Source organism: Pseudorasbora parva, chromosome 25, assembly GCF_024679245.1.
Source record: "Pseudorasbora parva isolate DD20220531a chromosome 25, ASM2467924v1, whole genome shotgun sequence".
NCBI lineage: Eukaryota > Metazoa > Chordata > Actinopteri > Cypriniformes > Gobionidae > Pseudorasbora > Pseudorasbora parva.
Genome location: NC_090196.1, coordinates 26,124,215 through 26,246,110, shown reverse-complemented (window position 1 = coordinate 26,246,110; position 121,896 = coordinate 26,124,215). Strand labels below are relative to the sequence as shown.

The window sequence follows — 121,896 nt, the reverse complement described above, 5'->3', positions numbered from 1 at the left end:
GACTCTTCCTTTTAAATAGTAACAGACCTGCCAGGATCGTAGTTTTTTTTATGATTCATGACAAGACTTCTTTCAACCACTGCAAATCTAGCATTGCCAATTACCTTACACCTTTACAAACCCAAGGCAACTTCAGGATAACTGCCAGTGAAAATATAACACACGAAATGTTTCTGTTTATATTAGGAAAGCCGACTATAACAACAACTTTCAAGACTTGACCAGTATTCTCCTGAAGCAATACAACATGACTTTGAATGATAGACAGACTGGTCTTTGGACTTTAAGCCTTTTAAAAAAATCATATTGCTTCAGAAGACTTACAAGTTGTGCTAAAAGACATTTATGGTCATAATTACGTTTGCAAAAATAGCAATTCATTCAAAAATTAAAATTGAAGAACAAACTTATATTGTATGAACATTATGTAACTGTTCATAACGTTATCATTTGCATTTTGCACAGTAACGTTACAAAATTCCATTGATTTGTTCAATGTTAATTCTAACTTACTTACTCATAGAATTGTAGCCACGTTGCTGCCATTGCACCTTCGTCTTTGCTCTGAAAAGATTTAAAAGCATGGCAACAATGTGTTAGTGTGAGTTTCAAATGAGAAAACGTCATGAGAAACAAATAACAGTTTAAAATTTTATCTAACGTTAGCAAAACAGGATCTAAAATGCTCCTCAAGTCACTTTGTTCACCCCGGAGCTTCAGCTGCTTTAGTCAAATTAACTAGCATCACATATGATAGAGGAAACTCGAATTCGATTAACAATACATTTAAAACGGTTGTAATATAAGGAATGCGTGAGTTTGCATTAACGTTACCTTTTGCTTTAACGTAAGTTAGTTAACGTCACTGTTGCACGAGACGAGAGACATGGAAAGATGGCCAACTGTCTCAAAAGCCAGCGTTTATCTGTCCGACTGTGAGAAAGCACAAACATATATTTTTTAATTCCCCGCTGACAAACTGCAGTGTAAAACAGCATAATTAACTCCAAACGTGTACATTACCGTTGATAACACTGGTGCAATAGCGCATTTGCTCCTAATGTTAGATTGTTTGCTGGCTAACTTTACACACAACATTACTGAGCTGGTTAATCTTCGGATAAACATAAAAGAGGTACGAAAATAACACTGAAAACGTTCAAACATGAGCGAAATATGAATAAATAAGTTTGAAACGCTTACCTTTTGTTTTTCTTGACTGTAGCGCGAGCCGTCCTGCTGTGACTGGACTGAAGGAGGGAAAATGGTGCGGTTTTTGTTACCTCGGAAACTCACTGGGATGATACTTTGACATGACTAAATGTAATGACTTTAAAAGAGCTTAATGTAAGACTGTAGGCTTAATATGAGGTAGATTAATGTATATACTATTGTTTATTTATTTATTTTATCAGCTTTTAGTTATTTAATTGGCCATAGATGTAAAATACTAGATTAAATAAATATCTGTAACTTAAACCATTAGAGTTAAAAAGTTTTAGTAACTTATTTAGATTGAGGTTTGCTTACAATAATACATTTTTGAGTTAACATCACACATATTTGTTAAGTTGAATTAACTTTTTTGGTAACATTAAGTAAAATGAACTTATTTCATTTAGTGAATTTCACTGTTAGGTTTTACAGTGTAGTATGGTTAAAAAAACACTAGAGGTGCTCCAGTTGCTATTGGCCGATAATCGCTTTGGGATGATTGATTGGCGGTTTCTAAAGGCTAATCTCATAAAGCGGTATGGCATGACATTTAGCGGCACCGTCTTAAAGTGACAGTCACCGTAGCTAATTATCTCTGTTTTTTCTTTGTCTTTTGTTGTTTGATTAACAACATTAAAGCTGCACTATGTACCTTTTCTGTCCGCTGGAGGGCGCCTATTCAAAACAAAGGTGTAGTTTGATAATGGCAAGTTTGAGCTCAGAATCTTGGGACATGTGGTCTTCACCTCACAGGCCGCTGGATTGATTGTTAGTAAGATAAACGGAACACGCGTCTTGTGCGTGACTTTTATTATCCCACTGTATAAGGTAACGCATCTCTGTTCATCATATTAGATACATTTGAGTGTGTTGAAAATATGACGTTACTCTGTGCGTTCGCTTGGCAGCTGCTGTGACACTTGTTCACACTGCTAAGAGTAAAGTGTTTCGGAAAAACCGAGCGTAACGCAGATATGACGCAATTGACAGGCAATGCCCTCACACTTCTCGGCTCCTTGGTTAAAATAGCAATTTTCTCACGATAAACCAATAGTTGGAAAGATTTGGGATATTGTAATTCAACTGAAACAAAATATATAACACTAGCCTGGTGGTTTTTGAATATTTTACTGCAAAAATGTTACATAGTGCACCTTTAATGTCACTCAGTGCTCTTGAATCGCTTTTGTAACTTTAATAAGGATTCATCTGTATTTAATTTATTCAGGGAAGACCATCCAATATTATTTTACATTTGATTCCTTATTAAATTTCTTTCCTATTTCTTACCTCAATACTACTGTTAGACCTAGGCTACTTGAAAAAATCTTTGTTTAGCCTATTGTATTTGTATCTTTATTCTATTTTTTTAATGCTTGCTAATAGTTTTCGTTCTTATTTTATTACTGTATTTTTGTCAATTCATTTCAGAATTTGAAATCAGGCTTGTGCTAAGCTATTGTGCAACAATTACCTCATTTTACACGGGGAGATAATTATATATTTTTTAAAAAATGTCTAAAAAATGGCCCCCTTAACCTCAGATAAAAAAACAAGTTTTAAAAATTAAAAAATAAATAATATCTGCCCCTGTCTGTAAAAAACAAAAACATCCTGATTGGAGCATCCCTACGCAGCAACGTCTGCTCTCGCGCCAACACACACATCACGCATGCGTCGTGGAACTCTCGTGAACGCGTGCGTTTGTAAATAAAGTGGTAAATTATGTTTTTTATGCGTAAACAAAGCAACTAACCCTTTAATTGACTGTTATGTTTTTAACGTTTTATGGAAGAAAACTTATTTTTTGTTGCACAGGAAAAATAACTGCATTGAACAACATGAGGGTGAGTAAATTACGCCTAAATCATTCTCCTTTTAAAAAACTAAACGCCCATGGATCTGCCTCGGTCTTGAACAATATGTAATCAAATGGATGTTTTATACACTAGCACTGGAAAATAAGTGTTTATTGCACACTTTGTCTTACTCTATGTTCCTTGATTTGCAAAATCAGCTTAAAGCAGTTTCTATGACTTGGCCTGGTTGCTAAGCAATAGTAGAGCAATGGAAACGAGCTTTTGGAAGACGCAGACCACTGCGGCGACGGCAGTGCTTAATCTCGGCTCAAACCATGCCTGCAGCTCCGCATCTCTGCATCTGTTCTTGATTCGTTTCAGTTGCGCTCAGACCTTGTCCAAAAAGATTTCTGGTGTGTGTGTGTGTGTGTGTGTGTGTCTGCGAGTGCGAGACCTTTTCCAAGCAGGGTTCGAGTGGCCTACAGTACCAGGTGGATGCTCCTGTTTGCCAGGTGGGGTTCCCGCTGTCACAATCTCAACTCTTTCAGTTAGAGAAACCAGAGAGATTGCAGGAGAGATAAAGAGGGCAACCCCGTTCAACCCCCGCAATATGAGACAGGTGCGTGAGAACGAGAGAAAAGGGTTTTTGTGGGGCACCAACAGTCTCTCCCAGGTGATTAAAAGTTAAGAAAGCAGTTAAAAAGATGTTTCTTGAAACTGTTGCTGCTGCTCCAGGCTGGCTGCCAGATTCACTGTTCTACATCCTCAGAAACACAAAACTCAATCATATCCCTAATAGCTCATTAATAGGCCGTTTAAGGTTTGATTATCCATTAATTAAATTAAGGATTTATCAAGGACACGCTCATCCACGCATAATAAGGGATTGAGGCAAATGAAACAAGAAACTTTCTTCGGGATGAGGCACCTTAACATTAGCCAGTACTAACTGTGCCTTATCAAACAATTGTTGACTTATATGTCAGTTTAATTAAAATAGTCCAACGGCCATGGAAAACCAGAGAATATTAGGGAATTGTACATTTGTGATTTCTATTAAATTATAAATATATTCTTAAGAAAGCATGGACATATAGTATATATATAATTCAATTGTACATTTTAATTGTTCATTTATAATTTATTTTAAATGTAATTAAATAAATATCTTATAGTTAGTTACATATATATATATATATATATATATATATATATATATATATACACATTATATATATATATATATATATATATATATATATATATATATATATATATATATATATATATATATATATATATACACATTATATATATATATATATATATAATTTGGTCTGCCAATCGATTAATCGCATGACTGTTAACTCTTAATCGCAACTTTATCGCACATATTTCTCAGTTCTAAATGTTCCTTAAATTAATGCTTTAAAAGATTTTAATACTCTAATCAACATGGGTATGGATAAATATGCATGCTTTATGCAAATGTGTGTTTATTATTAGTGAAACCATACTCAACAGAGCATGAAGACTAGATGTATCAAAGGTCATAGATGTTTTTCAAAGAACTTGTTCATGTCTATTAATTGGACAAATGAAAAAAATAACAGAAATACCAGGTTCCCATTACTTCTCTATCTTTGCACTGAGCAATTTACTTACACAAGCCTATTTACATTTTCCATCATTATTACCGTTTACATTATGTAAGCAGTGCCTCTCGTTTGTCTTCATAACGGTCAAAGTGTGCGACGGAAGTTTCCAGTGCGTGTCAAAATAATGTGCTGTGACACCCAGGTAGCTATGGTTACTGAGGGAAGTCCTGCAGTGTCAATACCTCCTAAACTTTAGCTTTCTCCTCTTCATATAAGTTCATCAAATTTCATAAAATCTTGCTTGTAACGGTGGCTCTTGAAGGTAGTTCATATGTAGATGTGATGCAAATAATTTGAACCCTTTTCTTTCTCAATTTCTGTTTGCTGCTTCATCTCCATTTCTCCAACTAAGGGCATGAAGTTCTGTTCTGCATTAATCGCATGTTAATAAAATGAGTGCCGTTAAAATTATATTAATAAGTATATATATATATATATATATATATATATATATATATATATATATATATATATTATATAAATATACACACACACACACACACACATATATATATATATATATATATATATATATATATATATATATATATATATATATATAAATCTTAAGAATTCATGGACATGATTAAAGCATTGATATGAGATGTATAATATGAATAGAAATTGTGTATATGTTAAAATGTGAATTTTTTTTTTTTTTTTTAAGAATAAAATGCATTGAATTGTGCAGGGACAGGACTCGGAGACATTTCTTATGATAGTAAATAGGCCCATTTTATGTTTACATTGTCTTTAAAGCTATTTATTTTTAACATGGGGGAGAAGAACCAAGTGTGACTTTACCTTCCACGACCCGCACAGATTGATTTTCCTGAATCATTGAGCACATGCTAATTTGCTAGCTTGTTCAGTCAGTATCACAACCAGCGTCCAGTAACTGTTGCTTTAATCGAACGTGTCAATCATTTCTAAATTGCTCGAGCAAATCAGACCAAGCGAGCCTTTAACTTTTATTTCCAAGTGCCTGCATTCTGTCCCTGATTAAAGCTGTCGTCCAGCATCCCCTTGAGTTCTTAGCAGCCATATGTGTTTTTTGAGTGAGATGTGAGCTATAATCTTACAGCGTTTCTCTCCTGAGGGTGTCACTGTTGCGTTGCTAGTTGGTCTCAAGACTGTTCTTGTCTGTCTTCTCTCATATGCAGAGTTGAGCCCAACCACTCAACCCACATCCACAAACACACATTGCTTATTTATATAAATCTACATAAAGAAAACACACAAGGCTTACCTATACTCTTAAAATGACCTCTGAGTTATAAATAAACCTGTGTATATATTTTTTTTTACAGTATACACCTTACTATTCAATGCAGAGTAAACTATTTTGTGAATGTTAAAGACTTCCTTTACATTAGCTGCTAAACAGTCTCAACCTCAGACGTCATGCCTATGAATGTCTAATATAAATGGCACATACATTTGGAAACACTTCAGAACATTCAAAGTCGTCATCTGATTGGTTGAATTCTAAAGGATGTCCGGATGACGTGTGGTGCATTCTTTACATATTGAGTAAAAGAAATGGACACAGCGACCCCGTAGACTTTAACAGCGAAAAGTGAAGTCAATTAGAAACACTCGCTTCCTGATGGCTGAGCGTACTGCACAGACTGAGCTTGACGATGTAGATGTGATGTGAGCAATCTGTCTGACAGATGTAAGTCTAGTAGTAGTTGTGGAAAGTGAAATCTGAATCACGTTGTTTAAATGTTTTGTCCCGTTGCTTTTGGCTCACTATGGGCTTCTCCCCATTCTTCTCCCTTGATTTTATTGGACTTTATGTCTCCACGTCCCCCTGACTGTCTCATAGACGGTAAAAGATTGCCTGCGAGCATCTCCTCCTGTCTATACGGTAATTTCTCTACTGTACGACAGATTCGCGTTGGTTATGACGCAATCGTTAGCCTATTTTTACAAAAACAGCTTCTGCTGGGCGATAGTGTAAGATACAAGGTAATGGAGACATTTATGCATTGTCGTGTTTCTTTATAAATAAACAATGGACAAATGGAGTCTTTAAATGCCTCAGATGTAAAGTTATTCACTGTCAAAGTGACGCAAAAATGAATGGGAGTCAATGGGATGCTAACAGCAGGTGATGGCTTGGTTAGCAATAGCCGCCCCTATGGGTGGTACACTTTCCGAGTGCTAGATTACCCCCATGGTTCTTTAGTGGTCCATCAGGAAACAAAGCCAAACCTCCTCATGGAAAACAAAAGCCATTGTGTTAACTGTGACAATGAACATCATTTCAGAAGCTAACTAGCTAACAATGTCCTCTACTGATTCAGATAGAAGCTAACTAGCTAACGATGTCCTCTGCTGATTCAGATATAATCTAACTAGCTGACAATGTCCTCTACTGATTCAGATAGATGCTAACTAGCTAACAATATCCTCTACTGATTCAGATAGATGTTAACTAGCTAACAATGTCCTCTGCTGATTCAGATAGATGCTAACTAGCTAACAACGTCCTCTGCTGATTCAGATAAATGCCAACTAGCTAACAATGTCCTCTACTGATTCAGATAAATGTTAACTAGCTAACAATGTCCTCTACTGATTCAGATAAATGTTAACTAGCTAACAATGCCGTCTACTGATTCAGATAGAAGCTAACTAGCTAACAGTGCCTGTTATTTCTTCACTTAGATGCTAACTAGTGAAAACATGATGAATTTCTGAGTGAGCATAAATTAATGTAGGTTACAAATTGTATTACATGTTAAAAATGATAGATAATGAAACTAGCCAAATAAACTCAATAAAATAGTATTTCTAATTTGTGGGGTTTAATTAAAAAAGTGACTAAAACAAGCTAGCCACAAATAAATAACATTCTGGCAAAGGTCTCTCGAAGTTATGAACAAACACTGTTCCAGTATCACTAGCAGTTAGCTAAACAGTAACCTTGCCTGAATTCAAGGAATGTCTTTGTTTTTTAAGGAACATTTTAGTTGGATGTTCATCTAACATTTATAAATGTTACTACGTGTGTAAAAAAGCTCAGAAAACATTTAAATGTAATGTTCCCATAAAGGGATAATGCAGGGATAAAAATATATATTTTTTATTTTTCACAGTGTTTGGCGCCAGCAGTTGTGCATGATATTCCATTCCAAGATGTACACGATGTTCCATTGACAATGAACTTGAAACTTGTGGTTATTGCATAGCATGTAAAACAGTCTTAAAGCTACACTGTGTGATATTTTCCCCCATCTAGCGGTTTAAAGGTATATGACCATCCAGTGAATATTAGTTTCTGTTCCTCTCAATTCTGATTTTGTTTTAACTCCTACGGTGGCCGATTTAGTCCAAGATTAACATGGCAATCCCCCTCTTCACATTCGACACGGTGCCATCGAGTGTTAAAACGCGAAAGGCGAAGCTTGAATTTACGGGTATGTCCCTCTTTGGCTAATGTACTTTCAAGATGGAGGGGCAACATGGCGACCGGCATTCGAACCCCTCACCCGTATGTATTTTCAATGGCATATTATAAACTTAAGAGAATTCTTTATTACGTGAAAGAAGTAAATATACATTAATGAGCACATATATATTTTAAAGAACTAAGTGTTTTTAACTAAGAATAAACTAAAAAAGTTACACAGTGTAGCTTTAACTGTAAACACAGGAAACTGTGCTGCACTGTTAAATGCAGATTTTCTGGTCTTAGTTTTGCTAAGCTGTAAATCAACCATCCAGGGCTAATCAGGTCAGTACAGAGGGCTTTAAACTTTGTGCCGCCCAACAAATCCATATAACGTATAAATGCTTCCTCTGGGGCCTTGACTAGCATTCAGTGCCCTTGATGAATCGCACTATTGCAGAACGTACGGCGTACACCTCAGGAAAATCTGCTGGCTGGAGCTTATTCGTCTGAATATTCCCTCCAATAATGTGGCCGGCTAGTGGGCAGCCCAGTAGCACTGCTAGAACATTAATTCAGACAGATGCAGACACCAAAGGTTCAATTCCCTTCCATTTTCTGCCTTTTTCTTCCACAGAGCTGAGGGATGTGAAGCCTTCTGGGTATGGAATGGACGCCATTTGCATCCATGCGCTGAATGAAATCACATTTAGATGCTAATTACTTACATACCGAAGGGTGCTGGTTGTTCGTACATGTGTATGCCTGTGTTGGATGGTTACAAACTTAAAGAATAAAAGCAACTTAAAGGAATAGTTGACTCCAACCTGAATATTCCAAATCACCCTAATTGTTCTGATTCACTGTATACAAATAGCTAGTAATATAGTTAGCTACGTTTTTAGTAACTTTTAAGTTTTTAAATTTTTAGCTACCAGTGGTATCCCAATATTTAATTGTGGAACCAATGTAAGCGTGATTTGGTTTTGAGCAGGCCTGCAGTCTCCCTCTCAGAAACTGAAGCTTTCGCGCCTCGATCGCCCCCCGGTGACCGATCCCAGTATCGTCGCCCCTCTGTGTTTTCTAATGGACGCGAGGCAAACTAAACAATAAAATTTCACTACAAATATTTCCCCCCCAAAGTTAGTTTATGCCATTGAAGGCAGTTATTTAATTTCAAGTGTTCTTTTTTAAAATAAGTTTAGTTTTACTTAGTTATCTGATGCTATAAGGGGGGGGGGTTGGGGTTCATGATTGACGTCTTCTCTGAGTGAAGTTGTTACTGAGGCACTAACGGACATTTTTCTGGATTTTTGGGAGCAGATTGGAGCTTTAGCTGTAATTTCTACATTTCCATAACTGTTTATTTCACACCAGCATAATTAATTGTTCTGCATCTGTGAGAGTGTGGGCGGGCTTTTGATATCGCAGTAGTACTTCCTGCTCTACTTCCTGCTCTCTACTGCGCAACTCCGGTCCCAAAATCGCTACTGTGCAGACTCGCACCCCAAGATGTCAGCGCTGTGCAGGCCACCTGAAAGCTTCAACTATGGCGAGCGGAAACGGATGACGTCGAGTCGTATATATTTTTTTATGGCCTATGGTTTTGAGGTATGGGCCCTACATGGGTTTGTCCATGGGTTCCATGTCGACCCAATCTGAATTTTCCCCGATATGGGCCCTACAAGGGTTTGTCCATGGGTTCCATGTTGGCCCAATCTGAATTTGCCCCGGTATGGGCCCTACATGGGTTTGTCCATGGGTTCCATGTCGGCCCAATCTGAATTTGCCCCAATATGGGCCCTACAAGGGTTTGTCCATGGCTTCCATGTCGGCCCAATCTGAATTTGCCCCAGTATGGGCCCTACAAGGGTTTGTCCATGGGTTCCATGTCGACCCAATCTGAATTTTCCCCGATATGGGCCCTACAAGGGTTTGTCCATGGGTTCCATGTCGGCCCAATCTGAATTTGCCCCGGCATGGGCCCTACATGGGTTTGTCCATGGGTTCCATGTCGACCCAATCTGAATTTGCCCCGATATGGGCCTTACAAGGGTTTGTCCATGGGTTCCATGTCGACTCAATCTGAATTTGCCCCAGTATGGGCCCTACAAGGGTTTGTCCATGGGTTCCATGTCGACCCAATCTGAATTTTCCCCGATATGGGCCCTACATGGGTTTGTCCATGGGTTCCATGTCGACTCAATCTGAATTTGCCCCAGTATGGGCCCTACAAGGGTTTGTCCATGGGTTCCATGTCGGCTGCAATCTGAATTTGCCCCGGTATGGGCCCTACATGGGTTTGTCCATGGGTTCCATGTCGGCCCAATCTGAATTTGCCCTGATATGGGCCTTACAAGGGTTTGTCCATGGGTTTTCCCCGGTATGGGCCCTACAAGGGTTTGTCCATGGGTTCCATGTCGGCCCAATCTGAATTTGCCCCGGCATGGGCCCTACAAGGGTTTGTCCATGGGTTCCATGTTGGCCCAATCTAAATTTTCCCCGGTATGGGCCCTACAAGGGTTTGTCCATGGGTTCCATGTCGGCCCAATCTGAATTTGCCCCGGCATGGGCCCTACATGGGTTTGTCCATGGGTTCCATGTCGGCCCAATCTGAATTTGCCCCGGTATGGGCCCTACATGGGTTTGTCCATGGGTTCCATGTCGACCCAGTCTGAATCTAGTGAAAAAAACAATTTAGTGCCCATACAGGGGCAAATTCAGATTGGGCCGACATGAAACCCATGGACAATCCAAGTTGGGGCCAATAATTCAAGCCCATATCATGCATACATTGGCTCCACCATGAATTGTTGGCTGGGATTTAGGCTTCAAATTTCGTAAAAGTTGTGTTAATTTATGGAGATTGTCATCGTTAACCAAATGTGTAAGAATCATACACTTTTTTTAGGCACAGAGCTCATTTTCTGCCCACACAAAAATCAATCCTATTGGATTTTGTCGAGGGAACCAGGGTGATTTTAACTTCCATATTGGCATGCAAAATTATGTCATCCCTGTGGCACTCAACTAGTGAAAACAAGAGCAATGTGCCTTGTGCTAAAATAAGACCAAAGGATCTTGAAAAGTAAGAAAAGTATCAGTGCACAGGGATTGTGTACTGTCATGACTTTCACGCCTTTGCCAATCTGCCACCATGAATAAATAATCTGCCAGGAACGTCAGGGAAGACAAAACTCGCCTGGCTCAAGGTTGAGTGCTCTCCTGAACGGCGATATTGAGGGTCTTGAAAGAACAATGACTAAATTAACAGTGCAGCCTTTGAGTATTCTATTTTTTCATCTTCTCCTCACTGCATTATTGCAGTAATGGCTCTCGGTGCCAAAGCCCTTGATGGATTCCTGTGGGAGAGCTTGGATTAATGGAACGGCGGTGCTGAGATTTATGCCGGTTTCCTTTCATCAGGTTTTACAGTGGAGGAAAACAGGAGTTAACACTGTCTGTGTGTTATTCGATTGTATTTCGCCATATGCGTCTCCACGCCTGTGTCCGGCACTCAGGCTGCATTGATTTACAACAGGTGAAATCACGGCGCAATAAAAGCCTTTGATAATAAAGCATCATGCCGCAGGGGAGAGAGAAAGAGCGAAAGAGGGACGGGAGATAGAGGAGGGGGAAGGTCTGATGATCTCCAAAGCTGTTTATGTAAATTCTCTCTCATTCCCCTCAGGGTTGGCAGTCACCTTGCCAAGGCCCAGTTAGGCAGCGTTGGCCTGGACGCCTTCACGCGGCTGCCCTCCACAGTTGGAGAGGGAGCAACATGAGGGCTCAGCACCTCCGTGAGCTGGGATTTGGTGCTGGATCAGTCCGTGCGAGCCGGGGGAATGCGTCACGCTGCATGTGGCGAACTTCCGAAAATCTCTCCTTTGCTCTCTCCCTCCTTCGCCACTTTCTCCCAGTGGCATAGTGAAGAGATGACATTGGGAAAACCTTTGAGTTTGGGGTAAAAACAGACATTGCAATCTTGAAGAACCATGCAAAAGCACATTAAAATAAATCCTGTGAAAAGATAATCTCGGTGGCATTTACTCAGCGACTACTGGACAGTCTCACATCTCTACCCTGAAGAAAACACAAAGTTCTTTTTGAATTTTCATTGGTTTATTGACCTGTTTTGATCAAACGTAACTTCTATAACCATAGAAGGTTAGGGCTGAAAAGTTTGTAGCATTTGTGTTTAATGTTTTAATGTTTTTTACATATTTATTTTTGACAAAAGTGCTCAAAATAACTTATTATTTTTCATGAAATGACTTTAAAATGAGTAGTGGATTCTCTTTAAAACAATAGTGACTGAGGTGCAGTTTACTGTCTTTGCATTTTAAGTACTGTTGTTTTCTTGAAAGCAAGAAAAATAGCTACAGCAGAATGATAAAACACTGATTAAAGCAACAATTACATTAAAACTCATAATTAGCTTGACAATGGAAGGTGAGGAGACTCGCACACCGTAAGCTGAAGAGTTTTAATGTGCTAGGGTAGAGTCTGCTATCTCTGACCCAGTTTATTTGCTGGCTTCCATGGCTGTTTTCTGTTAACTGGAAACCTGTGGTGTTGAAATAATATTGGGTAAAGTGTACTTTTTCGCACAGACAAAAACAAAAATCAAAAGGCACTTTAGTTTATATAGAGCTTTTTACAATGCAGATCGTTTCAAAGCAGCTTCTCAGTGTTAAACAGGAAAATAATGCTACAGAATTTGATTCGGCTGTACAGCCACTCTGGAGAAAACGGTGTTATCCAGCTCATTTCAATTATCATAGTGTCAATGCCGGCAGATCAGTAATTTAGTTGAAAATGTATTTGAATATTTAGTTGAAAACTTATTGTCCCCAACTGAACAAGCCAAGCAAAAGCCGACATTGGCAAGGAACCAAATCTCCTAAATATCTGCAAACATATTGTGGTATTTTTATGCTTTAGTACAGTCAAAAACTTACATACAGCACCTTTAATGTATGTGCAATGTAAGTAATGATGTGCATTTCAGTGAACGAGAAAGTTGGTGAGGGAAGAGTATAACAAAAGCGGAGCATAACAAAAATTTCACACATACGCAGCATCAGATTTTTTCTGTCATCTGTTTGCTTGCGCAGTAGTATATGAGTAGTATATTCTGTCATTCATTCAAATGCTATTAAACCATTCAAGCGCGATTAGACGCATTAAAATAACTCTTTATTTGCATCTTTATTGGCACACTGTCTGAGATGCAGCTCTTTGAGAACAAACATGCAAAATGTGTGCACAGAAAGCCTCAGATAGCGCCTCACGGAATTCTCTTGCGCACCTGAATGGACAAAATTATGGCAAAATTTAGGTAGCTATCATAGTAAAAAGTCTTAAATGAACTGGAAGAGTTGTGAGAAATTAGGATGTGTGTCTAATCCTGATAATGTGCGTCAGGTCTTAAAGTGACAGCAGCCTAATAAATCTGCTGCTGTCTGTCATTAATAACAAAAGACAGAGTCTTTGAGCCCTCAGTGTTGAGCCCTGATATATTAAAGGCACAGCTAAATGTGACATTTATTACAATGAGTTTATGTGAAGATTGTTTTAAAGCTCACTTAAATTAAATGTTAAAATCGATTGCTTTCAATTACACTGTAAGGCTGAATGGCTATAATTAATGGCTAAAATTGATTTGGAAAAATAGAGTCAGTATTGGTATCAGTAATATTAGCCTTCATTCATAATGCTTTGTAAAAATATGAATTTGAACAAATATTTAAAAAATACTGTCTTTATATAACTATGTTGTTTCTACATTATAGTGGAGATTAAATGTGAAGGTATTACATAATTAAGTTAAATAATTTAATGTTAGGTGTGATACAGAGAAAATGTTATACCTGTATTATTTCATTATCTTCTCAACAATGCAACTCGCATATCAGATGCTAACTTCTCGCCTTTTCAGGGTTGCATAATAACCATGGTGTCACATTATTAAACGGCGCATATAGTTTGTTATAGACTTCTTGAAAGAAAAAGCCAGAGATAGTTGTATTTAAAATTGCATCCATTTTAGCGATATGTATCGCCTGCATGTATATGCTCTCGGGTCCCTTACGGTGTGTCGGAGGGTGCCGTAGCGCACAGGAAATGAGACCAGGTTCTTTTTCATTTCCCTGCCTCAGTTGTCCCCTCCTCCTAACTCAATACAGGCCATGTTCAGCCCGGCCCTTCGATTAGATCTCGCTGTTCTGATCCTGGCGAGGTGGGACCGACTCTGTAATCACATATCTAATCTGTGTCATATATTTTATATGTGTTTGTAATATCTGTTGGTAAATGCCAGGCTCACAGACTGCATGATTGAGATCCTGGCCGTAAGGACGCCTGGGTGATTGATTCCTGGCCTCGCTATGGCGACTGGATGATTGGACGAGGTGATTGACAGTTGAGGGGTTTTAAATGGGCTGGACCTGGATGAAAGAGCACAAGCTGAGAGAAAGGGAAAGAGAATCGCAACATACCGTCCTCTATGGGGCTTATGCCATTTATTTTTCCTTTTTTCTTTTCTCTTTCTTTCCTTAATGAACTGGCTGTGTTTCTCGTTCTCCCACACGGTATCTGATAGTGCGGAGGCTGAGATGGTCCTCATCTAGTTAAGTAAATATGCAGTCCTCAAGTCCCTCGTCCATTGATTCCTCCTCATATCACATGACAAATCCCCTCCTGTCTCGAACAGCTGCTTGCATTCCTCCAGTTCTCAGGGACAGAGGTGGAAAATGAAATATTATCAATTTTCATATCTTAATTTATCATGCAAACACAGATCTGCGTGGGGAGCGGGAGATGCTTCGTTCTCTCTCTCTCTCTCTCTCTCTCTCTCTCTCTCTCAGTTCAATTCAGCTTTATTGGCATGACTGTCGAATAGTACAATGTTGCCAAAGTAGTAGACGTGTAACAAGTTATACAGCTATAGATAGATAAATACACCGCATAATTAAATTTAAACTTATACATTGTCATATTGTACATATATTATGATGTAGCTCACCGTTATTTGGGGACTGAGGTGGAAAATGAAATATTATCAATTTTCATATCTTAATTTATCATGCAAACACAGATCTGCGTGGGGAGCTAGAGATGCTTCTCTCAATTTAGCTTCATTACCAAAACATATATACAGTTGGGCCAAACCACAAAGTTGGAGACCACATATTTACTTTTTAAATTCCCATATAGACGTGTCTGGGACTTTTGTTTTTTAGGGTGAAATATAACTGTTTCTGAGATTCACTCTGATGTATATAAAAAGAAACTAATTATTTAAATAAAAAATTGTCAATGTTGACTGTAGCATTCTGAGGGAGACTTTGATGCCCAATACGAAAAAATATATTAGAACTTAAAGCTTAGAGGTTGCCTATTCAAAACAAAGGTGACACCAAGTTTGAGCTCAGAATCTTGGGACATGTGGTCTTCACCTCCCAGCTGGTGGAAAAGAAATCATGCTCATAAATGTGATTATTAACATTACTGTGGTATGAAGCAGAGAAGGACTAAATGTTAAAGGACAACTCCGGTGAGAAATGAACCTAGGTGTAATTAACAGATGGTTACAGAGAAGATCGTTCTCTGGGATGCGTTTTCATGAAAATCAAATGTAAAGAGTTTTATCTCTAAAAAGAGATTATCTTATAACACTAGTCTATGGGGCATCGGGTAGTAAAATTAAATCGCTAGTTAATACCACTGACAAGGCTCAAAATAGCCTCACACTAACACGGCAGCATAATGAGGGTCCCTACATGCAAACCGAAGCATTGAGAACTTTGTAAGAGTACAAACAGTTTAATAAGAAGATACTTTATAAACACAGCGCATCACGCGTTCACGGACAGGCGCCATCTTGGAAAACAGTCTCGACTCATCGAGCCACGAGCGCTCTGCTAAGTGATGAACTGTGACTTGGAATCTCATTTGGTCCGTTGTTTCCGGAAGAAAACACTGAACGCGACAGAGAAAATAAATAAATAAAAATAAAAATGTCCATGTTATGACATTTCATTCACAAACTTAATTCCTATCGACCAGCTCACTTAGAACAGCGCTCGTTTTCCAAGATGGCGCCTGTCCGTGAACGCGCGATGCGCTGTGTTTATAAAGTATCTTCTTATTAAACTGTTTGTACATTTAGAACGTTCTCAATGCTTCGGTTTGCATGTAGGGACCCTCATTATGCTGGCGTGTTAGTGTGAGGCTATTTTGAGCCTTGTTAGTGATATTAACTAGAGATTTAATTTTACTACCTTGTGTCTGCCCCATAGAGAAGCGCTATAAGCTAATCTGTTTTTAGAGATAAAACTCTTTACATTCGATTCATGAAAACGCATCCCAGAGAACGATCTACTCGGTAACCATCTGTTAACACTGGCCTTGTGGTTTCTGGATATTTTACTGCAAGAATACTACATAGTTCACCTTTAAATTAAACCTAAATGAAAAACAGACAAAACACAGTTTTTATAAGAAAAGAGGGAAATTGAGTAACAACTTTGTAACTCAAATCCTTGTGGGGATGTGTTTTGGTCCCCATGATTATAAATCATACCAAGTGATGTTTTTTAAAAATGTAAAAATGCAGGACATTTTCTGTAATTGGTAGGGGATAAAATATACAGTAACATGAAAACCCATCGCGGGTGTGTGTGTGTGTGTGTGTGTGAGATAGAGAGAGATACATTTACACATACCTGCAGGTGTCCTGTCATATCTGTAAATGAGGCAAAAGGGAATTTTTGGTTTTGTGTGCTGCTTATTAACCTTTAAGCCAAAGATGAAAAGGTTACCATGATTCTCATTCTCCATCCTGTGTTCTTTTGTATATACTGTTACTGTATTTACTTTATTTTACAAAACATTTTATGCATATGATATACATGTTTAATTACACATACACACGCACATAAAAAAATCATATAATTTCCTATGATGTTTGATTATGTTGCTTGGCAACTATACAAGGTATTGAACTATATTAATTGGCAGAAGCATTGCTTATTGTGATCATAATCTTTATTAATTGTTATTATAGCAGAAATTTCATTAAAGCAATAAGCCATCTGAGGTACATTACAACATCCAATAGACTAGAGCATCATTGTCAAAAATGTTGATTTAATGAATGCCATAATAATGTAACTCTTCACAGTTAATTTCCATCTATCAATATTTGCTTGGAAAAGCACCTAAAATACAATGAAAAATGTTGAATTTATATAGTTAATCAAGCCCCCCCCCCCCACCTCCAAGTATCCAATTTATGGCTCTGATTGATACGTGCCAAAGGATAAGGTGATATTTTGGATCGGCTGAGAGCCTGAGCGGTAAAGAGATGGGAAGAAAAGCTGCCAGGCAGACAAAGAAAGAAAAGAAGCTGGACCCTCTTAAGAACCTGATTGAGAACAGGAGAAAATCAATCAACTGAGCCCCTGTGATTGACAGGCTGGCAAGGTGTTTTCTGCAGAGGTGTCAAATGCTGCACAATTGCGATTTCTCTCCCCCATCCCTCGCTCTCTCCGTCTCTTTAGTGTCCGTCACCCTTTTATTCACATATCATCATTCCGTCCATCTCGCCCAAATTACTCTTCTATCTCCTCCACAATGTCTCCACTCGCCGCACTTCTCTCCATCCGTCCTTTGCAATCTCTCTCCTCTCTTGTTTCTGGAGGAAGACTCTCGCATTTAGGAGTGCTGACTGACACTCCTTTAATCTTGTTGCTCTGCAACCTTCATGGGAGAGGAAGGGATGTGTTCTTCACACATACGCACGAACAAAGCAGCACCCCTCCTCTCCTTTCTGCTCTCCAAGCCTATTTGTTTTCTGTAATATCACAGCGCACTGAGGAACAGAGACAGGAAATGGCATCGTACATCTCCTTGAGATTCTGCCCTTAATCTTGAAATAACACCTAAAGAAGTGTGATGGAATATATGGACATTTTAATTTAACATATTTCAACTTTTCCTTCTGTGAGGCCACTTTGTAGTACACTTTGTAATTTAAGAAACTTTCCTCTCTGCCATTTTGGTAAAAACCGGGCATGCTTTCATCCTCGCCTAGAGCAATAACTGAGGGACTTTGTTCAGGTTATATGTAACATGCTTTTGTCAAAAGTCTTGGCTTTCATGCCATGAAATAATATAAAGGCTGCTTAGACTACATGCATACTTATATCTTATATCAGTACAATTAAAGATAAAAAGACGTTCTATAATATTACAATGGCTGAAAGAAACCACCTCTTGTATCATCTTTGGTTACTTCCCAAATAAGCGACTTCCTAAAGCGCCATCTCCTGCCGAGTGCAGATTAAATGCACCAATTTTAAAAGAAACATTTTCACCTCACGATATTTCAACAGTAAAGTCGCATGCTCGTTCCCTTTCAGGGGAACTCCCGTTGCATCGAAAGACGCTTATGGGAACGCTTGCGTGATGAAGTCATGAAGCACATGTGAAATCAGTCCAATAGTGTGAGGGCACGTCAGAGGCGGTGACGTCACCAGGAAGTATAAAGCCTGCCCAAAACACAACCGCGCTAGCTTCTGTTGTCTTCAGTAGCGCTTTGTGATCAGTGAAAAAACAGTGTTTTGATAGTTAGTAAAGTAACTCTTATTCAACACTATGGCGGAAAAGCAGCAGTTTAGAGTGTGTGTGCACCCTTGCCCTCGCTTCCTTTCGGGTGGGGACACACATAGTCTTTGCGTTGCTTGTTTGGGAGAGGAGCATGCACGGTCAGCGCTCGAGGGCGCTGGCTGTGGGCACTGCGAAGCGCTTCCTTTACGGACGCTCCGATCCCGCCTGGCGTTCTTTCGCGAGGACGTTCGGGCTCGCGTTCCCCGGGGCTCTGGTCCCGCTGCTGCCGAGGCACAGCGGTGATTACAGTCCTGGGGTTCGCAAGTGGATCTATCAGCGGGGATAGAGACGGGCCCAGCCTTATCTCTTCCCTCACCTGATAGATCCAGTGCCTTTTCTCTGGGGTTGGAAGCACGCACTGCGGTTACTTCCACCCCGAGGGAGGCACCTCTGATGCAGCTCTCCAGTTCTGAGGAGCTGGAGAGTGTTAGTGTCAGAGAAGTAGAGGATCCGCCTCCTCAATCACAAGCATTTGAAGAGCTAGTTGAGGTTGTGACTCGGGCTGTGGAGAGATTAAACATTGACTGGCCCGCAGACAGGCAGGACGTTCGTTCAAAAAGCAAGTTGGACGAACGGTTTTTGCCAACCCGGTCACAGCCTCAACGCCGGGGTCTACCATTTTTCCCTGATCTTCACACCGAGGTGTCAAGATCATGGGAAAAACCGGTTTCATATAGGGTGTATAGTGCACAAACATCACACTATTCCACTATAATGAATTATAAAGAGCACGGTTATGGGGAGATGCCTAAAATAGAAGATAATTTAGCAAGCTATTTGTCCCCTGAGTCGGCATCTTCCCTAAAGGCCCCGGCATTACCCACTAAGCCAGTACGCACCACCTCTGCCTTAGTGGGTAAAGCTTATTCAGCGTCTGGTCAGGCAGCGGCATGTTTACACACGATGTCGCTGCTACAAGCCTACCAGGCTGAATTACTGAGCGATGTGGATGAGGGCGGGGGTATTGGGCCGGAAGTAGTGTGTGAGCTACGTCGGGCCACAGATTTGTCTCTCAGGGCCGCCAAGGAGACGGCCAAATCTATTGGTCGCTCTATGGCAGCCTTGGTGGCTACTTAGAGACACCTCTGGCTGAATTTGAGCTCTATTAAGGAGAAAGATAAGAATTTTCTGATGGACGCGCCCATGTCTCCTTCGGGCCTGTTTGGCAACACTGTAAACACGGTTGTCGACAGGTTCCAGGAGGCATCCAAACAAGCGGTAGCGTTCCAGAAACTCCTCCCCCGCCGCTCACATTTCACTGGGGCTGCTGAGCACAGAGAGCAGCCCCAAACATCAAAAGCTGGCTCTTCATACCGTGCCACACAAAAGCAGAGTGTGGCTTCTCGTGCTCCCCCTCAAAAAGATTGGGGACAGGGGAAGCGCAGTCTGCCGCAGCCTTCGAGGGGTAAGACGGATCTACGGACCGTCATTGCGTCCAAGAAGGCTGCTAAAAAGAAGTCCTGACGCCCGAGGGGTCAGGATTATGGGGGCGTTCTCCCCCGAAGGGAGGCAGAGTACACCTCATTATACGGTGCCTGTCTCCCTTCGGCGCCCTCCGGGGGCCGTTCTGCCAACCCTGCCACCTCTGGTGTTACAGGGCGCAGCAGTCTCCGACGAGCGTGCGTCCCAGGGTCCACCCCGAAAGGTAGTGGTCCTGGGGAACACGCCCCCTCCAAGGAGGGTCCTAGAGCAGCCAGTTCAGGTGTTCCCTGCCGGTTCGCCGTTACAGGGCGCCGTCCTGGCAGCTCAACAGAAACCAGAAGCCATTCTCGAGAGGATGGTACCTCTAAAAAAATTTTTGGCGGCGTGGAAGCTACTGCCGAATATTTCTCGTTGGGTCCTGCATACGATAGAGAAAGGGTATCAGATACAGTTCGGGTCTCGCCCGCCCAGGTTTTCGGGGGTCTTACCTACTGTGGTGGGCCCCGAGCAGGTTCTGGTAATGGAGCTAGAAGTGGAAGCCCTGTTAGAGAAAGGGGCCATAGAATATGTACCTCACTCAGACAGGGAAGCCGGCGTTTACAGCCGGTACTTCATAGTTCCGAAGAAGGGTGGGGGTCTGCGTCCCATTTTGGATCTTCGGGTGCTGAACGAGGCGGTCATGCAACTGAAATTCAAGATGTTAACCCTGAGACAAATCGTGCCACAGATCAGATCCGAGGATTGGTTTGTCACGATAGATCTCAAGGACGCATATTTCCATATATCCATCCTTCAATATCACAGGAAGTACCTGAGGTTTGCTTTCGGGGGGAAAGCGTACCAATACAGGGTGCTTCCATTCGGTCTAGCACTTTCACCCCGCACTTTCACGAAATGCGTAGATGCAGCCCTGGCGCCTCTGCGTCTCCAGGGGATTCGCATTATGAATTACATCGACGATTGGTTGATTTTAGCGCATTCGCATCAGGTAGCGGTTCGGCATCGAGATGTCGTTCTCGCTCATATGAAGGAGCTGGGTTTGCGGCTGAACCCCAAGAAGAGTGTGCTTTCTCCACTTCAGAGGACCACCTTTCTGGGAGTGGTGTGGGACTCGGTGCTGATGCAGGCACGCCTGTCACCAGCACGCATAGAATCCATACTGTCAGCAGTAAAGAAAGTAAAACTAGGCCAGTCACTTACTGTAAAACAATTTCAAAGAGTGTTGGGTCTCATGGCAGCAGCATCCAACGTGATACCTCTAGGACTGCTGTACATGAGACCCCTACAGTTGTGGCTCAGAACCAAGGGGTTTTCCCCGAGGGGCAACCCCTTTCGCATGATCAGGGTCACGCGGCGCTGCTTACGGGCCCTGTCTATGTGGAAAAAACCTTGGTTTCTGGCCCTAGGTCCGGTGTTAGGGGCTTCTGGTCGTCGCAGGATGCTAACGACAGATGCCTCTCTCACGGGGTGGGGAGCGGTCCTGGAGGGTCGCTCGACTCAAGGTCTGTGGGGGGACCGTCATCTCTCATGGCACATCAATCGCCTGGAGATGTTGGCGGTCTTTCTTGCCCTCAGGAATTTCCTCACAGACCTCAGGGGCCAGCACGTGCTAGTCCGCACGGACTACACGGCAGTGGTAGCCTATATAAATCACCAGGGGGGTCTGCGTTCACGTCCGCTATGCAAGCTGGCACGCCAGATCCTCCTATGGTCTCAGGGGAAGTTTCTCTCTATCAGAGCGGCTTATATTCCTGGGGTCCAGAATATAGGAGCGGACACACTGTCGAGACAGGGGTTGAGGCCCGGGGAATGGAGGCTCCACCCCGACGTGGTGGAGCAGATTTGGAGAGAGTTTGGCCAGGCCCAAGTGGATCTGTTTGCGTCTCGAGAGACGTCTCACTGTCCACTCTGGTTTTCCCTCACGCATCCAGCTCCGCTGGGGGTGGATGCCATGGTACAGGCGTGGCCGAGGCTGCGTCTGTATGCTTTTCCCCCGGTCGCTCTACTCCCGGAAGTTCTAGAGATAATTCGCAGGGACCAGGTGCGCCTTATTCTAGTAGCCCCGCGTTGGCCGGGCAGGGTTTGGTTCCCCAATATAGTGTCTCTCCTCGATGGGCATCCACTTCAGTTGCCAGTCAGGAGGGACCTCCTGTCCCAAGCAGGGGGATCAATATTTCATCCCCGTCCAGAATTATGGAACCTGTGGGCGTGGCCTCTGAAGGGGCCCAGCTCATGAGTTCGGGTCTCTCTACCAATGTGGTAGAGACCATTCTGCACTCTAGGGCTCCCTCCACGAGGAAGCTCTATGCCCTGAAGTGGACGGTGTTCACTTCCTGGTGTAGGAACCGTCACCAAGATCCAGTTCACTGCCCTCTGGGTACAGTGCTGGAGTTCCTGCAGGAACGGTTTGATGCAGGTCTTTCCCCCTCCACCTTAAAGGTGTACGTGGCGGCTATTGGTGCTTACCACACTCCTCTGGGTGGTATGTCGGTGGGTAAAGATCCACTGGTGTCTCGTTTCCTTCGTGGTACTCTTAGGCTGAGGCCTGTAGTTCGCACTAGGGTGCCGGCTTGGGACCTGGGAACGGTCCTCCAGGGCCTCTCCCAGGCTCCCTTTGAGCCTTTGGAGGAGGTTCAAGACAAGTTTGTTACGTTAAAGGCGTTATTCCTTCTCGCTATTTCTTCTCTTAAAAGGATAGGAGATCTTCAAGCTCTGTCAGTGGCACCCTCGTGCTTGGAATTTGCACCTGGCATGGTCAAGGCCTTCCTTCATCCTAGGCCAGGTTATGTTCCTAAGGTCCCTACTCATGTAGCTAGATCTATTGTACTGCAGGCCTTCTGCCCTCCACCTTTTCTCAATCCGGACCAGGAGAACAGTAATTTGCTTTGCCCAGTTAGGGCTTTAGATGCTTACGTCCACAGAGCTGCCTTGTGGCGTAAGACTGACCAACTGTTTGTGTGCTTTGGGCCCCCAAACAGGGGAGCACCGGCATCTAAGCAAAGAATGAGCAAGTGGGTGGTTGAGACTATCTCACTGGCTTATGAGTCGGTCGGACGGCCTTCCCCCTTGGCCGTCCGGTCTCACTCTACGAGGAGTATGGCGGCCTCTAAGGCTCTTATTTCAGGAGTGGCCCTTCAAGACGTTTGTGATGCGGCGGGCTGGTCCTCACCGCACACATTCGTTAGGTTTTACTCTCTGGACCTAGACTCTACTCCAGGGTCTGGGGTCTTGTCTCTCTAAGTGCTGTTTTCTGCACACTGGACAGGCACGTCTCGCTATGGTGGCGTTGGTATGACGTTCCCATAAGCGTCTTTCGATGCAACGGGAGTTCCCCTGAAAGGGAACGCCTCGGTTATGACTGTAACCTCGGTTCCCTGAAGGGGGAACGAGCGTTGCATCGTACTGCCATATCTCCTACATGCCTGTCAAAGCACTACTTCAGACTTCGAAGCTAGCGCGGTTGTGTTTTGGGCAGGCTTTATACTTCCTGGTGACGTCACCGCCTCTGACGTGCCCTCACACTATTGGACTGATTTCACATGTGCTTCATGACTTCATCACGCAAGCGTTCCCATAAGCGTCTTTCGATGCAACGCTCGTTCCCCCTTCAGGGAACCGAGGTTACAGTCGTAACCGAGGCGTTTTCTCCCTATCAACTTTTTGGGATCTGAACTAGCGGTGGATGATTCGTGAGTGAATAAATCTTTGAAATTGATTCTGAATCAGCATGCGAATCTGAGTCATTTTATCAACTCGTCACTCACTGAATCTTTTGGTGCAGTGTTTCTCATTAAAACAATAATTCGGAACTGAAGGGAGAAAAGGAGCGCTGTGTTTAGTGAATGTGAATCCACAATTAGTTGCAACAAAACAAGTTGGAAACATGTTCAAATTGTTTAGAAAATCTTTATTAAGTTCAGTAGTTGCCATCGACTCAACACTGCAGGTAAATGTTTTTTTTTTTGTTGTTGCCAAAAACTATATCAAATCGCACATAAAACTCGTAAGCACTGCAACTTTTACATAGCAGCAAGTAATCATTCAATACCACAATTTTGATACTAAGTGGTACCTATTGATATTATTATTATCAATGACTTCATGCTGCTGTATCATTTTACTGTCATGGCAGGCTACTTTGTTTGAAAGGCAATTTTGAGACTTAAAAGTGGGTGGTAAAACACAATTTCACTTTTCTAACTTTAGCTAGTGTGTAATGTTGCGTTTTGAGCATAAACAACATCTGCAAAGTTACAGCGTTCAAAGTTTAAAGCAAAGGGAGATATTTGCTTTTAAAGAAATCAATTTCTAAGGACTACGGCAAACGGCTGGTTGGGAACTATAGACATTCCTCCAGGGTTGCTGTCATTACCAGGCCCAATATTTATATAAAAGAGAAGAGTTAGCAGGCTAGAGTGCTGTTGCCGCAATGCCGACGAAACGCTGTTATTTTCATCTGGATTGCAGGTCCACTTCAGCCTTCCTAGGGATGGGGAAGTTAGAGATCAATGGCAGTGTTTCCCACACATAGACTAATTTGTGGCGGACTGCCACAGAATCAACACCAGCCGCCACATATTGATTCATGATTCATTCATTTTTGCGCTATTTAAAAGACGCACACATATTCGTTCAGCCGCCTTTCCTTAGTTCTCTCTCCGCCCTTTTGCGCCTCTCTTACTCACTTACTCACTCACTCACACACACTCGGTGCGTTGCATTCGACCGTAAATCTTAAACAAGTTTTATTGCATTTTGGCGCATTTAGTGTGACATATCTTTTAAAACCAGAGCAGTTGAAGTAGTTCAACCAAAACAGAGTTGCGAGACTCCTTCATCACGCGGCAGCGTGTGGTCACGGCGCTCTCAAAAGTTCTAAACAAACCAGCGTGGTGTCAATCAATACAGAACAGTGTTTCCCATCCGGGATCCCATGTAAAAGGTGCCGGGACGCACTTACACCGTGGTTCATCTCACATCTGATGACGCATCTTTAATATGGGTTATAACTTGAAAATAATGCTTTATGTGGGTTTCTGTCGATGGATACAGGTGCTGACTCCTCAGTTATACACTACAACAACAGCGATAATAAAAGAAAAACGGGGGCAAAACGGTATCTCTTTGTTAACTTTGTTCAATGCATGGGAGTGCTGCCGTACGTCCGAATATGACCAGTCATTTTCTCCATCATCACCCGCGTGTAGCCAGAAGACGCGAATGAGAAGATCTGTCTTCTGTGCACTCGTCCCAAAGCGCGCAAATATTGAGTTATCTTTCACATCCTGTGCTTGAACGGACAAACTCACACAAAAAGTATGTCAAAATGTCATAGCCTACTCATTATATGCCTTATGTGAACTCTATACAGAAAATACGACGACTATCCTTGGGTCTTAAAGGGGCAGTAGCCTTTATTGCTGTCTGTTTAATGTCAAACAAAAGATAAAGACATCCCTCGCTGCTTTTGATTGAATAGCTTTTGTAAGTAAATTTAAACAGTTAAATATTTCGTTATTTTACATTTGATTACTTTATTCCATTTCTCTACCTAAAAAGTAATGTTAGACCCACCTAAAAATCCTGAAAAGCATTGTTTATTTTATTCTTATCTTTGCTCAATAGTATTTATTTGTGCTGCTGCTTGTATTTAAGTTATTTGTTCTTATTTTCTTTATTTTCATTTGACAGAAGTCCTTTTTCCTGTACTGAACCTGTACTGAAACGTGAACCTAAAACCGTAATACAAAGTGAACCGTGAGCAATCTGTACCATTACACCTCTAGTGTAACTAAGGCGAGGGGGTGCCACAATTTTTTTTAATTTTGGAAAATTTCGAAGGGTGCCATGACTGAAAAAAGGTTGGGAAACAATGGAATAGACAACAGCTCAACTATACAGGTATTTGATGCCATTTTTGGTTAACTGTACAGCATTGATTATTATATCAACCGCATTTACAGTATCATTTTAAAATGGAGAGTGACGGAGATGCAACATTGTAATGTTATGCTCTTGTATTTAGCCCTGAGATATAGGTTAAAATAGAGAAATCCAATGCAAAGAGGCCAATTAGTCATGTTGTGGCCGGAAAAACAATATAAATAATAAATGATAATGCCATTACCCACAAAGTGCCTGTATGGCTCTTTAATAAATAATAGTCAAGTTGCTTAAAGTATTGCAGATCATAACTGCATATGTATTTGTAGGTTTTACATTTGAATACATGTTAGACATGGTCAAATACTAGATTTCTTTGAATAAGAAATTTTACAACTTTATTTGCATATGTGACCTTAATAAAATCCACAAGTAATCCGATTACTTTCATATTGTGGTGCTTGGATTACATTACTGAATACATTTTAATGAAGTAATTTGTAACTGTAAAGGCATTTTAGAAGTAATCCTCCCAATACTGCTGTTTATGAAACAATTGCACGTCCATCTTTGTTTCATTTTGTCCATGCAAATGTTTCTTCAACAACAGTAAAGGGCTTTAAACAGAGTAAAACTTAGCCTATAATTATTATTTCCCAAATCTTTAACTATAGGTCACAGTAGGCCTACCTAAAGTGATGTGTCTTTGGTGAATTGTCAAATGAAAACATATAAACAGAAATGAAAACATCAGTTGTTCTCACTGAGCATGGTTGCATTATAGATGTCATATAGTCATACAGGTCAGTGTCATTTGATAAGAAAAGCACTTCATCTGGATCTAAATGGACCTGAAACATGTCCACATGCCTGTAATATGGCCTAATAATAGGTGTAAAACACTTCACTCCTTTTGTTTTCTTTTTCTTTTAGCTACTACGAGACACAAAGCGAATGCACAGCGGCTTTTACGGTGCATTTATCCTGTCAGCCGCTAATGGCAGAGTCCTCTGAGCGGCTGCTTTTGAAACCGAAGGACGTTGCGACGGCTCGGTTGTTATTGTCAGACTTCCTTTTCAACAGCCTTTGCTCTGTTTAGAACGGGATGGAAAGGGCTTCTGGCAGCTGTTCCGATTGTACGGCTTGCATGAGAGACCTCTGTGCTCGGCATCCGAGGATAACATCTGTCACTCATCCAGCACTTTAAGACAATGAGTACAAAGAAGATGTATTGATTCTGAACGCAGTGTGCCCTGCTGGCCGGACCTGTGACAAGGGAAAGTTTGCCTGTATTAGGAATAATACTGAATAACGTGTTTCAGTAGGGGAAACATCATTTTTACGAAGCCAGGATTTATCATACAAGTTTAAAAGGCATTCACCCTATTGAGAGTGAAGCGAGAGAGTTTTTCCTCCGTGGGATTTATGGCATACATCTGTTTTTTCATTTAAAGCTAACGTAGAGACGTTATCCCGCAGAGACCCGAAACCATTGAATTTTGAGCTGAGGGCTGAATGCAAAGCGATATAACTAGGCCACCGATGCTGTTTTGTTTCAGAACGTGGCTTAACTACAGCATCGGGAACAAGAAACTGCTTTCTGAAAGGGCTATATTTGTTTTTCTTAAATCTCTGAAGCCCATTTGACATTTCGATAAAGTTTTGATAAATGCTTTGGGGTGAAGATGGTACTAAGGTGACATCTTGCTTCCTAAAATGGATCAAAGCAGGCAAGTTTTCCTTAAGCTTCCTGCAGATTTGTGTTTGACTTTTTTTGTTATGAGCGGTGCAAAATCGAGCGGTTCAAAAAGAAAAATATGAGAGGTGACTTGTTCTTTTGTTTTTTAAGATGTAAACACCAACAATAGCATACAACCCACGAGTGTGACTGTACTTGGCCCTATTGCTTTCGTTGATAAATGAAACCTTTTTTTCTTTTCTTTTTTTTTTGTTGCACCGTCCCTGAGAGAATGCGAATGATAAGAGAATGTCCTTTCGCCCGTGTGCGGTGGCACTTCGCTGTGAAATTGGAATGAGTCACTGTTTTGCATTGACTAGATGTAGCAGCTCTGTGTAAGGTTGACTAGTACAACTCAACTTGTTTAAAGAAGTAGTTCAACCAAAAATGTAAATTGTTACTGTGGAACATGCCCGGAAGAAGAGTTTTGGCAGTTCACACTGCACTTAAATCTAAAACTTCATATTCATATTTCTGTAAAGCAACAAACAATAGAGGTTGGTGTCATATTTGCCAAGTATCTGCAAGTTTGGGGTCGGTAAGATTTTTTTAGAGGCTGTAAAAATGTTGTAAAATCAAATACCTCATGAAATTGGAATCTTTGGGGCAAGTTGAAAACACAACGTAAATATCCGAATTCATTTGCACCAAAAAAAATATTTTTTTTGTTGTTGCATTTTTACCAAAGCCTACTTTTGCAAACTAGTTCTAGGTTTTTCGCCTGACCGGAACCAAACCACTGCAGAGATATTCTCTGAGTCTGATTACCAGTATTTATCTGAAAAAAGTAGAATTTTCAATTCACTGCCGCTAAGGGGGCGGCAAAATGTTAAAAGTGGGCGGGGCCTCTTTTAACTCTTGAATGGAATGAGATTCAGACTTTTATGGAGATCAGACCATAGATGGCGCTATAACTGTTAAAAAGCTTTTTAAAGTTTTAGTCAATTGTCTATTCAATTGTTCCTTAGTCTTTTCTATCTATAATCTAAGTAGTTACATTCTTGATAAAAACACATGCTTGATATTTACGCATTGGTGTGTATGACTTTCTTTTTTCAGACGAATACAAATTAAAGGTCCCGTTTTTCGCGTGTTTTCGAAGCTCTGATTATGTTTACAGTGCAATATAACATGAGTTCATGTTTCACGTGTAAAAAAACAGTATTTTTTACACAATTTACTAATCTGTACAGCGCTGTTTCCTCTGTCCTAAAAACGGCCTGATGATTTCCTTGTTCTAAGAAGTGTGTTTCATTTCGTTATCGTTACGTTTCTCCCTCCTTCAGAAACATGTAACGAGTTCTGATTGGGCCAGCGCTTCCCGTGTTGTGATTGGACAGCAGCTTAGCGCACTTTGCCCGGAAAGGTCCCACATCTTACCATAACGGGGAGATGCAAGCGCTGAATGCGAGCTCTTCTCCACATGGGAGAGCAACAAGACCACGCCCCCTATTTAGCGTGTACTTGTGGGCGGAGGGTTAGTCAACAAACGGTTCTAGTGACGTAATTAAAGCAGGAAGTGCAGGGGTGTAGTCCAAACCGGCCGTTCGCTGTAGGCTTTGAAAGGGAACTTCTGTTAAATAAATTATCTCGCTTGGCATTGAACTTTGAGCTTTATAATTTTACAGGTATTATTTATGCTCTAACAGCAACATTACACACTAACTAAAGTTTGAAAGATGGAATCGCGAAGAACGGGACCTTTAATATAAAAAATGTCCTGGCTCTTTCAAGTTTTATAATGACAGTGAATGGGTCTAAATATTTCGAACCCAAAAAAGTGCATCCATCCATCATAAAATTACTCCATGTGGATCTGGAGGTTAATAAGGCCTTCTGAATTATGGGGACATTTTCATTTTTGGGTGAACTATCTCTTAAAAGTGCTTGAACCCCGATAATTGCTGCTTGCAGCTATATTTAAAACTAGTCTCTTCTTATCACAAAAAAGTAAAACAGTAATATTGTGAAAAATTACAATTTATAATTTTTTTTCTATTTTAATATATTTTAAAATGTAATTTATTTGTGATGGCAAGGCTTCAAAGTTGCTCAAATGTTTATTATTATCAATACTGCTTGATTAATTATTATATTATTTTTGTTGTTGTTGCAATAATCAATGTCTCGTTTAATGTCTATTTTATATATCTTTGAATACAATAATTAATACAATACAATAATTAATATAGACCCCAAACTTTTAAATGGTAGAGTATTGAAATATTTACAGATTTGTAAATTTATTGGGGTTTTATTGGATATTTAATTGTGTTTGGTCATTTACTCTAATTTTACATTTAGATTACATTTGCCTTTATGTAATGCTCAAGGTAATCATCATTTTTTTATTTGATTTAATAAGACTGCTATATGTAATCTTTTGCAAATCTAAAAAAGAATATGCATTTTTCATACTTAATTAGAATGTATGAATGCATAAATTTACTTGTAGCATTTTAAATGATTGATTGGTTTTAAGTTGTTGATTAGTCATTAATTTAGATAAAATATTAAATCAGTCAGTTATAGATTATATGGTATAAATATGATGGTAACACTTTACAATAAGGTTTCATTAGTTCAAATTTATGTATTAACTAACCATGAGCAGTTTATTTGTTACGCTATTTGTTAATCTTTGTTAATGTTAGTTAATAAAAATACAACTGTTCATGGTTTGTTCATGTTAGTTCAGTGCATTAAATAATGTTAACAAGATTTTAATAAAGTATTAATAACTGTTGAAATTAACATTATTATTTTTTATTAATGTTAATTTTTAGTGAATAATGACTGGAATTTTGGTCTGTTTCTCACTCAAAGTTGTATAGATTTAGAAAACTTCATATTGTCATATTATCAGGTTTTTTTTATGTGTTTCTTTTTTTCTTGTCAAGAAAAAGTCATTCTACGTTTTGGAATGGCATGAGGGGGTGTAGATAATGGCAGATTCGTAGTTTTATGTAAACTATTCCAAAGGAAAAAGGGACACACAAGATGACAAAATGACGAACGCCACTAATTTAAGTGATCCGCTATCCTATTTTGAATAGACTTGTAAACAAAATGTCTCCCTTGTTTTCATGACAAATGCTCCCGAATGATTGCAGATTTCAGCACACAATTTCAAATGTATTGTCCTAGGTCTTGTCTTTGGACAGGACTCCTATTAAATACCTATTTTGTGGAGTCTGAAAAGTGTCGCACGCTGATAACATGCTCTGAAAAGACAAAGGCCGTGAACAAAAGATGGTCGCATTTCCCGCTGTTAGAAAAAGCGGAGAGAGAGAGGGACAGAGCTGTAATTTTAGAGCGTCGCAGCTCTTTTCACATAACCGCAGAGTAACAACAATGACGAAAGGCTATCTGACACTGAGGGTGCCGTGCTGAGAAAGGCACATTCGGTTCAGCACATTCTCAAAGGGTTTGGAAAATAAAATAAATTCAGTTTTAAAGGGATAGTTCACCCAAAATATTCAAATTCTGTATCGGTTGATGGACCCCATTGACTTTGTTGGGACTCTCCATAGAAGTAATGGTTTTTATACCGTATAAACTGTACATTCTATCCCCATACACTGTCCCTGCGCCTAAACCTACCCAACACAGGAAACATTCGGCATTTTTACATTTTCAGAAAAACACCATTTAGTATGTTTATGAATCCATTTACATTGTGGGGACCGCTGGCTGTAGGTGATCTTAGGTTTTACTATCCTTATGGGGACATTTGGTCCCCACCATGCTGGGGCATTTGGAACATTGCCGGGTCGCCTTCTGTGTGAAAGCAACCACGCTACGGGATTGATTACCGAATTGAACCCGGGTCTGGGACCTAGTAACATTGCGGTATTCGACCCGGGACGAGCGCTGTGTGAACAAAAGCCGAAACTAATGCCGCAATGTGTATGTAGTTATCGTGCGACTCCTAGAGCTTGTTTTTTGAATAATACAACCCTGCAGTGCCAGAAGAGCTAGTCAGTGTTTTAAACACAGAGAGTGTTCGTATACAAAAGAAACGAAAATTAAACAAGCAAGAAATGTGCGCAAACTGGACACAAGTCGAGACCACGGAGCTCCTTACTATCCGCGCTGAAGCTGAGATCGCTCGCCATTATACGTCACATCAGGATGTCACATGTCAACTCGTTCCGGGACTGTTACGGGTTGTGTGTGAAAGCGCTCATATTATGGTATTTCGCTGGCAGTGTGAATGGACCAAATCTAGCGGCCCGGGAACAAATGCCGGACACATTTTGGACGAGTTGTCTATACATATTTTCCATTTCTTTCCAGCGATTGGCACGCCATTATTATTATTTTTTGCGTCTATTATTGTATCATTTATTTCAGAATCCAAATGCCACGGAATAACATGTCGAATAAGCTGCAAATTGGACCAAACGCTGTTATTTTAGTAAAAATTCTGGGTTTGCGAGACGTGTAACTTGCACAACTATGTAGAAAATTAGTTGTCTGGGTCAGTTTAGTGGTCATTGGTCTTACAAAACTATTTGACCATAGAATGTCACAGTCGGGTAAGACTGCATTTGTTGACTGCCTTTCAAACCTGTGGTTGGTCTTACTATGAGAAATAAAATGGGAAATAGTGAAAAAGGAATAACCGTTATTTTACGTCCAGAAATCACACATGCATTTCATTCTCACCTTCTGTGTGTAAATAACTGGAGGTGGTTTGTTTTGACTCTATAGCTGATTAAATTACTCATTGCAATAATCTGATACTGTGTACGCTATTCATCATGTGAGTGAGTTTACGGCGTTTGCCTGTCAGCAGTGTGTGTTTTTGGTAATCTGTCATTCCCTGAGACGGCTTGTGCTTGTTTGCTGGAGTTGTGATGTGTTTGTGTGCGAGCGGGTTTGCGGGCGTTTCACCGTGTGCAGTTGTGGCGTCTTCGCCTAAACCTTAATTTTCGCAGACCATCAGCCAATTACGTGATGCATGTCAGCGTCTTCATCTTCATCTGTGCTCTGGTGAGCTTTTGCTGGTGGGTGAGAACAACATACAATTTAGCTGTCATTGTTTTGGGAAGGTTTTCCAGTATTATTTTTGTAATCTAAAATATGAATTACAATTAAGTGTGCATGGGATGGATATCTGTGTATCTGTATTACATTACAGATGGGCTAAAAATGCAAACTTGAGTTCATCACTTAAAAGGCCAGACATCTATACACTGAGAAAACTCATATTGACTTGACTCATGCAAACAAGCCAAAGAAGCCAAAGGGGTGGAGAGAGAGCAAGATGAATGTTTTTCATCATTTATACTCCTGGTTTTCACCTTGACACTGTCACCAATGACATGTTGGCCCTGTGATTTGCAGACATCTGTGTGGGTTGAATGTTCGCTGTCTCTGAGTGGGTTTTGATTCCATAATGTGAAGCCAGAGTAGTCTTGATGGTTTGAAAGATCTTTAATAGTCGTTTTTCATGCCTTTCTAGTCAAAACACTCCATATTTGCAGTCATTGGAAGCTGACAATCCCCCATTAATGGCGGATTATATGATTTTACTATAATGGGATATGTGGGTTGCTCAAAGAAAGTGTTATATATTCAGTCTGTCACTTTCTGGTTTTGGGGGTGGTTCTAGAAAATTTGAATAGACTATAATAATTTTAAACGTGCAGTATGCAACTTTTGGCCACTAGGGGTCACTCATTCTAAAATAATAACAACAGACGTACTTTGATGACGTCGGGAAAGTGCGTGGGCTCATGGGAGTTGTTGTCATTATTGCCACTGTCAACCAGCGAATCTGGCATCTCCAGCAGAAAACATGTTCACTGACAAGGTAATTGTTATATTACATCTCTATTATTGTTAAGTTTAGTTACGGCTTTTCACTTTATGTAATGTCAATCTAATGAAATAGCAGCGAGCTACCGTTACTTAACAAACTTATCAGTAACGTTAGATAATGTGCGAGACAGAATGTTGTGCGGGCGGTCGCTATGTCAACATACCTATAAGTTGGTAGGCTATGTTGACATATTAACCGCGCATCATAATTTGAGTTACTCAAATTATAGATATGTTGACATGGCATCCGCGATTGTCGAACATTCTGTATATCAACTCTTCAATAAGGAAATAAATTTCAATTTAGTTTATCATTACCAACATAAAATAGTAAATGAGAGAACCAGCACCAGCAATACGTTGTTCATTGGAACACGCGCTGTGTCGCTCCCCACGTTCATCAATCATTCTAATAAACATTTATTTTGGAACTCAGAGATATATGAATAAGTAGATCATTATTAAATCAATATTATATGTAGCTAGTATTAACATATGATAAAAGTGACGGTCACCTTATATTAATTGACCAAGATAGTGGCATATTACCTTATGAAGCTAACGTTACTTTCTCCAGCTACATATAAAACCAATAATAGCTAGTCCATCTGCGTTTTACACATGACATCATCGTGTCACCAAATATACGGATAGAAATACTTTTGAATCAGTTTTTTAAAAAATAGCTCTTTCAGTCTCCAAAAACAGAGAATCCGCCTGTTTGAAAAGCCGATACAAAATGTATAACATTACGTATTCAGCTAAACGCGTCTCAATGTGGTCAAGATCGCTATGCAATATGCAAACATACAGCATGTTATGATTATATGATTATTATGTTAGCTGAATGGTTACTTAAATGACCTGTTTATTAAAACGCAAGCGAGATTAGCATCTCTCTGCAGTCCGAGCTTGTCACGAAGATTTCGCCATCTTTCAAAGGCTTCTCCAAGGTTTACACGTCTCTTGCTTCTTCTACTGTCCCAAAATCTTCTCGGGTCATTTTTTTCACCCGTACGTTTGCGCTTTGTTGAGCTGGCAAAACGTACAGGCAAAGAGTAGTCATGATCCATTATCATACAGACTTTTTTATACGGGGGTTCCCCTTATACTGTCTGTCAGTGTTCCTCTTTGAGTTTGACGGTTCCGCCGAGTTCGCAGGAAGCAAGACGCAAACGTGGATATGACGTGAAAGACGGGCGACATAACGGAAATAAAGACACGGTCCGTGTCTTTGAATTAAAATATTAATTTCTCTGGATTTAGAAGTTAATTGGAACTGTCGGGATAATGTAAACACACAACTTTAAAAAATATATAACATAGATATAGTGATCTTTTATATTTTTAATGCTGAAACATTACATATTGTGCCTTTAAGTTCAAATTTACAGTATACACCATTTCAAAGTTTGGGGTTGGTTGTTTTAAAAAAAAATGTTTTTGAAAGAAGTCTCTTAGGCACACCAAACCTGCATTTATTTGATTAAAATACAGTAAAACAATACTATTGTGAAATATTATAATATTGTGTTTCTCTTTGAATGTATTTTAAAATGCAATGTATTCCGATGATGGAAAAGCTGAATTTTTAGCATCATTAATCCAGTCGTCGCTGTCATATATCCTTCAGAAATCATTCTAATAATGATTTGGTGTTTAAGAAAAAATTCTTATCAATGTTATGTTTTTTTTTGCTAACCATTTTTCAGGATTTCTCATTTTCTTTAATTGATAGAAAGTTTAAAAGAACAGCAGATATTTAAAAAAATCTTTAAACTTGAACAGATTAGAGTATACTGGGCACTTTTTAATATACACTGAAATTGTATATTACATTATATTTAGTTTAATGTGATTTATGCAGACATGAAATTATCATATTTTATATTTATAAATAAATATTGTAGTATTATATTAGTAAAAGTAGTCTATGTACATTTTTGTTCAGAATTAACATATTTTAGACCTCTTGGATGGTTTTTATGGGAGATTGCTTGCATATGTCACCCACCTGCATGTCTCTCATCATATCTGTGAATAGAGAACAGTTTCTTAATGTGTGCATGGTGTGGGAGCAGCATAGGCTTGTCAAAATGAAGGAGAAATGTTGACATGGACCAGCTAAACCTCGAACTCTGGGGGTAGTGGTGGGGGTAGGGTGGTGCGGGGGGATGCTGAACACAGGAGAGTTTGCTGGCAAAAAGAGAACATGACAGAGCTCGTAATAAAACTAGAATCAACATTAGGTTGGCTTTTCAGAGATGGCAAGAACTGAGGGATTTGAAATGCTTTAGACTACATCTACATTAAACCGGATATATTTGAAAATACCGTTGTCATTTTAAAATGTTCTGCGTCCACTCTAGACCACACAAAAAACGTTGGAAAATACTAAATTCACTTTGCTGCGCTTTCGTAAACCCTCATAAAAGCTCACTGAGATATACCAAACAAGACATAATAAAGATAGCATTCAATTCTTCTGGCAAGATCATTTAATTTAGCAAAATATCGCCCCATTCACTGATGCATCCAGGCGGCACTCATTCACCATTATGTTTGGTCTAAAACGCAGCTTATGTGTTTCGCCGCAGGACAGCACATACAAATAAATATCTTTCCGTGTAGTCACATGACTAAACATTCGTTCATAAAAATGTGGACGGAAGGCCAAAACAGACGCATCAGCGTGGACAAGGCCTTAAATGCGACACAGAGCCTGTGTTATCATCAATCAACAGGTTAGTAAGGTATTTTACTAAACAGATAAATTGCCATATGTAGCTGTCTAACAGAGTTCATTGTGAAGCATTATCTGTTGCGAAGAGTCATTTTTTATGGTTGTTGTAGCGCTATGCTATTAATGGGTAGAGGTGCAGTAAACCTCAGTTTTGTGAAGTTATCATTCTTGTCCAGTGACAAGGACAGTCTCTTGACCATGGCCGTGGGCGGAGTCTGCTCTAAAAGCCCTCCCCCTGGTTGAATGAGTGACATTAAGATCACATTGTGGCTCTTAATGTAATTTATACATTTCATCAACTAATGCAGTGCAAATCCATTTTCCCTTCCCAATCCTGAAGGGCCACATACATTAACTTGATAGCGAGGCAGAGTCACAAGGTCCGACTAATGAGGCTAAATGTAATTAGAAGTCGTCTTTCCCCTTAACCCTCCTCAACAAACACCGTAGCTCCGGGCTCTCCATTGCACTGAACTCGAATAGAGGACTAACGTGAAATGAAACTTTAACAGCCTTGTACTAAGACTTACTGTACCTATAGGGTTTTATATGCATTGGCCCCAAAACGTATTTAGAATAGTACATTAATTATTTTAATTATTTTAAATCATTCATTCATTATAAATAATTTGACTCATCCAAGCCTGTGTTTCCCCCATATAATTACTTTGATTGATAATTGAATCTCTGAAGCTTAGAAAAGTATGCAAAAAGAGCCAATATTAGGCTACTGAATATTCCTAACTGACCTTGGTGCTGTCATGAGAGAAGTAGTGATGAATCAAACATTAATAAATTGGTCAATCTAAACAAAACTGGTCTGAATGATTCATTCACGAATCAAACTCAGTGGCTGCATCTGAAATCACAAAAGGGCTGCACGTTTTCAAGTTTTTCATTAACCGTTAACCGAGGCCCTTAGCGGTTAATACTCGGTTAACCATAGTGTGCGTCAGGGTTATTTTTAGTTTATTAATTTGACGACCGCCATCTCCGTAGTGAACGCGCCTATAGAGAGAAATGCACATCATGGATTACATAATCAGAGAGTAGCCTATTTCTTTTTTCGTTTTAAATTGTTAAAAGACATTTCAAGCTTTCTTAAGATATATTTCATGTCTGTGAGGCGTACGCTGCGTTTCGTTAAATTAGGATGAGATGCGCTCCAGTTCACGAGCAATGCGAGTGGCCGCGAGGGCGCCTTCATGATTAGGGCATGTAGTAAAATATGCAGCCACGATTCACAGCGTTTCACTTGTCTTGCGCGGCTGAGCCTCTCCCGACAGAGAGTTCAAGCATCTGTGGACTCGTTCCTTCAGCTCTGGCCATCTTGCTTTCAGTCCGCGATTAGCTTTTTTGTTTTCTTCATTACAGTTAAAGTAACCTCTGCTTTTCTCTAGTCATTCACAAGTTTCTCACTTCAAACTTTCTTTCTTCTGATCAGTTATGCACAGCGCGCGCGGCTCCCGCTCTGCTTCTGTCCTAATGCGACTTATAGTCCAGTGCGACGTATGTTATTTTCCTCTTCATGACGCATTTTTTGACTGATGCGACTTATACTCCGGAGCGACTTATAGCCTGAAAAATGCGGTAAGCACTGCATTGCAATACTTGCATTTTGCCCCGTCACTCTCATTTTTAAAATGCTCCCCTGCTTTCTTTGCGGGCTTCATTGCCCGCTTACAAAGCTGGTCATGACTTCTTCTTGTGGATATTACAAATGTCTGGGAGCGCTCTGGCGGTCTCTAGGGGTGCAAAAATATATTACAACTAAATTCAAAGCACGTCATTGACGCCACTTAACCGAGCAAAATGTTTCACTCGGTTACGCAATTTTTAACGGTTAATCAGTTAATCGGTTAACCATGGACACCCCTACACACTATATAGGCTAGTAGTCAAAAAACAGTATGTGACAAAAGAAGTATGTCTGAATTCAAAGTACTCATAAAAGAATAGGCAAAAAGTACCTGAATGACCTATTTTCAGCGAAATTCTAAAGCGCGTATTTAATGGACACGTGACTATCCAAAAGGCCACAGGAGAGGATTTGTGAATGGCAGTGAAGTCACATGATAATGACAACAGCAAATGTAGTACTTTACACACATACATACTATATAGAACATACTTTTTTTTTTTTACTGGCGGCAAAGTCAATCAATCAATCAATCAATCAATCAATCAATCAATCAATCAATCAATCAATCAATCAATCAATCAATCAATATCTTTATTTATATAGCGCTTTTACAATGACGATTGTTTCAAAGCAGCTTCACAGTGTTAAACAGGACAATATTGCAACTAAATTTGATTTGGCTGTACAGTCTTTCTTGCGAAAACGGTGATGTTATCAGCTTATTTTAATTTATCATAGAGCGGCAATGTTGGCAGATCAGTATTAGTTTATAGAATCAAATAAGACCTAATTAATTCATTTTATTTGTATATTTAGTTAAATAACTTGGATTATAATTTTAGTGTCCCCAATTGAGCAAGCCAAGCCAAAGGTGACAGTAATTACTTATTCAAAATAAGTACCTACTTAAAGGAAGTGTATGTAAGATTGTGGCCAAAACTGGTACTGTAATCACTTTCAAATGACTGTAGAGCGGTGTCTCCCTCTCCCTCTCCCCCCTGACTCGAGGTTGCCAGATCGGCAGGAACGTTTGTAGCTGCAGCTGTGGTAACTAGAGCAGAGCTGGCAACCCGGATGCCAAAACACTTCAGACTTTGTGACTGGTAGATAGGTGGAGAGGGGCGCTTCAGGCCAAAACACAACATGCTGACTTTTTGGGACTTACTCACCGTATCCCCCAGTTAGATAAGTCCATACATACCATTCTCATCTCTGTGTGTGCCATAACTCTTTCTGACACACTCACTGCTAGCCTAGCTAAGACTGAAGGTAAGCGGCTCCAGCTAGCCTAATGCTCAATAAATGACAAAATAACACCAACATTTTCCTATTGACACGTTAAACGTAATGAGACCGACGGAAAATGAAAAGTTAAGATTTTCTAGATTGTTTATCAGACGCTGAAACCTTGTGGAATCAAAAAAGATTAATTAAAGTCATTAAAGATTAAATTATTGTTGTGCTGAAAAAATATACTTACACTACACCCTATACAATTTTTATAAAAGATCAATGGAAAAAAATGATTTTTTTTAATATAAAGAAGGGTTAAGGGTTAATAATGACTTCAGACTGTATACACTAAATAATTCCATCATATGAACTACTGTTATGTACTTTTATGGTGCTTGTGCATCATTTTAGAATCTTGACAGCTTCAATCATTTTGTCTTTCACAGAATATAGTTAGTCGTACTGGTTTGGTGCAACAAGGCTGAGTAAATGAGAAAAAAATGTTTTTGCATATATATATATTATTGTCCAAATACATTTTTGGGGTCAGTTATAAGCATCCTGGCAAAAAAACAGTCCCACCACAGCTGTTTCTCAATGGCAATATGGTTCTGAGTCTCTCTGCGAAGCGAATTCGTAAGGCTCATTGGGAACATGTTGTACAGAAGCCGCCAACCATCAGGAGGGACACTGACTGCAGCTTGGCTCTGGGGGTACAGACGCTGAACATTAGCCTCAGCTGGAGCGAAATTCTTAATTTAGACTTTTTCATTTTTAATTTTTGCCAGATTTTTTTTTGTTTTGCGCTATGTGCTCAGATGATCCTTTATCTAAGGGCCAGTCAAGATACAGAGTTGGAATCCTTTAAATAATTTTTGACAGTTTGCGTAATGAATTGAGGCATAAAATACTTATGTTTATTCATGATAGATGTGGTACAGTTGGAAATACTTTTTTTTGTCAAACAGTGGACAATTCATGCAAAATGAAGTACTTGTGGGTGAATACTAATGCATGATTAATCACCTAACATGAATATATAATTGAACTGATTAAATAATCTTATCACATTAAACAGGCATGGAGTTCCTTCAACCACTTGCATATCCAGGCGAATCCAGCAGAAGGGTGTAATTACTGTTTGAAGGAGAAAGGCGAGGATGGGGCGGTGTTTATCAGAACACACACTGGTGCCTCAGGTGACTTTTGATTCCCAAATTCTTTATTTGATCTCGCAAGGAGGCAACACGCTGTTTCCAATTACTCATTTCCCCCATTTCCAAAAAAAACATTGCAACTTCTTTCCTGTGGCATCTAACTTGGTATTTAAGAAGACCTCTGACTTTCTCTAAAGTCTCGTGAGGCAAAACATACAGCATTGTTTGTTGCCTGAACGCAGCCTTAAGTTCTCACTTCTATTCATCACACAGAGGAATTTATGCGGCCCGACAAATGCAATATCTCCACACAGACTGCTAACTTGTTCTATTCCCCATGTGCTGCCCCAGAAATCAAGACGTCCACTTGCTAAACTTTTATGTGTAGTTTCTGATCTTTTTACACAGCAGTATTTGGCCTACTTACTATATATATATATATATATATATATATATATATATATATATATATATATATATATATATATATATATATATATATATATCCTTTTTCCTGCTAAAAGAAGCCATCAGTGGATGGGTACATGGTGGTCATAAAGGGATGGACATGGTCAGAAACAATGCTCAGGTAGGCCGTGGTAAACAATGTGGATTAAACAATGCCAAATTGGCACTAAGGGGCCTAAAGTGTGCCAAGAAAATATCCCCCACACCATTACACCACCGCCACCAGCCTGCACAGTGGTAACAAGGTAGGGTTGGATCCATGTTCTCATTCTGTTTCTGCCTCAAGGTTGTGCGTGTTGTGGCTTCACAAATGCTTTGCTGCATACCTCGGTTGTTACGAGTGATTCAGTCAAAGTTGCTCTTCTATCAGCTTGAATCAGCCGGCCCATTCTCCTCTGACCTCTCGCATCAACAAGGCATTTTTGCCCACAGGACTGCTGCATACTGGATGTTTTTTCCTTTTCACACCATTCTTTGTTAACCCTAGAAATGGTTGTGCGTGAAAATCCCAGTAACTGAGCAGATTGTGAAATACTCAGACCAGCCTGCCTGGCACCAACAGCCATGCCACGCTCAAAATTGCTTAAATCACCTTTCTTTCCCATTCTGACATTCAGTTTTGAGTTCAGGAGATTGTCTTGACCAGGACCACACCCCTAAATGCATTGATTGGTTGATTAGATAATTGCATTAATGAGAAATTGAACAGGTGTAAACTTTAGGTAAATGTGTAAATATATAATTAATTTAACTGTGAGGCCTGTTTGTTTATATATCTATATTGTTGGTATCAGAATAATAATATAAGATACGTTTATTTAATATAAAACTGTATTAAAATAAGACGTTTTCATAAATTAAAATTCAAGAATTCCTTTAATTTTAATTTACATACAATTACACAATTTTAATTTACACACACTTTACATGTTTACACACACACACACACACACACACACACACACACACACACACACACACACACACACACACACACACACACACACACACACACACACACACACATGTCGTGTTTCCATGTTTTATGGGGACTTTCCATAGGCGTAATGGATTTTATACTGTACAACTGTACATCCTATCCCCTTACACTGCCCGTGCCCCTAAACCTACCCATCACAGGAGACATTCTGCATTTTTACTTTCTCAAAAAAAACTCCTTCTGTGTGATTTATAAGATATTTTCCTCATGGGGACCTAAAAATGTCCCCACAAGGACAAGGATTTCGGATATTGCCATCTTTGTGGGGACATTTTGTCCCCATAACGTAGGGATTACCAGGTCACACACACACACACACACACACACACACACACACACACACACACACACACACACACACACACACACACACACACACACACACACACACACACACACACACACACACAATAAATATTGTTTGTGTAATAAATATTAATTTTCTTACTATATATTACTGTGTTAGTTAATATGCATTAATACTCAATATGTTAAAGGATTAAAATAATCAAAAACCACAATGTTTCCAAGAATGTTTAAAAGCAGAGAAATAAGCAATTTTAACCAGGATACAGATCGTGTCCGTGTGTCTTATTTTGTAGAAACCATGGAAACACCAAAGATGCTTTATTTTATTATGTTTAATTAGACAGGTCAGCAACTGTTTGAATACATTAATCGAATAAAAACGAACCATTGTTATATAGCTCAACACAGTTAGTTTAGTTAGTTTTATTGTTTAAATCTTGTTTTCTTGATTTACCGCGAGCACCATGTTTTACCATATCTAATATCGATCCAGCTCACTGCAGTGTGAACAAGTGTCTCATAGTAGCCGCCGAGCGAACGCACAGAGTAGCATTATAACATAATTTTCAACACACTCAAATGTATCTAATATGATAAAACAGCGCTGCGTTACCCCTCATACACATGAGCGGAAGAAGAGGAAGTGCTCTTCTGCGTAATGATAAAAGCTCCACTGCTCTCGACCCGTGTGTCGTGCTTGTCTCTCATTAGCATTCGCTCCAGCAGTCTCGTTCTGCTCCAGCGGCTTTCAGCCCCACCCTGCTTCACACTACAGCAACGTTAATAAATCTTTAATACATTAGCTTATTCATGAATACGATTTCTCCCCATGTCCCGTTAGATTCTTTACCACAGGCTGAGGTGACATCAAGCTTCGACTTTGTTTTGAATAAGTGACCTCCGTGACAAAAATTACATATTGTGCCTTTAAGGATAAAAAGGAATATATACAAGTGGATTTTGTAATAAAAAAAAAATATTAACGGCAAAAAAACCCTCTTCTCTCGCTCCTCTCGTTTTAGTCTCTTTTTCCTCTTCACTCTTTCCTCCTTCATTTTACTCTCTCTCCTGCGGAGTGGGCGTTATGGTGGATGGTGTCGGCATACAGCTGTCAGAGGTAAGAATGCTCTGCTGGGCTGCTCTGCAGGAGGTGACAGTCTGTGCTAGTCATACTGTGCAGGCCGAGCTTCAGATCACACAGACACTCAAGTCCCTCAGCCAACACACTCCACTCATCCTCACGCCTTTCTCACATACCCTTGCATTGCAGTGAACCGTGAACAAGATCCATTCGAAAAAAGCGATGCAATATTCAGGATAATTAAAATTAAAGATAATATCTCATCCTCCTTTTTCTCTTTGTTTCCATCCTCTGAGTATCAGATTGCAAGTTATTTCCTCTCATTTTCTAAGATATTGAACAAGATATTCCAGATATATATATATATTTTTTGTAGCCTATCATGCTGAATTAGAGATACAATCTTGGGGTGGCGTAAAAAACATACGAGAGATAAATCTGATTAGGTATCTGTTCTGAAAAGGTTTATGCTTTGCCTCGTACTCTCATTCCACTGAAATCATATCAGTCCGGACATTGTGAAACAATGGAATGTAGCTCAGGGCTAAATGTGAATAAAACAATGTCACGTTATGGGTCCGTCGACATGTTTCTTGGTGTTTATTGGCATCTTTTATAGCGAGGCACCTTAACTGCTCATTTCTGCACATAAAAGACACATTTAGGGATATTCCAAGACATTTAAATGGCTTTTGTTAGAGTTTACACACATTTTTAACCCATTTTACTCATTTAACATGATGCATTTCAGAGATACTAGATATTAAATGAAAACATCATTTGAACATTATATAAATTGAGTCAAATACTCAACCATACTATATACTATACCAGCTATATATATACTATATTGGTATATACTATACCAATACTCATACTATACCAGCACCCGCTTTTAGGGAGGTTGAAGGTCATGTTTGTATAACTGGTGCTAGCAATGGCAAGGTTTTGCAAGGCTGTCTTCACTCATCTCTTCATCCTGTGACTGTCAATAGCTTTGTGAGAAACTCTTAAGGACCAAATGTTTGGCGTGATGTGAATAACACGAAAAATTGAGCATTTTTTAACCATTTCGAAAGTTAATCTTTTACTGACATTTGTTTAACTGCACAATTATCTCATTAATATCAAATAACTGTGACTGCGATAGGACTAATGGGTTTGATTTTTCTCCATTTGGTAGACAAGGCATCAGTTTTTTTGCCTCTACAAACAAGCGGAAAAGAGCAAATACAAATGGAATCAGTACATAAAATGCTTGATATTAAAGATGAACAAGAAACAGCGAGTGCTCTTTGTCATCGTGGCTATTTATCCATGGCAAAAGCACAAGTGCCGGTCTATGTGCTCAAATCCATTCAGGCTCGGAGTCAGCACAGCGAGTACCACCGATCTATCATAAATCATTAAATTATAGCTAACTGCTAATGTAACTATTCCCTACATCTTGCCACTCTTCACAGCAGAATATAGTGACCGACTGACCGCTGACGTGCGCTCCACTGACTTCGCTAAACTTTGTTGCATTGCTTGACACCACTACATCCTGTCGCCAACAGTCAATCGTTTTGATGGAAACACTGAAAAAATGTATAGTTAGAATGCACTAAACTTAAGCCTTGTTCAGACCGCCAGTCCATATGCAGTTATTTGTGTATCTAATGATTGACTGTCCGCACTGTGTATGGCAACTGTTCAAATCTGATTTGTGTGTCCCGTGGCTCCACAAAATCTGTTGTTTTTTGTGGCACGACATTGTGTTGGTAGGACTATGCCAAAACAACATGGAGGGATTTGCAATAATGTCTTAGACTATGATGATAATGTGTAGCCATGGTGCTGGACTACTACGCCTAATGAAGCAGCGGCAGAAACGAGTGGCTTTATTCCATGCTGCCGTCTCTGCACAGTGAAATAAGTGAAGACACCTCATCACTGGACCACAGATAGTCTCCATTATATTATCATTTTTAGATCTTCACATCGACAACAGCACAAACTTGTTTCTGTAACAATGTCTGACATGTAAATGTGGCTTGAGAAAGCGACATATCGGAAGGAAAGATTGCAACGGGCACTTGTTACCACAACTTAAATAAATGCATGGTTGCAAGTTAAAATTATAATGTATCTTGATAACTTTGAAAATGAGGCAGTGAATTTGTATTTCCCAGCATGCTTTGCATAGGACTGGATTAGGAGAATAAATGTTGAAATTAAGTGTTACTTTATTTGTTTTTAGTGAAGGAAAAGACATGTTAGTGTTTAATGCTGTTATGTTTGACATTTAAAGGTGCACTATGTAGTATTTTTGCAGTAAAATATCCAAAATCCACTAGGCCAGTGTTATATATTTTGTTCAGTTGAGTACCTACAATATCCCAAATGTTTCCAACTATTTGTAAATTGTGAGAAAATTGCTATTTTAACCAAAGACCGGGACGTTTCAGCATAGCGTTTGAGGGAGTCGCCTGTCAATTGCGTCATATCTGCGCTATCCTCGGTTTCGGGTTTTATTTGGCAGGAGCGCTTTACTCTTAGCAGTGTGAACAAGTGAACGCACGGAGTAAAGTCATAACATCGTTTTCAACACACATAAATGTATCTAATATGATAAACAGAGCTGCATTACCTCATAATCATGAACGGAAAAGCGGATCAGTGCAGGCGCCCGGCGAATGTGTCCCGTCCCGTCATAATAAAAGTCCCGGTGTTCGCGAGGCGGTCATTTGTGTAACAATCGCTCCAGCAGCTGTGCTCAGTTCCTCAACACTCAGTCCTGCTCTGCTTTACACTACAATAACGTTAATAACCGCATGCATGAACGTGATTTCTGCCCGAGTCCTATTTTCCACCGGCTGTGAGGTGAAGACCAAGGTGCTGCGCTCAAACTTTGCGTCATCAAAGTACGCCTTTGTTTTGAATAGGCGCCCTCTAGTGGACGGAAAGTTGCATAGTGCACCTTTAACTCTTTCCCTGCCAAACACAGAAATTTCCAGGTTTCTAGGTTTTCACTTTTATACTCTAGGGGGCACTATTACGCATCTTTCTAATCAGTACAGAATCTCCTGATCAAAAAAACAAGCAATTGTATATAAGATGCATACGTAAAATAACATGGTTATCAACATTAAACATCATATTAATCAAAACTGCCTAATGTTACTGAATGAAATGTCGAACCAGGACGAGCTACAGGACTGCGCAAGTATTGGGGTGTTGATGGACTCAATCTAGTCAATCTGATTGATCATCATTCTAAATCTGATCTGGATGCAGTCTTTGACAAAAACATGATTTTTCTCAGCTTTTTGTTCAAAATGTTACTTTTTCATGATTTTTTTTTTTTAAATCAACAAACAAAATGCAAATTATTTAGTTCCTCTAACGTAATGTAGCATTTGGTTTAACATAAATTCACTCAAAAGTTTTTTTTTGCGCTAACACATTATTTATATTGTGTATGGCGCCCCCAAAGGGAAATGTATGGAGCCAGAATGGTGACTTTAAAATTTGGCATCACAAATTAAAATTGTCATTGAAAACAAAAGCAGAACTGAAAAAGGAAACATTGGCATTGAAACATTTGCATTGAAAACAGTTGTATTGGCATTGAAACAAGTATTGGCACTGAAAAAATAAAATTATTAAAATATTACAATCGTATTCTTTTATTGAATTGGGATTTATTCGTATTTTTCAATGACAATCTTCAGATTTTTTCTTCATGTCACTCTTTTTCAGTGACAGTTTTTTTTTACAATGTCAATTTTTTTTCAATGTCACTGATTTTCAGTTTCAACTTTCTGTCACTGTTTTGGCGTGGAGAGGGGCGGGGTCTGAGGGGAGGGGTAAGTAGAGCGTAGTTTGCATATCATTTGCATATAGGTATACTGAAGCCGTCACCAGCTCTGAAGCCGCATGACTAATGTCCAGTTTACCGGGAACTTCCAAGCCGCAAGTTTAAGTCTTTTTTTATATTTTTTATCTGCCATTTATATGTTTTCTCGTGCAACCTGGCCGTCTTGGTTAACTTTTAACGGCCGTTATGGTGTTTTGTTTTTTCCGACGTCGACTGGAACATGTAAATTAGCCTACTAACATTAGCCGTGTTGGCTAACTTAACTGTGGTTAATGCGGCTGTGTAAGTTACACTACTGACATCCCCAACCACACACACACACACCGGAGACAGACGTTACTCCTAGGGCCGCGAGTGTGCTTTTATCTGTATTTAATTTAGTTGTGCTGCTGCACAAGACCTCATAAACGTGCTAACGCAAAACGTTCAGCAGTATCACACCAGCGGCTCTCCTGTGTGTGTGTGTGTGGTTGGGGATGTCAGTAGTGTTACACAGCCGGCGCCCTGCTGATTATCATGTCAGTGTGAACGTCACAGCCTATGTTACTGTTAGCCACTGTTGTGATGTACTCGACAGACACCTAACGTTAATTATTTTTTGCCAAACCGGACTTTTAGCCTTATTCTGTGCATATGGTGACCGGTGTTTATATTTGACCCTGCATTAACCACAGTTAAGTTAGCCAACACGGCGTTAGTAATTTACATGTTTCAGTTGACGTCGGGGGAAAAAAAAACAGCATAACGGCCGTTAAAAGTTAAGCAAACCGGCCAGGTTGCACGTGAATAAACATGTAAATGGCAGATAGAAAAAAACAGACTTGCGGCTTGGAAGTTCCCGGTAAACTGGACATCTGTCATGCGGCTTCAGAGCTGGTGACGGGTTCAGTATACCTATATGCAATGATATGCAAACTACGCTCTACTTACCCCTCCCCTCAGACCCCGCCCCTCTCCACGCCAAAACAGTGACAGAAAGTTGAAACTGAAAATCAGTGACATTGAAAAAAAACTGACATTGTAAAAAAAAACTGTCACTGAAAAAGAGTGACATGAAGAAAAAATCTGAAGATTGTCATTGAAAAATACAAATAAATCCCAATTCAATAAAAGAATACGATTGTAATATTTTAATAATTTTATTTTTTCAGTGCCAATACTTGTTTCAATGCCAATACAACTGTTTTCAATGCAAATGTTTCAATGCCAATGTTTCCTTTTTCAGTTCTGCTTTTGTTTTCAATGACAATTTTAATTTGTGATGCCAAATTTTAAAGTCACCATTCTGGCTCCATAGAAATGGTGGTAGAAAAAAACACAAAATGAAGGACAAATTATTTGTCAGTGCTTTTGTGTTCCCCCGAAAAAACTTTGCGTTCGCTGGCAAAACCTTTAGAGCTCATAGCGAGTGAACACAAAGTTTCTTGCCGTAACGCAAATATTTTTTGCGAGGGAATGCCAGGTTTCTCAGAGCAGCGCAAAAGCATTGAGTTATTATTGTTTCATATTTTTTTATATATCAAACCACACATGAATGTATTTTGAATCAGATTTGTACAAATTTGATTTCATCTGATTTTTTTCTTTCTTCTATTCATACCTTCTAAATATGCTTGGATTCCAATCTGATATGCACAGAAGTCGAATTTGTTTTAGATGCCAAATACATAAATGTAAATGTATTGTTATTTGCTATTCGGCCATAACTTTTATTACATAAACACCAGTTGTTCCAGTTGCGAATGCTTTTTTTCTTCTTCTATAGAATAACATGCCCTTGTCTGCACAGTAAGGCCAGGAACGTGAAGTAAATACGGATTTTAATTCCATGTTGACTTTATTTGAAATATATCCCTAAAAAGAGAAAACTATAAAAACTCCTGCAGACCGAGCTGTGAGCTCATTAAAATGGAGGTGAAGAGAGGGCCTTCTTTGTTTGTTTTTCATACTAGGATGAGCATTTGGTCCTTCGAGGCCAGTGCCATCCTGGGGAGTCTGGGCTTTCAGAGCGGAACCCTGTTAGCGAGGAAGAGCAGAACCCCTTTAGCTCTCCTAAAGTGCCGGTTTCAAAAGCAGGGCCAGCTAATCACCCGTGAACTCAGAGGAGGGTCCTTTGGAGGATCTGGAGGAGCTTGAGAGAAGAATACACTCACGGCAAAAAATCATTTAGAAGTACTTTCCAGTACTTTTTAATTTTATACGTGTTTTTCATATTTAAACTTTGTTTAGTTAACATGTTAAAATTAGATTCATTCACTTAAAGTAAACTGTGTAAGAATCTTGAATTTGAATGCCTTGAAGTTTATTTTTCTAACAAATCTTTATTTAATTAGATTTCTGTTTAAAACAAACAAAACATGCTAATGGCGCAAGAAAAAAAGGTAATTCTTCTAAGCTTAAGAATTTTCGGATTATATAATAAACAAACACATGCACACACACACAGTTGTAAACAGAATTATTGGCCCCTTTGGTAAATATGAACAAAGAAGCCAAACAAAGAAGGGAACTAAGAAGTTGTTAATCCTTTCGATCTTTTATTGAAGTAAAAAAAAAAAAATCGGAACAGTTAATTTTCTATAGGGTTCAGGTCAGGGAACTGGGATGGTCAGAAGCTTCACTTTGTGTGCTGAGTGACACATTTTTGATGTAGAGGCCACCAGGTTTTGATTGTTGATCTGTTGGTATTTGCTAGAATCCATGATACCTCCTGCAATAATGTCCTGGACCTCCAGAAAAAAATAGGCCAAATATTTTACAGATCCAGCAGTATATTTCACCGTGGTCATAGGGTACGTGTCTGACAACTTATGCTGGAGTTTGTCTCTGGATGAGCAAGGAAGATTTTTCTTGAAACCCTCCCAAACAACATGTGGTGATGTAGGGCTTCTTTTATTTTTTTTTTGTCTTTCTGATCCCAAACCTCAACCAATCTCTGCAATTCTCAATCTGTGATCCTTGGAGAGTCTTTGTGTATTAGGACGATATAGACATACATCCTCTTCCAGTCAGATTTTAACATATTTAGTTTAGTTATTGCCCTGAGGGTGGAAATGGGGATTTTCGATGCTTTAGCTGTTTTCTTACAGCCACTTTCTATTTTGTGAAGCTCGAAAATATTTTTTTGCACATCAGAACTATATTCTTTGGTTTTACTCCTTGTGACGGATGATTAGGGGAATTTGGCCTTGTTTCCTCATTTATATTCCCGTGGAACAGGAAGTCATACCTGGACAATAAGTGTAAGTGTGTGTGTGTGTTCCTAGTCACCCAGGTGTGCTAAAAAAAATAATGAATGGGAATATACTTTATATTTTACTTATTGAACAATTCTAGGGGTGGCAATATTTGTGTCCAATTGGTTTTGGACATTTTTTTATTTTATGTTGTGATTTTGCCCGCACTTGCAATTCTTTTACTTCAATAAAAGGTTAGATTTTTGTGAATTTTTTTAATGAAAGCTCAAAAGGATAAAGCATCTTGGATAATATTTACCAAGGGGGCTAATAATTCTGATCTCAACTGTATACGCAGTAGTGTTCAAAAGTTTGAGGTTGATAAGATTTTCGATATGAAGTCTCTTATGAGGACGTCTTGGTACACTGTAAAAAAAAAAAAAAAGGCTCTATTTAAAAATTTTCTAGTGACGTATCACATCTAAATTTTTTAGTTTGCTGAATTGAAATTCTGTGAATTGATGCAATTTAATTAACAGAAATTCAGTTCGTCCAACTGAAAAATTTAGATGTTTCAATTTGAAACCTGAATTCTTTTTACGGTGTAAACCTGCGTTTATGATCAAAATATAGTAAAAACAAACTGCAAAATTTAGATGTGATACGTCACTATAAAATTTTTAAATAGAGCAATTTTTTTTTTTTTTTTTTACTAGAAAGCAAGACAAAATATTGATACATTTTTTGTTGTGTTTGTTTTTTGCAGCTTGTAGACAAATTTATGTAGTTGGATTTGTGTTTATCCGTGTCTCGGTTTGCAATGGATACCATTATTCATCCTTAGCAAGTAAAAAAAAGGTGTTAAAAGAGGGATGTCATTTGAAAAAACGTCAGTCTGAGTCAGACATCTTACTAGATTGGACTGTATGTGGACTGAGCGGTCAATAACAGACCCCACAGCTCTGCGGCTGACCACTTCCTTTAAACTCTCTGTAAGTGTGTGTGTGTGATGTGGAGGGATGCTGACATCACTAAATACACGCCTGCTGAGAGGAACTTAATCTCCCTAGACAGCTCCTGCTAACTCACACACTCACCCTGAGAGAGAGGGAGAGCCTGTCTTCTTAGATTATTTGTGTCTTTATTCTATATGTGAAAACTAAAGGGATGGTGAAACATCTAGAAATCTGCTCAATCCCAAATTTGTTTTCATTTATTTAACCTCCTATCTCTCATCCATACCCACCTCCTTTCCCCAAACTTGCACAAAAATGTTTTCTATCATGGGGACTTTCCATTTTATGAGCTAATGATGTTTTCTATCTAACTGATTCTTAGGCCACGTGTCCACCAAAGCGTTTTTAGCCAGCTGACAACACTATGTGCAGTTTTGTCAGTTTTTTTGTTCAGTAGTGAAGCTTTGCTTGCTATGATGAGGAATATTTGCAGACGTGTTGCTAGTATCTCATGTAACATGTAGTTTGTGTTATAAAAATGTTTCTATATACAATTTTTTCTTTTCTATTTATTGTTGATACAATGTAAAGTATTTGCTCTGGCTCTTGTTTTAAATGATTTTGTTCTGTTATTATGCTTGTTGTTGTCATCTGTTGCCGTTATACAAGCAGATTTTTTTGGTTGGTTGGTGTAGTATTCGTCCCGCCTCTCTCTACTGTGATTCGACAGCTGCGTAAAAAGTGATGAGTGCTGCGTTTTACCCAAGCGGCAACCTCCCCCAGTTTCTGTTGAAGCCAATACGGAAGTAACTTAAACTGCAATTCCTCGACTGGCCACTAGGGCTCCAGAAGTGACCAGAATCTTATTGAGCCCCATGTTAAAATTCCCAACTTTACAGCAGAAAACAAAAACAAATTTACAGTCTGGTACAAAAAGTGTTTTTGGTCTATATAGCTAATTTTGTCCTTCATGACATCTGTGAAGGTTGTGAATTTTTGTATAACTCATTTGTTTACATTATATAAAGCCTTAAAGTTCTGCATAATTAAGGGTGTGGTTACTTTTTGAGTCACCGGTGGACCGGCCATTTATCCGCTGTCTGTTAGTCATTGCGTCACCTAAGCTCCACCCACATCCCGCCTCTTTGTCCATTTTCTGTTATCCGGGTGTGTCATGCGAGACACGCTGGCAAGGTGGCAACGGCCAGCTCGTCTCTACTTTACGCTTCAGAAAGGCTCACCTATGGGTGACATCGGACATTTTTTTTTTTTTTTTTTTTTACAGTATATGGTTTTACCCAAAGTTGAACATTCTTCAACTCTTGGCGACCGTAAAAAAAATGCTAAATGCTCAGCACTTCAGCGCGAAACTGCCGCTCAGTGCTTAAAAAACATGGGACTCCCATTGAAAACAATTGAAGAAATATGCTAGCCGTGGCTTTTCATGTGATATAAAATCGCAAGTGCGAGTTATAAATCTTTAAAAATCGTATAAAGTCGCTATTATCTTTTAAAATGTTTTATTCAGTGGCGGAACCAAGCTTAAGTAAGTGATTTCTTAGAAACGCTGTTGAAAGTTGGATTGGACAGAGCACCTCAACACACTTGTAGCCAATCAGCATTAATGGGCGTGTCCAATCATGATGGGGGAAAGAGAGAGTGAGTGAGCAAAGTGGGGAAATTAAGAAAGACTGTAGAAAGAGAGATGGCTGAGAGACATTACAAAAGAGAAAAGGTCTGAGGAATATTACTGGAAAAAAAAGGGTTATGATCAGCGTATTAGAACATTTTTCCAGCGCTGGGGAGAATGATTAATTATATTCAAATTAATGCAATTAAAAATTCAGAGCAAGTGTTGATACACTGTAAAAGTGATCAGTTGACTTAACTTAAAAAGAAGTCAGTTGACTTAAGTAATTAATGCCTAATTGAATAAAATGAAGTTAAGTGAAAATTCCACATAACTTTAAAAAAAAAAGTTTTTTAACTTAATCATACGGCTTTAAGTTGTCATCTGATCGCTTTTTACAGTTTTTACAGTTTTCAATCAATTATACTGCATATTATGTTGTTAGTTTGCTTTAAATTTTTAATTGATTGGCAGCCTTAATAATTTAGTCTTTTTATTAAGCAAATATAGTTTGAGATTTTGCTAGCCTTGCAGGGGCATTTGGATACAGTGTAACAAAACCTGACACACACACACACACACATGCACACACACAACCCCTTTAATTCATTCATTACTAATATAAAATTGCACACATCAAGCAGTACCAGGGTCATGGTAATTGATGAGCACATATCACAGTCGACCTTTCACAAAGTAATGGCCTTATTGTCACATTCATCTCTCTCTCTCTCTCTTTCTCTCTCTTAATTCCATTCTCTGTCCACACATTTTCCTTTTTCCTGTGCGAGACCAGACCCACAGCTCCGTCTGTGGGCTTGAGAAATTGCGAGACTGTCACTTCTCCACAGGAGCTGTGGAATAATGAAAAATCCACACCAATCCTGGAGCCAGTCAGGCAGGACGCCACTGATCTTAAGCCTGAGGAAAAGAAAAGATCCAGTCAGCCGCCCTCGGGGAGTTGGCGCGCATTCTGATCCGCGGTCAGTTTTGCAGAAGGTCTCGTAATACTTTAATAAGGCTTCGGATAAATACGTCTGGTCCCAGAACAGCATGTAAACGAAGCGAGTTGGGATGTTTCTTCAGCCACGTCTGACAGGAAGAAATGGACGATCAGTAATTAGAGGCACTATATTGTGTGCAGCATCGCCAACATTGTTGGTGACTCACATTTCTTATGTGACAGGTTGGGAACACACTCAGATAACAGGGCAGAATAATGCGTCAACACACAATTTTCTTGTACCGTGAATATCCGTGGTAATTTGATGGATGATGGAAATTCAGACAGCGCATCGCTTTAAATATGTATTTCTCTCTCCATCCTCGATGGGTATGAGCCGGTCGCCCAATAAATCTGACTATGTGGGCACTGTGGTCAGGGAACAGGAGTCGAGTTTCGGAGTTTTTCGCGCTTTTTTCGCACTAGGTTTTGATCACTTTGTTCCGACACAAACTCTCATGTGCAAGTTTTGTCAGTGTTGTTTGGTTACTGCATGTAGGATGTTTGCTTGCCCATGATCAGAGTGGGTGTAATATGGCACCTTGTTCCATGAATAGGGTACACGTTGTTGTCCCGTTACATGTTTTAGGAAGCATTAAAACAACAAATCCAATGGTTTTGTTATGAGAACTATTGGATGTTAGATTATCTATTATCTACTATGATGTAACATAAAATATACAGCTACTATTTAACATAAAACTGACTTACCATGAGAAGTAGATGGTTTTGAAACAAAATCAGGAAAATTGAAGCCCTTAAAATCCTGCTTCTCGACTGTGTCTAAAAATGTGATATATTTGTTAAATATTTAATTAATTCTAGTGATATAGTTATTTTTGTAACGCTTTACAATAAGGATTCATTTGTCAACATTAGTTGATGTATTAAAGGGATAGTTCACCCAAAAATGTTCTTCTAAATAGCCAATGAAGTTCATCTGTTGAACACAAAAGAAGATATTTTAAAGAATGTTTTTGACCAGAAAGTTGATGACACCCATTGACTTCCATAGTATTTTTTCCTACTATTGAAGTCAGTGGGTGCCATCAACATTCTGGTTACCAAAATTCATACAGGTTTAGAACAACATGAGGGTGAGTAAATGATGATAACTTTTTGGGTAAACCATCACTTTTACTAGCATAAACTAACAATGAGCCATACTTATGTAACAGTATTCATTAATCTTTGCTATACATTTTTTTTTATAAAAGATTTTTAATAAGATGTTAGTAAATGTTGAAATAAATATTAACTAAGATCAAAGTTTATATATATATATATATATATATATATATATATATATATATATATATATATATATATATATATATATATATATATATATATATATATATATATATATATATATATATATATATATATATATATATATATATATATATATATATATATATATATATATATATATATATATATATATATATATATATATATATATATATATATATATATATATATATATATATATATATATATATATATATATATGCACACACACTCCTGAACAAAATCTTAAGACCAGGGGATTCATTGCAAGTTTTACACATTTCGCACTTGTGGATCATAACCGGATTGGAAGTGCTGCTTCAAAATGCCAAAAGAAGAAACAGGAGCAAGAGACAAAAAATAGAGAGTAGGCAATTTATTGAAAACTGCATTTAAACTCAAACAGGTCGTTCATCAGCTGACCAAAAGTTTAAGACCATAGCCCAAAAATAAACACACAACAGTACTAAAAGTGTCAAAAAAGGACTCAGTAGTGAGTAGCCCCACTGTTCAACGTTCGGTGGGTCACTTCAAAAACTCGTTTTGGCGTGCTTGATGCGACTGTTTCCAGGAGGCTGGTGGGAACGTTGCTCCATGTGGTGAAGATGGCTTCACGAAGGGCATCCAGGGTCTGGAACTGACGTCCATTTTTATAAACTTCCCTTGCCATCCATCCCCAAATGTTCTCAATGGGATTTAGATCAGGGGAACACGCAGGATGGTCCAAATGAGCAACGTTATTCTCCTGGAAGAAGTCCTTCGTCAGGCGGGCTTTGTGAATTGCAGCGTTGTCCTGTTGAAAGACCCAGTCATTACCGCACAGACGGGGCCCTCGGTCAAGAGGGATGCCCGCTGCAACAGATCCATATAGCCAGTTGCTGTTTGACGCCCCTGCACAACCTGAAGCTCCATTTTCCCATTGAAGGAAAAAGCACCCCAGATCATGATGGAGCCTCTTTCACTGTGCCGCGTAGAAAACATCTCAGGTGGGATCTCCTTGTCATCCAAGTAACGTTGGAAGCCATCAGAACCGTCCAGGTAAAAAAAATTCTCGTCAGAGAATAAAACTTTCTTCCACTTTTCAATGTCCCATGTTTGGCGCTCCCTTGCATATTCTAAACGGGCAAGTTTGTGTCGTGGGAGGAGACGTGGCCTTTGAAGACGTTTTTGTTCTTGAAGCCTTTCTCTAGCAGATGACGTCTTATGGTTATTGGGCAGCAGTGAGCATCAGTAAGGGCCTTAATTTGGGTTGAGGATCAACCTGTGTCTTCACGGACAACCCGTCGGATCCTGCAGCTCATTGCAGGTGAAATCTTTTTGGGTCTACCACGTGACTTTTTTTTGTCCCATAACTCAGGATTTTTTAAGAAATGTAAAATGACTGTCTTACTGCGTTCAACCTCAGCAGCGATGGCGTGTTACAAAAGGCCTTGCTTGTGCAGCTCAACAGTCCTGCCACGTTCAAAGAGAGAAAGCCTTTTTGCCTTTGCCATCAGGAGATCTTGACAATATGACAGCTTGAAGGACAATGACATGAAAGCCATATTTTTGTGCAGATTTGACCTTTTTATGGCTATGGTCTTAAACTTTTGGTCACCTGATGAACGACCTGTTTGAGTTTTAAATGCAGTTTTCAATAAATTGCCTACTCTCTATTTTTTTGTCTCTTGCTCCTGTTTCTTCTTTTGGCATTTTGAATCAGCACTTCCAATCCGGTTATGATCCACAAGTGCAAAATGTGTAAAACTTGCAATGAATCCCCTGGTCTTAAGATTTTGTTCAGGAGTGTATATATATACACATACAGATCAGGCATAACATTATGACCACTGACAGGTGACTTGAATAACACTGATTATCTTTTCATCACGGCACCTTCTAGTGGGTGGGATATATTTTGCAGAAAGTGAACATTTTGTCCTCAAAGTTGATGGTTAGAAGCAGGAAAAATGGGTAAGCGCAAGGATTTGAGTGAGTTTGACAAGGGCCAATTTGTGAAGGCTAGACGACTGGGTCAGAGCATCTCTGCAGCTCTTGTGGGGTATTCCGGGTCTGCAGTAGTCAGTATTTATCAAAAGTGCTCCATGGAAGGAACAGTGGTGAACCGACGACAGGGTCATTGGTGGCCAAGGCTCATTGATGCACGAGGGGAGCGAAGGCTGGCACTTAACTAGGGAACACATGGCACCAGGATGCACTATGGGAAGAAGGCAAGCCGACAGAGGCAGTGTTATGCTTTAGGGCCTAAAGCAAAAAGTTTAGGCAATGTTCTGCTGGAAAACCTTGGGTCCTACTTTGCTACTTTGACACGTGCCACTTACCTAAGCATTGTTACAAACTGTGTGCACCCTTTCGTGGACAGTATTCCCTGTGGCTCTTTCAGCAGAATAATGTGCCCTGCCACAAAGCAAAAATGGTTCAGGAATGGTTTGAGGAGCACAACGAGTTTAAGGTGTTGACTTGGCCTCTAAATTTCCCAGATCTCAATCCAATCAAGCATCTGTGGGATGGGCTGAACAAACAAGTCTGATCCATAGAGGCCCCACCTCACAATTTACAGGACTTAAAGAATCTGCTGCTAACATCTTGGTGCCAGATACCACAGTACACCTTTAGAGGTCTAGAGGACTCGACAGGTCAGGGCTGTTTTGGTAACAAAAAGGGACCAAGACAATATTAGGAAGGTGGCCATAATGTTATGTTATGTTAGGTGGCCATAATAAAATCTTAATATCTGATATTTTAAATATCCTTTTAATTTTGATGTTTGATGAAATTATTAGAAAATAACAAGTTTGTGCTTGTGAAGAACGGATGTTATGTATAACGGTAGAGCACTAATACTTTTTTAACAGTGTTTCTTTTAGTAATATATGTCAATATAATATATTTTTCATTTGTTTTATTAGCTTTATTTTCAGTTTCCATTTAAGTTTCAGTAATTGTACATGCTTTTGTGTTTTTTAAATCATTTTTATATATTTGTATTTATTTGTTTATTATTTCATTTGTATTCATGTAAGTACTTAAACTTATTTTTAAGCTAGTAACAGTTGCCAAGGCAACAACCATTTCGTACATTTGAAATAATTTTATATATTTTATTTCAGTTTTTTAAAAGCAGCAACACTTCTTTCAGTGTGTTGCCTAAGCATACTTGTGTTGACTGTTTCTTACCAAACTCCTCAGGAGAGTGCAACTCCCCTCATACAGATTCCATAATGCTGGCATATCGATCCTTCTCTGCAAGATCCATAAACACCACAAACGCACAGCAGAATTCCCATTAATTAAGCATTGCTTTACAATGAAAGTCAATTACACAGATATCTGAATCTGTAGTCTACGAATGTAACAGCAAGGCCAGAACAGTCATGCACTTCATTTTGTTTATTTGTTTTCATTCTCGTTCAGTATTAAAAACTCTGATTTTTGCCATTCATTTATATTGTTTCATAATAGTGATCAATTTGCTTTGCATGGAAGCTCATTCTTATTACAGTCTTGCCTCATATGTTATCTGCGCTGCGTTCAATTAGCTTCTATTCAGTGGACGTATGAAAATTAGAGGTCCATAATCCATTTAGTGTGATTAATCATTGTCCCCGCTCGTACATATTCTGACCTTGTTGAACATGGTGTTTAATGTAAAGACATTAGCGCAGGCCTAGGTCTGCTGTTATGACAGGGCTCTGAGATCTCTGCCGTTGAGTCTTGTCTGAGCCAAGCTGCGGTAAAAGACGAGATATTAGCATTGCTTGCAGCACTCATGCCCTCCCTTTTGTTAAAGCACCTTCTTTTTCTCTGTGCCTCACTCTCCATCTCTCCTTGTCCTCCCAATTTCTCCCCACTGCTTTCCCTGCCGAGCAGTCGGGTTTTGTGTGTGTGTTTTTGAGGGTGTGTGATTAATGTTTGCTGTGTGTGTAAGCAATCACTTCTCGGTTGCGCTGGCTCCTCTGTCCAGGAGTGACAGCGGTGGCCGGGCAGACGTTACCACGGTGATGCGTCCCAGTCTATAAAGATGAGTTCAAACAGGCCAGGAATCAGCGACGGTGTCGTGTAAGGACTCTGCCGTGGCTGAGTGAAGTGAACAGGCTAAATAGCACGTGTACGTCTCTTGCTGACTCGCAGAGTATCTTGATCTATTTCACGTTGTTCTCAAGACTTACTTTTCTTTTTACTGTTTCGTGGCATTCTCTCCACATCACATACTCCTAGAGGATTTCACAGTGAGCCACATTTATCCTTGACTCAAACACAAACACAGTAAATTCTCTGTCTTATTTCTTGCATTTTCTGCTACTGCTCGTAAGTTTTAAACGCCCTTTCACAAGACTATGGAGTGAAGCGCTAAGAGACATGGGACAAAACCGAGAGCTTGTCCATTAGCATGTCCATTTATGTAAATGGAAGTTGAAGCTAAACAATGATTTAGTAAATTTTTGTACTGTGCACACAAGCTTCCTTGCTAGCCAGGTGTCTCGTAACATCACATTTTCATTAGGGCTGGCAAAAGCTCGATTATGGCAAAATTTTGGTCAATATTGAAATCACGATTAGTTGGTGGGTGATATGATCAAATTATTATTTTATGATACGAGTCATTTTAAATGTCAATTATTAAATGTCAGTTATCGATACTTCAGCAAAAAACGAATTCTAGGTTAATGTAAGTAAAAAGTCCTCGAACCGTTACAGAAGACAACAGTCAGCAATAAAATAAGAACAAAGAAACTAATAACAAACAAAACTGACAAAAGAAAAATACAACTGAAATAAACAGTGCTATAGACTAATCCTTACTTAAAATACACAAAAAGGTATTCATTCAAGAGCAGTGAGTGATTTTTATCCGTCTTTTCTTGTTTGATTAACATTAATTAGATTGAAGTGACATCAGATTTATTAGGCTGCTGTCACTTTAAGAGCTGCACTAACCCAATAAACTGTTACGCCGGCTTCACACTGCACGCGTAAGAAGGGCGTAAGCAGCGCGTATTTTTTTCGGCGCTCATGTTAACAGATGAGTGCATTCACACCGGCAGCAGAGGCAGCGCAGCAGTGCGTAGCAGGAGCAGAGCAGAAGCGTCAGTGCCGCGATCGTTTCGGCGCCGGCTCTATTTTTGACGCGCTGCTCACGATGAATTAATGCCACAGTACATTGTTCTGATCAAAATTAACCTGGTTAACATAAAAATAACACATTTAACCATGAAATAATGTAGTGAAGTGTTCCGTGTGTTTCTCAGTCACCATATGACATCCGGCGCTGTGGAAAAAAAAAGTTCTACACAAAAACCGAAGTCACTGCCTGAGTGAAGTCAAAGTTTTTGCCTGAACTACAAAACTAATTTTAAATAATGTATGCCAGTTAAGCTTATATTAAATATGAATTAAATTATGTATATATTATAACTATATGCTGGCATAAAAACAGAAACGATAAACAAAAGCACGTGGTGTCACAGGCAGTGTTCTTCAGAGTGCACCTGGAAAGACAGCAATGGATGACACTCGTCTCATCGTGGAGCTTGAGAAGCACACAGTTCTCTATGATCCACACAATTTGCTTTATAAAGACTTGCAAGTGAATGAAAGCATGGGAGGAAGTTGGTGAGCGTGAGCGGCTCTTGGTGCTGATGGTAAGTCATTTTAAAGTGTTTTTGACAATCTTTCGTTGTCTCACGAACGAACAACTAAATATGGATAGGTAAATAGAATGTACACACATTATAGCACACATACAGTATAGACATGTAGATAGACTATGATGTGCGTTTTGTCATTTAAAAAAAAAAACGTTTTTAGATAATTTGCTCATTTAGCCTACAATATATCATTAAGAAGTTTCCTCTTAGTTATTACAGTCATTTATGAATTATCTTTCAGAGGTTTATGATGGGTAATGCATGTAAATTTGACGCCTATCCAATATTTCAAGACAATTTCCTGAAGTTTCTCTTTTTAGCAGTGTGCTTTTCATGGACATATAGTGCGATGGGCTTTCTTCTATCAAAAACCCGCACTAAACAAAATAAAAAGACATCAGAAACAAGTGAAACGATTTTTTAAAATAAAATTAGCTTCATGATAAATCTTTGCTTTATTTCCATTTCAAATACATTAAAGAGAAATGCAAACTTATCCATTATAGAGTACTCTGTACACAACTGCGCGTGTCAACTGCGCGCGACAAACGCTGCCTGTGTGAAAGCAAAAAGTGCGCGCGCTGCTCCTGCTTTACACACGCGCTGCTTCAGCGCTGCCTACGCCCTGCTTACGTGTGCAGTGTGAAGCCGGCGTTACACATGCACTTTTTTTTAGTGTTCACATTGACTTAAGACACAACCAGCTGTGTTTATGAGGACACTTACCAGGGGTACCAGGTTGGTCTGGTGATAACCAGACAAAGAGTACGATGAATCGTTGAAGAAATCAACTAGCTGACGACAAACCACAACTGTATTGTCGTAAATCTGTCGTTCAACCACGTTGGTTAATGATGTCACGCAGGTATTGGAGTAATAACTTATTTTAATGAATCCATTTAAGGTTGAATTAATGCTAGATTTTTTTGCTATAAATTATTATGAACATGGCATCTGAGGACTCATTCTGCTTTTTCTCAATTATTTTGCTTTATTTCGAGATTCAATTATAGGCTCGTTTTTTCATACTAGAGTGCGTACACACGTGCACTCTTAAAAAAAGAAGAAGCTTGAAATCTCTTGACAAATGAATAAACTAATACTACTACTTTGTTAAAATCAAAACAGGGACGTTAATAGATGAGCGCCAGCCAATGAGATTGCCGTTTGCGCATTATTTCCACCCACTATCGGACGATCTTGTTCTTAAAAGCTGAATAAGTCCAAATGAACTCCATTATTTTGACAGGAAAATACAACAAAGAATATTGTTTACATATAGCGCATTGATTCTGTGTATAATATGCAAGACTCAAATTGAAATAGTACAGGTCGCTTGACAGAGCGAAACTCTCAAGTCAGAGTGAAAATATATCTATGCTAAACTTAGTCTCTAACACACACACACACACACACACACACACACACACACACACACACACACACACACACACACACACACACACACACACACACACACACACACACACACACGCACACAGGTGAGTAAAATCTAAGAATATATTAGCAAATGGCGAATGATAGATATTATGTAATCAACCAAAGTAAAGATTTAGTTGCATATGCGAGTGATTTACTCACATTGAGGGTTTGTATATGTCGCTTATGCACGTTCTCAGAGTCTCAGAGTGCAAACAACTGGACACAATAATCGCTTTACCTCGATTATCTTGTTTTCATAACTGTTGGAAGCCAAAAACTAAATGCGATTAATCACACAGCCCTAATTTCCATGATACTATCCTCACTGTAAAAACTGCTTAAACCAGTTAGTTTCTGAGCCTGCTGAAGGTTGTTATGCTTGTCTGGTTTGATGTTTTTGACACTTCAGGTGGTCTGACTATCTAGACCAGCTAAAGACCGTTTTGGTGAGGCCATCTAAAGAAGCTTAAAACAGGAAATATCAGAAAAACACCTTAATGTAGTATTTTGATTCCCAACCCCGTTCCAGGAGGCAAACTCTTTCTAATCAAACACATCTGATTCAACTCATCATCTCGATAGTAGAGGCTCCAAGACCAGAAATATATGGGATAGATAAAGGCAACATCCTAAATTAGCTTTGTTTGAGTGCCGAACACGGTTGGGAAACACTGATCTATGAATCAGCTTTTTTTCAATTTTACAGTAAAAAACGGATGCAATTCATGTGAAAGGGAATTTAGTCTGGCTTTCCTTTGGGTTTTGATTTTAAGCTGATGTGTCTGTTCCTTTTCTCTTACTTCCTTTCATTATTTCTATCTCTGCTGCCTTCTCTCATGTCAGATTTCCATCTTGCTACTGCTCATAATCTGGTGCTCTTTCAGTTCATGAAGAAATATGGCTTGTGCTCTGAACCAAGAATGACGGACCTTCCACCAGGAGCTATGGTGCGGTCATAGAAGATTGAATTATTGCACCACCATCGGTTTTAACAGAACATCTACAATAATATAGCGCCCTGCAATCAGCTTTCAGAGTCATGTTTACCACGTAAATTGCGTACTCTGCCCTTTGACACTGATGTCAAACTAGCTTTGTTAATTTTTTTGTTTGTAATGAGGTTCAAGTTTAACTGTATAAGCTGCGCTCAGATCAGTTTTTTTTTTTTTGCAGCACACCAGGCATAGTCCACCAGAGATCAACCCTAATTCTAAGCCTTTTTGTCCAGCATCCTCAGGGGACGCAATGTTAGACCAGAGTTAATTGTCCACTTGATGTATGTCATGTGGTACGATTGATCCACTCTGAAGGGTCCTAATGCAATGACATTCACCCAGGGAGAAGGGACACAGACGGCATGAAAGCCTCTCACTTAGCGAGTCATCAGTAGAGAGGGAAAACAACAGGCTTCTTTTTTCCACTGTGAAGTCGATGGACTGAACTAGAAAGTCCATCTGTTGCTTTCCTGTGTGAGAGAAAACAATGGACGTTTTAGTAATCCATGGCATGTTTTACAGATTGCAGCCTTGTTCTGTGTTGGGATTAAAAATCTTCATTGCTGTCAAAAGTGCTTTTGCTCGAAGGACATGAAAGCGCTTTCACTTTTGTTTTTGTAGATTTAAGAAGTACAAGGTAAAAGGATGTGTGTAGGAGGCCTGAAGATGGAGAAGCCTTTGGTTCTTTAATCAGATACCGCGATTAATCTTGCTCCATGGTCATCTGCTCATGGAAACACTTGAAGTGTTCAAGACGACATAAATGAATGCAATTATCAACTTATTTAATGTGCAAACTAAGTGATGAAGTTCTCCCTATAAAGCTTCCAAGTGCTACTGGAATATTTTCATTTTCTCCACTCGTATGGTGTCTTGATAGCCAGAGATTTTAACAAGAGATCCCCCCCCTTCTCAAAACCTCTCACCTTCAAGTAAGATTTATAGTTGCTGCAAGCAGTTTCTCATTTACGAGTTAAGATTAGGATTTGGACAGGCCAGAAAACAGCCCTGGATCCCATAAAAATCTAATTCTGCCCATGGGTGGCTGTCTAGCTATGCAACAGTCTCTTGAAGAGTTATGAAGGTGGTGGAAACGGGATGAAGGGATGGTAGATACTGATCAGTAAGGTTGTAGATGTACCTAAGCAACTTGGAAGTTCCAAAGATCACAATCCTTCCCTAATTCAATTTTGGCCTTGATCCAAAGCACTTAATCTCAATTTTTTCCCATTGGGACTGGTTTTGTGTACAGTAAATTGCTTAAGTTAAACTGCATTTTTTTTAACTGCTCCCTTAGCGTTGTCTTTTAAAAACCGTAGCAAAGAGCACCAGAGGTAGGAGCTTTTGGCATTGAAAACCCAAGCTTTTTTTCTTCCCTCATTCATCACTGTGATTGCCCAGATCAATTCACATTTGTGCTTTACCTGGCTCTATCTCAAATGCATTTCGCCAGAATGCTATAAATAATGGTACATGTTTGCTATTCCTTCAGCTTGGGGCTTGCTGCAATATAGGTGATGTGCATCGGTATCTCCCAAATTGATTGTGGCTGTTCAATGCAGTCTGAAGGAAACAGGACCACTGGACATGGTTCATTGTTATCTTCTTCATTCTGCTTATAGAGTTGCAGTACCCAGCAGACCTGCTAGGGGGCAGCACAGCACTGTGAATGATTGTGTAGCACTCAAGATGAAGAGAATGTCTGCATGCTAGTTTTTTGTTTTGTTGGGATTCCTGTTTAATACATGCTTTCTAACACAGAGTGATAATGTGGAAGCTTTTCAGAGTGGAGTTTGCAAAAGACAATTACAGACCGGACATGTTGAGACATCGATTCAGAGTTCATCTTCCTAAACACATTGACATTAAAGGGTCAAGCACATTCTTTCTTAGAATTGCCTACTTTTGCAAAATGTCTTCTCTAAAGGCGTCTCTTCTTTTCACAGCAGGATTTGGATACTGTTCTCAATGTATTTTAAGGTGTAGCCATGTAGCTCCTGATGTTGCTACCAACCATTAATGCATTATTTCATTATTTCTACTTGGAAGACTTTAACTCTAACCCTAATTCACAGGGATGGGTATTAGAAACCATCTGCAAGAAGTTAAATGATTGATTTTGGATTTCAATGAATTTGTCATTCAAATGCTGAAACAAGAATTCTTCAGTCTGAAGGAGTGCCCATGCCTTCCAGATCCATGCGCTGTATTTTTAAACAGAAACTTAATCAATGGCGACTGGCTATAATTCATGCCACTGGACCTAAACGACAAAGCTGCTCCGCTGTCTGACTTCTGCTACTTAGCCACTTTAACCTTTGATCTCTGGCGCAAAATTATGGCTGGGGTGTATTCCTCCTCAACGCCTTCATCTTTTGCCTTCAGACTCTCAAACAACCCTGTCAAGTCTTCATTAATGAAATGTGAGATGACACATGAGGATAAATAAAGAAGACTCACCTTCGTAGCAAGTAATCACCCGTTACTAGACAGCACAGTAATCCGTCGTCCTCTCTGAGACGACATGTCCATTAATCACTTCTAGCAACCGACTCAAATTCTCTGTTTTCGGCAGGCTTAGTATCCACTCCATTTACCTTGGCTTTCAGCGTGAGCTGATCTTCCACTTATGCATTGAGACTTTAATAGCTGAGAGCAGCTTCGGCCCTGTTTCAATATTTGGAACATAAAAGCTTGGACTCCGTCCCTCCCTGTCTGCTGGTAATCAACGAACGAACGGACTGGCCTGCCAGTTATTGAGCGGCGCTGAGAGGGTGGATGGATTAAACGATCCCTGGAGGAGCTGCTTTATCACCTTTGCTAGCTACTCCAGCAGGGGTAGTTTAGACTAAGCGAGTTCAACCCCTCGTCCTGTCCCGTTTGCAGCCAATTGCAGGGGACAAGCTCTTCTTGTCATCCCTGGCTTGATTCTCCACATGCCTTATGCCCAGTTAATGCTTGGCTACCGTGTCAAACGCCAAAGGATCTTCATGCTAACCTTTGATTAACCCCAACCAGACATGAGTGCAGTCCTGAAATGCCCCCATCCTCAATTCTAATTTTGCTGACACTAGCGAGCCATTAGCTGATGAAATATATGGCAATTCTCTGAAAATGAATGATGATGAAGTAATTTTGAGAACACATGTGGCTACGGTTGGCCCACAATCTGCCAGATCATGAGTCCAGCTGTCTTTATGCTCTTGTTGCTGAATTCGAAGAAGCGTACCAAAGGGTCGGTATGCTCAAACAAGGAGCTTATTATAAGCAAACTATAGACTCATGGATATATTTACCTTGATTGTGTTATTCTAAGAAATAGCATGGCTGTCCTGCACATCCAGTAAGCTGTTCCTATGGATGGGCTTTCAAGGCTTTCAATTTTGGGTACACTTAAATACATTGTGTAGATACTATACTATTCTATAAATATATATATATATATATTTTTGTAAGCAAATGGCTTTTCTGAAATAATCCCAGGTATTCCTTTTAACATTCACTAAAATGTAAGAACATTACAGCTGCGTTCTAGCTTGAGTACCCTGAAATCCTAATGTTTTCCCATGAAGTCTATCTTTTTTTAGAGTAAACAATTTTGCGATGAGGGCCCTGATCTCTTGCTTGCCCTCTGGCCATTTCACAACAAAGCTGTTAGCACAAACTGCCAAACAAAATATGACTGACGCTGACCCCTGACCGGCAATAAACTGAACAATTTTCCTTACACTGCAAGATTCAGCGCTAAGCCACAAAGTGGACAATTACATTAGAGGCTTGTTTGAAGAGTGTGCCGACTAGTTTGCTAACAGAATCAAAGGGCAAAATGAACCGTTTTGTGTGGACCGACAGCGATCAAAGTTTGTTTGAATACTACTCAGAAGGTGTTATTTATCTCATACACTGAAAAGAAAGACTTTTGCATTAAGCATTTTGTCTGTCCACACCAGACGTGAGGCGACTACGAGATGCGACAAAATCAATCAAAAACGAGGGCCAATCAGAACAGCGTGTGGGCAGGCTCTTGCGGCAAGTGTACGACAGAAGAGATTAATCTTTATTAATCTAAATCTACATAATCAAATTCGGTTAACACCTGTCACCATTATGGTACCCCCCCTCCCCAACATAACAGAAACTTTTCTAAACTAACATAATAAAAAATGTCCCACTTAACATTCTTCTTTAAAAAAAAAAAAAAAAAGTACATTATATAACACTTAATTTACTCTCCCTTTTGAATGTCATGGCAAAGCATGCTGGGAAATAGAAATCCTAGCCCAGTTTCAGTTAAATTTCAGTTTGTCTAAATTAAAATAAACAAGCTCATAAAACACAAGACAATGAAACTATTCAATTACTTAAAAGAAAAAGAAAGTTAAATACTCACAAAACGTATTTTGCTTGAACTCATTTGTTTAATACGAGTTGGCTCTACTCAAACCAATCAATTATTTTAAGCGTGTTTATTACAGTGTGGCAGTTTAAGTTGGGATGACCCCATTGACTGAACAATGGAAGATGAGATGAGTGTAAAACTTTATTTTAATTTGTTAAATTACACATTTCACATAATTAGTCTGGATATTTCACCGTTTAGTGTATGACTTCATTCTGTGAAACACAAAAGATATTTTGAAAAGTGTTGGACGCTTTTGAACCCTTTTAAATTTTGGAGCCCGTTGACTTTCTTTGTATGGAAACATGTTTTCAAATATTGTCTTTTGTGTTCTGTTGAATAATCCTGGTCATACAGGGTTGAAATGACATGAGAGTGAGCAAATGATGACAGTGATGGGTGAACAGTCACTTCAAGCTCAAACAATTGCACCACAGTGTTCCCACCCTGGTGGAGTGGGAAGGACGAATCTGCCAAAATCATACAAAAAAAGCTTCATTTACAGTCAGTGGGGAATGTTAAATCACGTCAGCGGCTTTACCAGTGGCAAACAACTAAGGAGAGTAATTATCATCAACGGGCCTCTAAGTTTAAATCAAACCTCATTTACCTGAACCTCATTTATTTGAGTCCCTGAGTTTTGCCCAAACTTGAATACTCTCCCCAGTGTTTGTGGATTTAGGTGGCGTAAATCAGTTTGGTGACTTAGTCAGTTGGCTGAGCTGCTATGACAATGAGATATGGGCGTAAAGGAAGTTTATTGATCCACAAGCAGCACACAGTTTTCTCTGTGCGTGGTGTGTTCTCTAACTTGTTTTAATGTGAACCCGTACAGCTATTAATATGCAAGAATACAGCATTTCAAGTCAAGTTTTTTTGTCAGTGTTTTTGACCTGGCGTATAATTGCTGCTAAGGCAACATGGTTCATGGGAATCATGGCTATGCAAATCATCATCTTGCATGCCTTTACATTGACAGTCTCTCTCTATTCCCCCTCTAACGCTTTCCTCAAGAGAGTAGATTGTTACCCTCTCACATCCCACTCCCGTGAAACATGAACATATGCAAATACACTTGTAATTGATCTGCTGGGGGACTTGGCACTTGAGTGACAGCGAGGCCATGTCTCCACCGTTGATTTCAAACAAGTACTTTTTTTCTTTCTGTAAACAAGATACAAAACATTCGGTTGCTGCAGACAGCAAGGTGGGTTGTTCTTATTACAGAGAATGCAATACCTTCAATTGCAAACAAAATGGTTTCAAAGGAACACCGGTGTTGTTTCACACGCTCCGCCACAAATACAGTGCGACGCCATACACGGATTACAGTTGTTTTCTTTGAATCTGTCACCGTAATTCGCTGTGAGCACTGCGCTGCTTGAATCACCCTGTAAATCGTGTACGGATCAACCCGACCAATGAGACTGATGCGAATTTGCATCCGCTCACATTTTATGTCTGTTTTGACATTTATCCCGGGGAAGCTGTATTCACGCTGCTTAGCTGTGTGTGTGTGTGTGTGTGTGTGTGTGTGTGTGTGTGTGTGATTATATCTATTCTGTAATGTTTTATGCTGTGAAGTTTGCCAATCTATTCCTTAACCCAAGCAAAAGCAGTAATTTCAAGTTATGATCAAATAATAATGTCTTTTTCCACAAATGCAATGACAAATTGTATGCTGTTGTGAGTTTTATTAGATTAGATGTTAGAAGAAATATTTTCTAACATCACATGAATAGCATGCTTCACTTCACAATTTTTCACAAATCGGGGCACAAAAGTGGATATTTTCCTTGGATTTAATTAAAAGAAAATCTCGCAATGCATGCTGTAATTTGCCATCGACAAAGGAGATCTTTGTTTAGATCAAAACCATCAGCTTGTGAATGACTGCAGGTAAATATGCTTTTTATCAAAGCACTACAAAAACACATAATATGCCAAGAAGAACCACTTTAGAAATGTACCATGATAATATTACGGTGTTCTTTGAAGTGCATGTTATATATATATATATATATATATATATAACTGTTGACAAATATGGGGTCAGTAAGACTACAGTCCAACTTTATTTTGTGTGTCTTTAACTACTATGTACTACCATCTTTTTCCATTGTACTTTTATTTTAAAAATACCTGTAGATAATTTCTGTAATTACATCTATAATTAAAGCTACAAGCAGCATTCAAAGGGCCCTCGCACACGTGCCACCACCACCCGGTGGCTTTAGGAAAACAACATGGTGGTCAATATGCATTTAAGCATATACAAATAGGAGGACGTCAGTCATTTGTATTTGCCACACTTCCTGCTTCCAGCTGGTGGCGCTATGACTATAACTAAATGTTGTCGTGTAGATGTCTTCAGGCCAGGGCACTCATTGGACATTGTATGCTTGTTACAACAACCTCACACCATTGGTGCTCGGGCCCGAATTACACTGTTGACCCTTCCCTTACATCTTAACCCATATATAAACCTACCCATACCTGTCCTTAACTTTACCCGTATCCCACCTCAATAGCAGCAAAAGGGTTTTGCAAAACAACAAGAACACACTGTAAATTAGGGATGCAACAATACAGTTAGTCCACGGTTCAATACATACCTTGGTTTTTAACCACAGTTTTCGGTTATTATTTTTGTTTTTTTTGTTATTCTATTTTTAGATTACAGGAACAGAAAGATTTTTTTTTGTTGTTGTAATACTCTTTCTTTATTGTACTTAAAAGACTTGAAAAACTTTACTTAAACTTAAAGGGATACTTCACCACTTTTTCATATTAAACTATATGTTATTCCCTTAACTAAGACTAGTTGATACATCCCTGTCTCATCTCAGTGTGTGCACTTAATCGCTCTGACGCGCGGTGACAATCTGATAGCATTTAGCCCACTAAGCCCAGTTCATTCACTATGGTACCAAACAGAGATCAAGTTAGAAGCGACCAAACACCTCCACGTTTTCCCTATTTAAATACACTTACACCAATAGTTGAACGATCAAGTATGGTGACATAATATAAAATGTGGCGCTTTTCTAAGCGGATTAAAAAGGAGAACTATAATGTATGGTGGAATAGCACTTCTGAGAGTACTTCGACTCTGCGCAGCAAAAAGTCCCGGCTGAAACATCTCTCACATCTCCCCCTATCCCCTTATTGTCAAAAATGAGAGAGGGAGGAGAAACTTGTTATCTGTAACCTATCACATTTCAAAAGTAACCGTCCCAACAAAATATGACCAATATTACTTTTATTCAGCTAGCATCAGAAGTAAAATCAAAATCATAATAGAAATATTCAACCTTGGTCTACTACAATTACATGAAGGCACTGAATTGCTAATAATTATGTGCAAAACTAAATGTTTGCAATCAGACGCTCTTTAGCTTTTCAACCCCTCCTTGTGTGCAGCAAAGTCTGGAACATACACTATTAGTTCATTTTAATAACGGATATACTGCCATGAAGTTCAGTTTCGATATATTGATAACATAAAAGTGAAAGTCTGTGGCAGAGTACATACAAGCTTCCCTCACTGTTGATATTTGCTGGTTATCTGACTGTGTGAAACCGTGAAATGCTAATTACTTTTCAGCACAAACTCCGTAGAGAGATGTTAGATCAGCAGTAAATAAACTGTGGAGATAAATAAGAACCTGTTTACATTTCTGTTTACATGCGTTCCATCTCGACTCCACATGCTCTCAGTTTCGATAAACACTTTCTTGGCTTGATCCTTGATCCTTGATGCAATTAATCTTTGTCTTAGCCCATAAATCTGGACTAGACCATTCAAATTAGAATTAGGTTTTTCAACGGTGGCTTGTTTAAGCTGAAACCTGATCACCGGTGGGGCCCTTAGATCCTTTAGGTTATAAATCCAGTTCCTCTGCCTTAGAATGACCTGGTATTTTTCAGCTGCAGTGCTTATTTCATCCGGGTGGTACTGGGAGGCATAGAGTGGTACAGCCCCAATGCTACTCCCATCCTAATTTGCAGCTTTTAGTTGTTCATTAGCATGGTAATTAGGCTGCTGGGAGATGCACAAGGCGAAATTTATACCTGACAGTTTCAGTGCATTGCGTATGGTGCGGAGGGCATGCAGGCAAATGCGCGTGGGTGCGCATTTGAGTTTGGGAGGGGTGCTGGCTGCTCGTTCCTTCTAATGAAGCAGAATTTTTGCTGAAGACAGGCCTCTGTTAATGGAATTTGATCCTAATTATTAGATTGCATTACATACAAACATAGGGGACCTTTTTCGGAGCAGGCTTCCTGCCATTATGGTTCCTGTTTATCTGTTTGCGCTGTTCGAGCTGGCCTCCCTCTCTTGCTCCCGTTTTTTTCCGTTTCACTCATAACGTGCTATATCAAAATTATCTCTGGTGTCACAGGACAGACGGATTGTGTTTGAGGGCACCACACATGGTAGCAATGGCCCGTGTTGATGGCGGTAATTAGGATGGAACTGTTGATAATACTCATAAATATGACCCCTGACAAATACATTTACACAGCTGAAGTTGTTCCATAAACAGATATCCGTCTGCCCTTCACCATTATGTAGCAAAAATGTACCAAATGAAAAACTAGTTTTAAGTTGTTTATTCCAATCCTTAGGAAATTGGATGTCTTTTTGAATTTACATTAGGAATTTTAAAAGCATGACTGCGTATTGAACCCCAAACCATATTTTTTTATTTTGCAGACACTCATCATCACTGACCAGTCAATGAGGATTTTGATGAGATTTATCGATGAACAGTTTTTGTTGATGTGACACATTGCAGCTCAGCCTTGAGGTGAATTGTAAGTAATGTTTTTGTCTTCGCCTGCTCTCTTTATGTGTGACCAGCAATTTACATGTGAAGAAACAGGAATATTGGCAGAGCGTTCTATATTAATTGATTCTCAGTGCTGAAAAGCTAGCGTAGAGCCCACATGTACACTTAGAATCACTGTGGATTCATTTTTGAAACTTCCCTTTTCTGTAAAGCAGTTCTGAAAGGACGCGTGTTGAAAGAAACGCTTTACAAATAAACGGGAATTGAAGTATCCTCAGTTTTAGTATATCAAAAAAAGTAGAACTACTCACAGAGTAAATACCTTATAATTAAAAATCAGATTAAAATATCTGACTGAAGGCATTAACCCTTAAATGCCTGAATGTTTCGCCAATCATTATTACACGGTTGGGATCTTTAGTGTCCCGGATCTATATCTAACACGGATGGATCTCTACCTGTCGCGATAATATAAAACTCTCCTGATATTAGAGTAACAATTACAGCATAAATGGAATAAAATAAAGCATATTTTGTTACCTCTTGAATCTTTGAGGGGTTCAGTTTGAGCAGATGTTTTATACCATCATCACCGTCCTCGTCAGAGCTCAATTCCCAGTACATTCAGCATCTGGCTCATATATGCATTCTATTTAATCTATTATTTCAAAATCAATATTGTGATCGCTGACAGCTTCTTCACCAGATCCACCATCAGTGAGACTAATATTTGATTGTGTTCAGCACTTGCTCTGCTGTAAATCACTGAACCATTTCAGGTTTTGCTTATGATACTTTCTATTCTTTTGTTTTCTGCCTGTGGTAACTATGAGTGAAACGCCACTTTATCAGTGTGTATCAGACATTGCTACCTTGTGGAATGAAGGTGAATGGCACTTATTCATTTATCAATGATTCAATTATTGTTGTGCAGAAAAAAATATATATACTTACACTATTACAAACCTCAGGTCTTTTACGACCCTAAAAAAAATGTTTAACAAAAAATGAATGGGAAAACAGGCAAACTTTTACTATAAACTTTAGAATTTTCTTGCTATATTGTTTATAATTAAAGGTGCACTTTGTAGTATTTTTTCCAACACGATCTCATGGTCATACGTATATATAGTACGAATGTGAAATCTTGTGGAATGGATATGCCAAAATGAGTTTTTGCGTGCAAATGCTACGCTGTTTTTTGCATGCATATGATACGCACTTTATGGCGTGTATATGACACGCTCTTGGGTAGGTTTAGGGTGGTGGGGTGGGGTGGGGGGTTCGTACATATACGCCATAATACGCCATAAAGTGCGTTTCATATGCACACGAAAAACCGCATACCATATGCACGCCAAAACTCATTTTGGCATATACATTCCACGAGATAGCACACTCTTACTATTTATACGCATTTTCATGAGATCGGGCTCATTTTTTCAGTAAAATATAAAGAAACCACTAGGCCAGTGTAATATATTTTGTTTAGTTGAGTTCTTACAATATCCCAAATGTTTCTAACTATTTGTAAATTGTGAGAAAATTGCTATTTTAACCAAGGACCCGGGATGTCTGAGGGAGTCGCCTGTCAGTTGTGTCATATCTGCGTTACCCTCGGTTTCCGGTTTTATTTGACATAAATGCTTTACTCTTAGCAGTGTGAACAAGTGTCACAGCAGCCGCTGAGCGAACGCACAGAGTAACATCATAACATCATTTTAAACACACTTAAATGTATCTAATATGATAAACAGAGCTGCGTTACCTCATACTCATGACCGGAAAAGCGAAAATGGCACAGACTGCTGTGTCCCGTCCCGTCATAATATAAGTCCCGCTGCTCGCGAGCTGTGTGTTTGATTAACAATCGCTCCAGCGGCCTTGCTTAGCTCAACAACACTCGGTCCTGCTCTGCTTCACACTACAGTAACGTTAATAACCGGATCCATGAACATTAGTCCAATCCCAATTCTTTTCCACCGGCTGTGAGGTGAAGGCCACATGTCCCAAGATTCTGAGCTCAAACTTGGCGTCATCAAACTACGCCTTTGTTTAGAATAGGCGCCCTCTAGCGGACGGAAAAGTTACATAGTGTAGCTTTAATTGATTGAGGAATAATAAGAAGGTTGATATCTAACTTATATGAATGAATGAGGAGGAGGGTAGTGAATCACGTCCCGGCTCATTAAAGACCTGATGTATGCATTTAAGGGTTAATATCATTGTTACCAGCAGCTAACGGCAATACATTTCACCCTCACCGGTTTGGAATTCACCCAGATGTCGTAAAATACTTCACTGCTTCTTATTGTCCTGAAAAACAGGATGTCTGCTCTGCTAAGATAAGTTGTTAGATGGGCACACATTTGGACCCAGATCTCTCTCTGTCGATGACCGCAGCAATAAGGTTGTCAAAACACACTTCAGCGCTATTTCACACTCTTCGTGCCTGACTGCGACGTCACAAAAAGCGCCTGGAGTGGAGTTGAGTGCTGTTTCTGGACGATGGACAAACAGATACAAGCGCTAGACAATACGAGAGTGCAGAGGCCCGAATGCTGACAAGGGGGCCGATGGACGGCTTTAAGTGGCAATTTCCATATTTTTCTGCATGGTTTCCCCTTTGGCTGGGTTACCATGGTGTTTCTGTCAGTGCCAATGATGGAATCTGCCAAAGACCTCTTGCTAACGCACCGGAGAGGTAATTTGGGGGACAGCTGCTCTGGGTGAGGGAGGCTTGGCTTCATCAAAATGGCTTTTGTACAAAAAAGCATCTCTCTCCTGGTCCTGAGGCAAAAAAGCTGATGCGCAAATGGATGTGCAAAGTACAAAGTGTGATATTACGTGACTTAGCGGTGGAGTGTTTTTGAAACATGCATGTACAGTTATACAGATGCAACATTTAGTTCCTCTGTTCATTTAGTGCATGAAAGAAATGCATAGCTGGGGTTTCCTTTCTAAATTTATAATCTCAGACGTGCATCTATGGGTTAAAAAAAAGCTTGCGGAATGTTTGATGGCATGAATTATTGACAATGACAAAATGTGAAAATTGTTTGGAGGAGCGTGTTAAATATTCATGAGGTGGCTTTTCAAGGTGGGCAAAGACAAGGGAATCCATCATTCCCTTTGAAAATGCAGTGATACTATTAGGAGATAAATATTTATTACCGGTTCATGTACACTGCAGCTTGTGAAAGTGGATGCAACGTCACTTGCTGGCCACCAATAGGTAACTTTTGGAGGATCTGTGACACTTTCACTTTCATTAAACCTGGTGTCGCTTGTATCCGTACAAGCGGGGTCAAAGAAAATACCTGATGTACTTCACTTGAAGGCTCGATCACTTCCTCTTTTCCATCTCTTCGCTTTCGACTCGTCAGAGGAGTCTTATTGTGTTCTCCGCCGCTCTTGGCTTTCTATCTTGACCACTCTCTTTCTGGGCTTCATTACACAGGCTGTCCAAGTCTGAAATTGAGGTTACTTTGGACAAGGGCACAATCATTCTTTCGAAGCACACTGAACTTGCGGCAGCCTAGATCTTCTCCGTTTGTGTGTTTGGCAGGTTTTTGCACTTGATAAAATACCGGCAGACGTCTTCAGAGTTGGAATGGAGCACCTAACGGCGAGAGTCCCGGAGCAAGAGGGGTGCCTACGACCGCAGTGAGGCTGTCAGCCGCAGAAATGAGAAATCTTGCTCTCCTGGAGAGACCTCTTAGGTGAGGGGAAATGTTTTCTGCTCCGCCTCATCCGTGTGCGGCGTTTTCTCGAGATGTGGGCCGCATCCGTTTGGCCGACCTTCAACGAGAAGAGATAATGGATCTTTCTCATCCGCCGGCTGCTGTGGAAGTTCACCGGTGAGTTGGCTGGGAAAGAACATCCATCACTCCATGTTGCGTGTTTTAAACATGTATGAACCGTGACTGATGGTTCTGCCGATGCGCCGATCCTCATTCTGCTGCGATCAAAACCTGGCTCGCCCTTTCAGAGGTTTATAAAAAGGACTAACGTTTTGCCACAAATAGAAATGACCGCTGCTTGTAGGAATGGAGAGCGGGCGCAAATAGATTACAGTAATAAAGGAAGGACGACTGAGAGGGTTAGGTGACCTGGTAATGATCTTTTGATTAAACGATGAAAGAGAAATAAATACTTCAGTGGGACTTAAAGGGTTAGTTCACCCAAAAATGAAATTAATGTCATAAATGACTCACCCTAATGTTGCTCCACAACCATAAGACCTCCATTCATCTTCAGAACACAGTTTAAGATATTTTATATTTAGTCCGAGAGCGTATCTAAGTGTATGCACACTATATTGTCCATGTCCAGAAAGGAAATAAACACATTATCAAAGTAGTCCATATGTGACATCAGTTAGTTCATTAGAATCTCTTGAAGCATCGAAAATACATTTTGGTCCAAAAATAACAAAAACTACGACTTTATCCAGCATTGTCTTCTCTTCCGTGTTTGTTTTCAAACCTCAAATAAAGATTTGAATGGTCATGAATCAGCGGATTGATTAATGATTCGGATCGCCAATGTCACATGATTTCAGCAGTTTGACACGCGATCCGAATCATGAATCAATTACTGATTCATGACCATTTATATCTTTATTTGAGGTTTGAAAACAAATGTGGAAGAGAAGACAATGCTGAATAAAGTCGTAGTTTTTGTTATTTTTGGACCAAAATGTATTTTCGATGCTTCAAGAGATTCTAATGAACTAACTGATGTCACATATGGACTACTTTGATTATGTTTTTATTCCCTTTCTGGACATGGACAATATAGTGTGCATACACTTAGATACGCTGTCGGACTAAATATAAAATATCTTAAACTGTGTTTTGAAGATGAACGGAGATCTTACGGGTGTGGAACGACATTAGGGGGAGTCATTAATGACATTAATTTCATTTTTGGCTGAACTAACCCTTTAAAAAACGCCTGCTCAAAGAGGAAATGGCTGGAACCTCTACACATTTGGTTTGTCAAGACACCTTTTTACTTTAGAAATTAATATGGTGTTTTTCTTAACCAAGATTGGTTCCGTTCTCCGTTTTATTTCACATATGGGATCCATCAAGAGCTCTTCGATCTTGACATTTCTGTTTTTTCCTTCAAAGAAAGTCAAGAATAGCAATTTAACACCCAAACCACTGTGGAATTCAGTTAATTAGTTGTCCATATACACTTGAGGCCTTTTCCCCAGAAAGTAATTATGAACTGCTATCGATTTCAGTCATTACCTTAATTAATTTACTAAATTTATCGTGTAACAAGATTACAGAAGATTAGAGATTTATCCTTTTCCTCGATTGTGTATCTTTCTAACATGCAACATGTTCTACAGATCAGTCAATCAAGGTGATGCCTAAACTCTTTCCTCACCATTTGTCTTTGTCCATTACTCAGTAATTAACCCGAATACTATAAAGGTTTCAGTGCAGGTACCAGCTTAACCAAACAATCAAGTGGTATATTTGGAGGTGGACTATAGTGTTAGCTTAGCTGCTGGGGCATGAAGTACTTATCCAGCTTTTGCTCGGTCTGCCAATTCCCAAGGCCCTTGAGGAATCGATAGTGTTGAACCCTTGCCATCATGGCAGGCCTCTGCCACCACACACATGGTACAACAGATCAATTCTCCTCACGGACAGCCCAGAAACAAGGCCGATGTGCTTTATTTGTTATGGCGTATCATTTCACTGGGTATGTCTAAAACTGTGTACTCTGCGATGCCTACTTAGTAGTAGTTGGCATTTATAGTACACTACATTGTTTTGAGTTAAATGTTTTTGGCAGTCTGATCAGATTATGAGTCAAGAAAGAGTTAAAAGTTGCAGCTGTTATACCACTGGTTCTTTCACAACATTGGAAATTGAAGGTTAAGTCAGACACAGTGCATTTTGGCAAGTGTACTAGGTCACCCGCAGTGCTTAATTTGTAAATGAATAACTGTCAGATCCTAAACAACAATTAAAAGGCATTTAATGACATCACTAAACGTTAAGAGCTATATAAACTGAAAGAGCATCATTCCCAAAGTTTCTGCACGGCCCTACATCCTAATGTATTATGCCGTCATGTATTCCGTCTAATTTGAGACCAAATATTATTAAGTCTTCTCGTGGTCTCATTTGATCAGAAACATCATCAGCTTTACTTGCGGATATGAAAACTGAAAATATGCTTGACTGTCTTTTTGACATTTTACAGACATTAGCATATTTTTATTAAAATAATAATTTGTCAGGTATATACTCTCCAAACGTTCCACTTTCTTGTTTCAGTTTGTTTAATTTCAAGATCTAAGGTGAATAATTCATTATTGCTTATAGTACGGCTAACAAAGCTGGGAGCACTAAATGATATTCAATGTCACATTAGACGCTTTTAACATTAAATAAAAGCACATGAACTGAGATTATCATTGCCATGTTTTGTGTTGTTATTCCGGCTGGTTAGGACAAAACTAATTAACATGGAAAAGATTCCTTTTATTGTGTGTCGTGGCTTCGTGTCACATGTAGTTAGTACATGGTGTAAAACGACAAGTTTTAAAGGGTCATGAAACCCTAAACTAAATTTTCTGAGATTTTTACATAAGTATGTGTGTTGAACATAATAGAAGACAATCTGTTAGTTTTGATGTGACGTTTTTGTGTGTCCCTTTAAATGCAAATGAGCTGCTGCTCATGGGGCGGAGCTTCAAGAACTCCAGTTAGCAGTTTTGATAACCTTATCCAGACAGGCAATGAAACTGTTCAGCCTTTTATGTTCAAACCGGAGTCAGACAACTATGGAGAGACTCAGAGGTGTGACACCGTGTAGAATGCAACAGGAGGTTTCCGAATGGTTAGTTGATGAATTCATGTAGCTGATGTGGAGTTAACTATCTTAAAGTCATTGATTAGCATATTCTGTCATAATAATCTCACCTCCTTTATTGCGTGTTCCCGGAGGCAATGTTTATGTAAATTTCAGGGTTAGGTGATGTCTCTATCCCGGGAGAAAGTCTGTGTAGTCCCTACCAGCCGTTTGTTGTAGCCCTTAAAAAGCGATTTATTTAAAAGAAAATATCTCCCGTTGCTCTAAACTAAGCAGATGCAACTTTGCAGATATTGTGTATGCTGAAACAGCACCATTACACACTAACTAAAGTTTTAAAAAGTGAACTCATAATCAACCACCTCTTAAATATAATGTGAAAGAAGAATGTCAATACACCTAGGATGGCATTTAACATCTTATTTAAGGAATTAATTATTTGTCAACTAATATATATATATATATATATATATATATATATATATATATATATATATATATATATATATATATATATATATATATATAGTTATATAGTTATATGACTATATATAGTCACGCACAAACACACACATACACACACACACATATATATATAGTTATATAGTTATATGACAGTAGTAATAGGATTCACTTTATGACAAAAAGATTTATGGCTTTGACCTTTTGACCTTTTGCCCGATTGAACTTCCGGGGTCACGGTCATGGAGGGGTTTCCGGTATGATTTATGACGTGACCTTTTGACCTTCTGGGGGTAATGGGGATTACGGGTATAATTTATGACGTCCCCTTTGCCCTTCCGGGGTTGATGGGGATTACCGGTGTAATATATAATGTTTTGACAGATGTTTTTATCCTTTGAAGTGGGTATGATATATTTGTGACGGAAAGTTTTTATCCTTTGAAGTGGGTATAATATATGATGTTTTGAAGTCGTTAATAATATATGAAGTCGTTAATAATGATAATATATGGTGTATTTTATCCTTTGAAGAGGGTATGATATATATTTGTGACGGAAAGTTTTATCCTTTGAAGAGGGTATGATATATTTGTGACAGAAAGTTTTTTCTTTTGAAGTTCGGGGCTATCAGGACCCTCCTCCTCCTCCTCATACCATATTATCATGCTGTACTGTGAAATGTATCTCACACAAGCCTTCTCTTCTTTTCAAATAATATAAACGAAAATCTACCCCGCAAAAGTTGAATGTTTATAAAATAGTTTAATAAAAACAATAATTAAAAAACCTAAACCAACCATTTTAGTTTTAAATAAAACGGAGTCACAAAAATACCGCTCAGTTAAATGTTTATAGATTCGAAGTAAAAAAACACTACTTATAAAGCAATACAAGTTATGAAACAGTTCACACAAAATCATTTAGAGATATTATTTAGCAATATTTAGTGAACCTGCATCTAACATTCCACATCTTTTAAAAACAAAGTTCCCATACCATGTAGGCATCCTATTTCCTGAATGTCTCCTGAAGCAGCCTCTCTTACCCATGGGGTGGGGTGTGTGGGTGTGTATTCCTGACACCTTGTTGCCATCCGCTTCAGATCTCACCTAATATATGGCACTATTCGTCCCTTTTGAAACGTACCTCATCCGTGGGAGTTGGGCTACAGGGCCTCACAGGTCACGACACGCATTAAATGTTTATAGAGTTGAAGTAAAAAACACACTGCTTATGAAGCAACGCAATGTATGAAACGGGTTCACAAAAATCATCTAGAGATATTATTTAGTAATATCATAATCATAATATTTAGAGAGTCTGCATCTAACTTTCCACATCTTTTAAAAAATAATTAAATAATACATTAATTAATATAATTTATAAGCTGTTTTGCTCATGGGTCAAATTTTGATCAGGGGAATACCTGAAACGCACACGCACACAAACACGGTAATTGGTTCTATAAAATTAACTTTTCTCTATTTTAAATGAATAAAAACAAATGTTACTAAAATTATTTGAACACTTTTAGTTATAGTTTTAGCAAAATATAATAATAAATATAAAAATAAATAAATATAAAAATACCTTTAATTTTTAGAGAGTTGAAGAAGATAAAAAGCAAATAGCTTAAGCCAAAACACCCTCCGATCCTCCCAGAGTACTCCACTATGAAATGAATGCTTCAGACCCCCCTTGGACGGGAGGGGTTAGAGCTGAGACTCTGTACATCATGTCACAGCACATGTTAAGTTTGTCTGCCAATGCCTTTCCAGAGCCAATATTTAGTTTGTACTAATTTTCTTTCAAAGTATAATCTTTAAAGTTTAAATGAGATCTAAATCCAATCTTTAAAGTTTAAATAAAGTCGTATCTTCTTTATCTACCTATGAGACAACCGTATAAGATCTGATGCCACATTGTAGGAATGATTTTCCTTAAATTCAACCTAAAGTATATTCTTACTAAAATCATCTGTTCAAAAACTTTAGCTTGTTTAAAATGTAAAATCTTAGATCTTATTTCTACAAATATTCAAAGCAGGTCTTAAACGATTAACCTTGTATGAACCCCATGCTATGAAACACATCGACAAAGTTTGTCATCTGTGGTCAAAGACACAGCATTAGTAACGTTTAATTTTACTCGTCTTATGTCTAAGCACGATCTTTAAATAATAACCGGTCATATCTTATACTACTACTACAATAGTCCAACATTTTATGGTAGCCGTGATCTAGGATTGTAAGTCGCATATGATTTTTATTTTCTTGCATCTTCCAAACTGGTCTTCATCAGTTTGGAAACATACCCTTTACATAAAATATACTATCAGTTATCTACTCAAAATGCATAGAATTTTGAAAATGTAATGCTCATGTATGTTGTTGAGACAGTTTGTCTGTTGGCCAGCATGAACAGACTTTGGGAGAGCGGATGACGCTAGCAGGGAGATTGCCCTTTGACCCCAACGATTTTGCAGGCCCTGCAAGGTAGTCATTCATTTCAGTTGTTATTCACAAAACAGCACAGAGTGAATCTGTAACATTTAAAATTGTGCATAAAAACCTTAATATTAAACTTACATTTTAAGATGGTACATGTCCCATGGATCTATATTTTACTTTTCTTAGTTCTACAAAGTTTCAATATCAATTAAACTCCTAGTTGACAATAATGTTTGCTGCAATGCACACAACTGTAAGATACACTACATATGTAAGATAGCAAAATAAAACACTGTATGACACTAGTTTAAAATTTGAAGAAAAAGTTTACCAAATGCATCTACATATCCGTTGTGTTCTGACACAAAGCCGTTAATTGGTACGTTTTGTTTTATAAAATGTACTTTTCCTATTTCTGCAAAGTTTCATGCTACTTTTACTAGCCTGATAAAAATGTAGTTAATACATTGTGAAACAAGACAATCACGCTACCAAATACATTTGATTTTAAGAAAAAGCAATGTTTTAAAATACAACTAAACCAGATTATTTTCTCTTTTGACAAACTATTAGAAAAAATACTTTCTCTGTGATGTTGGAATAGACCTAGGTCTTTTTTAAGTATCACATCAGGCATGTAACAATCATGCGGTACAATGATCCAGATGAAGCTTCTTATCAAACAAAGACAATTATATTTATCTTTCACTTGTGAATATTTGTACGCTACTATCACACTTACCATTTTTCATAGTCTTTACTATTGCCTTACGCATCCCAATCCAGCTAAGTTATGCGTTATTTCAACTGTTTATGTCTTTTTCCTTTATTATTTTTGGCACAATTGAATCGATATCGATTAAAGCTTATCGGCATTGCTTCTTCCCTATACGGATACAATCCAAACATGTTCTTTGTAGGAATTATGTGGGACACAAAACTCTGCGTAAATTCAAGAGGCCTAGAGTAAGAAAGCAGTGACATTGTATAAGAAAAAGTGTCCGCTTTATTGCGATACACATTTTTTTCCCCCAATTGCCTATTCTTAGTCATATGATCAAGATTACTGTTCACATTTTATTTGCCTGGCGGTATTTGTTTTTAGGTAAAGATTCCTATCTGGTCGTTGTCAGTGCAAGTTTGTGCAAATCATTTTAAGCATTTTTACTAAACGTCTGACTAAACTTATTTGTTTTCTTTTGACAAACCTACATTTCAAACGATTCACCTCCAATGTTCCACAACCACAGGGAAAACATTTTGTTTTGCAACACTCCTGAAACCTAATCTTAGTGAATTTTTCTCACCTAGAACACAAAACTTTGTTCATACCAAACAAGTACGTTTTACACATGTTGACTATTTAACTATTTTTGTAGGTATCATGACATTTTAGAGGAATTACTAAAAGATTAAAACACCAAGAATCACAATGTTTGTTGATGATGTGATTGTCATATTTAGTTACATTTCAGATGACCGTTTTGTTTGTTGAATTTTTTTGACAAAGGCTCTTCTTTGAGCACCATCAACATTATAGGAATAAATGAAAATTAAGAAATGACACGACAGTCTTTCTATTTGACAGTGTTTGACTAAAGTGATATTTCTTTTACTGTCACTACAGTCTCAGTCTCATCTACGATGAGGAATCACATGAACCGTCACCGTGAAAAGTAAGTCTGCTGTTCTACAGCTGAAACATATACGCCTGTTGCATTCATTAAAGTTTGCGCTTGTTAAACAAAGTTAGACTCCTCTTATAAAGGTTATAGACACATTTTGAACATTAGCCTTATACGCGTTTTATCCATGCGCAAATCTCTATGTAATTCGAGAAGTACATTTACGAAAGTATCATTTTATAATCAATTTAGGAAAAAAAAACATTCACAAGCAATTGTGAAAGTTTGTTATTTTGGATTTGTAAATAATGACTTTTACTACTCCCCCAGATAGGCATGAGGTTTAGATGATTTTAAATGTGTGACCAAACTCTTCTTTTGACAAACCAACATTTCAAATTATGTAACGAATCGTTTCTTTCAACATCCCACTTGACATTAAAGATTGTGACGTGTCGTCAACTATCATCGACATTTGACCCTGACGTCCGACACATCGGTTGTAATAAACAAGATGTGCTAAAAATTCCATCTGATTTGTTAGCGGGATAATACCGCATCAACATAACCTGTTCCTGTTTTAGGTTCTAGGTCAATTCAAGCATAATCTTTATGCAACAATTAGTACGCGTGCACAATTTACCACAAATGTTTACCGCGGATAAGATAAGAGACATTCAGCTATAATGAAATCATAATACAGAAATCCTTTCTTCTGATCTATTGTAAAAGTTTGTAAAGTAGATTTTTCCCTGCCAGTAGAGGACAGTTTTACATTTTGTTTCGAAGACTACACTTTGAGCAGAGTCAAACAGGCATAATACAGCATTAAAAAAATTAAACTATGTTATTTTAGGGGGTCTGTCTGCATAATGCGTCAACATGAATAGCGAGTCTTGATCTTTTTGAAATATTACGTTTACCATCCACAGAACAGGGGTTAGAAGCCGTGACATGATTAATCTCACTGAGTCTGTTAAAGCGGCTGGTGTTTTATGGCTATCGAAAGCACCACATTCTTGTTAGTCACATCAAAGCTACACCCCCTACCTACATAATTTAGTAGGCCTATTTAAAGAAGTTAGGAAACGGTCTGCAACTCTAGCGTTACAATGACTACTGAAACATCTTTGGTGGGTGTAACACCGACAAGAAGTTCTGTTGAAACGGTAGAAAACCTTCCTTACGCACTACAGAAAAAACAGAGGATCCATTTGACCAAGTTTCTTCATGAAGATGAAGATTTTGTCAAACAGGAATTTCTGCTAGGTGACGTTTATATCGGTGGGTTTGTTTTTGACAAGACATCACACACGGTCAAACTCTACGCCATGGAATTTTTTGAAGAAGAACTTACATCGGAGACACCTTGCGTGCTTTTCTCCGCTAAAGACTGGTCATTTTTCTACAACCGTGTTTGGAGCGATCTTAATGGGGTTGCTAGTAAAACCTATTACATAAACGAATGGGATGGAGCGACGCCCAATGTGAGGTACAAGGTGACAAAGGACAGTAAGGAACCAAAGCCTGATGATTACGTACTCGTATCAACCTGCAGGAACAAGACGCTACATGAACAAAACCGCCTTAAGTTGCGTAAATGTTATGAGGAGGCTGAAATTCGAAATTCAAAGTATTGGCTTCAAAGCAGCAGTGATTCCGACTCTGATAATGACTTCCCAATTCCAGAGGACTACCCTTTCGAATGCTGTACAAAGAGTCTTGTCCTCTTGTGGAGTGACATGCCTATGCTGCACAGCACCTTTTCACTAATAGACATGTTCTTTAAGCTGAGTTATATGTTGAGTGATACTGAATGATCAATCAATCAATCAATCAATCAATCAATCAATCAATCAATCAATCAATCAGTATTGGCGTATTACATGGTTAAGTCCTTTGTATTGAAAATATTAAAACGTTTCAGTAAAACCATGCAGTATTTTAGCAATTACATTGTAATTGTAATGTTCCTTGTTTTGTGTTACTTGACATTATCTTAGTTTTTTTGTTTATTGGAACCAATTTCAATCCCCTCTATGTTACAAACTTAATAATAATTCACTCAAATTGTAGAATATTGTTTAAAATTGTTTGTATTTTTTGAAAAACATTAAAATTATTATTGATGTGTTACATAAAATATGCGCATTGTGTTTTAATTTTTCTTGAGACAAATTAATATGACTATGTCAGTAAAAGTCTTTAACTGAAAGTATCATCTTAGCATTATCTTAAAAGTCTGCACAAAAAGAAATTTCAACACTATCTAATTTCTGTTTTTTGTTTTGTTTTGTAAATCATAACTGGACTGCGTTACAATTATACACTTCTCTCTGGTGACATGTAGGACTTTTAACATGCGGGTACTTGTAGGACGCAATCTGTAGGCGCATTTTCCAAAACTCGAATCACAATTCGCGCAACGACCTTCTGTTTTTACCACACATTAACACAATCCATGTTGGTTTCACACAATATCCAGTCATTTAAAATAATTCTAAAATGCATACATTTTCTGTTCACACATGCTTAGCCAATACCAAAAATCATGGTTTCTTCCAGTCTTATTTACAAATGCTTAAACAGTACGTCACAAATGAAGAGCTAATGGTCCAATCTTTAAATATAGTATAAAGCCTCTACTTCTGTAATAATACTGTTTGTAACAAGCTCAGACATTGTTCATAAAATAATCACAAATGATTGAACCTTTTATTTTTTAATAAACCGTTTCTGGACCTTGATACACTTAAGCTCTCTCCTAAAGTTGAAGAACAAGCTGCTCAAGCAAGCTCTTTGAAAAACAAGCTGCTTGGTTGACTTGTTTCTTTTTTTGTACTGTGAATGTTCATAGGCATTTATATGCCTTATTGACTTGCTTTTTTTAATTATTTACCCTGTGACATCTAAAATGTTCATTGTGTGCAACCTTTACACTTACATTTCTATTAGTTGCATGTACTGCACATTATTTAATAACGAGGGTTGCCATCATTTGATAACTGTTTTGAAAAAATATTTTTACATTTTAAACATTTCAGAATTTTATTTCAGGTTTTTGTTAGTTTAAAAGGCTTTCCAAATGTTCTGATACTGAGATTACACTATCTATGCTAGTTCCAATATCTGTTTAATATGTCATTGAACGCTGATGTTTATCATCATTCAAGCTGTTTAAACCTTTCAACTGATTTCAAGCATTATTATAACAGTAACATTTAATTAAATTTAAAACAATTACCAGCATATCATAAAACAAGTAAAATGTATTTAAAAGAGCAAATTATTTTAAGTAATTACATTAATTACATCAGACTTGTAAGTAAAAAATACTTTATATAACTTAACAGGACAAGTTACATTTAATTATTACTTTGTCAATTTTACTCAGCATAGTTCAGTAGATTTCCATATCTGTAAAATTTACATAAAAAAATATTAGAGCAAAAACTTGCCAAAATCTACATTTCAAAATGTAACCAATGGAATCAAAACCAACCTACAACCAACCAGAGCAACGACAGAGCTCGCTGACATGTTTTTGCTCTAATATTTTTTTATGTAAATTTTACAGATATGGAAATCTACTGAACTATGCTGAGTAAAATTGACAAAGTAATAATTAAATGTAACTTGTCCTGTTAAGTTATATAAAGTATTTTTTACTTACAAGTCTGATGTAATTAATGTAATTACTTAAAATAATTTGCTCTTTTAAATACATTTTACTTGTTTTATGATATGCTGGTAATTGTTTTAAATTTAATTAAATGTTACTGTTATAATAATGCTTGAAATCAGTTGAAAGGTTTAAACAGCTTGAATGATGATAAACATCAGCGTTCAATGACATATTAAACAGATATTGGAACTAGCATAGATAGTGTAATCTCAGTATCAGAACATTTGGAAAGCCTTTTAAACTAACAAAAACCTGAAATAAAATTCTGAAATGTTTAAAATGTAAAAATATTTTTTCAAAACAGTTATCAAATGATGGCAACCCTCGTTATTAAATAATGTGCAGTACATGCAACTAATAGAAATGTAAGTGTAAAGGTTGCACACAATGAACATTTTAGATGTCACAGGGTAAATAATTAAAAAAAGCAAGTCAATAAGGCATATAAATGCCTATGAACATTCACAGTACAAAAAAAGAAACAAGTCAACCAAGCAGCTTGTTTTTCAAAGAGCTTGCTTGAGCAGCTTGTTCTTCAACTTTAGGAGAGAGCTTAAGTGTATCAAGGTCCAGAAACGGTTTATTAAAAAATAAAAGGTTCAATCATTTGTGATTATTTTATGAACAATGTCTGAGCTTGTTACAAACAGTATTATTACAGAAGTAGAGGCTTTATACTATATTTAAAGATTGGACCATTAGCTCTTCATTTGTGACGTACTGTTTAAGCATTTGTAAATAAGACTGGAAGAAACCATGATTTTTGGTATTGGCTAAGCATGTGTGAACAGAAAATGTATGCATTTTAGAATTATTTTAAATGACTGGATATTGTGTGAAACCAACATGGATTGTGTTAATGTGTGGTAAAAACAGAAGGTCGTTGCGCGAATTGTGATTCGAGTTTTGGAAAATGCGCCTACAGATTGCGTCCTACAAGTACCCGCATGTTAAAAGTCCTACATGTCACCAGAGAGAAGTGTATAATTGTAACGCAGTCCAGTTATGATTTACAAAACAAAACAAAAAACAGAAATTAGATAGTGTTGAAATTTCTTTTTGTGCAGACTTTTAAGATAATGCTAAGATGATACTTTCAGTTAAAGACTTTTACTGACATAGTCATATTAATTTGTCTCAAGAAAAATTAAAACACAATGCGCATATTTTATGTAACACATCAATAATAATTTTAATGTTTTTCAAAAAATACAAACAATTTTAAACAATATTCTACAATTTGAGTGAATTATTATTAAGTTTGTAACATAGAGGGGATTGAAATTGGTTCCAATAAACAAAAAAACTAAGATAATGTCAAGTAACACAAAACAAGGAACATTACAATTACAATGTAATTGCTAAAATACTGCATGGTTTTACTGAAACGTTTTAATATTTTCAATACAAAGGACTTAACCATGTAATACGCCAATACTGATTGATTGATTGATTGATTGATTGATTGATTGATTGATTGATTGATTGATCATTCAGTATCACTCAACATATAACTCAGCTTAAAGAACATGTCTATTAGTGAAAAGGTGCTGTGCAGCATAGGCATGTCACTCCACAAGAGGACAAGACTCTTTGTACAGCATTCGAAAGGGTAGTCCTCTGGAATTGGGAAGTCATTATCAGAGTCGGAATCACTGCTGCTTTGAAGCCAATACTTTGAATTTCGAATTTCAGCCTCCTCATAACATTTACGCAACTTAAGGCGGTTTTGTTCATGTAGCGTCTTGTTCCTGCAGGTTGATACGAGTACGTAATCATCAGGCTTTGGTTCCTTACTGTCCTTTGTCACCTTGTACCTCACATTGGGCGTCGCTCCATCCCATTCGTTTATGTAATAGGTTTTACTAGCAACCCCATTAAGATCGCTCCAAACACGGTTGTAGAAAAATGACCAGTCTTTAGCGGAGAAAAGCACGCAAGGTGTCTCCGATGTAAGTTCTTCTTCAAAAAATTCCATGGCGTAGAGTTTGACCGTGTGTGATGTCTTGTCAAAAACAAACCCACCGATATAAACGTCACCTAGCAGAAATTCCTGTTTGACAAAATCTTCATCTTCATGAAGAAACTTGGTCAAATGGATCCTCTGTTTTTTCTGTAGTGCGTAAGGAAGGTTTTCTACCGTTTCAACAGAACTTCTTGTCGGTGTTACACCCACCAAAGATGTTTCAGTAGTCATTGTAACGCTAGAGTTGCAGACCGTTTCCTAACTTCTTTAAATAGGCCTACTAAATTATGTAGGTAGGGGGTGTAGCTTTGATGTGACTAACAAGAATGTGGTGCTTTCGATAGCCATAAAACACCAGCCGCTTTAACAGACTCAGTGAGATTAATCATGTCACGGCTTCTAACCCCTGTTCTGTGGATGGTAAACGTAATATTTCAAAAAGATCAAGACTCGCTATTCATGTTGACGCATTATGCAGACAGACCCCCTAAAATAACATAGTTTAATTTTTTTAATGCTGTATTATGCCTGTTTGACTCTGCTCAAAGTGTAGTCTTCGAAACAAAATGTAAAACTGTCCTCTACTGGCAGGGAAAAATCTACTTTACAAACTTTTACAATAGATCAGAAGAAAGGATTTCTGTATTATGATTTCATTATAGCTGAATGTCTCTTATCTTATCCGCGGTAAACATTTGTGGTAAATTGTGCACGCGTACTAATTGTTGCATAAAGATTATGCTTGAATTGACCTAGAACCTAAAACAGGAACAGGTTATGTTGATGCGGTATTATCCCGCTAACAAATCAGATGGAATTTTTAGCACATCTTGTTTATTACAACCGATGTGTCGGACGTCAGGGTCAAATGTCGATGATAGTTGACGACACGTCACAATCTTTAATGTCAAGTGGGATGTTGAAAGAAACGATTCGTTACATAATTTGAAATGTTGGTTTGTCAAAAGAAGAGTTTGGTCACACATTTAAAATCATCTAAACCTCATGCCTATCTGGGGGAGTAGTAAAAGTCATTATTTACAAATCCAAAATAACAAACTTTCACAATTGCTTGTGAATGTTTTTTTTTCCTAAATTGATTATAAAATGATACTTTCGTAAATGTACTTCTCGAATTACATAGAGATTTGCGCATGGATAAAACGCGTATAAGGCTAATGTTCAAAATGTGTCTATAACCTTTATAAGAGGAGTCTAACTTTGTTTAACAAGCGCAAACTTTAATGAATGCAACAGGCGTATATGTTTCAGCTGTAGAACAGCAGACTTACTTTTCACGGTGACGGTTCATGTGATTCCTCATCGTAGATGAGACTGAGACTGTAGTGACAGTAAAAGAAATATCACTTTAGTCAAACACTGTCAAATAGAAAGACTGTCGTGTCATTTCTTAATTTTCATTTATTCCTATAATGTTGATGGTGCTCAAAGAAGAGCCTTTGTCAAAAAAATTCAACAAACAAAACGGTCATCTGAAATGTAACTAAATATGACAATCACATCATCAACAAACATTGTGATTCTTGGTGTTTTAATCTTTTAGTAATTCCTCTAAAATGTCATGATACCTACAAAAATAGTTAAATAGTCAACATGTGTAAAACGTACTTGTTTGGTATGAACAAAGTTTTGTGTTCTAGGTGAGAAAAATTCACTAAGATTAGGTTTCAGGAGTGTTGCAAAACAAAATGTTTTCCCTGTGGTTGTGGAACATTGGAGGTGAATCGTTTGAAATGTAGGTTTGTCAAAAGAAAACAAATAAGTTTAGTCAGACGTTTAGTAAAAATGCTTAAAATGATTTGCACAAACTTGCACTGACAACGACCAGATAGGAATCTTTACCTAAAAACAAATACCGCCAGGCAAATAAAATGTGAACAGTAATCTTGATCATATGACTAAGAATAGGCAATTGGGGGAAAAAAATGTGTATCGCAATAAAGCGGACACTTTTTCTTATACAATGTCACTGCTTTCTTACTCTAGGCCTCTTGAATTTACGCAGAGTTTTGTGTCCCACATAATTCCTACAAAGAACATGTTTGGATTGTATCCGTATAGGGAAGAAGCAATGCCGATAAGCTTTAATCGATATCGATTCAATTGTGCCAAAAATAATAAAGGAAAAAGACATAAACAGTTGAAATAACGCATAACTTAGCTGGATTGGGATGCGTAAGGCAATAGTAAAGACTATGAAAAATGGTAAGTGTGATAGTAGCGTACAAATATTCACAAGTGAAAGATAAATATAATTGTCTTTGTTTGATAAGAAGCTTCATCTGGATCATTGTACCGCATGATTGTTACATGCCTGATGTGATACTTAAAAAAGACCTAGGTCTATTCCAACATCACAGAGAAAGTATTTTTTCTAATAGTTTGTCAAAAGAGAAAATAATCTGGTTTAGTTGTATTTTAAAACATTGCTTTTTCTTAAAATCAAATGTATTTGGTAGCGTGATTGTCTTGTTTCACAATGTATTAACTACATTTTTATCAGGCTAGTAAAAGTAGCATGAAACTTTGCAGAAATAGGAAAAGTACATTTTATAAAACAAAACGTACCAATTAACGGCTTTGTGTCAGAACACAACGGATATGTAGATGCATTTGGTAAACTTTTTCTTCAAATTTTAAACTAGTGTCATACAGTGTTTTATTTTGCTATCTTACATATGTAGTGTATCTTACAGTTGTGTGCATTGCAGCAAACATTATTGTCAACTAGGAGTTTAATTGATATTGAAACTTTGTAGAACTAAGAAAAGTAAAATATAGATCCATGGGACATGTACCATCTTAAAATGTAAGTTTAATATTAAGGTTTTTATGCACAATTTTAAATGTTACAGATTCACTCTGTGCTTTTTTGTGAATAACAACTGAAATGAATGACTACCTTGCAGGGCCTGCAAAATCGTTGGGGTCAAAGGGCAATCTCCCTGCTAGCGTCATCCGCTCTCCCAAAGTCTGTTCATGCTGGCCAACAGACAAACTGTCTCAACAACATACATGAGCATTACATTTTCAAAATTCTATGCATTTTGAGTAGATAACTGATAGTATATTTTATGTAAAGGGTATGTTTCCAAACTGATGAAGACCAGTTTGGAAGATGCAAGAAAATAAAAATCATATGCGACTTACAATCCTAGATCACGGCTACCATAAAATGTTGGACTATTGTAGTAGTAGTATAAGATATGACCGGTTATTATTTAAAGATCGTGCTTAGACATAAGACGAGTAAAATTAAACGTTACTAATGCTGTGTCTTTGACCACAGATGACAAACTTTGTCGATGTGTTTCATAGCATGGGGTTCATACAAGGTTAATCGTTTAAGACCTGCTTTGAATATTTGTAGAAATAAGATCTAAGATTTTACATTTTAAACAAGCTAAAGTTTTTGAACAGATGATTTTAGTAAGAATATACTTTAGGTTGAATTTAAGGAAAATCATTCCTACAATGTGGCATCAGATCTTATACGGTTGTCTCATAGGTAGATAAAGAAGATACGACTTTATTTAAACTTTAAAGATTGGATTTAGATCTCATTTAAACTTTAAAGATTATACTTTGAAAGAAAATTAGTACAAACTAAATATTGGCTCTGGAAAGGCATTGGCAGACAAACTTAACATGTGCTGTGACATGATGTACAGAGTCTCAGCTCTAACCCCTCCCGTCCAAGGGGGGTCTGAAGCATTCATTTCATAGTGGAGTACTCTGGGAGGATCGGAGGGTGTTTTGGCTTAAGCTATTTGCTTTTTATCTTCTTCAACTCTCTAAAAATTAAAGGTATTTTTATATTTATTTATTTTTATATTTATTATTATATTTTGCTAAAACTATAACTAAAAGTGTTCAAATAATTTTAGTAACATTTGTTTTTATTCATTTAAAATAGAGAAAAGTTAATTTTATAGAACCAATTACCGTGTTTGTGTGCGTGTGCGTTTCAGGTATTCCCCTGATCAAAATTTGACCCATGAGCAAAACAGCTTATAAATTATATTAATTAATGTATTATTTAATTATTTTTTAAAAGATGTGGAAAGTTAGATGAAGACTCTCTAAATATTATGATTATGATATTACTAAATAATATCTCTAGATGATTTTTGTGAACCCGTTTCATACATTGCGTTGCTTCATAAGCAGTGTGTTTTTTACTTCAACTCTATAAACATTTAATGCGTGTCGTGACCTGTGAGGCCCTGTAGCCCAACTCCCACGGATGAGGTACGTTTCAAAAGGGACGAATAGTGCCATATATTAGGTGAGATCTGAAGCGGATGGCAACAAGGTGTCAGGAATACACACCCACACACCCCACCCCATGGGTAAGAGAGGCTGCTTCAGGAGACATTCAGGAAATAGGATGCCTACATGGTATGGGAACTTTGTTTTTAAAAGATGTGGAATGTTAGATGCAGGTTCACTAAATATTGCTAAATAATATCTCTAAATGATTTTGTGTGAACTGTTTCATAACTTGTATTGCTTTATAAGTAGTGTTTTTTTACTTCGAATCTATAAACATTTAACTGAGTGGTATTTTTGTGACTCCGTTTTATTTAAAACTAAAATGGTTGGTTTAGGTTTTTTAATTATTGTTTTTATTAAACTATTTTATAAACATTCAACTTTTGCGGGGTAGATTTTCGTTTATATTATTTGAAAAGAAGAGAAGGCTTGTGTGAGATACATTTCACAGTACAGCATGATAATATGGTATGAGGAGGAGGAGGAGGGTCCTGATAGCCCCGAACTTCAAAAGAAAAAACTTTCTGTCACAAATATATCATACCCTCTTCAAAGGATAAAACTTTCCGTCACAAATATATATCATACCCTCTTCAAAGGATAAAATACACCATATATTATCATTATTAACGACTTCATATATTATTAACGACTTCAAAACATCATATATTATACCCACTTCAAAGGATAAAAACTTTCCGTCACAAATATATCATACCCACTTCAAAGGATAAAAACATCTGTCAAAACATTATATATTACACCGGTAATCCCCATCAACCCCGGAAGGGCAAAGGGGACGTCATAAATTATACCCGTAATCCCCATTACCCCCAGAAGGTCAAAAGGTCACGTCATAAATCATACCGGAAACCCCTCCATGACCGTGACCCCGGAAGTTCAATCGGGCAAAAGGTCAAAAGGTCAAAGCCATAAATCTTTTTGTCATAAAGTGAATCCTATTACTACTTATGACTATATATAGTCACGCACAAACACACACATACACACACACACACATATATATATAGTTATATAGTTATATGACTATATATAGTCACGCACAAACACACACATACACACACACACACACACACACACATATATATATATATATATATATATATATATATATATATATATATATATATGTACACACACATGTTAAAAATCTTTATAAATACACATCTGCAAGTATTTTTAAAATGTTAATATATATATTTATATATTTTTTATTAATTGATTGTTTTTCTTTATTTATTTTTTTTATTTTTTTTATCATTAGAATCATTAATGGTATTGTTAAAAAACTGGAATCATTAAGAGGAACCAGAACCTCACTCCCTGCTAATACCAATCATTTTGAAATGAAATATTCACCAACCATATGGCTATGGTGTTTGTGTCCACATACATCTGGCCCTCCAGTGTGTTATGATTCCATTAAAGGACAAAATTAAGACTCCAGTGATGCATCTTGGCTTTGAAACACATTTTAAAACCGCTTTCTTCATTCCCTGGTGTTCCATGCAGTGCAATAGTCATCGGACGTCTTGAATAGCCGACCCTCTGCACACATTTGTCATTCCTACACCCTCCACGTCTGTACCTCTGAGGAAGATATGTTTGGTAGATCTCTTTTCTCTCTTTCAGCTGACAGGTGTGTGTGTTGTTGTTGTGTGGGGGAGAGCTGGGAGAATCCTGTTGTGATCGATTGACGCCGTTGACATATGTACGCCTGCGAGGAAAGTGCTAAACTGAGCCTGGCATTACTAAATTAACACTTCCCAAATTGATCTGCAGGGGCAGCTTTAAGACACCGATCTGGGGGAGAGACAGGGCCTCAGCAAACACGAGTGTCATCTGCTGCCGTCTTTCCCGCTTAACCTCTGGGAATAATGCGGCGGAATCGATGGGGCGGACTCTGCCGTCGCAGCCCTCCCACCTCTCCAGTTGTATTAGACGAGGGCAGAAACGTGGGAGGAGGAAGAGAGGGAGAAAAGCAAGACTGAGAAGGCCATTATGGAACGAAGAATGTATCCTCATGAGCAGGCAGCGGGGCTGGAGACGGCGCAAATGAGAGAGCCGACATGGCCATTCCTGGGGCCTCATTACCTTAATGGAGAACCATCGGTTCTGCTAGGGTTTCACGGAAATCTCCCGACACGATTGCTTTCCTCTCTGCGCACAGCCTCAGTGGTGTCAAATGAAGAGAGAGAGAAAGAAAGAGACAGAACAGGAGCTATCCGAGCGGTTTGGTGAATTGCAAGGCAAGATTTGTGCGTTTGGTACAGTAATAAGGTCTTGATTGGGACTGGAATCCGCCGTCGCACTTTATAAAGTCGCCTGTGGTTGACACTGCGGCCTTAGCCGAAGGAAAATCGTGTAAGCACTGGTTGGGATTTCTCAGAAAAGGCTCTTTCCAGGGAGCAAGCCCTTAGGATAGATGTAAAGCACTGCGACTGGCTAAATTGCTTCATGGTTTAAAGGGTTAGCTCAACCAAAAATCAAAGTTTTGTCATCATTTACTCACCCTCACATACATTCCAAACCCATCTCCCAAATGTCTTGGATGGAATACAAAATGGGATGTTTAGAACAATGTCCTCTTTTCCACATGAAAGCATTGAAAGATGATATCTATCTATCTATCTATCTATCTATCTATCTATCTATCTATCTATCTATCTATCTATCTATCTATCTATCTATCTATCTATCTATCTATCTATCTATCTATCTATCTATCTATCTATCTATCTATCTATCTATCTATCCCAGCATCCATCATCTCTGTATCCATCCATCCATCCATCCATGCATCCATCCATCCATCCATCCATCCATCCATCCATCCATCCATCCATCCATCCATCCATCCATCCATCCATCCATCCATCCATCCATCCATCCATCCAAATCTAACCTCAGTGTCCATTCATCCATCCATCCATCCATCCATCTATCTATCTATCTATCTATCTATCTATCTATCTATCTATCTATCTATCTATCTATCTATCTATCTATCTATCTATCTATCCATCCATCCATCCATCCATCCATCCATCCATCCATCCATCCATCCATCCATCCATCCATCCATCCATCCATCCATCCATCCATCCATCCATCCATCCATCTCTAATCTATGTATCCATCCATCCATCCATCCATCCATCCATCCATCCATCCATCCATCCATCCATCCATCCATCCATCCATCCATCCATCCATCCATCCATCCATCCATCCATCTTCTTCCTCTAATATGCTCAGATTTTTAACAAGCGAAAATAAGATTTAATAAAAAAAACTTTTTGTACAAATATCTATAATAAAAATAATATCTAAAAATACAATTATTATTTTGCGGTAGGGCTGGTGAAAATGTTGGCAGGGGAATTAAATATCAAAACTACTGCAGGAAGATATCTTTATTGTTGATGAACTACTTTTACTTTTTAAAGTACATCCCTCTGACATTCTGCTATTCCAGGGAAAAGATTGGTGAGTAAATAATGACAGAATTCAACTGTAACAATACAAGAAAGTGACATTTCAGTGCCCTTTTAGAATTTATTTGGCAAATTCATGCAGTAGGAAGTGCTGGAAATAATGATGAAACTCTTCCTTACCTTAGTGTGTACTTATTTTTTTAAGTGCTACGCTGTGCTATTATAGCGTTCCAAAGACCTGTGTGTGTGGCTTTTGACTGTGAGGCAGCTGCCTTCCTGCAGGCTGTCTTCAGCGCCCGCTAAAGGGTTGGTAGATGTTGTTAAGCGGCAGCGAAATTACATCATAACATGCAATAAGGCGTTGATCCGATGACCCGGTCTTGAAGATGTTTTTGTTTCTTCACTTACATCGTCAAAGGCATCTTTTATGTTGTTATCCGGGAAAGAATGTGGCATTTTTATCAACGAGTTTCCCAGCTACGCATTTTGCCCCACAGCTTTAAACAGACCAAGACAGGAAAGATACAGAGAAAGAAAACCTTCAGAGTGCAGCAGAAGTCCTTGAATGCTGGCCGTTGGTTTTCATTTGGGAATTACCAAGAAGATAAGAGGAAACTACTTGGCGAGGAATGAAAAGAGAACAAGCTTTTGCAGTTTAGCAGTTTATAATCAGCACTAATGAGGCCTACATCTATCCTGTGTTAGCATCATTTTACTGGGCTGTTCAGTAACAGACAGTAACCTTGGGAACTATGATATATATTAAAGGGTATTATGATTCAAGACTTCAAACTGAAGCTAATTAATGCTACTTAAATTGGATTATGGCCGTCATATATCTGCAGCAAATAAGGATGTGCTCACCTTATTGTCTGTCTCGGCATTGATCTGTGCGTTTTGGGTTACGTTCAATTTGATTTAAAGAGCCCGATATGACATCATACACACATAAGCCGGAAACGGGCTGATAAATCAAGGTGCTGTCTGCACCTCCAGGGTTTGTCTTAAGATTCAGACTTGAGTAGAATGACCCTGCGCGCTCTCTCTCCCTGAAAATGTCCCCTCTGTAGTCGCTTTCCTTACAATGCAGTGGCATCATCAATAGTCATTTACAGAAGGGACGCTTTCCACACCGATAGATGCAATGAAGATTCATAGCTGCCATTTAAATGCAGGTGTGGGCAGGTGCATGCGCGCTGGAGACGAGGATGAAAATGCGCATACGTTCACGCTCTTTCTTTTCAGTAACGTGGCCTTGCTTGTTCAGTGAAGGGGAGAGGAGATCTGGAAAGTAGGAATAAATCTCTTGTGCCGTACAGGTGTGATGCCGGATTCGAGGGTGATATGGAGGTCTTTTGAAGGTCAGTAAAAGGTCACACTTACACCTGCGCAAGCATCCGTTCCCGAGATACATGGAGCCTTGTTCATCTAATGGCACTAAAGTGCTAGATGCCCTTTAACACTGATTCAGAACAAGCCACCTTTCCTTCGCTTTTTGAATCTGGAGTGGCATGCAACAGAAATCATATTTTAAGCTTTAAATGTGAGTTTTGCAGTCTAAATTTAATGTGATCTGATTGAAAGACTGATGTACTGCAATGGAATACTATTAGTTTGCCCTTGTTAGCTGCAAAAACAAACATTCAGCATGACCAGAGTAGTCCGATTCACAAAAAAATGAATCTTTTGAGTGGGTTCTTTTAGTGAATCTAAAATACAAGACATTAATATTTTATTCCACTTAACAAAATACTCTTTTGAGACAAAAAAACAAACAACAAGTGAGGTCTGATTCAACAAATGACTCTTTTGAGCTGGTTCTTTTTAGTGATTCAGAAACATACACTATTATTAGTTTAGTCTGATTTACAAACACATTAATCTTATGATCCCTCTCTGAGTCAGAAACATATATGAACAAATGAATCTTGTGAGCCGGTTCTTTTTAATGAATCAGAAACAAACAAGTGTAGTCCAAGTCATAAACATATGAATCTTTTGAGCCGGTTCTTTTTAATGAATCAGAAACATACAGTCATGGTCAAAATTGTTGGTACCCCTGGTAAATATGATCAAATATGGCTGTAAAAAAATAATCTGCATTGTTTATCCTTTTGATCTTTGGGGTAACGGTGCGGGGAAACACGTTACTGACACAAAGTGAACTTCAGGGGGAAAATTAAAACAATTATTAAAACATGCATGATTTAACCCTTTTATAACTACAGCATGTTTAAACAATAGCTTAATAAGCCAGAACATTCTTTATTTCTCTTTTCTTTTATTTCATTATTCCTTTCAATGAATCATAAACTCTGACACCTATAAATCGTAATCATGAATCATCTATGAAGTTTTAAAGGTGCACACCTGAGCTTCTGTTGCCAACTCTGTTGTAGACATGGTTTATTTTTGTATTTTGCCGAGGGCTTTATAGATCTGGAAGTATTAAACTGGGTGAATCCCGACAGGGAAAATAAAGGAAAGAGATGTTTGCTTGTGAGAGATATTTGTACTATATAAAGCTGTGTGAATTGGAAGATTAGTGTATTTGCCACTAATTCATGCAAAAACAACAAGCCACATTTTACTTTAACAGTGTTGTTTGAAATAAAACCAGCTGGAAGCCATTTCAGAAGTATTCTCCAGCTGGTTCTTATGTTCGGAATGGTTTGATCTGGTTTCAGGTACTGCAGGAATACTGTGTTGGCTGCTTATCCTGGATACCTGAATACACAGACTTCATTTTGGACTGATGGCAATTGAATAATAGCATATTACACACACTTAATACATGTTCAATCTAATTCAATATGTGCATATCAAATTCATTAACTAATGTAGTTACTTCTAATATTCTCAGATAAAATAGCTAGGGGTAAAGTCTAGGGATGCATAATATTCTGGTATCATATTGCGGATAAAAAAAATGTTATTATTTTTTTCTTTAAATCATAATTTTCCATGATTTTACATTAAGGCCGTGTGTCCACCAAAGCGTTTTCAGCTGGCTAAAAACGCTTTGGTGGACACACGGCCTTAATGTAAAATCATGTAAAATCATGAGGCGCTCTGCTGAAACGCTTCGTTGTGAGCGCTTGAGAGCATTTTGGCAGGCAGCGTTTTTTTCTTCTTCAGTTGAGACTCTTAGCTTGTTATGATCAAGCGACAACCTCCCGCGATCTCTCTTGAAGCCAATACGGAAGTAATGTAAACTGCAATTCCTCAACTGGCCACTAGAGGCAGGCTCCAGAAGGGAGCCATAGACAGTAAAAGAAATGGACCGAGCAATCCCATTGACGTCAACGGCTAAATAATGAAGTCAACCTAGGGGCACTCACTTCCTGATGGCTGAGCGAACTGCGCAGGCTCAGACTGAGCTTGACGACGTAGATGTGACGTGAGCCTCCTGTCTGACAGCTGTAGGTCTTCTAGTAGATGTGGAAAGTGAAAGCTGAATCACGTTGTTTAAATATTTTCTCCCGTTGCTTTTGGCTCACTATGGGCTTCTCCCCATTCTTCCCCCTTGACTTTATCAGACTTCATGTCTCCACGTCCCCCCGACTGTCTCATAGACAGTAAAAGATTGCCTGCGAGCGTCTCCTCAGGTCTATACGGTAATTTCTCAACTGTGCGACAGAGTCGCGTTGGTTATGACGTAATCGTTAGCCTATTTTTACAAAAACAGCTTTTGCGGGGCGATAGTGTAAGGTACAAGGTAATGGAGCCTTTAATGCATTGTTGTGTTTCTTTATAAATAAACAATGGACAAATGGAGTCTTTAAACGTCTCAGATGTAAAGTTATTCACTGTCAAAGTGACTCAAAAATGAATGGGAGTCAATGGGATGCTAACAGCAGGTGATGGCTTGGTTAGCAATGGCAGCCCCTAGGGGTGGAACGCTTTCCGAGCGCTAGATTACCCCCTTGAAGGGAGCAGAATCTCATTGAGCCCCATGTTAAAACGCCCAACTTTACAGCAGAAAAAGACATGTTTACAGCCTGGTACAAATTGTGGTTTTTGGCTAATTTGGCTAATTTGAGTTTCATGACAACTGTGAGGGGGTGAATGTTTTTCTAACTCATTCGTTTACGTTATATAAAGCCTTAAAGTTCTGCACAATTAAGGGCGTGGTTACAGGTGGATAGCCATTTATCTGCCATCCATAGTCATTGCGTCACCTAAGCTCTGCCTACATCCCGCCTTTTTGCCCATTTTCTGTTATTCCGGGAGTGACACGCGATAACTCGCTCGCAAGATGGCAACGCCCAGCTCGTCCCTACTTTAAGCTTCAGAACGGCTTATCAGAATCCTATGGGTGACGTCACGGACACTACGTCCATATTTTTTTTACAGTCTATGGTTATGATATGTAAAATCCAAGGAAGTGCTACTAATTTCACAGGTAGTTTGTTTCTGTATTGATTATATAAAATTGCAGATACAATGTAAAGTATTTGCTCTGGCTCTTGTTTTAAATAATTTTGTTTCATTATTATTGCTTGTTGTCATCTGTTGACATTGTACACACAGAATGTGGCGGTTGGTCTGTGTTGTATTTGTCCCGCCCTTCCTCCACTGTGATTGGACGGCTGGTGAAAAGTGACAGTGATGAGTGCTGCGTTTGACTCAAAGTTGAACATTCTTCAACTCTCAGTGACCAGTAAAAAACACAGCGCTTGAGCGTGGAATACTTGAAAAAGCGGCACTTCCATTGAAAACCATTGAAAACGCCAGCCAGCAGCGTGAAAAAACGCTTTGGTGGACACGTTCCTTTAAAGGGTACATAACACTCACAGTTTCTGCTAATCTCATGTTAATCTTGAGCATCTATAGAGTAGTATTACATTCTTCATATCTCTAAAGAGTGTTTAGTTTTATCTGATTACGCCTGGATGTCTGCCGTGCAGCTATTTAACAGAGTAAACCAGTCAGAATGCATAAGATAGCATTAAACATCCCCTTTATTGCTCACTTAAAGCTAATCTTTAACTCTTTCCCCGCCAGTGTTTTTTTTAAAAAGTTGAAAATTTTGTTGAATGAATATGTGAACATGCAATATATCAAAAGAAAGAATAAAGCCTCGGCTATTAATTTTTTCTCTCGCTTTATGCATTTTTTTTTTAGTTTAATAAAAGTTTAATAAAATAATAATTTAAAAAATCTAAATTTTGACCAACAAGCTGAGAGAAACAAGCTGAGATTTAGTAAACATGCTCATCTCAGTCATTTATTCTAATATGAAATGTGCGTTCCGTGTCGGAAAGTCTTTTTTTGTTTTGGTCTGTGGGATCCCACTGCCAAATTTCCCAGTAGAAATTTGACTCGCCGGGTTGCCATTTTCATTATAGCCATGGAAGCCAGCAAAAATACACAAAAAAATTATTGCAGGCTTAGCTTAAAAAAAGTAAGTTACCAAGTTTGTTTTTTTTAGTTAAGAGACTGGTTTAATCAACAGAAACTCAAAATATTATGTTATCTGAACCACATTAATTATCTCAAGTTGATACAAAAGACAAAAAGTTGTGATGACAAATCTTGATTTTTTTTTACACTGTACTAGAGGAGAGATCGAAGATTCTACCCGACCTAAAAAGTCTCAGCATCCACCTAAATACCTCTATGCCCAGATACATATTAAACCACAGATAAATCAACTCTTCAACTTAAAGTGTAAGGCTCGATTGCCTTCAGTTGTCCGTTGCGCTCATTCCTGTTGCATGCTCTCAAACTGGCTATCAGCATGAGTGATGAGTCTAAGGAGGAGGGGGCGGAGAAACAACCCTCTCCTATATTTTAAATTTGTACTGCTGTACCCCTTTCAGCCACTAGCTGTCAATATTACATACTGCACCTTTAAACACTATCACCTTTAAAGAGTATTCTGACTAATAATACCTGTCAGATTGTGCTACCAACATTATATTTGCATTGTTTTAAGGATAGGTTTAGGGTAGGGGTAGGTATAGATATTTAATAAAGTCTCAAACCACATGAATATGTTGCCGGTAACACAATCTAAGGATAATTTTTCGCTTATCAAATTGTGCTATCTACTGTTTTGATTGGGATGTAGCACAATCTGAGTGGGTAGCTCACAAAGTGTCAGCTATATCAGATTCAGAACAATAATCAAAACATAGATAGGCTAGACTGAGTCCATCAACACCCCCAAAGATTTACAGTCATACCTTTTTTCTGGGTTCGACATTTTATTTTGGTAAACGTTAGGCAGTTTTGATTTATATATTTGATGATTGTGTTGTGCATGTTATTTCTGCTTCTTTTTCACCTGTGTTTTGATCTAGATTTTCTGTACTCTTGAAGAAGATGCATAATAGCGCCCCCTATTGGATGACTGTGAAAACACGGCTTGCCGGAAAATTCCATTAATGACTTGTAATAAAACAAGAATCAACATCGGCTTGGCTTTTCACTGGCGAGAACTGAAGGATTTGAAATGCTGTAGCAGTGGCATATTCAACAGGCGATTAAGCTATTTATTAAACAGATAAATTGCTGTATGTCGCACTCGAATAGAGTTCATTGTAAAGCATTATCTGTCATGAAGGGTCATATTCATCTGCACAGTCACTGAAACACAACAATCTTAACTTTAGATGGCAAAAAGTTATGTAGTGTGCCTTTAATTGATCAGCTATTGTATTGTACGTCCTTACTTGTTACAAAATGAATTTTATTGCAGTATTTACATGCTAGTATCCTATTCATAACAGTCATAGTGAAGAAAGTGATTGTGGAAGTTATAAACATTGCGGGAGTGGGTGGTTTAATCATGTCTGATCTGAAATCAGTTTGTACGAAATCCCTGCGCTTCTAAATCTAAATCAGTCTGTTGTTTTTATAGACCTTCCTGTGAGTGTACGTATGCATATATGTGTGTTTGTCAGCTGGTTGGAGGTGTGAGCTATATTTGCTTTCAGCCACTCTTTACAGCACACGTTGCATAAGTGAGCAAGACTGCCAGAGCGCTTCATCACACAGGATTTTTGGTAAATGCAAATGCAGGGCTTGATTTTCCCTTGCTCAGGTGTCAGCCTCTTCAAGGTGAGACAGGGAGAGGCAGACAGGAGGAATCTTGTTCTACTAGGCCAGTTTGAGCTCTCAAAGTAGAAACCTGGACCTACCATTTAGGGTTTACTTTTTAGATGCTTCAATAAGTTGATATCTTTCAGAAAACACAGCATTGCAGAAGTCAACACTGGTGATCGGTAATATATTGCAGGTAGACAACAACCATGAAGATGATGATGATGATGAAACGTTGAACCACACGAACCCTTTACACACCAGTATAACGTGGAGTACTGAACTAATGAGAAGTTTACTCTTACAGGGATTTGGTAAACTGGAGACTGGAAATGGAAGACTGGATACTGGAGACGAGCAAGGAGACGAACACGAAGTATCCACAACTTGTGTGAGTCTTAGTTGAAACCAGACAATGGTGGTGATTGTGGTGCAGACTTTCGTTGAGGGTGCCGATGAGTGTGGTGATTGGTGACAGGTGGTTGTAATCAGTACTCCGGTGAGAGTGAGCGTTGTGAGGGAGTGAAGGCGGATCCCTGACATTAGAGGGTATGCACCATGGATATCCATAATAAGGGCTAGATATCTTACGGCGGAGTCACCATCGTCATCACCGGCGGCCATCTTGTCACAGGCAGGCTTTCTGTCGGGCTCTGTGGAACCTGATGTAAGGTGAGTGATCTGTACGAACATAAATACTCTTATCTCGCTAAACCTTGATGGATTTACAAATGGTTTGGTTTCTTACAAGCGTTATTAACATGGCTACAAATCTGGATGCTTTAACACGTTGAAATTGCAGCTTTTCGTTTCGATAAACGACTTAATCGTGCAGCTTGTGTATCACGGCTAACTTACATGCACGTTATCAAAGCTGAGACCACAATCGAGCTGTTCAATTATATAGGTTTTATTGACACCAATAACGATTTTATGACAACCAATCTTTTGGCTAGTTAAAATAAACGTCTCAGGTTACGTATGTAACCCTAGTTCCCTGAGGGAACGAGACGCTGCGTCGAAACGCTGTGAGAACGCCTCTGCGTTAATGCGTCGTGAAGCGCCTGTAGAACCATTCCATCGGAAAAAAGATCGATCGTCGGCGTGATGACGTCATCGACCGGAAGCTATAAAACGTCCGTGAAAACAAACAGGAACTAACTTCTGATAAAGCCTGAAGTAAGTGATCACGGACACGCCGGGAGTATGGCAGAGCGACGCAGCGTCTCGTTCCCTCAGGGAACTAGGGTTACATACGTAACCTGAGACGTTCCCTTTCGGGGAACTCGAGCTGCGTCGAAACGCTGTGAGAACGCTTATACCCACATCGCCATAGGACCAAGTGTCTCGTATGTGTGAAACCGAAGCGCACACGGTTACGAGAGAACCTGTGCCCCTACTGTAGATGCCAGGTCTAGCTCGTAGAACCTGACGAAGGTAGAAGGAGACGACCATCCGGCCGCGTTACATATATCATGGAGGGAAGCCCCCGACAAAAGTGCTTTAGAAGCAGCCATACCCCTGGTAGAATGTGCCCGGACAGCCAAAGGAGATGGCTGCCCGGCAGCTTCATAAGCAAGTGAAATGGCCTCGGCCACCCACTTGCTCATCCTCTGCTTGGATACAGGAGCCCCCTTCTTAGGGGGTCCGAAGCAAACAAACAATTGTTCAGTTTTTCTCCACAGGGCAGCTCTGTGGACATAAGTATCCAGTGCCCTCACCGGACACAGCAGATTTAATCTTTCCTGGTCTGACGTCAAGAATGGAGGAGGACAGAAGGCTTGTAGAGTGATGGGGCCCCGTGGGCTCGTAGGAACCTTGGGGACATAACCCGGCCTGGGATGCAGAAATGCTTTCACCATCCCAGGCGCGAACTCTAGACATGAGGGCCCTACTGACAGGGACTGAATATCTCCTATCCTTTTAAGAGATGAAATGGCCAAAAGGAAGATAGTTTTCAGGGTGAGGAACTTATCCGAAACCTCCTCCAAAGGTTCGAACGGAGGTCCGGACAAGCCCCTCAAAACAATGGCCAAGTCCCATGCCGGGACCCTCGAGTGCATAACTGGCCTCAACCTTAATGTGCCACGAAGGAAGCGTGTAATTAGAGGGTGTCTTCCCAAAGACACTCCACTGCAAGGGACGTGGACAGCGCCCAAGGCCGCCACGTACACCTTAAGTGTGGAGGGGGTCAACCCTGCAGAGAACCTTTCCTGCAGGAACTCCAGCACTGTACCAACCGGGCAGTTAACTGGATCCCACTGGCGTTCTCTGCACCAAGCTGAGAAAAGTCTCCATTTCAAAGCGTACAGCTTCCTCGTGGACGGAGCTCTGGAGTGTAGGATGGTCTCTACGACCTCGGCCGAGAGACCCTCCTCTATGAGCCTAGCCCCCTCAGAGGCCAGGCCCACAGTTTCCACATCTCCGGGCGTGGGTGCAGGAATCTCCCGCCCGCCTGAGAGAGTAGATCCCTCCTGGTCGGAATCTCCATCGGAGAGCCTTCCAGGAGAGATATCAGGTCCGAAAACCATACTCGGGTCGGCCAGTTCGGGGCCACTAGGAGTACCTGGGCCCCGTCCCGGCGTACCCTCTCCAGAACTCCTGGAAGCAGAACAATCGGGGGGAAGGCGTACAGAGGCAGCCTCGGCCACTCCTGTACCATGGCATCCAGCCCCAGCGGAGCCGGATGGGTCAGAGAAAACCACCGCGGGCAGTGAGAGTTCTCTGCCGAAGCGAACAGGTCTATCTCTGCTTTCCCATAAACCTTCCATAGGAGCTCCACCACCTCTGGGTGGAGTCTCCATTCCCCGGGCCTCGGCCCCTGTCTCGACAGGTTGTCTGCTTCCTGGTTTAGGGCCCCCGGGATATATACTGCCTTGATTGACAGCAATTTCCCTTGGGCCCACAGGAGGATCCGATGTGCCAAATTGTCCAACGGACGAGACCTCAGACCCCCCTGGTGATTTATATAGGCCACCACGGACGTGTTGTCTGTTCTGACTAGTACGTGGTGGCCCCTGAGGTCGGGCAGGAACTGTTTCAATGCAAGAAACACTGCGAGCATCTCCAGCCGATTTATGTGCCAGTGCCGCTGATGTTCCTGCCATAGACCCTGGGATGAGCGACCACTCATGGTCGCCCCCCAGCCCGTGAGGGAGGCGTCTGTCGTTAGCGTTACGCGACGAACATGAGCCCCCAACACGGGACCCTGAGATAAAAACCCCGGGTTTTTCCACATGACCAGAGCACGTAGGCATCGCCGCGTGACTTTGATCGTGCGGAGCGGATTTCCCCTCGGGGAGAACCCTTGTGTTTTGAGCCACCACTGCAGTGGCCTCATGTACAGTAGGCCAAGAGGTATCACGTTGGACGCTGCTGCCATGAGACCTAACAGTTTCTGGAACTGTTTCACAGTGACGGCTCGGCCTAGCTTCTGTTCTTTGGCGGCTGCCAGGATCGACGCTATGCGTGTTGGCGATAATTGCGCCCGCATAATTATCGAGTCCCAGTTCACACCTAGAAAAGTGGTTCTCTGAGCCGGAGAAAGCACACTCTTCTTGGCGTTCAGCCTCAACCCCAGCTTCGACATATGGGCGAGAACAGCATCTCGATGCTGAACCGCCATCTGCTCTGTATTCGCTAGAATCAGCCAGTCGTCGATGTAGTTCAGTATGCGGATGCCCTGAAGACGCAGCGGCGCCAGAGCTGCATCCACACACTTGGTGAACGTGCGGGGTGACAGTGCTAGACCGAAGGGAAGTACACGATATTGGTATGCCTCTCCCCCGAAGGCAAACCTCAGGAACTTCCTGTGATGTGGACGGATGGAGACATGAAAATACGCATCTTTGAGGTCTATGGTGACAAACCAATCCCCCGATCTGACCTGCGCTACAATCTGTCTGAGTGTAAGCATCTTGAATTTGAGCTTGGCCACCGAGCGATTCAATAGCCGCAGATCTAATATCGGGCGTAAGCCCCCATCCTTCTTCGGCACGATGAAGTAACGGCTGTAAAAGCCAGACTCCCTGCTGGGAGGGGAAACCCTCTCTATAGCCCCTTTTTGCAGGAGTGTCTCTACTTCCTGTGCCATTACCAGAGCCTGCTCCGGGCCCACCACTGTAGGTAGGACACCGCAGAAAGGAGGTGGCCGACTTCTGAATTGAATGGCATACCCCTTTTCTACTATCTGCAGGACCCACTGAGATATATTTGATAGACGTTTCCATTCGTCTAGAAAATCTACTAAGGGAACCAGCCTCTCGAGGCTGGCCTCTGGTGTATTTTGAGCAACAAGCACAGTGCCCTGAAGCGGCGGACCGGCAGGGAACAACTGACTTGACTGCTCGGGGACCCCCCGAAGGGGGTGCGGACCACCCTCGGGTGGCCCGCGGAGACCGACTGCGCCCCGGCATTGCGGCAGGGTTGGCAGCGCGGCCCCCCGAGGGTGCCGTAGGGAAACGGGTACCGTAGGCAGGGGTAAGCACCGTTTCCCTACGGGGAGAACCACCCTCAGCGTCCTGACGCTTCTGGCGTCAGGAACGCTTCGACGAAGCCTTCTTGGCGATCAGGACTGTCCGCAGATCAGCCCTGCCCCTTGAAGGCTTCGTCTGAGAGCGCCGACCCTGGTCCCCGCGCTGAGGGGGAGCCCGAGCGGCGACGCTCTGCTTTTGTTGTGCCCTGTGAGCTGAGCTCGTACTCGGCTTGGGCTGCCTGATGTCAGCGGCAGCCCCAGGGACCTGGACTCGGAGAGGGAGAAACTGCTTCAGCGCCGCAGCTTGTTTCTTTGACTCCTGGAACCTCTCGGTGACAGTGTGTACTGCGTCACCGAAGAGGCCACCAGGAGACAGCGGTGCGTCGAGCAGAAAGCTCTTCTCCCTCTCTTTGATTTCGGTGGGGTTGAGCCATAAATGTCTCTCCGTAGCCACCAATGCTGCCATCGAGCGGCCAACACATCTGGCCGTCTCTTTGGTGGCCCGGAGAGTTATATCAGCTGCTGTTCTAAGCTCATTTATGACGTCACCCCCCACTTCATCGCGTCCATCTAGATCCCTGAGCAGGTCAGCCTGATAAGCCTGCATAATTGCCATGGTGTGAAGGCATGCAGCAGCCTGACCTGCCGCCGAGTACGCTTTGCCCACCAGTGCCGACGTTGTTTTCAATGGTCTGGTGGGCAAAGTCGGGGCCTTTAGGGACGATGCCGAGGAAGGCGAGAGATGGCTCGCAAGCGTCTCTTCTACCTTTGGCATCGCCCCATAGCCGTAGTGCTTCAGCCCCATGATGTTACTATAGACCGTAGTCTGAGGGCTGAACACACGGTATGATGCCGGTCTCCTCCATGATGTTGCCACCTCGGTGTGCAAATCATGGAAGAATGGCAGGCCCCGCCGCTGAGGTTCTGAAGCGCGAGCGGGCAGGAATCTTTCGTCTAATTTACTAGAACGTCTCTTTCCTGCCTCAGATCTTTCTACGGGCCAGTCAATGTTTAATCTGGCCACGGCTCGCGTTAGAACCTCAACGAGCTCATCACTCGCAGGAGACTGAAGTGGCGAATCTTCAGTCGCGATGCTCTCAACGTCCACCTCCTCGGAGCTGGATAGTTGGAGCACCGGCGGCTCTCTCGGGGGGGAAGAAACCGCAATGCGTGCTTCCAAGCCCCGAGAAGAACCGCTGGATGGAGCGGGTGAGGGCAGAGATAAGGCAGCGCCCGTCTCAAACCCCTCCGCAACATCCAATTGTGAACCCCACGACTGCAGCCTCCGCTCTGCCTCGGCAGCAGCGGGACCAGAGCCGCGGGGAACACGAGCCGAGGCACCCTCCTCGAAGAGTGCCCGGCGGGAGCGCAGCGTTCTCAGTGGCATACGCTCACAGTGCTCGCAAGCAGCCCCCTCGAGGGCTGCCTGGGCATGCTGCGCTCCCAAGCAGGCAACACAAAGAGAGTGTGTATCCCCACTCGTGATGTAGCGTGGGCAGGGATGAACACACCTCTTAAAGTTACTGCTTTCGCTCGCCATTTCTCTATCTATTTTATTTTCTCTTTTTTGTAAAATATATGGAATATTTAACAAAGGGTGGAAAAACTCTTTCAATAGACAGACAAAAACACCAAATAGACAGACAGGTTCACACAGATCGCTTACTGAAGGCACAGAAGCTAGTTCCTGTTTGTTTTCACGGACGTTTTATAGCTTCCGGTCGATGACGTCATCACGCCGACGATCGATCTTTTTTCCGATGGAATGGTTCTACAGGCGCTTCACGACGCATTAACGCAGAGGCGTTCTCACAGCGTTTCGACGCAGCTCGAGTTCCCCGAAAGGGAACTTAGTTTGCATGTTTTTTTTTTTTGTTTAATTAAAAAAAAAAAAAAATTATTATAATAGTGATATTCTTACTATAAAAGCGTGTAAAAAATTCAGAGCTGTATATGTGTATAAATATATATATTTTCTCATGTTGCCATTCGGTACACAGTTTTAGTAGCCTATATGTTGATTTAACATAAATACCTTGTGTGTGTGTATATTCATTGCACCTATCTGTTCTGTTCAATGTTACTTTCAGTCCATGGTTATAATTATTCATAAGTATGTAGTGTCACAACTACATCTATGACATTTATAACAAACGAAAGAGTTTGAAAATCGTTTAAAAATTGAGCAAGTTATGGTTATTTAAAAGTACATGCACCATTAAAACACACTGTTACGAGTGAGCGAGCTGCCTGTGACGAGATGGGCGCCAGTTGCGGACGGCGACCTCCATTGGCCAACAGCGCGCACGAGACATCTAGCCTTTATTATGGATATCTATGGTATGCACGTGACATCACCATCGGCCGGAGTGACTGGGAGTACGGCCACTGATTGGAAAAAGGAATGAGAGGCAGCATTGGTTTTCATTTTTAGCAATATAATCCTCCGAATGCACACACAGAAGATTCGTCCGGACCACACGCCTGTCTAATGTAGTAATTTTCACAGTGAGACGAGATCTCACAGAGACTCGTGAGTTTAAAAGTGACTTTAGAAGAATAACAAATGGAGGACGATCAACGTTGTTAGCTGTTTTTCTTGGCATGAGTTTTGTTTTACGGGGAAAAAAAATGATATGGGTGGATTTGGGATAAAATAATCAAAATATCACACAACTGAGACAAAAAGTCACCCCCCGATCGCTTGACGATGCAGATCGGGCCCAAAACCTGGCTTAAAATCTTCAGGTGTGTGATTTTTATCCATCTAATTAACAATAATAACATTGACAGCCAATCAGAATGCATCCTGCTGTAACGAGCTCATTTAAAGTGATAGGGACTAAAGGGTTCATGCTTTAGTTGTTTCAATAAGTTGATATGGTATGCTTTTAGTAAGTTAAAAGTACAAATAAACGAATGAATATAGAACAGAGAAACATGGTTCTTTAGTTCTTGTACATGGATGTGTCATCTCCCATATCATTCTTCTGTATATGAGAACAGACTCATCATCTGGCTCACTGTAAAGGGAAATGAAGCAATCAAAGAGTGAATTCAGTCTCAATCAAATCGATTTTTCTATTCATGGAACAATAGCTCCTCTTTCATGTAATCAACTGCCATGCCATCTTCTCTCTTTCTCATAGAGAAGAGCCATTATGTAATCCCAACCGCCGCTTTTAAGTTCTTCTGCAGTCTCATTGTTCCTCATGCTTCTTTCTGATTGGTGCATTTTTGGCCTATCAGCTTTGGTAGCCAAAATGAGTTCTACGGATAGGTTACTGAAGATAAGGTAGCAATTTATCAGGTTTCAGTGGAATGAAGTGCAAATCAAGAAAGGTTTTGTGGTTTTAATTGAGTTTCAATGAATTCATTAAGGATCTGTTTAATATGGCAAAGAAAATATAAAAGTGCTGGCAATAAGAACAAGATATACAAGCTTCTGGTGTTGGGAATATCGTTGTGTGTGGCCTGTTTTTGCTGATCTTAAGTCAGTTTTGAGGTGAGCTATATTTATGTTAAGGTTAAGGCTTGGGAAAGCTGGTCACAGACCAGAGCAGGAGGCCAACATTAAATAATGGTTTCTCTTGCTGACAGTGCAAGTGTCAATATTCAGCTCCAGTGTGAGAGACAGCCCAGCCAAAGCCTTTCTCTTTGCAGACCGTTTCACCTTTGTCCTTTGATTTGATTTTTTTGAATGTGTGCAGTGGCCCTGACTGAGACCCGGAATCCTCCTGATCCCTCCCTTCACTTTTTCCATCATTTCCCAGAGAGAGAGAGATTGGAAGAGAAGAAAAGAGGTGTGTGTGTGTGTGTGTGTGTGTGTGTGTGTGTGTGTGTGTGTGTGTGTGTGTGTGTGTGTGTGTGTGTGACAGAGTGCATGAAGTCAGGTATGTTGGTGGAGCTTGTCTTAAAAAAGACATTTTATCATATTTGGCATCTCAATGCAGCGGGGTAGCGGTGACTGACAAATCACTTTGACAAACTGATCCAGTTTTATCCAGATAAACCAGACACTGTGTTATTGTAGTCAATCAGATCTAGATGTGTGACACAGGAGGGAGGGGATGCTTCATTTTTGCTGTCAGTGACACTCACCCATCACTAACCCGGTAGATGGGTACACAAACCTGCTCAACCTAGCGGATGAACAGAAGCATAACACTCCTTACTGTTCATTGTGGATATATATATACACAATATATAATAATATATACAGGTCCTTCTCAAAAAAGAAAAAATATTTTCCATCATTTTCCATTAAGAAAAAAAATATATTTTCCATAATGTAATGATAAAAATTACACTTTCATATATTTTAGATTCATTGCACACCAACAAATATTTCAGGTCTTTTATTGTTTTAATACTGATGATTTTGGCATACAGCTCATGAAAACCCCAAATTCCTATCTAAAAAAATTAGCATATTTCATCTGACCAATAAAAGAAAAGTGTTTTTAATACAAAAAAGTCAACCTTCAAATAATTATGTTCAGTTATGTACTCAATACTTGGTCGGGAATCCTTTTGCAGAAATGACTGCTTCAATGCGGCGTGGCATGGAGGCGATCAGCCTGTGGCACTGCTGAGGTGTTCTGGAGGCCCAGGATGCTTCGATAGCGGCCTTAAGCTCATCCAGAGTGTTGGGTCTTGCATCTCTTAACTTTCTCAACACAGATTCTCTATGGGGTTCAGGTCAGGAGAGTTGGCAGGCCAATTGAGCTCAGTAATACCATGGTCAGTAAACCATTTACCAGTGGTTTTGGCACTGTGAGCAGGTGCCAGGTCGTGCTGAAAAACCAAATCTTCATCTCCGTAAAGCTTTTCAGCAGATGGAAGCATGAAGTGCTCCAAAATCTCCTGATGGCTAGCTGCATTGACCCTGCCCTTGATAAAACACAGTGGACCAACACCAGCAGCTGACATGGCACCCCAGACCATCACTGACTGTGGGTACTTGACACTGGACTTCAGGCATTTTGGCATTTCCTTCTCCCCAGTCTTCCTCCAGACTCTGGCACCTTGATTTCCGAATGACATGCAAAATTTGCTTTCATCTGAAAAAAGTACTTTGGACCACTGAGCAACAGTCCAGTGCTGCTTCTCTGTAGCCCAAAGTGGCTTGACCAGGTGAATGCGGCACCTGTAGCCCATTTCCTGCACACGCCTGTGCTCGGTGGCTCTGGATGTTTCTACTCCAGACTTAGTCCACTGCTTCCGCAGGTCCCCCAAGGTCTGGAATCGGTCCTTCTCCACAATCTTCCTCAGAGTCCGGTCACCTCTTCTCGTTGTGCAGCGTTATTTGCCACACTTTTTCCTTCCCACAGACTTCCCACTGAGGTGCCTTGATACAGCACTCTGGGAACAGCCTATTCGTTCAGAAATTTCTTTCTGTGTCTTACCCTCTCGCTTGAGGGTGTCAATGATGGCCTTCTGGACAGCAGTCAGGTCGGCAGTCTTACCCATGATTGCGGTTTTGAGTAATGAACCAGGCTGGGAGTTTTTAAAAGCCTCAGGAATCTTTTGCAGGTGTTTAGAGTTAATTAGTTGATTCAGATGATTAGGTTAATAGCTCGTTTAGAGAACCTTTTCATGATATGCTAATTTTTTGAGGAATTTTGGGTTTTCATGAGCTGTATGCCAAAATCATCAGTATTAAAACAATAAAAGACCTGAAATATTTCAGTTGGTGTGCAATGAATCTAAAATATATGAAAGTTTATTTTTAATCATTACATTATGGAAAATAATGAACTTTATCACAATATGCTAATTTTTTGCGAAGGACCTGTGTATATATATATATATATATATATATATATATATAAATATATATATATATATATATATATATATATATATATATATATATATATATATATATATATACAGTAAAAATATCAAAGGCTGGCCTGTGTGGTCCAATCAAAAAGACAAGCTACTGGAGCTCAAATTGCTCTGGAAGTTAATGCTGGTTCTGATAGAAACACAGTGCATCGCAGTTAATGCTGGCTCTGTCAGAAAACACAGTGCATCGCAGTTAGTTGCGTATGAGGCTACGGAGCCACAGACCAGCCAGTCAGAGTGCGCATGCTGACCCCTGTCCACCAACGAAAGTGCCAATAGTGGGCATGTGAGTGGACCCCGGAGCAATGGAAGAAGGTGGCCTGGTCTGATGAATCACACTTTCTTTTACACCGTGTGATTTGCCAGGTGTGTATGCGTCGCTTACCTGGGGAACACATGGCACCAGGGTTCGTTATGCATATTCAACAAACTGTGATGCCCTGTCTATCTGACAACTTTCTTTCAGAACAGGCATTAACTTGAGCAATTTGAGCTACAGTAGCTCGTCTGTTTGATTGGACCACATGGGCCAGCTTTCACTCCCATCATGCATCAATGAGCCTTGGCCGCCCATGACCCTGTCGTCGGTTCACCACTGTTCCTTTCTGAGACCACTTTTGATAGATACTGACCACTGCAGACCCGGAACAGCCCACAAGAGCAGCAGTTTTGGAGATGCTCTGACCCAGTCGTCTAGCCATCACATATTGTCAAACTCACTCAAATCCTTACGCTTGCCCATTTTTCCTGCTTCTAACACATCAACTTTGAGGACGAAATGTTCACATGCTGCCTAATATATCCCACCCACTAACAGGTGCCATGCTAGTGTGATCATGTTAAAATATTCTACATTTATTTTTACTGATAATATAATTTAATAATAAATAAGGTGATATGGGTGCTAATCTCCCTAAATACAATTGTATTATTATTATATTATCCAAAATGGCAGCTGTAGGGCAAGTGCATGAATCAGGAGTTGGATCACACTTGTTTGCATTTTCTTTTGTGTTTCAACTAGAATGGACAGCAAACGGCAACAAAAGATTTGGACACAGATCGAGCTAGGAACGGCATAGAAAACATTGGTTTGAACAATTTGACACAGCAAAACTTTCTAAACAACAAATTCCAATTGTGGATCATCACTCATTGTAACACATGGAGAAATAAGTGTAAATATGATGGTCTCAATAAAAGTGCATATGAGGCAAAGTCTGGAAGACCATCTTAATCTCACACTCTTTTTTTCTACTCTCTTTTTCTTCTCTGATTTTGAATCTCATGATGATATTCTTGGCTCTCTAACGAAGCAGATTCTGTATTGTTAATTACTGATCCAAGCAGAAAAACTTATTCTCAAACTCAGACCAAAGGGGATACTGAATAACTCGACCCGTCCCTTCAGCCTTTAGTCATTAGAGACTTGTTTTTTATTCAGCCCTTTTAATCACTCCATCGCAGTTTGACCTTCCTCTGCGCTTCCGTTGCCTACCTTTGATGCTTCAAACAGATACTGTAAGAATCAGCAAGCGATGAATATGAAAACGGTGGTAAATCTTATGGGAGAAGGAGGGGGAGCAAAAGGAAGTTGAGAGGAATTAAAAAAGCAGCAACTACTGTAGAGTTTGTGGAGGTGGATTTGTACTTTCCGACGCTTTCATTGCAAGCCACATATGCATTCTGCAGTCTGACCTTGTATCGCTATAGTTTAATTCTCCACTGGATATAATCATTAGTATTCCAAGAAGAAAATTCATCAAGACAGCTGGAATATATTGAAATGCTTTAAATATATCATCTCAGTAGTGTGGGCAATGCTAAGACTGCAAGAATGTGCCATTAAAATAAATGGTAGTCTTTTGAGAACATGTCCAGATTCAAGCTGGCAGATGTGTATCAGAAGCTATAACTCAGTTTGAATTGATAGTGAATTATTATAATAATATTCTTTAACATACAGAAACACCAGAATTTTCTTGATGCTTCTTCAACAGCAATAAAAGGATCATTAAATGAAATTGGAATCAGAGCTAGAATTTTATATATTCAGAATTCTGGGCGCTCTATTGACATGTGATTTGAAATAATTGCAAATAACTTGTGGATGAAATTAGTTTTTTGTTGTTGTTGTTGTTGTTTCGATTAGTTTTTTGATTTGCTAAAACAATTGCAAATTACTTCTGGAGGAACTTTGTTTTTTGTTTTGCTTTGATGAAGGTTTTTTGGTTTGTTTTATTTTGTTGACGTGGTTGAAAGAATTGCAAATTACTTTTGGAGGAATTGTTGTTATTTTGTTTCGATTCGTTTTTTTTGTTTTGCTTTGTTTTGTTGATGAGGAAGAAACACTTGCAAGTTATTTCTGAAAGATCTTTGTTTTTTGTTTGGATTTGTTTTTTTGTGTTTTGTTGAAGTGATTGAAACAATTGCAAGTTACTTGTAAAATAACTTCTGGAGGATCTGTGTTTTTTTAATTCGTTTTTTGTTTCGTTTTATTTTGTTGATGTGGTTGAAACAATTGCAAATTACTTGGGAATGAACTTCGTTTTTTTGTTTTGTTTCGATTTGTTTTTTGTTTTGCTTTGTTTTGTTGACAGGTTGAAACCGAAAGTTGAGGTTATCCGCGTACTTACCCTTAAACATACCCAGGTATGTCACATAACCTGCTTTCTGAAATACCCCCTGGAGGAACTGTTTTGTTTTGTGAAGGAACTTGGTTTTTGCTTTTTTGTGTGTTTCTATTTATTTTTTGTTTTGCTTTGTTTTTCGGTTGATGTGGTTAAAACAATTGCAGATTACTTGTGACTTTTGTTTTGCTTCGTTTTGTGGACATGGCTGAAACAATTGTAAGTTACTTTTGGCGGATCTATGTTTTTTGTTTTGATTCATTTTTTTGTTGTTTTTTTGATGTGATTTAAACAATTTCAAATTACTTGTGAAGGAACTTTGTTTTTTTAGTTTCGATTAGTGTTTTTGTTTCGTTTCGTTTTAGTAAGGGATCAAATCCTTGGCTTTAGCCACACCACCAGACCTTAAGTAGTCTGCTGTGCTAAGTGGTGATAAACTGTTGTGATCGTCTTATGAATAATCTCTGCTGTAGATTCATAAATCTAAGTTTACTACCACTGCACAAGGGATTGTGTTTGGCATATCTAAACATTGCCATCTTCTGTCATAAGTCACTTTGCTTACTTGATTACAGGTGATCAAACACATACCGTTAAATCCATTTGGGTCGATGGACTCGTATCGTACATTCATGACATAATTCTATTAATCTGCATATGAATTATGAGGAGTTACACAACTTCAAGGAGCTTGTAAATCCTCGCGGCGGATGGCTGATTTATCGATTGAGCGTAGTAGAGATGCATTCTGCCATGTCCATGTAAGCTATAATGTTATTGCTAGTCATTAATCAAACCTGACAGAAACAAACTGCATCTGAACATCTTTTACTCACAGCTTAAGTCAACTATAGACAGAGAGACAAAGATAGATAGATAGAAAAAGATGAAACACGGAGGGAAGGAGAGCGAGAGCCAGCTATGACAATGACGGAGTAGGTCTGTCATAAAAAGGAAAGAAAAATCAAGGTCTGGAAATTGGCCCCTCCTTCAGAAGACACAAGTACAGTACGGTGGCGAGAAAACGCTGCATTCAATCACTATCAGTCTGATCTGAACCATAGTGAGCTGCTGGGTGGCCTTTTACTTTTAACATGCTCTATTGAATTCTCCTTTTTGGGATTTTTTTATTCTTGGATTATTCTTATATTTGAAAATATGTAAATGTACCTTAATCACATTAAAAGCACAATTCCAATATAGGCTATAATTCACTTTAGTTTTAGCCAATTATATTATTAAAAATGATTGTAAGTGCCATTTAACCCTCTTTAGGAAAACCATCTGAATGTATTACACTGTGTATTACAATTGTGGCACTTAGAAAATGTTATAATTAAAATGTTTTAATTGAAATGATTACTTACAATTGTTTGATTAATTAAATGGATACAAATATATTTAATTTCATCTCAGCTCTATTTCGACATTATCCCCAAACTAACTAATTAATATATTTTTTAAACTTGCACAAATATGGAAATTAGAAAATGTTTGCATTTTAATTGTTTTAGTTTACACATTGTATATTTCCATTTAGTCTCAGAAATTAGCTTTGTTTTAACTTTATCTCTGAGTTAATTATTATTTCATATTAGGTAATTGCATAATATTGCATAGGCTATCCAACAAGCCTAAATAAGGCTCTGCAGCACATCGTCACAAGGCAATAAAGCTGCATGATTCTGGATCAATTAAGAATCGTGATTTTTTGGTTTCAGATAGAGGTCACGATTCTCCCAAGATTCTGAACAGACAACTAAACATAATAACATGTCATTTGAATTCTGTAATTAAATGATTTAATTTACACTTCTGACACTTTATCACAACTTTTTATCTCACAATTGCGAGTTTACATCTCATAATTCTGAGTTGCAAGATATAAAGTCACAATTGCGAGTTATAGTCAGAGTTGCATTCATGTGAAGTCGCAATTGCGAGTTATGAAGTCAGAATTGTGTTGATATAAAGTCGCATTTGCGAGTTATAGTCAGAGTTGCGTTAAAGCTGCATTATGCAATTTTTTCTTCTGCTAGAGGGTGCCTATTCAAAACAAAGGCTTAATTTGATGGATGGAACATTTAGTAGGTACTCAACTGAACAAAATAATATATAATATAATGTTGCAATTATGAGTTATAGTCAGAACTACGTTAATGTAGTCAAAATTGTGAGTTATAAAGTCAGAATTGTGTTAATGTAAAGTTGCAATTGTGTGAAATAGTCGCAATTGCAATTATAGTCAGAGTTAGGTTCATGTAGTCACAATTAGCCATGTTTCCACCGCAGAAACTTTACCCAGGAACCAGGAACTTTGGGTGGTACTCGGTGTGTTTTGACCGCAGGAACCAGGGTCTAAATGAAGTTCCGGGTAAATATTTCTCCCTCCAAACGGTCCTGCTCGCGAGGTAGTACTTTTTCAAAGTTCAGGAACTTTCGAGGGCGGGACTTGGGCGCTGAACGTGCTGATTGATTTAGCATTTTATTTCAGCCGGCATTTTTAAAAGTCTTTTGCGAGGTTCGTTCTACCTTCAGTAAATATCAGTCTTGCTCTATCTCTGTCTGATGGTGCGCGTTCGTCTCAGCCATCTCACGTGCAATGTCCGTAATAGCTGATAATAATATTGTGGTGTGGCAAGCAGCGGGGCGAGGGACCGCGAGAGCGGGCCGGTGATTAATGTTAACGAGTGCCAGCTGCGTGGCACACCGGTCTCGTCTCGCGGCCATGCGACGGGAGCATAAAAGGAGGAACATGGCAGCGGAAGAGGAGAGAGGACCAGGCCTGGAATTTTATGTTATGTTTTGTTTTACGTGTGTTTGCGGGCAGTCGTCCGTGAGGGGCTGCCCACGGTTTTACTTTCATTTTGTTTATTTATTTTGAATAAAAGTTTGTTGAACGTTCGCCGGTTCCCGCCTCCTTCCTTCCCATCTACAAACCTCATTACAAATATACATTGTCATTTTAAATCTAGCTTTACAAGCTTTCTGAATATGCTAGTGCTGTTTTCTGTTGTTGTTAATTACCTCTTTAGTAAACCTATACATAACCAGCAAAAGCTGCACAGCTTGAATCTCTTCCACCTCTTCCAGTCTATTTTTCACCATGTAAACGACCTGACCGATTATTTTTAAGTGTGCGTTACATGACGTGACAGCGCGTGCTGCGCTCATGTTGACAAGAGAGGAAAGCTAATTTTTCTGAGGGGTAAACTTTTTATTTCGTAAATTATGAAGATAATGTTGGAATAATGACACAGCGTATATTGGCCCAGACAGTTTTTACTTTAACTGCGCCTGACAGAAGAATTTTTTTTACACTTTACAACAAATAAATAGCTTATATACTGTATTAGTCCTGGTGGCCGTTAAGAGTTGCTATGGCTACAGTTAACACATTCCAGCTGCTGGAGAAAACAGCGGTGACATTTTTGATGCGGCAGACAAACTGCATGTGACAAAATGATTGCGATTGAAAGTCATCACATGTAAACACCAGATCGGTTTAGATAGCGTCTCATGCAAACAGTCCACTAAATCTTTCAATCGGTACAAAAAATTTCATCATTTTTTGTTCATTTTTGCGGTCGCGCAAAAATGATTACCGTCCGTCACTGACTTGGAGGAGCAGTCGCGCGCAGTCCTACATCACCGGACTAATTTGCCTAATCTTCACGGAACTTTAGATCGCGGTGGAAACGCAGACAGTTGCAGGTGTGGGGGGAGAAAAGTTCCTGTAAAAAAGTTCCTGGTACAAATTTTTCCAAGTAATTTTGGTGGAAACGGAGCTATTGTGAGTTATAAAGTCAGAAATCTGTTAATATAAAGTCAGAATAGTGTTTATATAAAGTGGCAATTGCGAGTTATAAAGTCAGAAATCTGTTAATATAAAGTCAGAATTGTGTTTATATAAAGTGGCAATTGTGAGTTATAGTCAGACTTGTGTTAATATAAAGTTGCAACTGCGAGTTATAAAATCAGAATTGCGTTAATATAAAGTGGCAATTGCATTAATATAATGTCGCAATTGTGAGTTATAAAGTCAGAAATACGTTAATATAAAGTCAGAATTGCTTTTATATAAAGTGGCAATTGCGAGTTATAAAGTCAGAATTGCATGGTATAAAGTCGCAATTGTCAATTTATGACATGCAATTCTGAGAAAAAAGTCAATTGTGACATATAAACTGAGGACATTTCTGTGATAATATGAATAATTGTAACAAAGAAATAAAGCTACTGTGCGCGAACACAGACTAGAATGTTCGGATTTGATTTTGCCTAAGGTTTAATAGACCCGTGGGTCTTTGAATCAAAATCACAATCTTTTGACGATTAATCGTGCAGCTCTACAAGGCAATCTGTAAACAGTTCCTAGAACTTGGGCAGCATATGATTCAGTGTGACTGAACGGTCTAGGAAGATTACCTAGCAATGTCAGCATAAGCTTATTAATATTCATGAGCTCCGCCTTCTCCATGTAGTGATGCCACAATCCATCTTTATAGACAGAAACTCATACAAACGGCACATAGCGCACTGGAGACTTGATTTACATTTGGTTTCAGTAAAGTTTGGCTTTGGCATGTTAAGCGCACAACGTGAAACTCTAAGCATAAAAATACATAACACACAATATGACTAATGTAAATG

At 39.3% G+C, this 121,896-nt stretch overlaps 1 long non-coding RNA gene across 1 annotated transcript; it reads left to right on the top strand.

The window, feature by feature from the left end:
• Positions 1-2,911: 2,911 nt before the first annotated feature.
• On the top strand, positions 2,912-76,418 carry LOC137065500 (uncharacterized). The gene is made up of 3 exons (XR_010901654.1): positions 2,912-3,062; positions 3,467-3,633; positions 76,018-76,418. It is a non-coding gene; the product is annotated as an uncharacterized lncRNA (long non-coding RNA).
• Positions 76,419-121,896: the final 45,478 nt, after the last annotated feature.